The following is a 142623-nucleotide window of genomic DNA, read 5'->3' on the forward strand; positions in this document are numbered from 1 at the left end:
GCTTAGCAGTGCCCTGGGTCAGGTATCAGCAAAAAATTTTTTCCAAAGGCTCAGAGAGTAGGTGAAATCTGTTTCTTAGAAACTATTCAACTGCTTTTTGTAATGTGAAAACAGCCACAGACAATAGACATAGCACTATAGATGCGTAACTAGGCATGGCTCATACCAAAACAGGTGGCAGGCTGGATTGGATCTGCAGGCGCTTGTTTGCCAACTGCTAGTCTATATCATAATGACTCCATATGCCCGCTCTCTTGAGAGTCAGCCTCGCTGTTGTATGACAGACTTCCTTCGCTTTTCAAGGGAGTGCCAAGAACTGGTGAGAACAGGTGGGAGATGGAGGGTAGGGTGAAGGAAGCAGAAAGAACCTTACATTAACAACCAGGTCCCTGGCATCCATGAGAAGGGAGCCTCCAGCTTTTGTTCCATTCTCCATCAATATCTGACTACAAAAGGGGAAAACAAGTAGCCCCAAATGCCCTGAAAGCATACATGTCAGGAGCATTAAAAGAGCATTCCCAGACAGAGCTGGGGTCCTCAAGGAAATGGGCATTATATATAAGACGAGGATGGAGACCCTAAAACAGACACAAAAGGATTGATGCCAGGGAAAAGTGGCCAAAAAAGAAAGACAAGCTGGGGGAGTTCCCGTCGTGGCACAGTGGTTAACGAATCCGACTAGGAACCATGAGGTTGCGGGTTCGGTCCCTGCCCTTGCTCAGTGGATTAACGATCCGGCGTTGCTGTGAGCTGTGGTGTAGGTTGCAGACGCGGCTCGGACCCCGCGTTGCTGTGGCTCTGGCCTAGGCTGGTGACTACAGCTCCGATTCGACCCCTAGCCTGGGAACCTCCATATGCCGCGGGAGCAGCCCAAGAAATAGCAACAACAACAAAAAAAAAAGACAAAAGACAAAAGACAAAAAAAAAAAAAGAAAGACAAGCTGGGGAGAAGGCCAGGCATGAAACCCGTGAAGTCCTTTACAACTTGAAGGGAAAAAGGCGTTCCCACTCAAAAATGACTCGTCTTGAGCCACAAGGTTTGGACAGCATCCGTGTGGTCAGCCTTTCTGGGTGGTTCACTTAGAGAAAAGGCCGAGGCCACCACATCGCATTGTACCTGGGGCACACAAGTCAGACCTAACAGCATCTTCTAAGAGGACAGCAAAGGTCTATGTCAATACATGTCTTCTGCTTTCTTTGATTTCCTAACACTCCACGCTGGGTTTCAAAGCAGAGACCACAGTTTTCCCATGGCACACTCCCCATTTAGCATCCTTGAAACACTGCTGCTTGCTTTGGGTGATACAGGTAGAAACTGTCTGAAAAAGACACCTGGAACATAAGGCAGCCCAGATTCTGAACCATCTGCGGAGGACAGTGGAGATGTGGCAACGATGAGTGGATAGGTATGAAATGAAGGGACATCCTAAGAAACATCCTGAGAATAAAGAAAAATGCTCGCTGAGGGCAGGATGTAACAGAGTGAGCGACTATAAGAAACGGCAGAGAGAATACTGGGTCTCTGTCCTGTTAAACTTCATCCCTCCACAGTCCAACAAAGGGCTCCAGCATCTTCTGCCTGACCTCAGTACTGGAATATCAGACTTACCTTTGACTTTTAGCCCTCTCCGCTCTTCCAAAATAAAAGATCCTTTCTAGTATTCCTTGGCTTGCTTAACTCCTGTGACTTTAGAAAAGCCCTTCCCTGTATTTCTCCTCACCTTTCAGTAGCTTTTCTACCAAATCCAACGTAGCAGCTGAGCTGTCCATGCACATATATTCACGAAGGCTCTGGCCCCAAGTACTATGAGCAGCCCCAAGATGTCAAAAGCTATATTGCCAGTTCTCATGACAAAGAGTCGTTTCTACAAGAAACCCCTTTGTCCCCAACCCACCCTTGGAGAAACAGACTGCTATGTTAAAATAGTTGGAAAAACTAAGAATGTTCTTTTCTTTTCTTTTTTTGGTCTTTTTAGGGCTGCACCCAAGGCATATGGAGGTTCCCAGGCTAGGGGTGGAACTGGAGCTGTAGCCACCGGCCTACACCACAGTCACAGTAACTTGGGATCTGTGCCATGTCTGCAAACTACACCACAGCTCGAGGCAACCCCGAATCATTAACCCACTGAGCGAGGCCAGGGATCGAACCTGCAACCTCATGGATACTAGTCAGATTCGTTTCCACTGAGCCACGACGGGAACTCCCCAACAATGTTATTTTCTTATTTCATTTACAACTTCTTAAAAAAAGGCAGGTTCAAAGAACTATTTGTACACAAAAAAGTTTTGGTGATATATAAAACCTAAGACTAAATTCCTTTACCTTTTATCCTTCTAAACATGGGTCTTTTTGTCACTTGACATTTCTTTAAGTTCTGCCCCTAAGAATATACCTTCTCATGCCTCGTCTAATCTCAGGGGAAAAAATTCTAGTTCCCAACTTTCCTGTTCTCTCTCTGGTTCCACTCTCTTGATATTGGGATGGTGTAAGCATGGCCCTTTAGAGCTGCAATTGGCAGAGATATAGAAAGATACTCACCAGGTGACAGAACCAGTACCTGAGCCAAGTCCCACTAAGGTTTGAGGCTGGATCTCCAGAATTGGAGCTTGGATCTGAAAAAATACACAACATCCTACAGTGGGGAAAGTAGATACTTATTTAGGGTCTTGGTAAATATGAACCGCTTAGATCTGATGTTGCTATGGCTGTGGTACAGGCTGGCAGCTGTAGCTCCAATTAGACCCCTGGCCTGGAAACTTCCATATGCCACAGGTGTGGCTAAAAAAGAAAAAGGAAAGAAAAAACAAAAAACAAAATAACTTTTCTTGGACCACAAGATCCTTTTACAGGATAAAGAGACCTCTTAAAAAAAAAAAAAAAAGCAATTTCCCAAGTAACCTACCCCAGAAGATTCCTTTATGAATAAGGGGACTGACCCTAAAGGGATTCTTGTTGAAAGTTGAGGGAACATCACCTCATGGAACGCCCTGGAGACTGCTGCAAAGCCACCATCCAGTCTTGCTGCCACATACATCAGGCTCAGTCCCTCTATTTAAGAGGCTGTGAAATTATTTCTTGCATTTCATTTCCCACTGTTTTTAACTTGGTCTACTCGTTAATTAAATTCTTGAACTTTACCTGCGTTTTCCAAGAATTTTTTCTCAAAACATATAGCACATCTTTGCAACTCTTCCGGCTCTACAGGTAAATGCTGTCTCCAGAGACAGTGCTTGCACCTGCTTCTCCATATTGGCCATCGAGCTCTCTAGGGACCAAGAATGAAAGCGGAATCACATACACTCAGGCCCAGTCTACGCTTCTCTAGCCTCCACTTCTCATCGTTACTCATCCAGCAGTAATAACGGCGCGGCATCAACCAACGCTTGCGGCGGGCTCACGAGCGACAACTGCAGGATGTCAGGGTGCCGGCGATGGGGCTTCTTCCCCAGGAAATCGAACTTGTAAACCACCTGGGATACTCCGGGCACGGGGGCAGCGAGCGCCTGCAGGCCGGGAAAGAAGAGCTGATTGGGAGGCAGAAAGGATGGCTGTGGACGCTTGCTAAGGGAGGGGCTGCCGAGAGCGCGCCTCCTCGAGATCCACAGCCTCTCCGAAGGCAGGGAAAGTAGGCACTCACCCGGGCCTGGGGAGCAACTCCAAGGCCACGGCGCCATCCGCGTAATGTCAACAGACACCCAGGTCCTCTCGCGGTCGCCATGGCGCCTGAAAGAACTGGAAACCTACATTCAGGTGCCAATGACCCGCCGTCTCACTCGCAGCAGCGAACATCCTCCGCGGTGCATCGACCACCGAGCCGAATCAGCCAATGAGGAGGGCGAGTGCTTACTAGTAGCCAATAAACAATCGATATGTAAATCACCTTGGAGACCCTTCGTGTCCCTCAGTTCCATCTAACCAGCGGGAAGCGGGGTGGTCTCAACGTTGCGTTGGGATTTGTCCCCGGGTCCAGAAATCGAGAGCGCGAAAGGTAGGGGCGGACTCTGTCCAGGGACGTGGAGAAACGCTTCCTAGACAGGCGAGGAGTTTGGGCGTGTGTTAGCTACCTGTGTTCTTTGTTTTTTTTTTTTTTTCTGGAGAACTCTGAAGTCTTGGAGTCTTTGCCTACTTGTGTGAAAAGGAGAGATGAAATAAAAACCAGCACAACATTGTAAATCAACTATCTTTTTGAATTTCAAAAAGAAAAAGCACATTGTCCCCACTGTGGCACAGCGGAAACGATCTGACTAGCATCCATAAGGATGCGGGTTCATCCCTGGTCTCACTCAGTGGGTTAAGGATCCGGCGTTGCCTTGAACTGTGGTGTAGGTCACAGACGTGGCTTGGATCAGGAGTTGCTGTGGCTGTGGAGTAGGCTGGCAGCTGTAGCTCCATTGGATTGGACCCCTAGCCTGGGAACTTCCACATGCTGCAGGTGCAGCCCTAAAAAGCAAAGCAGAAAACAAGACAAAACAAAAAAACACCCCTGAGCAAGGGAGTTTCCTGGTGGCTCAGTAGGTTAAGAATCTGGCACTGGCACTGCAGTGGCTCAGGTCACTGCTGTGGCTCAGGTTCAATCCCTGGCCTGGGAATTTTCATATGCCATAGGCATAGCCAAAAAACAAAGCCAAAAGTAAACCAAAAATACCTAAATAAATCACAATACGTGTCCACTCTTAGTTGGTTGGCATTCCTTTGACTTGTCCCACATGCTTTAGAGCTATAAGCAGCTTCCTATCATTACTCAGTCTTTCCACCAACCTAGGACCACAACCAGGGCCAGACTCCCACAAGGGAACAGAGTTCCCATCCCTGGCTCCTTGTCATCAACCTAAAGGAAATCTTTTGTGTGTTTGTTCATTATGTTTTTAAACATTGCAATTTTTCAAAAATTTCTTAAAATGCTTAGGAGAGTAAAGGTCATACGATGTGACAGGGGATAGATGTAAGTGGCTTAGAGCAGACACTCCCCAGTAGGAGAAAAATAATGCAAGGAGTATTTCCTTCCGAGGTTGGGGATGGGAGCTGCAACAGCATGTCTACTCTGAAGGATACCACTCACTAAGTTAAGCTGTGCTGTCATCTCTGAAATCTGGCAGAAAGGGAAAATAGTGATCATGTGTATAAAATAGGTAAAGGAAAATTCCCACATCCTCGTGGATTCTAGTTGGATTGTTTCCGCTGGGCCACAAAGGGAATCCTGAGCAGGCAGTTTCGTTTCACCAGCGGTGAGGTATGTAAACTCACCTTCCCTTAACACTCTAACCAGAAACAAAGAACAAGAACTTTAAGGAGAACAAGTCCCCACCCTGGCAATCCCATGCGCTTGAAGGAGCTCGTCAGGAAAGGCCACTACCACCCAGGGCAACCTTTCAGTTATCAGCTCGCAGGTCGCTGTCCTGAGTAGGGGGAAGAACTGAACTACTCAGCGGTAGGAGGAAGGTTAACCAAGTGATGGCACCGATGTAGGATGGCAAACGCTGCGGCCCTAAGTCACACCCCGGGAGAACGTTCACAGGAATGGGAAAACATTCCCTTTTATATTGCGGAGCCAAAAAAGCAGAACATGAAATTATATGTATCATACGATACATTTGAGTTTTAAATATCATTAGAAAAAAAAATACCAGTTGGAAATGTGCAAATACAAAGAACGTCCTAGGTTGGTTGCCCTAAACTGACCAGATGTTTCCCATATTTCCTATCATTTCTGGATTGAGTAGACATGTGCTGCTTCTCTAAGTACAAACAAGGTTTTCAATGTTGTTTTTTATTATTAAAATTATTACCCCCTAGGAGTTCCCATCATGGCTCAGTGGAAACAAATCCAACTAGGATCCATGAGGACACAGGTTTGATCCTTGGCCTCGATCAGTGGGTTAAGGATCCGGTGTTGCCATGAGCTGTGGTGTAGGTTGCAGATGCGGCTCAGAGTTGGTGTTGCTGTGGCTGTGGTTGGAGGCCGGCAGCTGTAGCTCGAGGATTCGACCCCCAGCCTGGGAACCTCCATGTGCTTCGGGTGTGGCCCTAAGAAGACTAAAATAAAATAAAATAATTAAATAAAATAAAACATTCTCCCTTTCAATCAGATATTCTGAGGTCCTTTCCAGCCTCACGAGATCCTTTTCTTGCCTAGAAGTTAGGACTCCTCCTGGAGACAGATGCGTTTGAGAGAGGAAGGTGTGGAATCCCAGGGCTGCTCAGAGAATTCTTGACTACTTTTTAGGGGGCCAGCTCCCTTCTTTTCCCCAGGCACCCCTCAGAATAAATGCTTTCCTCTCTACCTAACTGAAATTTTCTCTTTGTTTTTCAAAAGGCTGATTGTGAACACACACCATCTAAGGCCCCTCTCCTCCCCCCACCCTCCGCCTGCCACAAGGGCTTTTAAGATATACTCTCTTAGAAAATTTTAAATATGCAGCACGAGGATAACTGTAGTCACCATGCTGTTGGTGCATCTCCGTGACTTACTCATTTTATAACTGGAAATTTGGACCTTGTGACTCCCCATATTTTGCCCACCCCTGCTCCCCAATCCTCTAATTTTAATTTTTTTTTTTTTTTTGCTTTTTAGGGTCGCACCTGCAGCATTTGGAAGGTCCCAGGCCAGGGGTTGAATCAGAGCTACAGCTGCTGGCCTACACCACAGCCACAGCGATGTGGGATCCAAGCCTCGTCTGCAACCTACACCACAGCTCACGGCAACAGTGGATCCCCAACCCACTGAGCAAGGGCAGGGATCAAATCCACAACCTCACGGATAGTAGTCAGGGTAGGTTTCACTGTGCCACAATGGGAACTCCCATGAAAACCCTCTACTTTTGATCCAAGAGTATTTTTTTCCAAGATAAATCATTATTCACTTCTCTTGGCCTCCCTGCCATTCTTCTTATGAGGCAAAGCTTGGTGTCAGGAAGGACACACCATATTAGGAGAGCACAGAGTATCTTTCAAAGTCCTGATGTTGTTAAGCTGTGGCAAAATAGGAGGGAAAGGCAAAGAATTCCATCTAGCATCAGATGGGACTGGCAGTGGCTGGTCCTCTCAGTACATTTACCTACAATGATGACACTGTTTATCAGGCTAATCTTCGGAAGAGGGAGTAAATGGGTCTATGTGTACACATGAGAGAGTGGCATCAGGCCCTTTCCACATTCTTGGGCAGCAATCCAATAGAAACGAATCTCCACTTCCACGGGACTCTGAGGCAAGCAAAGCTTTTTAGTAGAAGAGATAGCTTAGGGAGTTCCCATTGTGGCACAGCAGTAAGGAATCCAGCTAGGATCCATGAGGATGCAGGTTCAATCCCTGGCTCTACTCTGTGGGAAGGGGATCTGGCATTGCCGTGAGCTGTGGTGTAGGCCAGCAGCTGTAGCTCTGATTCCACCCCTAGGCTGGAAACTTCCACATGCCGCACCTGCAGCTGTAAAAATAAATAAATTAATTAATTTAAAAAATGAAGGCTCCTGGGACGAGAGGAGACAAAAAGCACATGACCCACACATGCTTGAAATCTCCATCCTCTGCTCATCAACCTCATATGCTGATAGAATTAATGACCCCGAAACATATGAAGAGCCTGGAGTCGAATGTGCTTCTTCTCAAGCCTCCTTCCTATAGTGTGACGCCTCTGTACCAGAAATAGCTCCCTAACTTCCATGTAATCCTCTCCCTTCCAATCCCCCTTCCAAAGTCCTGGCAAGAGCACTTGAGTTGAAAGCAGCAGAGAATCAATGACAGGTGGGATGTCTTCTGTTTAAAGGAAGGAGCACAAACAGAATGACCTTCTAAAGGCACAGCTAAAAAATTTATTTTGCCCTCATTTCAGCAAAATCACTGGGTTTTTTTGTTTGTTTTGTTTTTGTTCTTTGCTTTTCAGGGCTGCACCCAAGGCATATGGAAATTCCCAGGCTAGGGGTTACAGAATCAGAGCTACAGCTGCCGGCCTACACCACAGCCACAGCAATTCAGGATCTGATCCACATCTGTGGCCTACACCACAGCTCACTGCAATGCTGGATCCTTAATCCACTGAACAAGGCCAGGGATGGAACCCTCATGCTCATGGATCCTAGCTGGGTTCCTTAACCGGTGAGCCACAAAGGGAACTCCACTGTGTTCTTCTTCTTTTTTTTTTTTTTTTGCATTTTTAGGGCCGAACCCATGGCATATGGAGGTTCCCAGGCTAGGAGTCAAATCGGAGTTGTAGCCACAGCCACAGCAATGTCAGATCCGAGCCACGTCTGTGACCTACACCATAGCTCACAGCAATGCCACATCCTCAACCCACCGAGTGAGGCCAGGGATGGAACCTGCAACCTCATGGTTCCTAGTCGAATTCATTTCTGCTGCACCACAATGCGAACTCCTGGGTTCTTATAGTCTAGATTTTTGCATAATTTATGTTCTTTGGACAGCAATAGATGTCAAATTAGCCAATTTTTCTTGAATAATTGTAGTTATTTTAAAAATTAATGTAACTTGAAAATATTTTGTTCTGTTAAGTCTATAGCAACTGGTATTGTCAGTACAGTTCTTAAAGCAATACTTAGAACAGGTAGTTTTACAGAGCGTGTTCTAACTCCATCATGGGGTTGCATGTGTTAATTGAACATTATCACATTACATATTAAGGATTATTTTAATTGTACTATACAAAGTGCTTTAATATCTATTGTGATTTTTACCACTTCCTAAAGCAATATCTAAATACACAGAGAATTATAAAAAATTAGTATCAAGTTGACACATGTTGTCCAAACCTACATATATACACATTTAAGAGGAAAGAGATTGTTGACCATTACAAAATGTGCCTCAGCTGCCATGTACAACTATTGGGAATATTGTGCTAATTTCTGAGTACCTGCAGACCTGTACATCGGAACCCAAGGGGTAAAGGAAAATGGGTGCTCGGCCCCGTGATATGTCATGACATGAGAATGCATCCCAGGAGTTCCTGTCGTGGCTCAGCAGTCATAAACAACGAGGAACATGAGGATGCAGGTTTGATCCCTGGTCTCGCTCTGTGGGTTAAGGATCAGGCATTGCTTTGAGCTTTGGTATAGGTCACAGACTTGGCTGGGATCTGGTGGTGCTGTGGCTGTGGCTGTGGCCTGCAGCTGTAGCTCTGATTTGACCCCTGGCCTGGGAACTTCCATATGCTATGGGTGTGGCCCTAAAAATACAAAAAAAAAAAAAATGCATTGCAGTCATGCTCTCTGAAAGAAAGAATTTGGCAAGTTCATCTTTTCATTTACCTACAAGCTTCTGCTGCGTCGTCCCTGTACTTGGAAACAGGGTCTGCGTCTGTCTCCTCTCCTGGGAGAGGCACAATCTATTAGCAGTCTCGTCATTCAGACCTAGTCACCTTTAAGGATGTGGAAAAGTGTGTCCCTTGGATTAGAGCCGTGTCAGTCCCTAAAGCAGAGGTTTAGGCGTATAGGTTGCAGTGGATCCTAAGTGACAGAGGCACTTCTGTTTTCCATAATAAATGCATTATGCACATGTCTGCATCAGTTACATATGGGACTTCCCTTAACGCGAGGCCCAGAGAAGGGGTGCCTCGTTCCTGGGGCTCTGGCTGTATCTTCAGCAATTAGGCAAAATCCGGCAGGTACACGTAGCAAATTCCTAGTCAGAGCTGTATCTGATCAAACTTTTTTTTTTTTTTTTTGGCTTTTGTCTTTTGTCTTTTTTGTTGTTGTTGTTGCTATTGTCTTTTTTGTTGTTGTTGTTGCTATTTCTTGGGCCGTTCCCTCGGCATGTGGAGGTTCCCAGGCTAGGGGTCCAATCGGAGCTGTAGCCCCCGGCCTACGCCAGAGCCACAGCAACGCGAGATCCGAGCCTCGTCTGCAACACCACAGCTCACGGCAACGCCGGATTGTTAACCCACTGAGCAAGGGCAGGGACCGAACCCGCAACCTCATGGTTCCTAGTTAGATTCGTTAACCACTGCGCCACGACGGGAACTCCCTGATCAAACATTTTTTGAGTGAATTGGAGGAGTTCCTGAAAGAGCTATATTGCTGGCTCTCTGGCTATCTTATAGTTAGTGAATTTTTTTTTTTTTTTTAAAGAAGAGTTTAGTCAGAGGACAGATAAGAGAGAGAAAGTTTTCAGGGCAGGAAAAGTTTAGAGTGGTCAGCCAAGAGACGCGTTTAGAAATGATCTCCAAACAAAGTACAGATGAACTCTCGCGTTGACTGTGTGTGGACCTAAGAAGGATGGTGTCTGCTTGAAGCGTGAGGGCCGGGCCCGGCGTTCAGACTGAAAAAAATCGTGTTTCTTCAGAGATCCAGGGATCAACAGCTTGGGCCTAAGACGGGGACTGGCAGTCCGTGCAACTTCGAAATGAACTGGAGCAGCTTCAAAGCCTGAATGGTGGGTGCGATTGTGGCAAGCCACATTGGGTGGCTTGAGATAGTATCTATAAATTTTCCCTAATGCTCTCTAGTATGTACTGGGGAAAGTCATTGTCACCATGGTAGAAAAAAAAGCCCTTGACACAACCATCTATCAGAGGAAACAGGAGAGGCCTCCCTCGTACCAGGGATGCATAGAGATAGAATGAGATCTCAGGCCACGATTTTTTGGAGAAAAAGACATTGCCCTTCACGTTTAGGTCACAGCGGCTTCACCAACAGACAGCAAAGCTGGCTAAGAAGTTTTCAGCGTGGGCATGTCCTTGACCTGTGCTCTGGCAACACTGGCTTTCCCTCCCCATCTAGAGGTTTAAGGGGAGACGTTCTGGAGAACAGACTTGGCGAATTTCACGGGATGGATGGGATGGACTTTTCTCATGGACATACAGTATTCCAGACATTTTAGGCATCTACCAAGAAAACAAAGTCTGTAAGGTGGAAAATCTTAACTATCTTGGGCCTTGTAGCAAGCTTAGGTGGTCCGCTGCCCTTCTGGGGCTCATTGACATGGATCTACTTGCTCAAGACACAAGTGCCTCATTCAACAGCAAGGTTGGGCCTGTGGCTTTTTGCTTAAAGGGAGAAAGAAATTTGGCTGTAGCCTTGGTAAGCTGTCAGGAAATGATTACTAAGGTATAAAGAGATAGTTTAAGGCGTTCCTGTCATGGTTCAGTGGTTAACGAATCTGACTAGGAAGCATGGGGTTGCGGGTTCGATCCCTGGCCTTGCTCAGTGGGTTGACGATCTGGCGTTGGCGTGAGCTGTGGTGTGGGTTGCAGATGCGGCTCGGATCCTGAGTTGCTGTGGCTCTGGCGTAGGCCGGTGGCTACAGCTCCGATTAGACCCCTAGCCTGGGAACCTCCATATGCAGTGGGAATGGCCCTAGAAAAGCCAAAAAGAAAAAAAAGAAAAAAAAAAGAGAGATAGTTCAAGACTTGGGGTTGCCAAGGGGGTGGGGGAGGGAGTGGGATGGACTGGGAGTTGGGGGTTCGTAGATGCAAACTATTGCATTTGGAGTGGATGAGCAATGAGGTCCTGCTATACAGCACAGGAAACTATATCCAATCACTTGTGATAGAACATGATGGCCGATAATATGAGGAAAAGAGTATATATATGTATGACTGGGTCACTGTGCTGTATAGCAGAAATTGACAGAATATTGTAAATCAACGATAACAGAAAAAATAAAAATCTTTTAAAAACTTAAAAAAGAGAGAGTTTACATTAGAGGATTATAATGAGTGAAATAAATAAACATTGGGTACAACCACTATGGAAAGCAGTAGCGAGGGACCACAGAAAACTAAATATAGAGTGACCATATGACGCAGCATTCCCACTCTTGGGTGTATATCCAGACAAAATTTTCCTTGAAAAAGGCACATGCACCCACATGTTCACTGCAGCACTATTCACAGTAGCCAAGACATGGAAACAACCTAAATGTCCATCGACAGATGAATGGATTAAGGAGATGTGGTACATATACACAATGGAATACTACTCAGCCATAAAAAAGAACAAAATAATGCCATTTGCAGTAACATGGATGGAACCAGAGACTCTCATACTAAGTGAAGGAAGTCAGAAAGAGAAAGACAAATACCCTATGATATCACTTATATCTGGAATCTAATATACGGCACAAATGAACCTTTCCGCAGAATAGAAACTCATGGACTTGGAGAACAGACTTGTGGTTGCCAAGGGGGAGGGAGTGGGATGGACTGGAAATATGGGGTTAATAGATGCAAACTATTGCCTTTGGAATGGATAAACAATGAGATCCTGCTGTATAGCACTGGGAACTCTATCTAGTCACTTGTGATGGAGCATGACGGAGGGTAATATGAGAAAAAGCATGTGTACGTGTATGTGTGACTGGGTCCCTTTGCTGTACTGTAGAAAATTGACAGAACACTGTAAACCAGCTACAATGGAAAAAAAATAAAAATCATTAATAATGATTATAATGGAAAAAAAAAAACATCGGGGAAACTAACCTTACTAGCAAAGAAATACGTGTTAAAACATTAGGACAGAGTTTCTCCTAATAAAATAGCCAGGTTACGTGACTGTTACATACGGTGACAAGGGCATTGTAAATAGGAGTCAACTTTTTGGAGGGCCATTTGGAGAGCCTAAAGGATTGCTTGTGCCCTTTGGTCCACGGATCTCAATTTTGCTATTCCATAAACATTTAGAGTCCTTCCCATGTGACAGATAACATTCTAGATAGAGACAGCAGAGGCTGGTGTTGCAAATTGTGGCCTTCAGGGACTGGCCGCCTTCTGGGGGAAAACACACTAATATTCAGATAATAATAATAATGCAGAGGTGAATGGGTTCAATCCCTGGCCTCACTCAGTGGGTTAAGGATCCAGCATTGTCGCAAGCTGTGCCGTAGGTCACAGACAGAGCATGGCTCTGGTGTGGCTGTGGCTTAGGCTGGCCCCTGCAGCTTTGATTTGACCCCTAGCCTCAACACCGTGGGTACGGCCCTGAAAAGAAAGAAAGCAAAAAACATAAAGAATTTGCCTGGGAGTTCCCCCTGTGGCACAGTGGGTTAAGGACCTGACATGTAGGTTGCAGCTGCAGCTCAGATTTGATCCCTGGCCTGGGAACTTCCAAATGCCACCAGTGCGGAAAAAAAAAAAAAAAAGAAAGAAAGAAAGAAAGAAAAAGAAAAAGAAATTTTCCAGAAATGCCATGTATATTTAGGGAAATTGTACTTCTTTCCAGGTCTTTGCAAGCTCTTTTATAGACGGGGGTTGGACAGTGAGCTAAGGTTGCCCAACAGGCCTTCATCTCCTTCCTGTTCACCAGGGACAGCTCTGGTGGACTCGTGATGGGTCACTCATTGATCTCTAGTTCTTGGGGGCCTTTACTAAACTGAGACAAAAAGAATCCACTTTTTGGGGGGAGGTGCACAGGTGTGGCGTATGGAAGTTCCCAGGCTAGGGGTTGAATCGGAGCTGCAACTGCCGACCTACACCACAGCCACAGCAATGCAGGATTTGAGCTCAGTCTGCGACCCACACCTCAGCTTGAGGCAACACCGAATCCTTAACCCACTGAGCAAGACCAGGGATTGAACCCATATCCTTGTGGATATTGGTCAGGTTGGTTTCTGCTGAGCCACAAAAGGAACTCTGAAAGAATCCACTTTGAACATACTTCTTTACTCATAGAATCAGAACAAACAGAAATAAATGGTCACAAGAATTACTTCTTTCATTAACTCCATGAAAAATATGAGCAGCTGTCCTAGCGGGTGTCCTAGAAACACTTCCATGATAATGAGACTATAGAGCCTGCTTGGTTTAGTCTCTTTTCTGAACAGAATTGATTAAATATGGCCAAATCTTTGATCTTGGGCTTCATTTTTCTGACTGTCCTGGGGTTTTTAATTCTGTGAAAGCATTTTTTTTTCCAGATAGTATTTTTCAGCTTAAATCTTGAGATACAGCTGTTTGTAAAAATATGAAATGTATACAACTGGTGGGAAGGGAGGGTACTGGAGTTAGGAGGACACAGATAAATATCTAAGATGTTAATTGTTATGTGTTTATGTTAATGTGATGAATAAACAGTGCTTCAAATCTATGATTTCGTATGTTTGATTCCTTGGAACAAAACTGCGTCAAAAACTGAGGTGATCAAAAGGAAATATGGGAGTTCCCGTGTGGCTATCGGGTTAAGGATCTGGTGGTATCACTGCTGTGACTCGGGTCATTTCTATGGCACGGGTTTGATCCCTGGCCTGGGAACTTCCACATGCCATGGGTGCAGCCAAAAAGAAGAAAAGGAAATATTAGTGAATACTGCAGATGGGTGGGAGCTATGCTGCAGAATGTCTGGTGTCAGGGAAACCCTGAGACACACAATCAGGCTTACCTGGGTCCACATCTTAATTTTCTGGTTTCTCAGATTGAGCCCTTCCACCTGTTTCTTTCTTCCTTCCTTCCTTTCTCTCTTTCTTTCTTTTTTGATTTTTAGGGCCACACCTGCAGCATATGGAGGTTCCCAGGTTAGGGGTCCAATCAGAGCTATAGCTGTCGGCCTACCCCACAGCCACAGCAATGCCAGATCTGGGCCAGGTCTGCGACCTACAGAGACCTAAAAAGATAAATAAAATTAAATAAGATAAAATAAAAAGACAGATCGGAGTTTGAGTCACAGCTCTGCTGTTCACGACCTCATGACCTTAGTCAGGGAGCTTGCCTTCCCTTTTCTGACAGGGAAACATTTGATTATTTTTTTCTTTTTTCTTTTTAGGGCCACATCCACTATATATATGGAGGTTCCCAGGCTAGGGGTCCAATCGGAGTTACAGCTGCCGGCCTGAACCACAGCCACAGCAACGTGGGATCCAAGCCGAGTCTGTGACCGACACCACAGCTCACGGCAGTGCCAGATCCTTACCGCATTGAGCGAGGCTGGGGATCGAACCCGTGATCTCATGGTTCCTAGTTGGATTTGTTTCTACTGCACCACAAGGGAACTCCATGGTAAAATTCTTTATGGCTACACGACCATCCTAAGTCTGATGGTTCATCATGCTGGATCTTGAGCACAGGGGAAAATACTAGGAAAGCTAGAAAGTATAGAGAATGGTACCTACTGGGAGTGTCGGTGTGGGTCATCAGGTTAAGAACTTGACTGGTATCCATGAGGATGTGGGTTGGATCCCTGGCCCTGGGAACTTCCATATGCCATGGTTGTGGCCAAAACAAAAAACCAAAACCAAAACAAAAGAGTTATAGAGGCTGGCAAGTTCTGAGATCTCTAGAGTGAGTCTGCAAGCTAGTGACCCGGGAGAGCTGGTGGTATAGTTCCAGTCTGAGGGGAGGCAGGCTTGAGACACAGGAAGAGCCGAGAGGAAGGGCCGAGTTGGAGGCAGAAGGCAGGAGAAATCAATGTCCCAGTTTGAAGGCCATACAGTCAGGAGAATTCTCTCTTATTTAGGGGAAAGGATCAGCTTTTTGTTCTATTCAGGCCTTCAAGTGATTGGACGAGACCCACCCACATTAGGGAAAGCAATTAGTTTTACCCAATGTACAAATTTAAATATTAATTTCATCTGAAACCACCCTCAGTGTTAAAGTGAATATCTAGGCACCCCATGACCCAGTCAAGTTGACACAAAATTGGGAGTTCCCATTATGGCATAGCGGACACGAGTCTGACTAGTACCCATGAGGATGTGGGTTTGATCCCTGGCCTCACTCAGTGGGTCAGGGATCCGGTGTTGCTGTGAGCTGTGGTGTGGGTTGCAGAAACGGCTCAGATCCTGTGATGCTGTGGTTGTGGTGTAGACTGGCAGCTGCAGCTCCAATTCAACTCCTGGCCTGGGAACTTCCATATGATGCCCTAAAAAAAAAAAAGAGTTCCCATTGTGGCGCAGTGGAAACAAATCTGACTAGGATTCATGAAGATGCAGGTTCGATCCCTGGCCTTGCTCAGTGGGTTAAGGATCCAGCTTTGCCATGAGCTGTGATGTAGGTCACAGACATGGCTCAGATCTGGTGTTGCTGTGGCTGTGGGGTAGGCTGGCAGCCATAGCTCCAATTAGACCCCTAGCCTGGGAACCTCCATATGCTGCAGGTGAGGCCCTAAAACGCAATAAAGAAAAAAAAAAAAGAAACCATGCAAAATAAATAAATAAAACAATAAAACTTGACTCAAAATTAACCATCATATAAACATACATATATGTATACATAATACAATCATTTGATTTCAGATAAACAAGCTATTTCTGGATTTAGGCATAATCTTTTAAGAAAGTCAGGAATCTAATATCCAGCACAAATGAACATCTCCTCAGAAAAGAAAATCATGGACTTGGAGAAGAGACTTGTGGCTGCCTGATGGGAGGGGGAGGGAGTGGGAGGGATTGGGAGCTTGGGCTTATCAGACACAACTTAGAATAGATTTACAAGGAGATCCTGCTGAGTAGCATTGAGAACTTTGTCTAGACACTCATGTTGCAACAGAACCAGGGTGGGGAAAAAAAATGTAATTGTAATGTATACATGTAAGGATAACTTGATCCCCTTGCTGTACAGTGGGAAAAAATAAAATAAAAAAATAAAATGGAACAATCCCTTTTGAAAAAAAAAATAATAAAGACGATAAACTAAAAAAAAAAGTCAGAGTTACATAGTAGAAAAATTCAGAAACATGGATTGCATCTTCTGTAGACCTTCCTCTACACACACACACACACACACACACACACACACACACCCTACTCCTTTGTCAGGAATTCAGAGAATTGCAAGAGTCTGAGTTGGAAGGAACTTGGACTTTTGTTCCAGGTCCTTTAACAGCTGGGGTCTAGAATGCTGGAGGGATTTATTTAGCGGACACAGAAAGGTAGAGCTCGAACTGGGAATTACACACACGGCTCCTTGTTCCGAAGCTTCCGTGAGTCCTACGTGACCCTTTAAAATCTGAGGCGGGTCTGCGTGCAACCTGCAGAGCTCGCCAGGAGAACGTGCAGAGCCGAGGTCGTGGGTTGGAGGGAAGGCGGGAGGGAGGAGCTTAAACCGAATGCAGAGGAGGAAGGAAGGCAGGACAAAGTGAGCTCCTCGAGTGAGGACTTGGAGGAGTGAGGAAGATGGGACAGCCAGAGAACACGAGGTCCTGACGATCGGGAGTCTGGGGAAGGAGGGACCGGACACCAGGGGAAGTGAGACCGAGACGCCCGACTCTCCATCCGCTCTCCGAGGACAGAGACCATGACTCAGATGTGGATCATCTTCCTACTCCCTCCTGGACAAGACTGTCTTCTTCCAGGCCAAGGACTCTGCAAATCTCCTCAGTCCACGCTTGGGCTCCATCACTAGGAGTCAGAGGGCGTTTCTTGCACTTGAAGTAAAACCCACGACCTCCCGTGGGGTAGATGCTCCAGGCTCGCCAGCGACAGGCACCGTTGATCACTTCCCTCTTCCTTGCCGGGGCTGATCTGGGAATGGGGCTTGCATTCACAGAAGCAAGGGTGACACAAGACTGAACCGCTGGGGCCAGCGAATGAAAGATCTGGCATTGCCCCAGCTGTGGTGTAGGTCACAGCTGTGGCTGGATTTGACCCCTGGCCCGGGAACTTCCATCTGCCTTCGGTGTGGCCAAAAAAAGAAAGAAAGAAACAAGACTGAAAAGCACAGTGAGATCAGAGCTGGTATCCTCAAGACTGTCGTGGCCAGCTGCATGCTGGTGTCTGAGACACCACTGTCTCCTAGCTCTTTCATGACCCCTCTTTATTCGTCAATTAATTAATTAATTTTCTTTTTAGGGTCACACTTGCGGCTCCCAGGCTGGGGTCAAATCAGAGACCAGCGCATCAGCCACAGCAATGCCAGATCCAAGCCATGTCTGCCATCAACGACACAGCTCATGGCAACGCTGGATCCTTAACCCACTGAGTGAGTCCAGGGATGGACCCTGCATCCTCACAGATACTAGTCTGGTTCTTAATTCTCTGAGCCACAAATGGGAACTCCTCCTGACCCACCCAACCCCGGCCCCCATTTTATTTTTTTATTTTTTAAAATTATTTATTATTATTTTTTTCCCACTGTACAGCAAGGGGGTCAGGTTATCCTTACATGTATACATTACAATTACATTTTTCCCCCACCCTTTCTTCTGTTGCAACATGAGTATCTAGACAAAGTTCTCAATGCTATTCAGCAGGATCTCCTTGTAAATCTATTCTAAGTTGTGTCTGATAAGCCCAAACTCCCAATCCCAACCACTCCCTCCCCCTCCCATCAGACAGCCATAAGTCTCTTCTCCAAGTCCATGATTTTCTTTTCTGAGGAGATGTTCATTTGTGCTGGATATTAGATTCCAGTTATAAGTGATATCATATGGTATTTGTCTTTGTCTTTCTGGCTCATTTCACTCAGTATGAGGTTCTCTAGCTCCATCCATGTTGCTGCAAATGGCATTATGTCATTCTTTTTTATGGCTGAGTAGTATTCCATTGTGTATATATACCACATCTTTCGAATCCAATCCTCTGTCGATGGACATTTGGGTTGTTTCCATGTCTTGGCTATTGTGAATAGTGCTGCAATGAACATGTGGGTGCACGTGTCTCTTTTAAGTAGAGTTTTGTCCGGATAGATGCCCAAGAGTGGGATTGTGGGGTCATATGGAAGTTCTATGTATAGATTTCGAAGGTATCTCCAAACTGTTCTCCATAGTGGCTGTACCAGTTTACATTCCCACCAACAGTGTAGGAGGGTTCCCTTTTCTCCACACCCCCTCCAGCACTTGTTATTTGTCCCAGCCCCCATTTTAAAATGCTGCTGGTAGCTTCTCCTTCCTGCTCATTGCTCTAACCATCTATACAACTTACACACACACACACACACACACACACACGCAGAATGTTTATTGTCTCGCCCTCTTTTTTGCCTGCTGTATTCTCTGATGACGCCCACATATCTTTAACAGTGTCCCACATATAGGTACTCAAGAAATGGAGTTCCCATCGTGGCGCAGTGGTTAACAAATCCGACTAGGAACCATGAGGTTGCGGGTTCGGTCCCTGCCCTTGCTCAGTGGGTTAACGATCCGGCGTTGCCGTGAGCTGTGGTGTTGCAGACGTGGCTCGGATCCCGTGTTGCTGTGGCTCTGGCGTAGGCCGGCGGCTACAGCTCCGATTAGACCCCTAGCCTGGGAACCTCCACATGCCGCGGGAGCGGCCCAAGAAATAGCAACAGCAACAACAACAACTACAACAACAAAAAAGACAAAAAGACAAAAAAAAATGTTTGCTGAATAAGGCTCCTCAAGTCATTTGCCACTGCACCGTATTCTTGAGATGTCAAGGTCACTGATTTAGGCTCCATGACAGCCCTTACCAGCTGCTTGTGCAGCTGAAGTTCCACACTGGTCCCTAATGGGGGGGCTGGTGTAAACACCTCTTTTCCTAGTAGGTCAAGTACTGGTGATCCAATCCCTTTTATCTATGGGGAATCCGCAGGCTCCACGGACCCCGGCTCCAGCCTCTTTCAGGGCCTCTGCAGGGGCTGAGGGCCCTTGACAGCAAAGCGGAACCACGTGTAGATGCGCCTTCCTGCCAGCAGAGGGCAGGAGCTGCTCCAAAATTTGGGGCTGGGCTAGGGCCTTGCTCCTGCCTGGCCAGTTTTCTGGACTGGTTTTCCCTCTCCCTTGTACTCGCCCTCTTCCTGGGCCGTTCGGAAAGAAACAGGGGGCCCGGAGAGTCAGCGAGTTCTTGGGAGGGCGCGCGTGTGATGATGGGGTGATGGGCATCTCTTCGGAAATGCCATGCTCGCGCCCTGGGGTGATGCTCTTCAGGCTCCCAGACGGGTCTCTGAACGCGTCGCTCTAGTAGAATTTCGATGGCGCTGACCCTGAGCCCCGAGGGACCCGGCCAACAACGTTTTCCTTTGGGTCTCTCCCCCTCAACCCCCAGAACCTCTGCCACTTCGGGGGCAGCTCGCGCGCTCCTCAGAGGGGTCTGGAGGCTCTACCTGGAAGGCCTCCGCTTCCTGCTTCCTTCGTAGACACAAACACCAGAGATGCAAGCACAGCCCGGGAACCAGGCACTGCCAAGAGAGGAGGGGGCGAGCTGGGGCGACCCCACCGGTCCCTCTCCGCACCTTCGCTCTCCCAGGCGGGGTTCCTACGGCCGCCTTAGCCGGCAGGGGGCGTTTTACCTCCTGGTTCTTAGGGATGGCTTTGAACGTCCCAAAGCCTCTTTTAATCACCGAGGAAAACCTCAGGATAAAAAGCTAAGAGGCTTCGAGTAATGAGCACCTACTGTGTACCACGAAGGCGGCTGGTGTGCAGAAGAAGGAGGGGTTGTCTTGGGCATTCTGCTTCCCAGAGGTGGGGGTTTTGAGGTCGTGTCTATGCTGCATCACCAAGGTATTTTATTTCATAATTTCATTGTTTGAACTTTCTATTACCAGAGAGCCTCTTCCCTACTCGATTGAGAAAGGGCTGCAGTGAAGGAGTCTGACTTTTTCCTTTAGTATATGTCCAGATGCATTTTACAAATGTAAATGGCAGATGTGAATTCAAACATTAAGAGAGCAAATTGGAGTTCCCATTGTGGCTCGGTGGTTAACGCATCTGACTAGAAACCATGAGGTTGCAGGTTTGATCCCTGGCCTCCATCAGTGGGTTAAGGATCTGGCGCTGCTGTGAGCTGTGGCGTAGGCCGGCGGCTACAGCTCGGATTAGACCCCTAGCCTGGGAATCTCCATGTGCCGTGGGAGCGGCCCTAGAAAAGACAAAAAAAAAAAAAGAGCGAATATAGTAAGAAGGAAGTCTTGTCTTATGGGCCTAAATTTTAATTTCCAGGCGCAATAATTATTCAGTTTTTTGTATACTTTTACAGTCTTTATATATTTGTGTACGTTACACACCTTTGTAAGTTTGTTGACGTGTGGGTAGATAGACTGCGAGTGTGTATCTCCTCTTTTTTTCTCCCAAACGGATGGCAACTTTTTTTTTTTTTCCTTTTAGGGCCGCACTCACGGCATATGGAGGTTCCCAGGCTAGGGGTCGAATCAGAGCTACAGCTGCCGGCCTACACCGCAGCCACAGCCACGCCAGATCCGAGCCACATCTGCAACTTACACTACAGCTCACAGACGGATCCTTAACCCACTGAGCGAGGTCAGGGATTGAACCTGCAACCTCATGGTTCCTAGTTGGATTCATTTCCGCTGCACCACGACCGGTGACATTTTATATGTAAGGTTCTACGCTGACAATATATCTGGAAGACAAACAAAGATACCAGGATAGATAACTTATTTTTATATCACTCTGAACATATTATAGAGGAAATTGAAAGATCCCATTTGCAAAAACAATGTCTTTATTTAAAGTGACCCTCACAATAGTCCATAAGGCAGGTATGATTATCCACATTTTTGAGATTATATCAAGGTCCAGAGACTCACAAAGCAGTAGCAGGTAGAAGCAGAGCCATGAGCGACTCCCTCAAAGCGTGAGGATCTCCTGTATTGTAGGCGGCTTCTTTGAGGGGGGCAGGATGCTGAGAAGGGTTAGAGGTAAATTTCACCCGTTCAGGTTGCCTCTAAGTCTCGTGTCTTAAGATGGGCATATGGGCATAACGCAGGCTGGAATACCTGCTTTATCAGAGTTTTATTTCCTTGGTAATACTATTGTTTCCTTAATAAAAAGGATGTATGGAACGGGCGTCTCCATTCTAATGGTTTCCTTACCTTTTACGCCCTCAAGGACCCTTGTCCTTCGTCCTTCATGCAGATGCTTTGGTTATAAACAGAGCTAAAAAAAAAAAAATCGTTTCGTAGTTCCCATTGTTAAGAACTCAACTGGTATCCATGAGGAAGTGGTTTGATCCCTGGCTTCGCTCAGTGGGGTAGGGATTGGCGTTGCTGCAAACTGCAGTGTAGGCCTGCAGTGGCAGCTCTGATCAACTTTTCATGTGCCCCAAGTTCGGCCCTAAAAAGCAAAAAGCAAAAACAAAAAACCCTCAAAAATTACTTTTGCCATTTTATTATTATTATTATTATTTTGTCTTTTTTGCTATTTCTTGGGCCACTCCCACGGCATATGGAGGTTCCCAGGCCAGGGGTCAAATCGGAGCTGTAGCCGCCGGCCTACGCCAGAGCCACAGCAACGCGGGATCCGAGCCGCGTCTGCAACCTACACCACAGCTCACGGCAACGCCGGATCGTTAACCCACTGAGCAAGGGCAGGGACCAAACCCGCAACCTCATGGTTCCCAGTCGGATTCGTTAACCACTGCGCCACGACAGGAACTCCCACTTTTGCCATTTTAATTGATCATTTATGTACGTATATAATGTATATTCTATGTATGGTTATTATGAGGTCCTCTTGAGTTCCTGAGCTAAAGGGTTTTACCACAGCATAGATACTTGCTGTTCAGTTGTTTCATTAGCCTCCGCCATTCATCCCTTTTTTTTGTCTTTTTGCCATTTCTTGGGCTGCTCCTGCGGCATATGGAGGTTCCCAGGCTAGGGGTCGAATCGGAGCTGTAGCCGCCGGCCTACACCACAGCCACAGCAACTCGGGGTCCGAGCCTCGTCTGCGACCTACACCACAGCTCACGGCAACGCCGGATCCTTAACCCACGGAGCAAGGCCAGGGATTGAACCTGCAACCTCATGGTTCCTAGTCGGATTTGTTAGCCACTGCGCCACAACGGGAACTCCTATCATCCTTAATATGGGTAAATAGATGCTTCTTGTGGTGTTTGCAAATTCATATAGTTTGCTACTCAGAGCCTAGGAAACCATTTATCAACGTGTGGCCCAAGGACCCAGATGGCTGCAAGGAGATAAATTCTGCCAACAATCTGAATGAATTTGAGAGTAGATTCTCCATAAATCAAGCCTCTGGATGAGAATGCAGCCTGGCCAACACCCTGACTGCAGCCTTGTGAGACCTTGGGTGAAGGACCCAGAGAAACTGGGCCTGGATTTCTGACCCACAAAAACTGTGAAATAAAAATTATATGTTGTTTTTAAGTTGCTAAGTTTGCGGTAATCACTTAGGCAAAAATTAAACATTGATGCACTCCATGTGTCTTCATTTGTTTAAAAATTTTACTTAGGAGTTCCCGTCGTGGCCCAGTGGTTAACGAATCCGACTAGGAACCATGAGGTTGCGAGTTCGGTCCCTGCCCTTGCTCAGTGGGTTAAGGATCCGGCGTTGCCGTGAGCTGTGGTGTAGGTTGCAGACGCGGCTCGGATCCCGCGTTGCTGTGGCTCTGGCGTAGGCCGGTGGCTACAGCTCCGATTGGACCCCTAGCCTGGGAACCTCCATATGCCGTGGGAGCGGCCCAAGAAATAGCAACAACAACAACAACAAAAAAGACAAAAGACAAAAAAAAAATTTTACTTAGCAGGAGTTCCTGACATGAGTCAGCAGAAACTAATCCGACTAGTATCCATGAGGACGCAGGTTCGATCTCTGGCTGGCCTCGCTCAGGGGGTTAAGGATCTGGCGTTGCCGTGAGCTGTGGTGCAGGTCACAGAGGCGGTTCGATCTGGCATGGCTGTGGCTGTGGAGAAGGTTGGCAGCTATGGCTCCAATTTGACCCCTAGTCTGGGAAGCTCCACATGCCTTGGGGGCAGCCCTAAAAAGACAATAACTAACTAACTAACTAAATAAATAAATAAAAATTTTACTTAGCAGCTGCTTGGTGCTGGGTATTATTCTAGGCACAAGTGATAGAGCAATAAACTGAGGCTTTTAATTGTGGGTCTCGGCCAGAACCTTTGATTATTTCTCCCTTCACTGAATGGGAAAATGCTGCAGTGACAGGTGGGTCAGTTGGAGGCACTCAGGTGATGACTGGGTCAAGTTAGCACAGGCTTATGCTGAGATAGAGATGCATGATTGCAAATGTCCATAGTTGGACTTGTCTTGAGCTGCCAAGGCAAATGGCACTTCTGCTCCCTCTCACCTTGGAATAGCCTCAATACTGAGACATGATCCATTCCCATCACAGGATTCTGAAGTCAGGATCAGTTCAAGTGAGTCCCAAACGCCAGGCTGGGGACAGGTTATGAAAGAATCACCTGAAGAAAGATTTGGAAGTGCTGATTCCTGAGCGCCCAAACTCTGCAGGTTTTTCTCTCTCTCTCTCTTTTCTCTTTAGGGCCGCACCAGTGGCATATGGAAGTTTCCAGGCTAGGAGTCGAATTGGAGCTGCAGCTGCCGGCCTACGCCACAGCCACAGCAACACGGGATCTGAGCCACATGTGCGACCTACACCACAGCTTATGGCAACGCTGGATCCTTAACCCACTGCGTGAGGCCAGGGATCCCCCATCCTCATGGAGACTAATGGGCAGAGGTGGCAAATTTAAACTTTAAAGCCCTGCCTGTGCTTGCCCTGTAATTCTCGCCCACCACCCCCGACCCTGAGACAAAATCTGTGGTGCCCAAGAGGATGAGGCAGGGGTTTTTGGGGGAATGATGGGAATGGGTTCCCAGAGAAGAGACAGAAGTTTCAGAAGCAGGAAATGAGAGCAAGGGGGTGGCCTGTGGGACTGCGGGCTCCCCCACCAGAGATGCCTCGGGGGCATGGGCTGGGGGCTTTGCGTTTGAAAATCCAAGGACAGGATGCTCCTATATAATTCAAGAACTTAGGGTGCCAGGGAGGCAACACTAGGTTACATATCATTTTAAATAATAATAAAAGGAGTTCCTGCTGTGGTGCAACAGGGATTGGTGTTGCAACAGGATGCAGGTTTGATCCCCTGTGGATTAGAGGATCCAGAGCTGTCACAGCAGCTTGGACTCCTTGGCCCCGTGTGGTGGCCAGAAAGGGTGGGGGGAAAAAAAGGCACATCTTCAGACCAAAAGGGTTTCTCTTGCATTTTTGATTGTGAGTTTTGATAGAAGAGCAGCATGACTGGGTCAAAGCATAAAATTTTTTTTCAGGCTTCTGGATTTTTTTTTACCCGACTATAGGTCAAAGCAAGTTATTGCTTTTTAAAATTTTGAATATTTCCCACATTGTCTAGAGTACAATATGACTTTTATTATTAGGGCGGAGGGACAGGGGGTTTGCTTTAGTTAGTCTGAGTGACAGCCTGGGCGAAGGACCATCTCAGTGTCCTGCAAGGCTGGAGTAAAGGCAGCGAGGGGTCCGGGACCCACCCCTCTAAGGAAAGGAGAAGAGACCCTGGGGCTCCAGGAAGAAGCCTGTGATGCTGCGCCCAGGGGAGGGAGGAGACTTTTCATTTGGCATAACTTTGCCCTTGGGCAGCTGGCTGGGCAGCTGGGTATATGCATATGATGTCGGTGTGAGTCCGTGCCATGCGGGGACGCGGTGGGGTGGTGGGGAAGGCGGCAGGGCATGGAGGAGAAGCTTGGGGGTGGTTGTCTTGAAGGTGGTGAAAGGGTTCTCCTCCACCGAGCCTCCTCCTTCTGCCTCGAGTTCTGCTCTGTGAGAAGGGGAAGCAGAATTGGCTGAAAAGGCAGATCTGTGCCCCTGTGGATCTGGGGTGAAGTTCAAGGTAGCCTTCTGTAATAGGGAAGAACAAATCTCACTCCATATTGGATCTGTTTCTTTTACTCGAACCTTCGTGTTCTGTTCCTTTGCTACAAGTTAGGAATATTGCCTCCAGCCTGAAATAAACAGGAATGCTCATTCCTAGCACTTTGACCTTTAAAGGTATAACACTCTCATTCATATAGAGATAAAAAGTTGCAGCACAGAGAATAACATTTATCTTGATGGAGGGTTACGGAAATATCATGACCTGACCTAGGTGGAGAAACTGCAAGAACAGATTCCAGCACCAAGAAGTTTGCAACAACCAGGAGTTCCCGGTGTGGCTTAGAAGGTTGAGGACCTGACCTTGTCTCTGCGAGGATGTGGAGTCCATCCCTGACTTGGCTCAGAGGGTTAAGGATCTGGCATTGCCACAAACTGCAGCATAGGTCACAGATGTGGCTTGGATTCAGTGTGGCCCTGGCTGTGGCACAGGCTGCACCTGCTGCTCCAATTCTATTCCTGGCCCCGAACTTCCAAACTGAGCCGGGATCCCCGACTCTAAAACCCAGAGAAGCACTGGGCGATCAGACTTGTGCAACTCGCCTTCCTCCCCTCTCCTCTCCCTGTTGTTGTGAAAACATTTCAGACGCTCCCCAAAGCTGAACAAAACAGCGAGTGAGCACAGCACACCCCACCCTCCCTGAGGTCACACACAGGCGACATTTTGCTGCTTTTGATTCTCTCTTTCCTTTTCCCTTTAACGAGCAGACCTCCGAGATATTTGCAGGTTTGGTTCCAGACCCCCACAATAAAGTGAAGATCGCAATAAAGCCAGTCACAAGAATTTGGGGGGTGTCCCAGTGCATATAAAAGTTATACTGGTGGAGTGCCCGTTGTGGCACAGTGAAAACAAATCTGACTCATATCCATGAGGATGCAGTTTTGATCCCTGACCTTGCTCAGTGGGTCGGGGATTTGGCATTGTGGTGAGCTGCGGTGTAGGTCACAGATGCAGCTCAGATCCTTAGGTGCTGTGGCTGTGGTGTAGGCTGGCAGCTGCAGCTGTGATTCAGCCCCTATCCTGGGAACTTCTGGATGCTTCGGGTGCAGCCCTAAAAAGCAAAAAAAAAAACCAAAAAAACAAAAAAAACCCCCGAAAAACAAAACAAAACAAAAAGCCAGTTGTATTGGTACTACATGGTAATCTGTATGTGCAATAGCATTATGTCTAAAAAAAAAAAAAAAATTCAGAGTTCCCATTGTGGTTCAGTGGTTAACGAATCTGACTATGATCCATGAGGATGCGGGTTCGATCCCTGGCCTTGCTCAGTGGGTTAAGGACGCAGACTTGCTGTGAGCCGTGGTGTAGGTCACAGACATGGCTCAGAATTGGCGTTGCAGTGGCTGTGGTGTAGGCCAGCAGCTGTAACTCTGATTCGACCCCTAGCCTGGGAACCTCCATATGCTGTGGGTGCGGCCCTAAAGAGCAAATAAATAAATTAAAAAAAAAAAGCAAATGTATTTACCTTAATTTAAAAATACTTTAAAAATAGTTTATCGTTAAAAAATGCAAACCATTCTGTGACAACACAAGGTTGCCACAAACCTTCAATTTGTTTTTTAAAAAAATACAGTATCTGCAATTGCAAGAAAAAGAGGTATGCTCGTATTCTTTTTTCCAGACCTGCGTGAAAGTAAGTTGCACACATTATGACTCTCCACCCGCGGGAGCAAGGGCTCGAGCTCTCATCGTCACACTAAAAAAAGTGACCGCTGACTCCAATGATGTCCCTGGAAACGGCTCTTGAAAAGATGCTCCCCTTCCCTGCAACCCGGTCCAGACCCACACCTTCCTTTTGGTGTCATGTCTTTTCAGCGTCTTTTGTGACTTTAATTTGTGAAGAGTTGTTGTGAAGAGTCGGGTCAGTTGTCTTGAAGATGTTCTGTGTTCTAGATTTGTTCTTTTTTATTTATATATTCATTTCTTAAAATTTATTTTTTGGGAGTTCCCGTCGTGGCTCAGTGGTTAGCGGATCCGACTAGGAACAATGAGGTTGCGGGTTCGATCCCTGGCCTTGCTCAGTGGGTTAAGGATCCGGTGTTGCCACGTGCTGTGGTGTAGATAAAGACACAGCTCGGATCCTGAGTTGCTGTGGCTGTGGTGTAGGCCGGTGGCTACAGCTCCAATTCGACCCCTAGCCCGGAACCTCCATATGCCGCAGGAGTGGCCCAAGAAATGGCAAAAAGACCAAAAATATGTATATATATATATATATTTTTTTTTTTTATTTCCCCCAACACACTTTTTTCCCCCCACTGTATAGCATGGGGACCCAGTTACACATACATGTATACATAATTTTTTCTCCCATTGTCATGCTGCGTTCTAAGTATCTAGACATAGTTTTCAGTGCTACACAGCAGGATCTCATGGTTAATCCATTCCAAAAGTAGATTTGTTCTTTTATCTCATGATTAGATTCTGGCTAAGCATTTTTTGTAAGAATAGCGTGAGGTCATGTGAAACCTCCTTATAAGGTAAATAAGGAAACTGAGACCCACCTGGTAGGTGGTGAGTTTAGATGCTTTTTTTTTTTTTTTTTGGCTGTACCCATGGCATGTGGAAGTTCCTGGGCCAGGGCTCGAACCTGTGCCACTGCAATGCAGTAACCAGAGCCACTGCAGGGACAGCACCAGATCCTTAACCCACTGAGCACAAGGGAACTCGTAGATGTATTTTACCACCAGATTTTTTTTTTTTCCTTTTTAGGTCCACACCGTGGCATACAGAAGTTTCTGGGCTAGGGGTTGAATAGGAGCTGTAATCCTCAAGGATCCTAACTAGTCAAGTTCATTACTGATGAGCCAAAGGGGGAGCTCCTATTAACAGATATTTAAACTGCCTTTATCAGGCCTATGACTAATTACGTAGGACAAAAATAGCCTTGCTGAACAAAGGGAGACAGGATTTATTAGTATACACGATGCTGTTCCTTCCTTACAAAGTCTGGCGGTTAAATGAACCTTGACCTGGCTTTGCGTCCCATTAGTAATAAGCTGTGTGACCTGGCCAGATTTTTAACTGTTTTGGGATCTCAGTTTTCTTATCCATAAAATGAGGGTAATAATAGTTCCTTTCTCCTAACCTGTGTGAAATGAAATCATCTATGTCCACATAGTTTGCATTGTGCCCGGCTTGTTGTAATTGCTCAATAAAAAAGTAATGATTTCCATGGATCTGTTTTTCCTTTTTCTGTCTCTTTAGGGCTGTACCTGAAGCATGTGGAAGTTCCTGGGCTAGGGGGTCGAATCAGAGCTGCAGCTGCTGGCCTACGTCTCAGCCGCAGCAGCACAGGATCCAAGCCTCGACTGCAACCTACACCACCGCTCGTGGCAATGCCAGATCCTTAACCCACTGAGCGGGATCAGGGATCGAACCTGCATCCTCATGCACATGAGTCAGGTTCTTAATCCACTGAGCCACAACGAGGACTCCCATGACTATGTTTTTCTAATTGTGATTTTTGACAAATAAGAGGGCCCTGGCCCCATCCCCTGCCTCCTTCCCTGAAGAGGGTAAGCAGGAGGGAGGGGGAGGAGGGAAGAAATTGAACTTGAACTTGAGGCAGCCCACACAGGGAGACCCAGAGGGACAGGGGTTGTGTCAAGGTATGAGGACTGCATCTCATTCGTCTGTGTCCCCTGGAGACACCTGCCCTCCGCCCTGGACAGAGTGCCTCACCCTGACAGGCCGAGCCACCAGGGACCCCTTCCTGCACAGGTGAGCCCACCTTGCTGCACATACAGCAGAGCCACTCTGGAGGTTCTTTGGAGGATCGGAGTGGGTGCTGGGTGAGTCTAGATCTTTCTGGTCCCAGATGAGTTCCTTCCTGGGAAAGTCACTTACCCTCTGGGCCTCATCAAACTCCTCTGTGACACAGTTGTTGGATCAGATCAGAAATCCTGAACTTGGAGGCCTCCAGAGGCCCGGCAGGCAGTGCGAGGGAGGGGGCGAGGCTTGAGGAGAGGGACTGTGGCCAGTTAAGGCCCCCGTGCCTTGTCCAAAGGGGCAGGTGGAACTGAGCTCTAAGCAACTCTTGCCAGGTGAGACATCCTCTTTTATTATCTATTTATTTATGAAAGAGAAATGAGAAATTTCATTATTATTTTGCCCATGCCCGCGGCATGCAGAAGTGCCCAGGCCAGGGATCATAACCCATGCCGCAGCAGCAACCCGGTGCCCCAGTGGTGACAAAGAGAGATCATTCAGTGCTAGGCCACCAGATTATGCCACTTTTTAAATTTTTTTTTTTAACTTAAATTGTTTCATTTTTAAAGGTTTTACTGAAGTATAGTTGTTTACAAACTCCATGTTTTTTAAACATTGGCAATAAATTTAATTGGGAAAAAAAAAAAAACAACCCTCTACAAGGCTTGGCAAGGCCCAGGAGCTGCCCGCGAGAGCCCTCTGGGTTAGCTGGGTTTTCCATTCCCTCCTGTTCTCCGTCCCATTCACCAATTGTTTGGTGGGTCTGTGGTTCCTGGGGGTGGGGGGCAGGTGGATTCAGGATGAAATTCCAGAGACAGTGGTTTCTGCCTCCTGTCCTTGGGCATCTTCCCGTGCTGTCCTGTTGTCACTCCACATTCCCAGGAGGCCACAGGCTGCTCCCATGAACCTTCCATGTGCTGAGCGCTAAGGGTCCAGTGTCAGCTTGTGCTGCTGTCGTCATTGTACCCAGGTGAGGTCCTCAGGGATGGAGCATCTTGGTCCAGCCCTGAAGGAGTTTAGAGCTGGTCCAAGTTTTGTTTTTTTTTTTCCTTTTACAGCCACACCTGTGACATATGGAAGTTCCCAGGCTAGGGGTTGAATCGGAGCTGCAGTTGCCAGTCTACACCACAGCCATGGCAATGCTGGATCTGAGCGGCTTCTGCTACCTACAATGCAGCTTATGGCAATGCCAGGTCCTTAACCCACTGAGCGAGGCCAGGAATCGAACCCACATCCCCATGGATACTAGTTGGGATCTTAACCCACTGAGCCACAGTGGGAACTCCCATGGCCAGGCCAGGTCACATGGAGACGAGAGCCCTGTGGGTTTTTAACAAAAAAAGAAAAGAAAATCTGGCTGCTCCTGAGAGGCAGGAGGACAAGGGCTGACTTATCCCTTGACGCATCCTCCGAAGCACCTGGCACACACTGGGCCCGTGGCAGGAGAGAGTCACAGTGACCAGAGTCCCTCCAGGGACAGAGGCAGGACTTGAAGCTGGGAATGCTGAGCCCAGATTTCTGAGCTGGGGGGACAAGACTGAATGAAAGCAGATCAGGATCAAAGAGGGTGGGATGCGCCTAAGAGTTTGCCTTGACTGTCAATTAGATTTTTTTTAGAGTAATTTTTTTTTTTTTTTTGGCTTTTTAGGGCCGCACCTGTGGCATATGGAGGTTCCCAGGCTAGGGGTCTAATCAGACTACAGCTTCCAGCCTACATCACAGCCACAGCCACATCAGATGCAAGCCACATCTGCCACCTGCACCACAGTTCGTGGCAACGCTGGGTCCTTAAGCCACTGAGCGAGGCCAGGGATCAAACCCGCATCCTCGTAGAGACAATGTCAGGTCCTTAACCACTGAGCCACACAGGGAACTTCTTTAACCATTTTTAAGTGTATCTTTCGGTGGCATTAAGTCCATTCACGTTATGGGCAACCATCACCGCCATCCATTTCCAGAATATTTTTATCGTCACAAACGGGTAACCTGGTACGCATCGAATAATATACCAATGAGATTTGATGGCTTCATGGCTGGGTCAGTGTCGGGGGTCTGGCCAGGAGAAATGGGCTTCTGTGGGAGGTGGTGGGTGTCCCGTCACTGGAGGTGAGCAAGCCACAACTGGGTGTCAGAGACAGGGATTGGCTGGATGGCACGAGCCTATAACGCCGTACTCATTTTTGCCAGGTTTCTGTCAGAAGATGAGACAAAAAGCCTGTTGCTAACTGGGGTGAGAGGTTTTGCTGTGTGGGTTTTTGGTGTGTCCCAGGGGATATGATTTGACCTAGAGTTTACCTGTGTGGAGAACAGGTACTGAGTAACGTCTAATAATAATGAGGCTCCATCATCCCTCATGTAGTCCACACTCTGGTCGGGCCAGTCTGGGTCCAGCCCCCAGGCGTGGTGAGTTCATTTCTGCTCCTGTCCTTGCCAACACCACTGGTTGTCCACTCAACAGCCACCCAACTCCCGCTCCGGAACAGAGCCTAGTCTGTTTGGAATTCAAATGCAAACACACTTGGGAAAGGTGTGCCTGGTGCCAGGATATGAATCATGAGTGTCCTCAGGCGTGGACTCTGAGCCATCTTGTGGCTCTTCCATCCCCCTTTGCGAGTGCACCCCTGGAGGTCAATTCCAAGCATGGATGAATGACCTGGTCAGTAGTTCAGGAGTGGCTTGTCTGAGCTGAGCCCTGAAGTTACTCAGGGGTGGGGCCGGGCATTGGGTGTCGGGTGGGACAGTTCTAGAGGGAACAGCATGTGCAAAGGCCCGGGGGTCAGGGTGTGAAACTTCCGAGGTGAGAAAGCCAGTCCGTGTGTCAGGAGCTCAGAGAATCTGGAGAGTGTGGCAGAGCACAGGCCCCGGGGGGCCTTGGAGGCTGGGCTTTCTCACCTCGGAAGTTTCACACCCTGACCCCCGGGGCCTTTAACCTGAGCGTGAGTGAAGGGTTCTTAGGTGTGTGTGGTGGGGTTTGGGGGTTTGGGGTTGGAAAACACAGTCAGATCCACCTTTTGAAAATCATTCTGGCTGCCTGTGAGGAAGTCACTGGGGGGCGGGGAGGGCAAGTGTGAGGCTTTAACCCCTTGACTTTATGTGGAGTAAAAGTTCAAAATCCTCCAACGTTTCAGGGATCCCTGAATGCTTGTATTTGCCACTTCCCCTGCTGATCTTGCTGAGTGGCTCTCCCTTAGTTCTGTGCTGACTCAGACGTGAAACTTCACTCCTTCTCCATTTCCCAAAACTCTACTCTTGACAAACACTTGTAAGCAGAATATAGAGATCTTGGGGTCACAGAGAGGGATGACCTCAGGTTCCCCACAGGGGATGCTTTACATGGCCTCCTAGGTCTGGCCTTCCAGAAGTTTTGGGGATACGCTCTTCCCTCCCCTCTCTCCCAGCCCCACACTTCCTCTCTAGATCTTCCCCCAACCTTTGCCGGGTGAACCCTAGCTCCCCCCACTGCCCCCTGCTGTCTCCGGGCGCCCCCTCCTCTCCCAGGGGACCTTGGAACTGTAGGTCGCGTCTCCCTCTGACACACAAAGCAATTCCGCTCTCCCAAGCTCCCCCAGCTTGCAGATCCCAAGTCACTGTTCACAAATCTGACCGTGATATTGGTTCATTTTCTCTGACCTCTGCCTTCCACCAAGCCCAGCCTCCCATTTGCAGCCTTTGTGACACCTCTGGCAGTTTTGCTAACTTTCTTTCTTTTGGCCGTGCCCATGGCCTATGGATGTTCCTGGGCCGGGGTTTGAACCCATGCCACAGCAGTGACAACACCAGATCCCTAACTGCTCAGCCACCAGGCTAATCTTCTTGTTACTTTTAAGCATGAAAAGGTCCAGTCTCAACTTTCAATCTCACATCTCCTATCTGCCCCTGGGCTTGGCTCCCAAGGCCTTGCTGGAGGGACTTGGAGGGCATGGGCGAAGGTGAGGGTGAAGGCTGAGGCCCGTGGGAGCCTGGTGGAGGCCCTGGCCCTCGGTGAACACAGCTGTCCTTAGCTCCTGCCCCTTTGCTGGAGGTGGGGTGGGGAGGGGTCGGGGCTGCCCCACACAGCGGGTGGGTCCACTGGACAAACCGGCTGTGCAGTTAGTTCCCAAGGTCGAGCGGCACTTCTGGTTGGAATGAGAAGCTGCCTCGGTATGCGATGCAATCTGATTATGACGCACAAAAGGTAAAGAACTTCTCCATGCATTGCAAACTATTGTGTAGACTCAACACCAAGACCACCCAAAAAACGTGCAAATCCATGCCCCGGGGAAACAGTGATGAAAGAGGTCCTGGGTGAGAAAAGGTTTACACCCTGCGGGCCAGTGGGTCTCTGAGGTTTAACATTCTGTGGGGGCCGGCAGGGTGTGGAGGGGCCAGGAGGTGTTTCCTCGCTGGGTTCCACCACAGATTTGCTGTGTGGCTTTGGCCAAGGCTCTGCACCACTCTGGGCCTGAGAAGTGACCCTGTCCTGTCCCCCCCTGGCAGCCCCCTCCCTGCAGGTGATCAGGAAGCTCCTGCTCACCAGGCCTCGAGCCACACTCACACTTACCTGTGCAAGCCTGTGCGTACACACGAACAGGCGCGCGCGCACGCACGTGCGCACACACACACAGAGCGATGTTTCTAGCTCCACAGCAGCCCAAGGCATGGCCCCAGTATCAGACTACAATGCACCTCATCTGAACCCCACCCCACTCCACCAGAACCCCTTCTTCCCAGAAAAAGAGGACCCAGTGAAGCCAGTCCAACTCCCCAGCTGTGTGACCTTGGATTGAGCAGCTGACATTTCTAAGACTCATGTCTTTCTTTCATAAAGTGGAGATACTTTTTCTCTTTTTTTTGGGGGGGGCGCACCCCCAGCATATGGAAGTTCCCAGGCTTGGGGTCCAACCCGCAGCGCCACAGCCACAGCAACGCCAGTGGCATCTTTGACCTGCGCTGCAGCTTTGTGGCAACACTAGATCCTTAACTCACTGATCGAGGCCAGGGGTCGAACCCACATCCTCATGGTTACTTAAGTCGGGTTCTTAACTCGTTGAGCCACAGTGGGGACGCCAAGATGCCTTCCCTTTCCATCTCAGGAGCAGCAGGGTCTGATCATTAGCACCCCCCACCCCCGGGCAGGAGCCCTCCTCCTCCTCCTCCTCAGTGGGCCATGGCTTCCCCTTTCCAGGGGCTGGGCTTGGCGGCAATTGCAAAGATGATCCCAGCTTGGGTTTCACTTCTTTCCTCCCCACGAGGCCACCAGCTCCACCTCCCGAGGCCATCAGCTCCCCAGCAGGCAGCTGCTATACTGGCCAGAAGGCCCCAGGGCCTTGTGACTCACAGTCCCCCCCCCCCCACCGCCCCCCAAACCTGTCCTGCAGGTGTTTTCTCACTCCTGTGGTCCTGGAGCAGGAGAAGAATCCTGGGGGCCCCAGGGTACCACCTCTGTTATTAGGATTTCTTTCTTTCCCCCTCCCTTCTTTTTTTTTTTTTTAGGGCTGCACCTACAGCATATGGAGGTTCCCAGGTGAGGTGCTGAATAGGAGTTTCAGCTGCTGGTCTACGCCACAGCTGCTGCGACAGGGACCTGAGCCTCATCTGCGACCTACACCGCAGCTCATGGCAACGCCGGATCCTTGACCCACTGAGTGAGGCCAGGGATCAAACCCGCATCCTCATGGATACTAGCCGGGTTCATAACCCACGGAGCCCCAACGGGAACTCCCTTATTATTACGAGTTCTTGCATCGCATTTCTTTTTTTCCCCCGAGGGAGAAATATAGAATCTGGGGCTTGAGGCAGCAGGACAGCAGAGTGAGAAGCCTCAGGAGAACTTAATTCAATCTCCTTGGGTAACAGTTGGGGAAACTGAGGCCCAGGGAGAGGAAAGGACTTACCTCCAATCCAGCTGTAAATCAGTGGCTGTGTGGCCAGAAGCTGCGTCTGCTGACCCCCAGCCAGTGCTGGGGCCTCCATAGCCCTTGGTCTGACAAATGCCAGCCCCCCACGTGCTGGCCTCCCCGAGTCTTGCTGGGGGCTGCCCTTCTCCAGGCCACACTGAATTTGGAGCTTCCCCGGACTGTGCTCTGGGCAGGGAGGCAGGCCGCCTCCTTTTCTGGGCTGCTGTGTCCCTGTTTGGGATCCCGCTGTGACACTGACCTACTGGGGATTTGGAACTTTGGGGCTCAGGTCTGTGAGCTTCTCCCCTCTGTCGGCCAAGGCTGGAGGTGCAGCCTTGGCACGGAGCCGGCCTGGACTGTGGGGGGAGGAGAGGTAGAGGCTGGCCTAGGGCGGGGGCGGGGAGGGACCAAGGGGAGAAGAGGGGGGCCAGGCGACCTGCTGCCCCCCCCCCCAGGGGCGGGGAGAATGCTAAGTGCATCCTGCCATCTCACTGCCTTGGCTCTGCTCTGGAACATGGCAGGTGACAGTGGGGACAGAGACAGCGCCTGGCCCAGGCTCTAGGTGCCTGTGGCCTCCTTGCCTCCACCTTCTCTCTGCTCTGCTTTGGTCCTGACCTCAATGGCTGGTCCCTCCTGGAACCCCAAGGCCAGGTTGGCCCAAGGATGGATCAAACCACCCTCAAATCCCTACCGGGGGTGGGGACAGGGGCCCACAGGTGGTTCTTACACCAAGTCACCCCCCCTGCAGAACCTGTGTGCATCAGGGGTGATGCTATCCTAGGATGGGGCCCCCAGGTGTGCCCTGGGGGATGGCCAGAGAGATGTTTGTCTATCTGACCACTATGGACTGAATTGTGTCTCCCTCAAATTCACCTGTCGATAGTCCTAACCTCAAAGATCCCAGAACATGTGGCTGTATTTGCAGATACAGTCATTTTGTTTTTGTTTTTTTGACTGCACCCTAGGCATATGGAGTTCCAAGGCCAGGGATTGAATCTGAGCTGAAGCTTCGACCTACAGCACAGCTGTGGTGACCCTGGATCATTAACCACTGCACCAGGCTGGGGATCGAACTCACACCGCTGCAGTGACAGGAGCTGCTGCAGTCAGATTCTTTTTTTTTTTGTCTTTTTAGGGCCACACCCAAGACATGAAAAGTTCCCAGGCTAGGGGTTGAATTACAGCTGTAGCTGCTGGCCTATGCCACAGCCATAGCAATGCGAGATCTGAGCCTTGTCTGCAACCTGTACCACAGCTCATGGCCACGCCGGATCCCTGACCCACTGAGCGAGGCCAGGGATGGAACCTGCATCCTCATGAATACTAGTCGGGCTTGTTACTGCTGAGCCACGATGGGAACTCCCTGTAGTCTGAGTTTTTTTTTTCTTTTGGCTTTTTAGAGCCGCACCTGCAGCACATGGAGGTTCCCAGGCTAGGGGTCAAATCGGAGCTACAGCTGCCAGCCTATGCCACAGCCACAGCCACAGCCACGCCATCTCTGAGCCACATCTGTGACCTGCACCAGATCTTCGACCCACTGAGCGAGGCCAGGGATTGAACCTGCATCCTCACGGATCCCAGTCAGGTTAGTTAACCACTGAGCCACAAGGGAACTCCCCTGCAGTCAGATTCTTAACCCATGGCACCGCAGTGGGAACTCCTAGAGAAAGGGTCTTCACAGAGGTAATCAAGGTAAAACGAGGTGGTGCGGGCGCGTCCTAATCCAGTCTGGCTGGTGTAAGGAGAGATTAGGACCCAGACACGCACGGAAGACCATGTGAGCACGTGGGGAGACGACGGCCAACTGCAAAGCAAGGAGAGAGGCCTGCGGGCACCTTCGCCTCTGGGCCCCAGAATTGTGAGAGAGTGCGCCCTACTGTCTGAGCCCCCAGTCTGCTGTCCACTGTGATGGCAGCCTTTGTGGACGAATACACTGACCCATGATTTTTGTGGTGCTTTCTGAGGCAAGAGGCAGGCAGGGTTTGTTCAGAGGAGCAAATACCAGAATTTGCACAAAATCTAGATGGTTTGAGGGGACAATGGGACTCAGACGTCACTTCAGAGAGGCTTTTACTCTGACCACCCTTATTTTTTGTTTTCTTTTTCGGGCCACACCTGTGGCAAATGGAAGTTCCCAGGCTAGGGGGTCTAATTGGAGCTGCAGGTGCCGGCCTACCCCACAGCCACAGCAACGCGAGATCTGAGCATCATCTGTGACCCACGCCGCAGCTTGAGGCAATGCCAGATCCTTAACCCACCGAGCGAGGCCAGGGATCGAACCTGTGTCAAGTTCTTAACCCACAGAGCCACACCGGGAACTCCTGAAGGTCCTTAGAGCGAAGCCTCCTCCTCCACTCCAGTCCTGCATAATTGGTCCAAAGCCATTGATGGGACCAGGTAAGGCAGGTAGCAGCCTCGAGGCGGGGCTGGGTTGCAGTGGCCCAGGTGGGGTGTTGCAGCCTGTGCTGGGGAGAAGGGGGCCTGAGCGGGGGCTCTGGGATCCATTCAGGGATGCTGGGACCCAAACAAGGCGAGGACACCTATAGGGCTGGGGCTGCTGCTGTTAAGGACTCACAGGGAACGGGGAAAACCAGGAATCTCAGGTGTCGGGTTGTCACTGGAGTTACTGGGGTAAACTTGGGCTTTTCTGCATATACAGGTAGAACTGGAAATACGTGTGGATTTGAACCCTGTCCGCTGAACAGGACCACAGGAACGCGTACACTTGATGCGTCATAGGAGGCACTCACAACTTCAGGGGGTCAGAGGGCCAGGGCTCTGTGATGCCCACCCAGAGCTCCCTTTTTGCCAGCCTTCCAGCTGGTCAACTCAGTGGTGCTGGCCTCGTGGCCCTGGCCCATGAAGCGCTGCTGCCCCCTCGTGGTCACTGTGGGTCACTGCCCCGAGCCAGAGTCACCCCTGGAGGGGGTGGGCGGGGTGGGGGTGGGGATGGTAGGGGCAGGGAGGGCTTCTGGGAGAGCCCACGGTGAGTCACCAGTGGCTGGTCCAGGACCCCTGGGCAGGTCCTATCTCAACGCCATTGCTGAGATGGAGGCACCATGGCTCCACTCACGGGCAGCGTCCAGATGTCAGGACTGAGGTTGCCTGGGGGTCAGCGAGCAGCCTTGAGAGCTGGGAAGCCAATACCAGGGGTTAAGCTGGGGTCCCTGAAATTACCCAGGAATCAGGGCAGCACACTCCCTGTCTGGGTGTCTGCAGCAGAGGATCTTCTGGGTGGAAGGGGTGCCATCCCTGACGATATGTTTGGACTATTTCCTTGACTGGTCCTCGCAGTTAACCCTCATGACAACCCTGTGAGGCAGCAGCTGCTATCAGCATTCAGAGGTGAGAAAAACTGAGGCACAGAGAGGGTAAGCAATTTGTCTAAGGTCACACAGCTCAGAAAGGCTGCACCAAGAGCTGCTGCTGTATGACAACTGGAGAGGTTGGATGTTTTGGGATTGGGGGTGTGGGGTCAGGGTCCAGGCCTAGGGTGGGGTCTGGTGGGTCAGGGAAGCCTGGAGGGAGCGGAGGGTGGAAGCTCTGCCAAGAGGCTTCCAGGCAGCTCTGGTCAGCGCTTCCCCCAGGCTCCAAGGACTGCCTCTTGGGCTCCCACTCCACTGCCCACCTGCCTGGCTCCGATCAACACCCTCCCCCGCTCCCCTGGCTGGGTGCCATTTCCCAAGCAGCTGGGCCCAGCAAGAGCCACAGGGTGCCTGGTTAATCCCAACCTGGGGCCAAAGCCCAAGGCCCCCACCTGCAGCTGGTTTATGTGGGGCTCTGTGACTTCCTGCCACTGTGGAGTGACAGGCCCAGGGCCTGTGGCCTCAGACACTGCCTGGTGCCAGTTAACCCAGCCTGGCCAGCGCTGGTGGCTCCTGCCAGTGCTCTCTTGCTATCCCTCTGAAGGAGGGGTCCTTGAGGTGGGGCTGTCCGGTGCTGCCCGCCCCCCCCCTGCCCCAGGGGAGCGGCACAGGGGTCACTGCCCAGTAACCAGGGGGGGCTGGACCACGTCCAGATGACGCTGGATACCTTGTTAAAACTGGAGCCTTCCCGTTACCCGGGCAAACACACAGCTGCTTTATACAGGATGTGGGAGGTAACCTTCATTTGGACATGCTGAGCTGGCTGTGACTGATGGGTGAGGGCCCAGGGCGCCTGCGTGTCCTCCACAGCTGTCAGGCCAGGCTGATGGCTGCTCCCCACAGGGGCAGAAAGAGAGAAAAACAGTCGTCAGCGTCAGGCCTGGCTCCACTGTAGACTCTGACTCTTGGCCTGGAGGATAAGTGCCTCCTTCCCAGTGAGGGGACAAGGCTACGGTCCCATCGCACCTGTTCCCAAGCTGCTTTCCTTGCTCCGACTCCACGTGGAGGGCTGGCTTCAGGCCACACCTCAGAAGGCAGGTGCGCCCAGCCACTCGAGGGAGCAGGTGGTACTCAGAGACTGGGAGGCCCCGCTCCAGGCCCGGGCCCCCTGGACCCAGGCATTCAAACGTCCGCTCTCCTCCGCCGGCTCACCTTTTGCGCAGGGGAACCGCTGCAGCCCCACAGTGGCCCCTTCCCTCCCACTGCCTGAGGCAGTGGCCCTTGGGAAGCCTGGCGTGGAGGTTCCAGACTGGAAAAGGCGGTTCCCCCAGACCCAGGGCTCCCGAGCTGCTGTGGAGATAAGCGCTGACACCTGTCCCTGAGCCGTGGCCCAGCACCTTGAACCGTGAGCCACGCACGTCATCCAAACTGAGCACCAGTGTTGCCGTCTGAAAAATGGGGACAATGCGTGGGTGCCTCAGGAAGTGCCTCGCACGTGATAAATGACTGCACCTCTGCCTCTGCTTCACAGCTGGGCGGCTCACCTGACTCACTGGTCGGACTCAGCCTTTGTAAAACGAGATGCAACTCTGCTTTGCCCAGGGTTGTGGTGCCAATTCTATGAGCCCACGTATAGCCTGGGAGAACACCTGGCACCTGGGCCTGGCATGGGATAGCCGGTCCCCTCCCTGTAAGCTCACAGCCCCACCAAGTCAACACTGTCCCCAGGTGCTCCCTCCCTGGGGTCCCATGTTACTGCTGCTGGGCAGAAGCGGTCCCCGGGGGGACGGCAGTGTGAGGTGCGTCACTCCCTTGTGCCCATCTTTTCCATGATACGTCTCTTGCAATGGGGCCTCTTGGAAGGCAACTCGGGGCTGGAGCTGCGCTGTGGCCGGGGGCCCAGTCCCGTCTGCAGACGCCGTCTCCTGGACGGCCCCCAGCCCAGCCCAAAGTAGTCCCTGCCCCTGGCGAGACCAAGAAGTCACTTCCTCCTGGAGACAACACCACTGCTAGCAGGGTGCTTTTCTACTTTTAATCGGGGGTACAAAGGGCACCTCTCCCAGTACAAGAGGGTCAACCAACAGCTGGGTGGGCCCAGTGCCCGGTGGAGGCCTGCGCGGGAGGAACAGAGAAAGGATGGAGGGAAGGGCGTGGAGGTCGTGGGTGACACAGGTGCGCCAGGCACCCCCGCAGTCTCCCCCTGCGGCCGGGGGCTGGTGGGGCCTCCCCTCACCACAGGCACACCCCCGGCCCTCCGCAGTGGCCAAAGCCTTCGGGCCCCAAGGCTGCGACAGAAGCATCTGCGGTCTCCAACCTCAGGCTGGGCCTCAACTGGCAGTGAGGGCTCTGAAGGGGGCTCCTCTGGGGATGGGTCACCATGGCAGGGGCAGTCACACTCGGGCAACCAGGCGGCCAGCCTGTCTGTGCCGGGGCCTCCAGCTTCCCAGCAAAGTTGTAGTGGTTGGTGGGGGTGGGGAAGGAGGCAGGCGTGGCCAGGATCCCAGCATAGAACTGACTCGCACTCTCAACTCGTCCAGCTGCCCCCTGTACCCCCAGGCAGCACGGCCCCAACCTCAAAGGGGAGAGAAGAGGGCGCAACAAACCACCCCCAAAGCAGCGAACACCGAAGGAGGAAGAGGCCCCAGCCACGCAGTGTGGGAACAGTGGGGGCCCGGGCTCCAGGACGCCAGGCCCCACACTCATAAGGCGAACAGCATGTCCTCGTCCTTCTCCTGCGTCTTCTTTCGAGGGACGGTGCCAGATGGGGGACCTGGGGGCCCCTCGGCCGAGGGGCTGGAGAGGTTGGGCAAACGGTCGGCCACTTTGGCCCGTTCTTCCAGGAACTTGTCGAATTCTAGAGGAACGAGAGGGAGGCTGGGGGTGGGCTCCGAGTCTGGAGGGGGGGCAGGGTGGGGGCGGAAAGGGCCGGGGCTGCTACCTTCACTGGTGACGCCCTTGGGCTCCTCGGCATCGTTGCCCTGAGAAGCAGAAGGAGGCAGGTTAGCTGTGGGCCAGGGTGGGGCTCAGCCTGCGGACCAGAGGGGCCCAGACCCCGGCCCACCCCTTCCTGAGCCATCTGGCCTTGGATGTCACCTGACCTCTCTGAGCCTCGGCTTGCAGCTGGGTGGCACTCACGGGGCTGTCGGGGAGGCCTGCTGGCCGTGTGCCGAGCACAGGGTGTGGTGCCCACTGGACCCTCAATGACCCTTCCCTCCAGTGCCTAGAGGGATGGGCAGACTCGCCCCATGATGGACAAGCTGACACCCGAGACGGAGGCCACGCGTGCTTGTGCTGGGGTGGGGGTAAGCCTTCCTCCACCAGACACAACGGACACTCTCCTGACCGTGGGCAGAAGCGTGGCCTTGCCGCTTGCAGAAGGCAGCCTCTGGGCCTGGAAGCGCCCAGGGATTTGGTCCTCGGCGCCCACAGGTGGGTGGTGACGGCAGACGCGGGGCTCTGCAGACCGCCGGGCGCGCCCACCTCCTCCAGGCACCGCACCCCTCGCAGCTGCCTGTCAGTGTCCTGCTCTGCAAGTGGGGCTGCAGCGTGTCTCCCGGGGCCACTGCAGGCGTCCCCTACTGCCCTCAGTCCACCCGTCCTAAACACAGCGGAACCCGGGGTTGGTGGCGGCAGGCTCGGGGAAGAGAGGCTCCAGCAGCTGTGGGCGGGTGGGCCGGGCCCAGTGTCCTGGGGGGGTGGGGGACACACTCCCGGCTGCTGAGGTGTCCCCCGTGCATGCTCTCTGCTCCCCCTGCCCCCCAACTTCCTTGTGATTAAAGTGGGCTTCCTGTCAGGTGGGTGAGGGGCAGGCCTGACTCACCACGTCCGTGGACAGCCACTGCTCGATGTCCTCCATGAGGCAGGCCTGGGTGACAGGGATCTGGGGGGGGGAACAGTGCACTGGACCAGAGGGAGGCCCCACCAGCCCAGGGCCCACCGGCTGAGGCCCCGCGCAGTCACCTGCCTCCGAGCTCCCTCGCGGGCGCTCAGGAGCCCCTGACACAGTAACACTCAAGGCCCAGGGAGCGGCCAGCTGGCAAGGCTGGGGCAGGGGGTCGACTACAGAGCCCACTGCACCCCTGCAGACTCAAGAGTTTATGGTGGGAAGGGGCAGAGATGGGCTGGAGCTGAGGGAGGTGCCGGGACCACCAGCCTGGTGGGTCCAGGGGGCTGCGGCTCTGCGGGTACATTTCACCGGGGGTAAAAAAGATACGAGTTCTGCCACCGAGGCTGAGGGTTGGACTGGGGCAGGGCTGGGGTCTCGAGATGCATCTTGAGTGGGAGAATCCTGCTGGAGGCTCTGGGCACAGACTCCGGGGTCAGAAAGCTGGCCCAGTGCTGGCCTGCGACTTTGCGCAGGTTGCTAAACTCCCCGAACCCTCGCCTCGCTCACTGCAACGGGTGATGCTACCTACCGTTCAGGCTGCTGTGAGGATTAAAGGAGATGAGGGAGGCAGAGAGCTTAGCACAGCGCCTGGCACAGCTTAGATGCCCAGGAAACGCCAGTTACCACTTAGCTACTTTGGGAAACAGAGGGAGAATGAGTCCTTCTCCAACCAAAGCCAGGTCAGTCCCCAAGCTCTGTCCTCGGCAGGCAGCGAGGACCCCGGCGGGCGGCAGGAGCGCCCAGAGAAGAGGCAGGAGCTGATTCCCCAGCAGCACCAGCAGCAAGTTCCCAGCGCTGCCCAGCTCCCTATGCGGACACTCAGCCCAGATCCAGGCCAGCCCCGGTCACCTCCCAGCTGCCAGAGCTGCACGGCTGTGGAAGCAAGGGCCGGGGAGCGGGGCTGGGCGCCCTGATGCCCCTCGCTCTCCTCGGGTCTGATGGATAGCACTGCCGGGGTGGCCCTGCGCGGGTGCCCAGCCCCTCTCACCATGCCTTGTCTCACCATCCAGTCACTGAGGCTCTTCTCACTGCCGCCTCCCATCTGGGTGAGAGAGGGTCACGCTGAGGGTGGTGGGAAGGCCAGGGCCAAGTGGCCAAGGCTGGCCTCCGCCTTTGGAGCTGTGTTGGGGTGTGGGTGTGTGCGCGCACACCTGTGCCCACACCTGTGCAGGGGTGATGGCCCATGAAAGGGGACAGGAAGCAGCACAGGCTGTCTCCCTGTGGGGACACCAGGGCTGTAGACGGGTGGGGCAAAGCTTCCTCCACCTCTTTACCCCACGGAGCCCAGAGGCTGGCCCCAGCAACCCCGAGATGGCGGAGTGGGCCACCATCAGCCCCGCTGGCCCTCGGGATTCTGGCGGGCACTGGGTTTCGGAACATCGCTAGACTGGGTCCTCTCACGTTTATCAACAGGCAGACAGATCCCCGGGGCCCTGGCTCCTAGCCCATCACGCCGTGACTGCCTCCCTGCTGGATGGACCCCGCACGGGGCCTGGCAGATGCTGCCCAGCATCCCCACGCCCCAGGACTCATCAACCCTGGGGGGCAAACACTGGCCGCCCACAGAGTGGGCACTAGATTCCGCCCTGTGTACTGCTGCCGGGAGTCATGTTCTGACAGCCGGAAGGGAGAAAGCCTTACCCGCGGCCAGAGGAAAGCACCTTGGGAGCAGATGTTTGTGACACGATTTTAAGGACATCATACTGAGCTGGTGGAAGTTGCTTACGTCTCTGCAGGTGTCGCAGAGATAATGTACTGGCACCTGCTTTTCTGCAGGCAGAGGTGTGATTCCTCCCTGTGGCTTATTGCGAGGTGGGCAGAAGCCAGGACACCTGCAGCCCCTGAGTCCCTGTGTCCCCCTGGGCAAGCGCATGTCCCCGGGCCCAAGTGCCCTCCTGTGTAGCAGGAAGGGGCTGGCTGTGCAGTCGGCGCTGCCCAGGGAGGCCAGGTGGGGTGGGAGAGAGGCACTCTGCACGGGCTTCCAGAGTGTCTGGATTCATCTGGATCTCTGGAGCCAAAATGACAGCCCTCAGGAAAGAAAGGCCGAGAGGGGAGGACCTCGGCCCCTCCCAGCTTTGTGGGCCACCCTGGGCTCTCATTACCAGCACTGGCATCAGAGCCGGGCAGACCAACAGCTTCGAGGCGGTGGGCAAAGGACCTCACCCCTAAGCCCAGTGATCTCCTCTGTCAGCGGGTAACCATGCCAAGGTACCGTGGAGGCTAAGTCCTGCGCCATGTGCCAGGCGCTGCAGCACGACGTGACCTCTGTGGTCGCACTAAGCCCCTCTGGGCCTCAGTTTTCTCATTTTGAAAGGGGCCACCCCAAAGGTTTGTGTGATGACCGAGTAAGTGGGGCTGGGCACAGGGTGCCAGCTCAGTGAAAGACAAAAACGATGGGGGCGCCGAGGCCCGGGCAGCAGTCCTTCGCTGCTCCTGCCTCTACAGCACCCCCTGTTCTGACATGGGGGTGATTCCTGAGATGCTGGGGATGCCTTTGGGGAGGCTGGGAACCCTTCCCGCACCTCCTGCCTCACTTCCCGCTCTGGCAGACTGGGCGGCTTCCATGGCCTCCAGACAGCTCTCCCCGCTCCCATGCTGGGGCCTTCTGATGTCTCCCTGTGCTCAGGCCCGCCCCGGGCTCCTCCCAGCGGCCAGTCCCGCCCCAGCCCCGCAGCCCTGTGCTGTCCCCAGCCCTTGTCACTGCCCCTGCCTCTCCCACTGCAGGTCCTGCAGTTTCTAAGCACCTCCCGAGGAGCTGCTCGGCCCACTCGCTCGGACAGAAATTCTGACTGCAAGTCGTCCCGTAACAAACTCCGAGGTGCCAGGACTGTGCATGGGGCTCCTGCCGAGGGGAGGGGTCACCCACAGAGCATGCTCAGTACGGGCGTGTGGCTGACACTTAGTACACAGTCAGCAGTTTAAAGGGATAAAAATGCCGCCCGTGGATGCCACCCTGTGGTTTCGGCGTCTGTTCCCCTGTCCCCCCTGCCCACACACCTGCAGAGAACGGGTCTCTAGGAGGCGGTGGGCCCGACACTGAGCTATTCTGAACGTCTATAGGCACCACTATACCCAATTGGGGGCCGGTGGGCAAGCGTGCCCTGGCCCTCCCTCCAGATAGGCTCCCAGGCCCCGCTTACCGCGCCAGTGCTCTGCTGCCGGGCATCCAGGGCTCCAGCCAGGCCGTCTGTTGCTTGGGGGGCTTCATATTTTACCCTGAAACACAAGAGGCCACCACAGCCATCACATGCCATGACCAGGCAGGCCACAGCTGCCGTGAGGACGGAGGGGGCTGGGTGGGACACGCTGGACTCCCATCCCGTGTGGACTTGGTGGGTGGGGGCGGTGCAGGCCCCGGGAAGGGTGCCGACCCCTGCAGGCTGGCCCGGGGATGGTAGAAAGGGTCTCCTTTCCTGCCTCTGGGACCTGGGATCAGAGATGAAGCTGCCTGACAGGCAGAGCAAGGCTGGGGAAGCGAGGGAGGGCGCCGGGGCCAAAGACCCCGAACAAGATCATCGGCCTCCGAGGACCAGAACTGGCCACACTCCAGGGAGGAGAGAGTGCCAGTGACCCTGCGCTCGTGGGGAAGTCACACCCAGACCCTCTTCCGGGTCATTGCCGTTCCATAATCGCAGAACTCGTGGTTCTGTGTAAGTTTGCGTTTGAATGAGGGATCGCCCTTTTGCTGCTGAAAAGCAGCGTGCAGGCATCCCCCTGTGGCTCAGCCAGTTAAGAACCCAACTAGTACCCATGAGGATTTGGGTTTGATCTCTGGCCTCACTCAGTGGGTTAATGATCCTGCATGGCTGAGAGCTATGGTGTAGGTCACAGAGGCAGCTCAGACCCACACTGCTGTGGCTGTGATGTGGGCCAGCAGCTGTAGCTCTAATTTGACCCCTAGCCTGGGAACTTCCATTTGCCACAGGTGCGGCTCTAAAGACAGACGGACGGACGGACAGAAAAGCAGCATGCAGACCGTGGGTGATGGGAATTCTGAACCCTCTTGGGGAGGCTAGTGGTGGGCAGATGGGAAGGCAAGACCCAAAACTTCCGGGCAGACGAGGAGAGGGAAGGAGGCATCGGTTGGGTTTGAGGTGAAGTCGTGGGGAAGTGAGAGAATAACCAGGAGCAGGAGGGAAAGCTGTGCTGTGAGGCCGCCGGGTGACTCTCCCGGTTGCTGCTAGAGGGACGTCCAGGGAGGCTGGGCCTGTGGCTCTGGTGTTGGGAAAGGGTAGTCGTTCCCGCCCTGCACGGCGGCAGAGAGGAGGTAAGGCCGGGGCAGTCCTGGAGGCAGAGATGACAGCCTCGGAATTCCAGCCTCACAGCGGGGAAAGCCCTGCGTGGTCCGGGAATGAGGGAGCCTCCTTGGGGACAGGGAGCTCCTCATGCTCTGCTGAAGCCAGCGCTGGTCCAGCTCGAGGCCTTGGCAACTGGGACCACAGCATTCAATGCTTGCCATGCTGATCTGCCCTCCCGCGAACCAGGAGCCGGCAGCCTGGGGCTTAAAGGGGGTTCTGGGATAAATCCCCCAAATTCCCAGGCAGGCTTTTTTTTTTTAGGGCCGCACCTATGGCACATGGAAGTTCCCAGGTTACTGCTGAATCAGAGCTGCAGCTGCCTGTGTACATACGCCACAGCCACAGCAACGCAGGATCCGAGCCGCATCTATGACCTATGCTGAAGCTTGCAGCAACACTGGATCCTTAACCCACTGAATGAGGTCAGGGATCGAACCCACATCCTCGTGAATACTAGTCGGATTCTTAACCCACTGAGCCACAATGGGAACTCCCCAGGCAGCACTGAAGGGCTGCCTTCCGTTTCTCCCGCAGGATGTTGGAGTTAGCCAGAACAGCTCTGACATCAGCGAGTCCCTTCACACGCCTCGATCAACGCAAGTGGGCTGGAGCCATCCTGACAGCTCGGCAGTGGGCGGGGTGCTCACACCCTCCTGGACAGCAGCTTGGTACCCCTGGTTAATCAGGGCAATGAGAGCTGGCGAGGAGGAGGGGATGCTGAAGCCTGAGCAATGCATCCTGTCTTGAGAGGGCCCGCTCACTCCAGGATGGAAGCCACCGTGCACCAAAGATGTGACAGATGTGCTTTGGGAACAGGCAGAGTGGGGCACATCCGGCCTGGAACACACAGAAACTGACGCTGCCCTTCACTCAAAGGAACCACACGTTCCTTCCTAATTACTCCCTGCCACCTTGACTTTTCTGTCTGTCTCTCATTTTCATGCTCACACACAGCCCCAAGGTCAAAGCTCGGCCTTCCTGGGGCTGTGCCTGTAGCAGTGGAGCCCATGTGATGCTCACGGGGCTGTGATCCTGTGCCCAGTGGAGGGAGGAGGGCCGCTCCTCAGATGGTCCCGGGGAGGCTGGTGGGGGAGGGTGACCCTCTCAGTGCCTGGAGAAGACAGAGGCCCTGGGGAGAGACTGGAGCATGGGAGAGGTCCAGGAAGAGCATCGTGCTTCTGGCCAAGCCTGCCTGGCTAAGGTGTCCCTGAACTGGCCTGCCCTGATGCCCCTGTGGCTCTCCTTGGCATCCCAGGTAGAAGAGCCTGGTCAGCTGGAGAGGCTGTGATTGTGCAGGTCCATTGGTGGGGGTGTGGGGCCAGAAGCTAGACACTCGATTAACAGAAGAGGCCTCAGAGGGTTCAAGAGCCTCAGGGGACAGGGCAAGGACGGGAGTCCAAAGGCCAGCCAGGTGACCCGGATTAGAAGATCTGGCTGAAGCATAGAGAGGGCCAGCTAAACAGCCTAGGACAGCAGAGAGGATCCTGAGGCTCGGCTACACTCCTGTCCCCGTTGGGCATTTTCTTTTTTCTTTTTTTTTTTGTCTTTTTTCTTTTTCTTGAGCCGCTCCCATGGCATATAGAGATTCCCGGGCTAGGGGTCTAATCAGAGCTGAGCTGCCAGCCTACGCCAGAGCCACAGTAACGCAGGATCCGAGCCGCGTCTGCAACCTACACCACAGCTCACGGCAATGCCGGATCCTTAACCCATGGAGCAAGGCCACGGATTGAACTGCAACCTCATGGTTCCTAGTTGGATTCGTTAACCACTGTGCCACGATGGGAATTCTGCCATTGGGCATTTTCTGCTGGGGTGGACCCCATTCCCCAGGAAGGGCCTGCAGAAGGACCTACACCCTGAGATGGTACACGATGCCCTTGGTCCCGGCCTCTCACACTCTCCCCTGCCTCTCACTCTCTGCACGTGCTGTTCCATGGCCTGAAACAGCCACCTTGACTTCCCCACAGCCCCGCTGTGAGTGGCCCCACCCTGAGTTCCCTCCGCAGAGCTGCGTGCCCCTCCTCCGTGTCTGCAGAGCCAGGCACATGGTCCAGGACAGCACCAGCCGCTGCCCAGCAGTGGTCTGCGTGCTTGTGATCCTCCCCGGGAGGCTGTGGGCCCTAGAGGGCAAGCTCAGGGGCGCTCTCACTGGCCCTCAGGGCCCTGCTCCCCAGAGGAGTGACAGTGCGGCAGCAAACCTCAGCCAGGCTGGTGGGCCAGGTGCCAGGGCTCCCTGAGGGGCCGCTCTCCTGGCTGCAAGTCCCACCAGACTCGTCAGCCTCTGGCCCCTAACTCCATGGCAACCACGAGCACCTGGGCCTGGGAGTACTTACCTTGCCCTAGACTAGACATGCGGCTCAGCGCAGGGCTGGCCAGGCCAGTGTGGAGTGGGCACCCCCGGGCCCTTTGGAGGCCCATCAACAGTTTCCAGAGACACCAGAATGACCGCTAGGGAGCCAGGACCTGCTGGGAAGGTCTCTTAATCCAGAGCTTTCCTCAGCTGTAAAGCCTGGTTGCCCTGGGGTTATAAGCAAAGGGCTGACAACACCCCCGAGTGCACTACCCGCCGCCACTAGCCTGTACGGAGCAGTCCTGGGAGTTCCAGGCCAGGAGCCGGTCCTGGTAGACACTCAGCCATGCGCCTAGGCGGCTGAAAGCATCTCCCTGAGAACAGACAGTCCCAGGGAAGAAGAGAACCCCAGCTCCAGCGCACAGCAGTAGGCTCAGGTGCGGCAATAAGGGCATCTCTGGAAACTGAGCCCTGGCACAGAACAGCGGAAATGACTGGACCAGCCCCCGAGGGCTTGGTACACGTTGTGCAGTTGGGCTGGGGACACTGGGCTCCCAACCGGGCACCATCAAACACTAGCTGCCTGACCTGGACGAACACCCCAGCCTCTCAGCGCCTCCCTTTCCTTGTCTGCCAGATTATGTAAGACGCTGGCACCCGGTCGATCATCGATGTGCCTCCCCCATCCATCCCCGCCCCTCTGGGCTCCCAGAACCCTGCACGGCTGACGTGGGGGCTGGACCTCTACCATCCTGATGGGGTGCAGGTTGGGGGGCTGGTGTGTCCGCCAACAAACTGGGTTCAGGGGCCTGCAGGGAGCCCCAGACTGCAGGGGCCCAGGGCAGGGCCCGGCCACTCACTCTTTGCGCTGGTCTGCCAGCGAGCTGCCCCGCGTCAATGCGAACATGTCAAATTCGTCTTCCAGTCGGCCAGAGGCCTCCAGAGACTGCAGGCCAGCCCTCACGCTGCTGGAGCCCAGGTCTGCGGGGACAGAAGAGCGTGTGAAGGGTCTGCCTGGCTGGCCTTGGGCACGGAGCCGTGGCCGAGGTGTTCCCTGCCGGACCCAGGTTGGTTCTGCGTGGGCTGGAGCAGGGAAGAGTGGGGCATACGGATGGGGCAGGCCACCTGCCGGCTGAGGGACTTGGGGCAGGTCACTTCCTCTCTCCCAATTACTTCTGAGGGCTTGGCATGACGCAGGCAGCCAATGACGCTAACTAATCAATGATGGTGACGATGGCTAACCTGTACCAGGAATGCGCCTTGGGCCTGGAGCTGGTCTAACTGGTGCACACATAAGCTTATTCAAGCCTCATGATGGCCTGTGAGCAGGGCCCACTGCTGCCCTGTTACAGAGGAGCAAAGGGGCCCTGGATGTCAAGGGTACAGGCCCGAATTTGCCCTGATGATTCAGGCCAAGGAGAATTCAGAGTCGAGGGGAATCATACAGGATTTCTGAGATCCGAAGGGGGTTCGGGGCTGGAGGCTATGAGGGAGGGTCTCCCGTGCTTTGTCCCTGCTGCTCAGCTTTGTAGCAAGATGCAGCTTGGGACCCTGGCGAGGCGGGGTCTGGGCTGACATTCTGCTGTGGGCACTCTAGCTCTGGCCGTGTAAGGGGAGGGCCCCCCAGAACTGCAGGGGCACCAGGGCCCCACTCCCCCGACGCCGCACTTACTCATTCCCGCCAGCTGGGACGAGAGGCTGCCATTGGCCGCTGGGTCGGGGCCCATGTCGATCAGGTCAGCTGCTGCCTCGGGCTCGGCCTCGCCTGGGGCCTGGGGGGAGGGGAGAGGCCCTGTCACCCTCCCTCCTGTGGCCTCATGCCCTGCTGCCCTGAGGCACTGGCACCTGCGTTCTTTGCCTGGGGATCTGTTCCCAGGGCCCTGGCAGCAGCTATGATTGGGAGTCAGAGAGGTTTTCTCCTTTCTCTTGGCTTCTAGCTCAGCGGGACCCTCTGGGAGGTTCAGAAGGACCCTGGGGCATCAGCTGGGGGCAGAACCTAATTTACCTTAAAGGGACAGTGATAGAAAAAGTTGGAAGGAGGCTTCTTTAAGAGCCCGGCTAAGAAGGTGCATCCTGGCCAGGATCCCTGGGGAGGGAGGTGAGCACAGCCCTCCTTCTCCCCATGAACACGGAGGAGAAGCCTTACCTTGGTGCTCTGGCCTGTGCGGAACCGTTCAAACCTGCGAGACAGAGAAGACGTGAATCAAGGAGACAGACTAGGAGGCCCCTCGCAGAGCCTGGCCAGGGCCCTTCCCGCCGCAGGTCTCAAAACCAACAGAGTGGTCACGGATAGGGGGGCCACAGGGGCTGGTTTGCCCTGGACGCTTCCGGTTTGTGCCTGCTGTCCCCAGGGGAGTACCGGCAGGGCCCCGCTTTCACTTCCAAGTGTCCCTGTGAGATGCTCAGTCATCTGGTCACCTGAGTCACCAGCAGCATTAAACAAACAACAAGAAGAGACCAGAATGGAAAAGGAAGTGGGAGGCACACACATAGCAAAGGCAAGTACAGTTTTTTGGGACTTGTCTGGTAACACACTCACACTGTGTGTGTGGTGTGTGTGGCTAAAGTGGTGTAAGGAAGACAGGTCTTACACTGCTTTCTGGAGCCCCATAAAGCACCCTAGACAGCCAAGGGGCTGGACTTGGAGGTCCTCAGCTGGGATCTGTCCCCATCCCAGGCCTGTCCCTCACTGTGGGACCTCGGCTAAGCTGCATCACTTCTGAACACCAGCCTCCTGTCTATTAACAAGGGGGTGACAGGGGAACCTGCCTGCCAGGTGCAAGGATCAAGAGAAGACACCGAGGAGGAGTGACCAGAAACCGGAAACCACCAGGCAGAGGCTGGGCCCGATGACTGTGGGGGTCAGAGGGGTCCCCGATTGGGCCCTTGGGCCACCTCCCAGCCTACACCTTGGACGGCAGGGGCTCTTAGTTCCCCTGAGCAGGCGAGCAGGAGCGGCCGGGCAGACGTGGCCTGCAGCAGCCCTGCCCCCTCACCTGACTCAGAATCAGCCAGCAGGTGCCTGATGATGGATAAAGATACAAAATGACCCGGGGCTGGAGGTGGCTGGCATAAGCAGGGTCCTGTGCAGATGGCCTGCCTGCTGAATGCCTTCAGGTGCAACTGCACGGCCCTCGGTTACCCACAGGGAAGCATGAGCTTCGTTTCAAGGATACACAGGAAGCGTGGGGGACGTGTCGCTGGCTCAGCACTTCTCCCCTCCTTTTTGTAACAACACCTAAGTGCTCCTCTGGGGAGTGCCCCCCCTCACCAATCCTGGGGGTACTGTTGTCAGGGGGCCTCTCCCCTCTGACACCTGTGGGCACAATGGAGTGGAGCCAATCAGAGTTCCTCTTGGGGAGCTGACTCTGGGACAGAATGACACCTGTGGGCACGCCTTTGGAGTCCCTATACTGATGGTGACACCCTGGGGCCGTGGTCCAGGAGTTTCTGCTCTGGGATCTGTCTTTTCCGCCTCGTTGGGAGGCCTGACTGTTTTACTCTTCTTTGGACCCTGAAAGCTATAGCTGTTCCGTAAAGCCTATTCTCCTAACGACTTCTTTTCCGGCTTAAGTTTGCCAGAAACGCTTTGTGTGTGTAGCTCGCAGTCAAAGAGGCCTCATTAAGTCAAGTCACTCGTGCAAGGCCCCGGAGCCGGGCAGCGGAGGGCTGAGCAGGGCCAGGCCAGGCCTGTCTGGCTCTGGGCCCACGCTCTCAGCCACCCCTGCTGCCAGCCCTGGGGCTGGATCCGGGGACACGGGTGGCAGGAGGTGGGGGTGGAGGGCTGGGCATTCCCATCCATGCTGGACGAGGACAGCTGAGGGCATGCATGTGTGTGGGGCGGCCGGCTTGGTGTCTGGGGGAGACGAGAGAAGGGAGGAGGGTGGGGGGGGGAGGGCGGGGGGGGCTGGCACGGGGCGGGGCGGGCAGCAGGGCTACCGTTCATGGCGCAGGAACACGTTGTTGAGATTGTCGTTGACGATGAGCAGCTCCTCGGTCAGCTGCTCGTTGGCGATGCGCGGGATGAGCTCTAGGACCCGCTGCTGCATGGCCCGGCATGTCCGGTTGAGCTCCTGCCAGGGAGGGAGGTGACACAACCATGGCTGCTGGACCCAGAGCAAGGCCGTCACACCTGGACGCCTGGCCCTGGGCACACCTTGGGGCAGAGAGATTTCCCAACTGGGCTTGGAGATGCACAGAACATCTTGCGGTTCTATGGATGAGCACCGGCATCTCTACGCTGGTGTTTGGCACACAGGACACGACCAACCAGGCTGAGGGTCTGCCGGGCTCTGCAGACCTCGGCTTGATGCTTGGCTGCCATCTCTGCTTCAAGGAAAAATCAGACAGCAAGATGCCTGGCGGAACACCTGCCACCTCTATGGGTGCACCGAGGTCTTATGTGACCCAAGCATACAACTATTAGCCACAATCCCCTACTCTGAACTTTTGCCTCATTATTTCATTTTTTTTGTATTTTTAGGGCTGCACCCTCGGCATATGGAGGTTCCCAGGCTAGGGGTCTAATCAGAGCTGCAACCACCGGCCTATGCTGCAGCCACAGCAATGCCAGATCTGAGCCATGTCTGCGACCTACACCCCAGCTCACGGCAACGCTGGATCCTTAACCCACTGAGTGAGGCCAGAGATGGAATCTGTGTCCTCATGGATACTAGTCAGATTCGTTTCCTCTGAGCCACAACGGGAACTCCACTGATTTTTTAAGGCTTTTTATTTTTTTATTTTTTTTGTCCTTTTTTTGCTATTTCTTGGGCTGCTCCTGCGGCATATGGAGGTTCCCAGGCTAGGGGTCGAATTGGAGCTGCAGCTGCCGGCCTACGCCAGAGCCACAGCAACGCGGGATCCGAGCAGCACCTGCAACCTACACCACAGCTCACGGCAACGCTGGATCCTTAACCCACTGAGCAAGGGCAGGGACCGAACCCACAACCTCATGGTTCCTAGTCGGATTCGTTAACCACTGCGCTACCATGGGAACTCCTGATTTTTTAAGGCTTTTTATTTTGTAATAATTTTAAGATTACAGAAAAGTTGCCAAGATAAAAGAGCACAGGGTTCTCGTAACCCTTTACCCAGCTTCTTCTTTAGTTTGGCAGTTGTCACAATTAAGACATTAACGTGGCTACAATGTTATCAACTAACTACAGACTTTATTCTGGTTTCTCCAGTTTTCCCACTAATGTCCTTTTTCTCTCTGTCCCAGGGCCCTGGCCTGCATTTAGTCACCAGGTTGCTCACTGACTTTTAATCAGTTAGTGTCATGTGTTTAAACTTGTCTGGGAAAACAAAACACAAAAGACAAACCAACAAGAAAGGAGACGCCGAAGTTAGAGAGCGTTTCATTCGTAAGATTGTTTCCTTCCTCCAGCGCCTGGGTCACGGGCACGGGTCCCAGCAGAAGGCTGTCAGGCACTGCTGCCTGTGCCACACGCCTGGCGTCACGAAGGCCACCACCTCTGGCTCTTTTCAGACCCTGCTGCCCAGCCCTCCTGGGGGACTTCCCACATCCTGTGCCCCACCCCGTTCCCAGGACCAGAAACACTTCGGCTTAGTTCCCACTTCCACACCTAATCTTCTTGAGAGCAGAGGAGCCCTGGGTTCAAATCCTGGCTCTGCTGCTGAGATCAGCCCTATGACCCTGGGCACAGCACATGGCCTCCCTCTGCCTCAGTCTGCTGACCTGGACATGGGAATAATGAGGACACAGCTCATGACGGGACAGTGAGGGCTAAGTAAGCCAATGTCCATCATGTGTCCACATCAGAGCCTGGCACACAGGATGTGCTCAAGTATGTCCCTGTGTCACCCCTGCCTGCCAGCCTGAGTCCCCACATCGCTCACACCTGCGTGGCCCTGGTACTACAGCAATCCTGCCACTTCCTGGCTCACTCCAGCTCCTGCTGTTTGCTCTGCATATGCTTATGTTGACTCAACTCTGAGTAACTCTGTGTTACCTCTCCCTGTATGGGAAGGACCCCAGAACAGGAACACTGGGTCAGCTCGGCTGGGCCCAGGGTCAGAAAGCTGAGCACCTGGAGGGAGCGTGAGGCCCTGCGGGGACAACACAAAATGCAACCATCACACCAAGCGAACCTCAGGGCTCAGCGGATCCTGGGCCCCAGGCGGCCCCAGCTTTCTTGGTGTCTCTACGAACTGACTTCCACGGGGAGGGTGCCTTTCCCCACCTACAGCCTTCTGCTCCAGCTCCCCCATGCCGGGGAAGGGCAGTGGGGACATGACGTGACACATGGGAGCACCAGCCCGCAGATCCCATCTGCCGGGCTCCCCGAGACCCACACGGAATACTCGCAGCTGCCTGCTAAACTTCGTGTTCTGAAAGGTGGCAACCTCACCTCCCGGCTTTTCCTCAGCACCATCTATTGGGAGCTATCTGGAACCAGGCACAGGGAGGGAGGTGTTTCGCATGCCGAGCCTTCTTTAATTCTCATTTATTTCTCACGTCCACTAGTACCATAAAAAACAAACGTCCAGGTGAGGGAACTGAGGCAAGAAGGGCTATTCTGTTCAAATCACCATGTGGCAGAGCCCTGAGGTCCAATCTGAAGGCGTCCGAGGTGTTAGCAGCCCCCAGTGTGACCAAGAAGCCGAGCGCCAGCCAGGGACCTGCAGGGAGTGGGGGGGCGGGGAGGCCGAGCCCCGGGGGCGGCTGCCACGCACCTGTAGCAGCTCCAGGTCCGCAGGCTCTGCCTGGTTGGGGACCAGCTCCGTCAGCATCTCCGACATCACCCTGACGTTCCCGTTCACCATCTCCAGCTCGCTGCGCAGCTTCCCGATCTGCAACACACAGTGGGCCCTGCTGGGAGAGGCAGCGGCCGGAGCCCCTGCCGCTCAGGGGACAGAGCCCGGCTCCACAGCCTGCCCTGCCGGCACCCCCTCTAGGCTCCCGGGCCACAGCCCTGCGCCAAGAAGCCCATGGTGGGCTTGCTCCCACCCCCACAGCCCCCTCACAGAGGTGCTACCAACCGTGACCATCTCCGCACTGGGGCGGCCACTGGGAGGAAAGATGCCGCGGGTGGATGTGGCCCTGAGCGCGGCTGGAGGGCTCCAGCCTCTCCCGGGTGCACCGGCCTAACGAGGCCCTGGAGGGCTGCTCCCCCGAGGGGAGAGGAGGCGGCCCCAGGTTCCAGGCCCTCTTGTCTTGCTCCTGGTTTGCTTGGATGGCCCAGACTCTCCCAAGGAGTCCCAGGGCTGCCCCCGGCCCTGAGAATGAAGCTCAGATGGAGCACTTTTTTTTTTTTGTCTTTTTGCCTTTTCTTGGGCCGCTCCCGCGGCATATGGAGGTTCCCAGGCTAGGGGTCGAATCGGAGCTGTAGTCATCGGCCTACGCCAGAGCCACAGCAATGTGGGATCCGAGCCACGTCTGCAACCTACACCACAGCTCACAGCAACGCCGGATCCTTAACCCACTGAGCAAGGCCAGGGATCGAACCCGCAACCTCATGGTTCCTAGTCGGATTCGATAACCACTGTGCCACTACGGGAACTCCAGATGGAGCACTTGTTGAAGGGACGTGGGCAGGTTTTCAGTGACCAAAGCGGTCCAGGTCTCGGCTTGGGGAATGGCTGGAAATCAAGTCTCGGGGTCTCAGGTGAGGTGGTGCAAGGCCACTGGAGCGGCGTCTCTGCTGTGGGCTCTGCGAGGTGGTTAGCGTCCTCAAGGGCCACCTGTGCGCTGTGCGTGTCCCAGGAAGGCATCAGCTGGACGTTTCCCACGCCTGATCTGGCTGAACAACGCTCTGATCACAAGCTATCTTGTGGGTTTAGGATTCAAAGTCGGTGTCACCATATAAATTCATGGCACCTGTGACAGCGGCTGCCATTCTGACCACTTACTCAGGGCCAAGCACTTAATGTGTGTTGCTTCTTAACCTTGACCGCAGTCTCACGAGGCAGATATCACTACCCAGCCTTTGCAGACAAGAGGGTGGCACGTAGATGCTGCTAGTCCATCCCCTATGGTTTGGCAGCCCCTTCAGAGCCGAGAACCGTTTGGTATGTTTGGCCTGTTTAACGAACACTCTTGGTAGAAGGGAGGGGAAAAATGTCTGATTACAAGCCCAGCGTGTCCAGGTCAGATGGGACCTAATTACAGCAGAGTGCTGCCTGGAAGCCTTGACATGTCCCAGGGGACAAAAGGGGACTCTGAAATTATGACTCAGTCTTACTTGGCAAGAACCTTCTTCCATTAGACATAATCAGAGTCTTAATCCACACAGATGGTAGACTTGAGGCAAACTTGCCCAAATTATAGGTAAGATTAGTTTTGAATCACAGGGCATTTAAAAAAATTTTTTTTTTAGGTTGTGCCTGCAGCACGTGGAAGTTCCTGAGCTAGGGATCAAACCTGTGCCACAGCAGTGCCAGTACCAGGTCCTTAACCCCTAGGCCACTAGGGAACTCCCAGATTTTACAATTTTTAGGCACTTTTCATTATGGGTCCAGTTAGGAAAGCTTTTCTAGTAACTGGTAACTCTGGGGGCTGATTTTATACTTGTTATAAGATATCAAAGCAGAGAGGTTTCTCTATAAATAGGTCAGGGTGTGAAGTGATTTGTGAAACACCTCAAAGTAGGCATCCCCAGAGTGCATGGGCCTCAACCCACTTTCGGCTCGTCACCAAGTGCTTTCAGCCAGTGGGCAGGGCGCTCGCCCCGGCTGCAGGCAGGAGAGGCTGCGGGACTGGCTGCCTGGGCGAGGACGGCAGTCCTTCAGTGCTGCTCACGGGGCAAGAAAACCCACCCTTGTCTGGGCGCCAGAATCTTCCATGACGCCTCAAACTTTCTTGGGGCTTCATGGGGGAGTGCCTTGGTGTCAGGTGAGAGTTTAAGAAAATACATCTGGGGGAATTCCCGTCGTGGCGCAGTGGTTAACGAATCCGACTGGGAACCATGAGGTTGCGGGTTCGGTCCCTGCCCTTGCTCAGTGGGTTAAGGATCCAGCGTTGCCATGAGCTGTGGTGTAGGTTGCAGACACGGCTCGGATCCCGCGTGGCTGCGGCTGTGGTGTAGGCTGGCAGCTACAGCTCCAACTGGACCCCTAGCCTGGGAACTTCCATATGCCACGGGAGTGGCCCAAGAAATGGCAAAAAGACAAAAAAAAAATTTTTAAAAAAAGAAAATACTTTTGTTCAGATGTTTTAGAACTGTTTCTAGCCAGAACCTCTGTTGGAATGAAATCTTACGGGAGCCCATGAGCAAACCACAGCAAGAGTGTGGAGCTGCTGCGGCGAGGGGCGCCTCCTCTTCCGGCGCTGCCCGCAGGGCTCCACGGAGGGCAGCCTGGAGGAGGGCCCAGGTGCACGATGGAGCCTGCTTGGAGTCAGACAGACCTGAGCTCGAATCCCAGCTCTGTCTCTGCTGAGCTGTGTGGCTCTGGGCAAGTGAATTCATCTCTCTGAGACTCACCTCCCAAACAGGAAGGACGATCTGCGTGCCCTGTGGGGCACCTCCACACTGACGGGGGTCCCTCCCTGACATGTGGGGAGGGGCCGGGCCCACGTCCTGCCCCACGTGGCTGTTTACCTGCTCAGGGGTGGGCGCTATGGGTGTGTCGCTGGGGAGCAGGGCTGAGGTGGGCAGAGGGACGGTGTGCTGGCTGGAGTCCCCTCGATGACTGGCGTCGGTGCCCGCAGAATTCTGTCCTGATGGTGTCTCTGAGTTGAACACGGTCTAGAGGGCAGAAAGCTGGGTCAGCGAGTGAGGCTGGGAGGTGGGGCCAGGAAGCAGCCGCCGAACGCCCTCTGGGGGGTGACACCCGCCGCCCCTGCCCGCTGCTCCTCACCCTCTGGGGTGTGTGGATGGGTGACAGCATGTCCAGGTCGGTCATGGGGAACTCCAGGCCCTTCCTGCGCAGGTCCTCATAGACGGCCACCACACCTGTCAAGTCAGGCGAGCTGCGGAACGCGTCAGCCCAGGACTGAGAGGGGACAAGGGGACATGGCCGGTAACCACCGCTCACCAGCTGCCCTGCCAGCCTGCCTATCCCCTATCCCCGCTCCCCACCCCCGGGGAGCAGAAACTCCTTCCCAGAAGTGCTGGTCCTTCGGCAGCATCACCTGACAGCCCCCGCCCACCCCAAGCCAGGCTCTCCACCAACAAGCCTCCCCAATTCGGAAGCCCCGTCGGCAGACAAGCAAGACAGGCCCAAGGGAGACACGGGAACGAACGAGACAGCGGCAGTGGTCGGGCACCTGCCCCCCGGCCGCCCCGGTGCCCCTGCTCACCTGGATGAGGTTGAGCACCTTGTCGTGCACGATGGTGGGCGGGTTGTTCTTGGGCAGGATGGTCCTCACCAGCACGCCCTCCACGAAGTCCTGGCTGGCCACGAGCACATGGAAGCGGTGCCCGCAGTTCTTGACGCAGGTTTCCAAGACCTAAAGGCCGGGCGGTGCCCGTGAGCGCCCGGCAGGGGAGGCAGGGGGCGCCAAGGACCCCATGCTCACACGCCACCTATGTGTCTGCAGGGACGTGGCCGGACATGGGGGCTGGTGGCCAGGGTGGGGGCTGGGGTGGGCAGAGGGCAGAGTGCGGCTGGAGGGCCCTGGCTGAGCAGCCCCTGATGCCCACAGGATCCTGTCCTGATGCCATCTCTGAGCCGAACACAGTCTAGAGGGGAGGCGGCTCTCCGGGTGGAAACCGGAGAACTTTGGGTCAAATGGTGACCTTGCGGCCTGGGAAAAAGGCGCTCGACTTCCCTTCCACCTCTGTCCCCACTTTCTGGCAGGGGCTGCTTTTGATTTTCAGTTAGTGGATGGATCCAGGTGTTAAGTGTGGCCGTGGGCGAGGCTGACACAGAGTGTCTGTCCCCACTCCTCAGCCAAACCCACCCTCTCCTGCCTGTCCCGGCCTGCTGTGGGCAAGGACTCTCCTCAGCCTCTCGTATTTGTTTTGTATTCTTTTTTTTTTAGGGCTGCACCTGCAGCACATGGAAGTTCCCAGGCTAGGGGTCGAATCAGAGCTACAGCTGCCGGCCTACACCACAGCCACAGCCACGCCAGATCCGAGCCGTGTCTATGACTTATGCCGCAGCTTGTGGCAATGCAGGATCCTTAACCCACTGAGGGAGGCCAGGGATCGAACCTGCTTCCTCATGGATACTAGTCAGGTTCTTAATCTACTAAGCCACAATGGGAACCCTGTTTTACATTCATTTTTCAGGGCCAACTGGCCCAAGTGGCAATTGTTACCCAGCTTGGCCTGCCAGGTTCTCTGCACCCCTGAGGCCTGAGTGCTCTGAGCTCTGTGTCACCCATCAGGACCTCTGCCCAGGTGCCCTGTGACGGGTCCTGGAGGGACGTGGGCCTCGATGTCTCTGCTCCCCACTCCAGAAGGTCGGTGAGAACCTTTCCCCATTGCCTCTCCTGCCACTCCGTGTTGGCCAGCTCTAGGCAGGACAGTACTTTGCCCATAGATTTTCTTTCCCAATCCTGGAGGAGGAGCCCAGGGTGGCAGGGGGTCCTGCGGGGCATGGCGAGGCTTCCGCTGGAGCATGTCCCGCCGTGGACGGAGGGGTGGGGCACTCACCGTGAGGGCCAACATCACCTCGTGGAAGTTCTTATTCCCCACGATTCTCTTCTTCACTGCTCGGAAGGCATCCTTGGGGCTGGGCGGAAGGACAAGAGGAAGGATGGACGGAGGGAGGGAGCCTCCTTACCCACCGGGGAGGCTGCCTGCCTAAGGTCGGGAGGCACTGCCAATTGGGAATCGCTCTCGCAGACTCTCTCCCTGTGCATCCAGGTTCCAAGCACATCAGGCACTTCCTGCCCCGCCCAAATCCTCTTGGCAGAGATTCTCTGGACACCTTGCACCGGAATCCCCTTCGGGGGGAGGCATGCGTGTTTGTTAAAAATGCAGAACCCTGGACCTGTCTCTAGACCCCCTGAAGCCAGCTCTCCTGGGATCTGCCTGCTTCTGTGCCCCAGGCTTGACTGCACACGGAAGGTTCAGCACCAACAGGCTGTAGGCACAGGGTTCTAGGGCCCCATCCTGGCCAGTCCTCTACCCACCCTGCTCCCACTCAGGCCTCATTAGGCACCACTGTGCTGGCACCAGGCCGGGTGCTGGGACACACGGAGGCCCTGCTTCCAGGATGCCATGTCCCGGGGAGCCCCACTTAAGGGAAGGAAACACGCAGGTTCCACGGGAAGAGCGAGTGAGAGTGAGTGTGCATGCGGATGGGTACAGGGGTGTGTTAGGGGGTCGGGAGAGGTGGCTCTGCAGCTGAGCATGAAGAATGGGATGGAGCCAACCTCGGGCAGCACGGGAAGTGGTTTCTGCAGAGGCAGGAGCCTGGATAAGGGCCTGGGTGGGGAGGAAATGAAAGGAGGCCAACGAGTCTGTGGGAAGGTGGAGGGAGGGGCTGAAGTGGCTTTGCGGTCATGGCAGGAGGGGGGGCCAGGCAGGCTGTGCCCCTCAGCCCGGTACAGGGAACCCACGTTGTCCTGACTATTTTCGCCTAAAAGCCTTTATGCCCCAACTTCTACATCTACTGGTAGAAGCCCTGGTGAAACCCGCCTAACCCAGGACACTTCCCCTGTCCTCCATCTCCCCTGCACAGGGACCCGGGGTGTGGGGGGGTTGTGCTCTTCAGCTAGAGAGGTCGCCCCCTAGAGGCCAGGGGTGGCATCCTCTCCCAGGCTCTGCCTCCCCAGAACCCAGAGCCCTGCAGGCGCTCCAGCAACACTTCCTAGGCTGGTGCGTGTCTGGTTGGCCTGACCTGCCATCTGCTAGGCACCTGACCTGCCGTCTGCTAGGTTGCTAGTGCCAAATCCATTGAGGGCAAGTCAAGAGAGGTGGGAACCCTGACACGGGCCCCCCAACAAGAGTGAAGGCGGCAGGCAAGGCTTTTTGGAAAGAGTCTTGCTTGTGGGTGGGTGGATGGAGATGACACACAGGGCGAAGGACCACGGCCCCTGACGGGCTAGCACCCTGCCCCGGAGGTGCCGCCCTGGGGACGTCCTAGGAAGAGCCAGTCGTTGCGGTGCTGCTGCTGCTGGGTGAGCAGCCCCCAAGGCCAGCTGGCTGGCCACACACATCGCATCTCTGGGCCGCTCGCTCATCCAATGAGACAGTCGGACTGGATGGCGGTTCTGCAATGTCTCGGGCGTGCTGTGGTGGCCGCCGGCCTGCGTCCCCACCTCTCCCTCCAGTCCTTACCCCTCCTCGGTCTCGTTGATGATGTCGCAAATCTCCATGTTGAGCGCCCAGTCCTCGCTCTGCAGGGAGCCATCTGTAGCTTTCTCTGAGGAAGAGAAACCACAGTCACACAGGTGTGTGGGGTCCAAGACGGAGAAACCCGGGGATGGTGGTGGGGAGAACAGTGGGTGCTTTCTGGGCACCCGAGATGGGCCGGGTACCGTGTAAAGGTGTCACCTTCATCCTCCCATTTTGTCACTTGTTTCTTACAGCAGCCATGCAAGGCTGGGGGGAAGCCACAGCTGCGTCTGCCACATGGATGAGCAGGGACAGGGGTTCAGTGGGCCTGGCCTTCGGGTGCTTGTTTTCAGACCACACCTGTGGCATGTGGATGTTGCCAGGCTAGGGCTTGAAGTGGAGCTGCAGCTGCCAGCCTACGCCACAGCCATAGTGAGACAGGATGGGAGCCGAAGACCTACCGCAGACCTACACCACAGCTCATGGCAACACCGGATTCTTAACCCCTTGAACGAGGCCAGGGATTGAACCGGCATCCTTTTGGATGCTAGACAGGTTCAGAACCTGCTGAGCCACAAAGGGAGCTCCCTGTGTTTTTTTTTGTTTTTGTTTTTTGCCGCACCCATGGCATGTGCAAGTTCCCGGGCCAGGGACTGAACCTGAGCCACAGTTGTGACCTGTGTCATAGCTGCAGCAACACCAGATCCTTAAGCCACTGTGCCCCAAGGGAACTTCCGTCAGAGTGCTTGTTTTTGACATGACAATACAGAGACGGGGTTTGTTTTACATTTGCAGACATATGTTCCTTTTTGACTTTTTAATTATCTTCTGACTTGGAAACCATTCCCATGGTTCAAAACTCCCAAAGAGGCATAGAATGGAGAGTAAACCTACCTGCCTCCCCCCCTCCCAGCTCCCCCCCCCCCCAGAGGCCCCCACTTGTCACCAGTTTCCTCTCAAATCTCCTGGAGACATTCGTTACCTCCAAAGCCAAAGACATGAGGTAGTCTAAATCCCTACTCTGTTACCAGCAGGAGGCCTGGCACTGGCCGTCCCCTTTAAGCCAACTTGTCTGTAGACAGGTGGACGGACACCCAGCCACCCTGCAGAACCGTCCTGGGGAGTCTGATGATGCAAACCAGGCATCTGCACGGTACTTGGTGCAAAACGGTGCTCAGTAAGTGGTGGCGGGTCTTTTTTCTTTTTTTAAAATAGAGGTGAAAATCAATTATCTTTTTAGGGCCACATCCATAGCATATGGATGTTCCAAGGCCAGGGGTTGAATTGGAGCTGCAGTGCCAGCCTACGCCACAGCTGCAGCAATGTTGGAGCCGAGCCACCTCTGCGACCTGTGCCATAGCTTACAGCAACGCCAGGTCCTTAACCCACCAAGCGAGGCCAGGGATGGAACCCAAACCCTCATGGATACTAGTTGTGTTCATTACCAGTGAGCCACAACAGGAACTCCCTAAAAGTAACCACTTTAAAGTGTGCAGCTCAGTGGCACTCCGTGCGTTCACGGTGCTGGGCGACCGTGCTACCTGGCTCAGGCTGTGCTCATCCTGACGGCGAGGTCTCTAGGCTAGGAGTCCGCTACGGTTTCCTCTAGGCCTGTCCAGGCCACAGTCAGCGACCCCTGGTTGGAGATCTGCTCGGTGCAGGGTCTGGGGCAGCCTCTGTTCGTTGCTCTAGTGTGAGAGGCGGTGGGTGAACGGTGAACACGGGGATAGGATGTGCTAGGACGCTCAGAAAGTGCCCTCCCAGCCTTCGCTCCGGCCGGTCTCCTTGACCTCCACACCTTCTAGATCCATCCTCACGCAGCCCCGGCTTTAAGACAAGTTCCAGCAGAGTGCAGAGACCATTTTGTCCCCTGCGGTCTGTTAGGCACAGGCCTGCATGTTTGCCATCACTCAGGCTGTGTGATGAGACAGGATGTGGCCAGCGTTCAGGGTGCAGGAGGGAGACCCTCGGTGTCCTGACTCAGGACACTGGCCACGTCCCCCCTGGTCATGGCTGTGTCCTTAGAGCTCACTCCTGCGGCCTCAGCACACCTGCGGGCACAGCGCTGTGGGCCACGGATGCGTCCCAGGAGCCTCAATGGCCTGGTGCACAGAGCCCATCATTCCACACGATGGTGCGAGGGCAGGTCCACACCCTGCCCCGTGCACGGGCTGGCTGAGGCTCAGGGAGGCCGGGGACCCCTCGCTGTCGCACAGCTACTGACGTGCCAGGCCTGCTCTAGGCACTGGAATGCACTCTGGACAGAGGGACATGGTCCCCGCCCTGTGGCGCCTGGAGGGGCCGAGCTCTGAGCCAGGCCCACCAGAACAGAGGGGACAGACTCCGCGGGACTGGGCAGGGCCTTGGCCAGCCCATCCTGTAGGGCAGAGCCTGGGATGGGGCGGCACAATCAGCGGCTCCCGAAAACAGTGGCTTCTGTGACCTTGATTTTGAAACTGGCCTGACTTCAGTTCTACCCTGGATCCCCCGTGGGTCCTGAGGGCCGGATGGATACCAGGGTGGCCCAGGACACACTCCAGGCAGCTGAGGCATCCAGGTACCGACCCAGCAGCAGGGTGGGTTGCTCTGCTCCCTGGGCTACGCCTGGGAGGGGAAGAAGAAGGGCTCCCTTTAAAAGAGTGAAAGACAGACTCGTTCATCCCACAATTGCGTCCTGGGTGTGGCTTCTCTGTGCCGGACTTCCCACCCCCAGGGATGCACATACCCACTCAACCACATACGAAGAACCAAAGAGAGCTGGACAAGTGCCCCTCTGAGTGCAGGGGGCCTGGCCCTACTTCGGAGGGGCCGGGGGACGGTGGCTGCTCAACCATGTAGAACCGCACCTGCTTTGGTAGTCATGGTTCAGTGACAACCCCCCCCCCAACACTGCACCCCTGGCACGAAGGCCAAAAGGTTTGTCAGGATGGTTCCGACTGCCTCAAATGGGCCCCCCAGTCCTGCCAACCCCAGCTCCCAATGCTCCAGCCTGCCTGTTCCCTTCCCACCCTGCCCTCTGCCACTGCCCCCGCTGGGCACAGGCCGTCCCTCCGCCACGGCGTCAGCTCTTCAGGCCTTGCTCCCCACATCCCTTCTCCACGCTGACCCAAAGCCAACTTTCTGAAACTCGGGAGGGACTGTGTTCCTCCTGCACCCAAATCCCTTCAAAGGCTCCCGAGCCACCTGCTGCCGGGCCCAGAGGCCCTTCCGCAACGGCAATACCTTAACCTCCCAAGCTGTACGCTAGGTAACACCAAGCACCGTTAGCTGCTTATATAAAGGTGGCTTAACCCTCACACCCAGGCCCCCTCCATCACAGCTGTGTCCCTGGCTTCGGACCCTCACGTGACCAATAAGTCACGAGGCGTGGAGAGGTCACATGGAGGTGAGGGAGGGATGGCCTGGTCTCCCATTGGGGGTCAGGGAGCCCTGCTTTCCCAGAAGGATCCGTCTGACCACGCAGGCCACCTGCCCCCTCCTCCTGGACCCCCGGCTCCACCAGCAGGCTTCTCAGGGACTCCTCCGTCACATGCCCTTGTGACATCCCCCAGTGACTGCTGAACACAACTGGCACCTCCCTTCCCCTGGGGGAGAGTGGCAAGGATTTAGAAGGATTATGACCATTTTGGTTCTTTTATTTTTTTTTTGGCTGTGCCCGTGGCATGTGGAAGTTCCTGGACCAGGGATTGAACCTGAGCCACAGCAATGACGACGCTGGATCCCTAACCTCTAGGCCACTAGGGAACTGGAATTATGATGGTTTTGGAAAGTCAAGTGGGCTATTAAGCAGGCAGCTGGGATATTTATAAGTAAGAGGAAAGTTACCCCAAGGGACCAAGGTGGCTGCAGCAGGACCCCTGGAGCATGAGTCTGATGCCAACCCAGGCACAGACGGCAAGGTCTTTTTTCTCCTTTTAATTTTTTTTTTTTGGGTCTTTTTTTGATCTTTTTAGGGCCACACCTGTGGCATAGGGAGGTTCTCAGGCTAGGGGTCTAATTGGAGCTGTTGCCTCTGGCCTACGCCAGAGCCACAGCAACACCAGATCCAAGCCACGTCTGTGACTTGCACAACAGCTCATGGCAACGCCGGATCCTCAATCCACTAACCAAGGCCAGGGATAGAACCTGCTACCTCATGGTTCCTAGTCGGATTTGTTTCTGCTGCGCCACGACAGGAATTCCTTTTTTTCCCCCGTTCTTTTCTTTTTTTAGGGCTACGCCCATGGCATATGTAAGTTCCTGGGCTAGGGGTTGAAGCAGAGCTGCAGCTGCCAGCCTACACCACAGCCACAGCAATGTGGGATCCGAGCTGCATCTGTGACCTATGCCACAGCTCATGGCAATGCTGGATCCTTAGCCCACTGAGCAAGACCAGGGATTGAATCTGTGTCCTCATGGACATTATGTTGGGTTCTTAACCCGCTGAGCCATAATGGGAACTCCTGGCAAGGTCTTTAGTTTTCAGTGCCAGCCGTGGGCAGAGCCATTCAGAGGATGGAGTTTTTTGGAGGGAGAAGGGGGCGCTTCTGTCCATCTAAACTGGGTGGTGGAGTGGGGGAAGGGAAGAGGCCGGAGAGGCACGAGAGCCACCTGAGCGATCCCGGAGAAGAGGGGCGTGCCCAGACCCCCCTCAGGTCTCGGCATAGACCGCACGGCTGGGCAGAGACTTCCTTCATAAAGATGTCCAGTGGCAGGCGTGCTCAATTAAGAACAGAAATTTAAAGCCACGGGTATCTGAGGATATGCATTTTGTTTTTGGTTTTAACCACAGAAGTGAACTCAGCTGGCTATTTTAAGAAGGGGGAATAAAAACACTGACAACAGTTCCCAGGTCCAAAAGAATGACGGCTGACCTCCCGAGCTCTGGGCTGGTGGCAGTAACCTCGGAGGCCCTGGGTGGCAGTGGCTCTGCCCTTGTCCCCACCTCCTGAAGAAGCCAAGCCCTGCAAACTGCCTGCCGTTGTCCGGGGCTGGCAGGGGGTGGATGGGGGCCTCTAGGCACCCGTCTGTCTGCTCTGCAGTCTGTCCTCTCCGTGTGGGGCTGGTGTGGACACAGCCAGGGTGGTGGCACGGCTTTTGGGGGCGGGGGGACAAGTCTGGCCCCACATCTGAACTTGGAGACCAGGGCCAAGATCCGAGCCGGAGTCTCAGTTTCCTCCTCTGCGAAACCGGGAGAAGCCCGCCTCCCTCACAGGCCTTGAGACTTTTCAGCCAGACAGGGAGGGTGACAGGTAACTGCCAAGTGCCGTGACCGTGACTTGGGCCGAGGGCAGGAAAGAGTGGCCACCAGAGACGCTCCCGAGCCAGGCCCCTGGCGCCAGCCCGTTCGTCCTCCAGGGCACCCCGAGTACCTGGCGAGCCCCCACCTTGGCCGTGGGGGTGGCCCTGCTTTGCAGGAGGCCATTTCTGCAGGTGCTCAGGGGACCCAAGGTCGGTGTGGGTGTGAACCACGCCCAGCAGCTCCTGCCCAGGCCGGCCCCCTGGGGGAGCAGCCTAGAGCCTTCTCTCCGCCACCCTGCAATGAGTCCTGAGGATTCCGGCTGCTCCGGGTACCTCGGAGCTGTCTACCTCATCATCACAGTGACAGCTCTGGTTCTGGCCCAGCCCTTCCCCACTCTCCCCTTCCGACAGGAATCTGAGCAGCACTGTTCCCTGTCTCAATGTCGTCCATGACCCCCCCACCACCCAGGGGTCAAGACCTGGACCTCAGCAGGGGCGGAGAGGGACACTGGCTCAGCCTTGATGTGCTGTGTATTCCCTTCCTCTGCCGGCCTGTGCTCTCCTGTGTCCAGGCTTCCACCTGGGATGCCTGGTTCTCAGTTGACAACCAGACCCCCACCCCGCCGCCCCTAACTTGCTGGGCTCTCAGATGCACCAAGCACGGGCTCGGCACTTCACACCAGCTCGGCTACCCCCCACCACAGCCCAGGGCAGAGGATGGATAAACTGAGGGGCACAGAGAGGCCAGTGGCTCGGCCATGGTCACACAGCTTGTATGCTGAGAGTGGAGATCAGAATCCAAAGAGGTCTGGTTCCCCGGTCTGTGCTTAACCACCAGGTTATGTGCCTCTCACACACAATGAACGCGCGTCCTCCAGGCCCCGGGAGATGTGGGAGAACAAACCCACCCGGTGCCACCCTCAGGACGCCTACAGTCCACAGGGAGGCCACAGTGACCTGACAAAAGGCAAAAATGCCACGAGAGAAACAAGCAGGCGCCGGGCAGTACCAGGGGGTGAGATTCGGATGTGCCCACGGGAGCCCAGCGTCAGCCCTGCAATGTTGCCTCCGACAGGGTCAACTGTGCCAGCCTGCATCATGCACTGCGGTGGTAATACCGTGGACAACAGTGACAGGTGACCAGCCTTCACTGATGTCAGCCTGGGCAGGACGCCGGGGGGCAGTCGACACCCACACGGTGAAGTGGAGGCAAAGGGGATGCAGAGCTGGCCTGGGGGGGGCTCTGGGCCGGGGTGCTCTCAAGACCTCTGCCCCCGTCTGCCTTGGGTGGACTCTCAGCGCTGGGGACATTTCTGTCTCACTGGGGCCCATTCTCTGGTTTGGACGGGAGCAGAGGTTTGTCCAGCATCTATAGAAGGGCTGGCTGAAGCCCCAGGCCACCTCAGCGCTCCAACTCAGCACTGAGCACCTGTCCCCACCCTGCCCTGGGAACATTCTTGGTGTTTCACTGACCCTATGCTCCCTCTTCCACTCTTGAGCGCCTCTGACATTGGGATGTTTCTCCAAACGACCTGTCAGAGCTCAGCTGGCAGTTTCTTCTTTCTCGATTCAATGAAGCATGGTTTGCAAATCGCAAAGAACTGTCTTTAAGGCGAAGGCCAACGGCAGCCCTAGTTCCACCCTGACTATGACCTCGTTCAGGCAGGGCTCACCGGCTCGGGGGACAGGGACAGAATGGCAGGTAGCTGACCATGACCAAGTGAGCAGGGACATGACACGCCAGCTCCAGCCAGAGGCTCCTCTCCCACGACCGGTACCCCCGCAAGGGTGCCCACGGTCCTTTCATTCAGACCACATCCAACTCTGCAGTGTAACCGCCACCAACTAATACCACTCAAAGGAACCACGGTGACCCTTTGGGGAGATGTCCTTCTGGTCTAGAAGATTTCCTTTTTTACTGTTCAGGCTTCAAAAAACAAAATTTTTCAAAATTTTCAAAAAAATTTTTAAAAGTGTATAAGGCTATGGTGCTTATGACTTGTTTTTAAGTAAGAGTCCTATTCTGTACCTTTTGAGATGCACTGAAGTACTTATGAATGAAATGGTAGGATGTTTGGAATCTGCTGTGAGCAGCGCGCACCCCTCCCCTCCCCTCCCAACCCACCACCTGCCTCCAGCCCTTGCCCGGCGCCCCTTTATCCCATCTGCCCCCGCGAGTGCCTGCCAGATGCCCTCTTCCTGCCCATCTAGTCTCCCTCCCACGACACGCTCTGAGCAGCTGCTGTCTGAGGAGCCCTGTGCCAGGTGCCAGGTGCTGGAGAGGCAAAGAAGAAGAACAGAGTCCCTGTTCCTGGGGACAGGGACAGTGCGAACAGCTGGACAGACGTGTTCAGTGCAGAATGACAAGTGCCGGGACTGAGGTCAGTCCAGGGTGCTGGGGGCGCCAGGAGGAAGGGTCGGCACCTGCAGGGCCCGGGAAGGCTTCAACAATGAGGAGGTGCCGTCTGAGCTGCCCACAGAGCGGCCAGGCTGAGGAAGGGCGGGGAGGGACGTTCTGGTGGAGGAGGAGCACGCGCTGAACAGATGAATCAAGGATGAAAAACTGAGGATGGCGCGTAGGGGAGGAGAGAAGACGGCCTTGAGGGTCCGTCTAAAGGACTGGGGAGAAGAGGCAGGGTGAGACCTGGAAGACAGAGGAGCCTGCAGGAGGCTGGGGTCCAGGAGGGAGTGGGGGCGGCCGGAGGAGGAGGAGGAGGAGGAGGAGGAGGGAAACGACGCCGAGAGCTCAGCAGACCAATCCTGGAAGCAGGACGGAGGGAATCAGGCATAGACCCCCCCAGCCACTCCTCCCTGCCCCCACCAAAGCAGCCATCTCACCCCCATGGGCCAGCACCCAGCCCCGATCCCTGGGGTGCATGGGGTGTCTGCGGGGCTGAGGAGGGGAGGGGAGGGGAGAGCCTTATTCCCAGGCTCCTTCCTGTTTCTCTTCTGGGAACCAGCATGGGAGAAAAAGTGCCTGGAGGTTGGGCCCGGGGGTGGGGGGGGGCATATGCTCAGGACACAAAGCCTACGTGCTCAGGACGTTGAAAGAGAGCACGGGGAAAGACACTGCTGAGCTGTCCAAGCAACCCCGACACTGTCCAGCTTCAACTTCTTGCCAGAGGAGCCCAGTGCCCGGGGCCGGGTCTCCTATCTGTCTTGCAGCCATTGCACCCCGAAGCCTGGAGGCAGAATGGGGAGTGGAGACCCGGCCTTCTTCCAGCTTCCTACTCCCTGCGGGGTCTGCCCTGACCCCCGGAGGGCCTTCCCCTCCACAGGCTGGGCCAACAGCATTTGGCGTGGACCACAGCTATAAGCTGTTTAGTGATAAAATAATTCTGTAGTATTTACTTCTTTTGTTTCTTTGTCTCTCCCATTAGGCTGCTAGCTCAAGGGTGGAGATTACAGCTCATGAGTCATCGAATGCTCTACACCAGACAAACAGGACCGGGCCTGTGAAAAACCTGCTGTACGTGTTTGATGAATGACTGAATGAAGGATGAGGCCATATTCCCCAGGACAATAAACCCTCAGAACACTTTAAGTGAAACACTCCCGCTCTTCGGTCCTCTTGGCTCCCCTAGGAGAGGTTAGGTAGAAATCCCAACCTTTCTTCCCCTCAGCAGGCCTAGGAATAATTTCAAAAAGGATCACGTCCCTCCTTAATGGGACCTGCGCGCTACCATCCTCAGTTCCTGGGACCGCTCCACACTGGACTTGACCTCGAGGGCCCTCACCCTTCCCATAGACGCCCCTGGGACAAGGCCAGTGGGCTGTCCATGCGGCACGCGCTGTGGGAACGCACCCACCTGCCCACATTGGATACGGTATTTGTGTTAATTCACTCTGAACACATGAGATGTGTACCAACTCTACTGCATGGAGCTGACTCCAGCCGATTCTGTGAAAAGACACTCTCCGCTGGCCCACGCTGTTCAGTCTCTCCTGCAGCTAGAAGAGGCCCTGTGACCCAGCTCTGAGGCATAAAAGGAATTCGCTTCCCCAGTGGCTCCCGGGGATGGTTTTGCTCTCCTGATAACAGAGGCAGTGGCGGCGCGTACCTTCCCCTGTGCTTTCTGTTAAGCGGGGACCAGCGGGAGGAGGAAACCAATACCCTAAAGGGGGGCGGCGGGGGGGGGGGGGGAAGAAATACACAAAAGCACCCTTGTGAGCAAACTCATCCCAGATGGACCCTGGACCCAGACATTTTCACTCCCAAGGCAACCCGGCAGGTATCTTTTATTTCTAAGGTAACTGGCACAACGATGTAAATCAACTATAATTTAAAAATGTAAAAAAAAAAAATAATTCTAAGGGGAAGCATTGGGGTGGACAAGTTAGGAGAGTGGGATCTGGACACAGGCAAAGCCCACTTCAAGTCCTGACCTGAGCATTCATTAGCTGTGTGACTCCGAGTAAATTCCTTAACCTCTCTGTGCCCTAGTTCCTCCCTGCAGAAGAGAGATAACCAAAGCACTCACCTTCCAAGGCTGTGTGAGCAGGAAATGACAAGATGCATTTCAGGGGCTTTGTGTCCCACCAAGCACAACAGCCAGCACCAAGACAAAAACATCAACCCCCCAAGACACTGAAAATTTCAAGCATTCCCAGGAAATAGATTTTTAAATCACATATATGCAGAAGTCTTTTTTTTTTTTTTTTCCTCCTGGCCAGCAAACTGCCCTGAAGGCTACTTTCCCAATGAACTGCTCTTTCCAAACCTAGCATGGAAAGTTCCATCAGTTTCCTAAGTTGCTGAGCCACCCTTCCTCAAAACCCTGGCTGCCTCTCCTCTACCATTTGGTAACCACAGGCCACAAGATGAACTCCAAAATATCTTACAGAAGGCCTAGCTTCTGCAACCCATAATTTTAAAGCTGCTATAACAAACGACAGTACCCATATGAAGAAAGTTACAGTTAGATGAAGGAGGGCTTTAAAAAACTATCCTGGGAAGAAGAAGCAAGGCTGTGAAAGCAGAAGCTTGAAGTGGATGGTGGCCAAGGTGTATATGACATTCCTTTTTTTAAATTTTTGTTTATTTATTTACTATTTTTAGGGCCGCATACGGAGGTTCCCAGGCTAGGGGTCAAATTGGAGCTACAGCTGCAGGCCTACGCCACAGCCACAGCAACACCAGATCCACGCCGGGTCTGCGACGTATACCACAGCTTCTGGCAATGCCGGATCCTTAACCCACTGAGCGAGGCCGGGGATCAAACCCACAATCTCATGGTTCCTAGTTGGATTTGTTTCTGCTGCACCACAAAGGGAACTCCACTTTCCTTTTTTTTTTTAAAAAACCTATCTATCTGTCTGTCTGTCTGTCTACTGGGACATTTAAGGGATTGCTCATGCCATCGTGGAGGCTTGGCAAGTTTAAAGCCTGCAAGATAGGCTGGCAGGCTGAAGATCCAGAGAACAGATGCAGCTCAAGTCCAAAGGTGGTTTGAACCAGCAGAATTCCCTCTTCTGGGGAGGCCCATCTTTCTTCTAGTAAGACCTTCAACTGATTGGACGAGGCCCACCCACACTATGGAGGGAAATCTGCTTTTCTCAAAGTCTGACTTAAATGTTAATTTCATCTAAAAAAAATAACCTTCGCAGAAACATCTAGAATAATGGGGCTTTTTTGGCCCTTTCTTTTTAGGACCAAACCGTGACACATGGAAGTTCCCAGGCAGGGTGTTGAATTGGAGCTGCAGCTGCTGGCCTAGGCCACAACCACAGCAATGTGGGATCCAAGCTGCATCTGTGACCTATGCCGTAGCTTGCAGCAATGCCTGATCTTTAACCCACTGAGCAAGGCCAGGGATTGTACCTGGATCCTCATGGATACTAGTTGGGTTCTTAACCTGCTGAGCCACAATGGGAACTCCCTAGAATAATGTTTGGCTAAATATCTGGGTACCATGGCCTGGCCAAGTTGATACATGAATTTAACTGCACCAAGGGTTTAATCCTGCATCAATGCAAACAAGTTCCATTCGAACAGGGGGACGCCTCTGTCTGGTTTCAACCTACTTGGCCTGGCTGGCTCCTCCTCCCTTGGCTCCCTCCTTCCCTTCTCTACCTTCCCCATCAGAAGCAAAGCCCAGTTCCTCCCCATGGGACTTGCACAGCTGTCTGGTTTCCCTGGCATTTTTCAGTGCTCTGTCAAGTGCCCAGTTGCCGGCGTCCGTGGAGGCAAGGCCCCTGGGAGGTTTCATCACTTGCCTGGGAGACATGGCTGGAAAGGGGAGGAGCTGGCACTTGAACCCAGATCTTCTGATGCAGGATCTAAGCTCTGACCCTATTCAGACTGCTTACATCCGAGGAGCCAAAACGTGCCACCTGGGGTCACATGAGGCGGGCTCACAGGGCCAATCTAAAGACATTTTTACAGCTGCCTCTTTAATGTAGAGTAGAAGGGAAAAAACACAAACTAGCTCATCAAAGTCATGATTTCAGGACATCATTACAGAGGATAAGGTCGAATTTTAAAAGATGAGCCAACAAAAGGAAAACACTATGAAAATGAAACTAGAGGTGGTACATGAAGGGCAGGCAGACGTCTGGAGACGGCTAGTCTAGATCGAGACCTCCTTGGTAAGGAGCTAAAGAGTTAACTTGTCCTGAATCCCCCTGCTTCTCATGGGGTGATGGCCCCCAAGCTAATAAGAAGACACTGAGGGTTTTTGTTTTTTGTTTTTCTCAAACCAGAAGGGCGGAAATCCGGGACTTTACTCTTGTTTCTTGGAGCTCAGGGAGGGAACAAAACCTATTCACCAGTTCCATCTGTAGGGTCAGGCAAAGGCTTTAATTCCCAAGCCGGAATCGGCCCCACCCCAGAGCCTGAAACCTGACCTGTCTGTGAATGTGGCTGCTGCCCAGCCAGGGACTGCTCATTCCCAGTGACACCAAGACCAGACAGAGGCTGTGCTGGAGCCAGAGCCCTGGGTGGGCACCTTGGCCCCACCATGAACTCAGACTATGCCCCAGGAAGGATGATAACACAGGGTGAAAAGAAAATCACAATAGCTACTAACAATTATGGACAATACTACTTGGAGAGCACGGGCCAAGTGCTTCACAACAATCTTTCTAGGCAGCAATGCAGCAATCCCAACTGATACGTGCTATTATCATCCTTATTTTATGGACAGGAAACTGGAGAACAGAGAGGTTAAGTGACCTACTGCAGGTAACAAAGCAGGTGAAGGATAATCTAGGATTCAGACTACCTAGTCTGACCTAGGAGCTCATTCTGGACGCCTTACTTTGTACCATGTGGCCAGGTGACCCAAAGCCCTTTCTAGACATTAGTCCCTGTTATTCTCAAGACAGAAATTTGGGCTTCTAACCTGGTACCATCACTAGGATCAAGCAACCGGAGCTTCCAGACATAAGGGCTCCCCAGGACACACAATGAGAAGGGGTAGGGATTCTGACTCGGGGTCCAGGGCTGGAGTATCCTCAAGGATCTCTGATGGGGGTGCTCTTGAGACCCCACTTTAAAGAACAATGCCCTCCATCATTCTGCCCCTGGCCAGCCGGTCTGGCCCAGAGATCAGCAAACTCTAAACTCACATGCCAAATACACCCTGCTTTTATATGGCCCCAAAGCTAATGGTCTCCACCTCTTTTTTTTTTTTTTTTGGCTTTTTAGGGCCATACCAGTGGCTTATGGAGGTTCCCAGGCTAGAGGTCCAATCGGAACTACAGCTGCTGGCCTATACCACAGCCACAGTCACATTAGATGCGAGCTGTGTCTGCAACCTGTACCACAGCTCACAGCAACACCAGAACCTTAACCCACTGAACGAGGCCAGGGATCGAACCAGCGACCTCATAGTTCCTAGGTGGATTCATTTCCACTACGCCACGTTGGGAACTCCTAATGGTCTTTACATTTTTATTAAAAAAATTTTTAATTAAAAAATTTTTTTTTGGTCTTTTATCTTTTTAGAGCCACACCTGTGGCACATGGAGGTTCCCAGGCTAGGGGTCTAATAGGAGCTGTAGCTGCCGGCCTACGCCAGAGCCATGGCAACGCCAGATCCGAGCCACATCTGCGACTTACACCACAGCTCACAGCAACGCCGGATCCCTAACCCACTGCGCGAGGCCAGGGATCCAACCCACAACCTCATGGTTCCTAGTTATTTGTTTCTGCTGCGCCATGACGGGAACTCCTAAAAACTTTTTTATAGTTGATGTCCAATGTTCTGTCAATTTCTGCTGTACAGCAAAGTGACCCAGTTTTACGCTCTCGCACACACACACACGCGCACACACAGGCACACTCACATGTTCTTTTTCTCACATTATCTCCATCATGTTCCATCACAAGTGACTAGATACAGTTCCCTGTGCTGTACAGCAGGAGCTCATTGCTTCTCCTCTCCAAATGCTATAGTTCGCATCTACTTACGCCTGCTCTTTACATTTTTAAATGGTTGAAAAAAAAAATCCAAAGAAGAACATTTCATGACATGCAAAAATTACGCATAACTCAGATTTCAGGGTCTGTAAATAAGAGTTTGACTGGACCAGTCAGGCCCCTTCACTGACTTCCTGTCTGCCTGCTTTTGTGCTCTGATGGCAGAGTAGCTGCCCACAACACTGAAAATACCTACTATCTTGCCCTTTAAGGAAGAAGTTTACAGATCCTGGTCTACCCTGCCCAGCCTCGCAGGAATCCTCCCTCCCCCGCGACCTCTGTTTCACACCTCCAGTGACGGGAAGCTCACTAGGGGAAAAGGGCTCCGGGACCGGCTGCCGGCACTGGCCCGACCCCTCCCGCGGCAGGCTGCTCCCCGCTTTGAGCGCTCCTCCGCAAGGGCCATCCCTTTCTTCCCTCCGGTGTCAGTCCGTCTCTGTCCTCACTCATCCTCTCAAGGGTTTGATCCTCTGGGAAACAGAGGGAGCACGGTGGCACCTCTGGGTTACAGGTTAGGGGAGGGCGGCGGCGAAGGAACGTGACATAGTTAGTAGTGGAACTGGAGCAGGACTCGGATCTCCAGCCGCCCAGCCTGGTGTCCCCTGACAACACTGCCTGAGTATCCAGTCTGGTTTTTACTCATCGGTCCCCACGTGGTGCCCCCAGAGGTCCCGAGGTGTTCTCTCCCTGCTCGTGCCTGTGGCCTCTTATCGACGATGCCTTCTGGTGGCCTCCTTGGCTTGGCCTTCGTGGATCTAAGGGTGGCTCTCCCTGACCTTTCACCTCTCCTGTCCACCCCTCAGTCTTAGGCTCTGGGCTCTTCTCCCATCACATCTGGCCCGCCCCCCCTTCCCCAACTCCTGGGGGCGGGGGGCGTGCATGGGGGGGGCTGTTCCCCAGGCGCTGCCTGCATTTACAGTCTCTGTTCTTTTGCAGCTCGCTCTCAGGGGGTCAGGTATGTCTCAGCTCAAAGTGCTAGGGGTGAGCTGATACCAGAAGCGGAAAATGAGATTCTTGGCTCGCCCTCTGACCTCTCTCTATAAAACCCAGGCAGTTCAATCTGCCCTCAGAGAATACTTGGAAAGGGTTTGAAAATCCTTGGAAGAAGAGGGCTACGTCAATACCAGCTACCACTCGCTCTCTGGGATCCTTTCAGCCACAGGCTGTGCCAGCGGGAAGCTCTCCTAATAGATAAGGGTAAGTGGACAAAAATGTCATTTGCCATGTCAGGCACAAAGGCAATTGTGGCCATCAAGCTCAGCCACTGCAGCCCCTGAGGGGAAATCAGAAAAGAGAAAAACAGGATAGGGCCCTAGATAGTTAAGATGGCTATCAAAGGAGTGATTTCAAAAAGCACAGGCTCTTGAATCTTCCCATACAGGGAAAAGCAGTGAAATCATTAACTTGAGACGCCTGTTTTCTTGTGATTAGCATTAATCTTTTGATGTTCAGCTACATGGGGCTCCCCCCCCCCAGCAAAAACACCTCTGTATCCTGGTTCCTTCCTTACCTTTTTATGTTTTTTTCATTTTTTATTTTTTTGCTTTTTAGGGCCGCACCCATGGCACACGGAGGTTCCCAGGCTAAGGGTCTAATCCGAGCCACAGCTGCTGGCCTACACCACAGCTCATGGCAATGCTGGATCCTTAACCCACTGAGTGAGGCCAGGGATTGAACCTGCAACCTCATGGTTCCTAGTGGGATTTGTTTCTGCTGCGCCACGACAGGAACTCCTCCCTTACCTCTTTAGAACAGACCCTCGGAGCCACCTGCTAGTCAGGCTATGGTCCTCGGATAAAACATAATTGTCAACGTTTAGGTTGCGTATTTTTTTCTTTTCAGCGGACAGGTGAGTGACCTGGGAATGTGCACAGACCCAGATGTGTGTCATAATAAGAAAAGCTAGTGTGTGGATCCAACAAGAACTGTATTAGTTGGAGGGTTGGGCGGCTGCAAATTCCAGCTAAGCGATGATCAGCCAGAGGCAGGGTGGTGAGAGTGCCAGAGAGGACCTGGGGTCTGCAGCCAGAGACACTTGGGTCTGGGGCCCGACCCTAATGGGCTGGGCAACTTTGGGAAGGAATAGTTTCCTCCACACTTACTTTTAGTGACATGGGAGAAAAATAGCAAAATTTTGTAGGGTTGAAACCGAATCCCACTAAACCGGAGCTCCTTTGCTGAGTTTATGCTTAGCCTCTCTGTCTAAAGCTTCCGTTCCCACACCTGTTCCCCCTCAAGACTGGAGAGCATCAAAGAGAGGCGGGGACTGAAACGGAGCAGGACCTTCCAAGGCCCTTCCGGGTATAAAAGCTTCTTCTCTGGGTTCCCTGTTTCTCGTTTGTAGGAAAAAAGGTTTCAGCCGCCTAGACCCTCCCTGAGTTCCAAAGGGCAGAGTCAAACAGTTACTAATTAGGGAAGGGAGGGGACACAGAACAAAGGAAAGGCGGTCCTCTTCAGGAGCCTGAACCCTCAGATCCACATCTCTGGGTTCTCACAGGAGCTGGGGCCCCGCCCAGGTGGAGGACCGAGACGTTAAGCCGAGCACAAGCCCGCAGACCCCAGCCGGGATGGAACCAGAAGGCTGAGGACTGAGGTTCCTGGAGCACCGCCCTGTACCCTCCCCACCAACCAGTCCGAGGAAGGTCACACACCCTGCAGCCCTCCCCTCCCCCCAATTTTGCCTTTAAAAACTCTTCCCGGAAAACCAGTGGGGAGTTCAGAGCTTTGGAGCAGGAGCAGCCCGCTCTCCTGGCTTGGCCCTTGCAACAAGCCCTTCTCTGCTCCAAGCTCCTCTACGTTTTGCTGTGTTTAGCCTTACTGTGCGTCAGGCACATGAACTTGAGTTTGACAACAGGGCTGGGATACCAGCATGGCACCTGGCTTTGCTCACACACTGTTCCTTTCTTTCTCCTTCCTTCCCTCCTACTATGTGCCAGGTGCCATGCTAAGTGCCAAGGGTCTGGACCTAAGGTCCGGCACTTGTTCTCAGGAAGTCTGGTCCAGCAGGGGATACACGCCCAACCACTAACAGTGAGACGGCACTTTATTAGTGTGATGATGGTGGAAATAATAAGTGATGATGGTGTTTGCTGCTCACTCACAGCAGGCCGGGCCCTCTCCAGGGAGCTCTTACTTCACTCTCTCAGCCATCCTGAGACGTGGATATGGTTACAACCACCCTTCCACCCAGGAAGAAGCAGAGGCTCAAAGCCCAAAGGCAGAGAGCCAAGAATCCTAGGGAGCGAGGCTGATGGGAGGGCATGAAAGCAATGGCTGGGTCTGAAGAGGACAGAGGAGCCCTCAGGGAGGAGGTGGATGATGCCTGGGCTTTGAAGGATGCACACAGGAGCAGGCATTACAGGCAGAGGGAGCAGCAAGCACAAAGAGGGTGTGTGGGGGTGGCTGGAGACTTCGAGTCAAGTGACACTCACCCCTGCTTAGCACCATGAGGACCCACAGTGCTCAGGGTTCTACTCTCAACAGGGGATGCCGGCAGGGTTGAGAAGAGATTATTTCGTCCCTGCAGTTTACAGAAATCCAGGCAGCTGATACTAGGTCAATAGTAATCATAAGCAATCAAGGCTGGCGTTGCCTCTTTATCCAAAAAAAAAAAAAAAAAAAGAGCAAAAGCATGCAAAGGAGTACTGAGGGCATAACTCAAATGGTAGACATTTTTCATTTCTACTTTTAGAGCCTCTTCAGCTTTGGTTCATATTTCAGTGGCTTTGGGGCGTTCAGATCAGCGTTTCCATCATTTCATTGGGGTCTTGGGTGAGTCCTGGCCTCCACCTTCCCTCTCTGGACCTCAGGCTCCTGAGTGAAATGAAGGGGACGGGCTAGAACCAAGGTTTTCAACATGTGGTTTTTCAATCCAGTGGCTGCCTCAGACCTACAGAGTCACATACTCTGGAGGTGGGGCTCAGCCTTCACTGCTTTAACAAGACTTCCCAGTGGATTCTGAGGAAAGCCTGGGGTCAGAAGAGCCCCAGGGTAAGGACTGTTCCTGCAGTAAGACTTGTTCTGTGCTTTAAGGTATGACGAATTAGCAGCATGCTCTTTGGACTGAGTATTTCTTGCCCAAGACAGGTAACCTTTCAGGGTAAAAAGAGGAGCTGCTTTCTTTTGACAACCTAAAGCCGGGAGAACAAGTGAACTTTGCTATAAAAAGCCTCAGGAATACGTGGCTGACTATCGCAAAGTCTAGATTTTGAGGGGGGGGGGATAAGAACCCTGGAACTTGGCAGATGATGAAAGCAGGAGTATCTGCAGTTGCAAAAATAACAATGAGGGAAGAGCTGCCTTCTCTTTTCTCTTTCAAAACAATGACTCACTGGGGTGAGTAGTAGGTGGGGCGGGCAAGTGGTCCTGAGGTGGCAGCTTCCCCTCTCTGGTCCAGGAGCTTCCTGGTGTGTAAATTCTTGACCTTCAGGCTCCTCTTGAAGACATTTGATTACAAAACCTCAGAAGAGCCACAAACGGCCACGCGGGCGATTTCAACACAGCTGGGTTAACAGAATTAAGTGAGGTTTGGTTTCCATGTAAAGAAAGTCTTGCCTCAAAGATCCAATCTTCCCGGTCTGGACTCAAGGCTAAAGACCATCAAGAAGATGGAGAGTTTCACAGTGCTGCCGCGGTTTCTTCATGCAACGAGGCACGCCCAGACTATCCTGGAGAAGTGTCAGCTGTTCGGGTGATGGCCTATAGGCCCTCCCTGCATTGGTGCGCAGGAATGAATAGCCAAGACCGACTGGCCAGCCATTTCCAGGAATTCCTGCCCCTCATTTGGTGGTTTCTCAGTTACAATGATAATAAATATTACCTTTTTTTTTTTTTAATAGCATCGGTCACGTGCCAGGCAGTGTTCTAAGTACTTTACATGTATTAACGAGTTTAATTTACATAGCAATCCGTGGGGACCATTATTATCCCCTCATCACAGGTGAGGAAACCTCCGTACACAGATGCAACGTCACAAACTAGTAAGTCTCCCGTCAACAGGAGGCCAGAGAATCAGGAGATCTGAGTGTGCCTGTGTCTCAGCCAGAGAGCTTGGCCTTCCCCTCTACTGAGAAATGAAGGAGGCCGAATCAGGTGGTTCCTAAAATCACTCTAAGCTCAGAGTCTGCGGCTCTATGCGGACCATCTGACGCCGGCCGGCGAGCGAGGCCAAGGCAGGCACGTTCCGAGGCTTTGCTTTCAAGGGCCTGGCCTCTTGGCGGAGCGGGTTCCCCAGCGTCTACCCTGGGCCCAAAAGAAGCAGGGCTCTCCGCCGCCCCACCCCCTGCAAGTTGCCCGCCTAAACGCCCCCCCACCCCCGCCCCCGCGCCCTGGTCCTGGGAAAAGGGACTTCCAGCCCTTCTCAGCAATCCGTGTTCGCAGCGCCTGGAGCGCCAGGAAGGAGACGGCGAGAGCCCACCCGGCTGACGCGAGTAGGGGAAGCAACAGGGAAACAGTGGAGGGACCCAAAGGCTGTAAAACCACGCAGTCCCTTTAACCCCCTAAACTTTCTCCCTGGATTCGCGACCCCAACAACCTCACATTGGCCAAGACACGGAGGCCCTGACCCGCCTTCTCTCTTTACCTATTGGCTGCCGTGGGCATTCATCACAAGCCAAGGCTCCCTAATGGACCGCAGCTTTTGTCAATCAAAGTAGGCGGGAGAAGGGGCGGGGCCAGGTCCGGGACAGACAGGCCAGCCTCGCCAGCCTCGCCAGCCTCGTTTTCCTCCTTCCCCACCCAGCCTCCTCCTGGGGTGTGACTGGGGACCTGGAGGCACCCCGGGGGGCAAGGGACGGGCGCGGAGCCCTGCTTTGAGGCTGGGCGGAGCCCTGGGACTCACCGATGCGCTGTCCCACCGGAGAGCTGAACGGGTTCCCCAGGAGAAAGTCCATTGCCGCGGCTGCCGCTGCCACCAAGCCACGGAATCAGCTGACAGCAACCGCCAGCGCCGCCGACCCGTCACGTGACGCGCTGGACGGTCCTCGGGGAGGCGCGGGTGGGGCGGGGCAGAAGGAGCCTGGAGCGCTGCCGCAGGCCCCGCCCCTGACGACGAGGGTCGGTCGGCTCCCGAAGGCGGAGGGCGATGACCTCACTGCGGCTTCCTCGGCGTCGGCGGACGTCACGCACGACGTAGGGCGGCTGCGGGTCTTGAGACGTGTGTCCCCCTAAGCCACGCCCTCCATTTTTTTTTCTGAGTTTAGGGGCGTGGTCCTTTGATCTCAACAGACCCGGAAAACCCAGCCTCAGACCCGGGAAATGGCTTGTGTGAGGTTACCCAGCAAGCTGAGCCCATAGCCTTTGCTTTTAGTCTCAGCCCCTTAGGACCTCATTATGACTACACACCCACCGCTGGGGTTGACAGCCTCTCTGGCCTGTGGTCTCCCTGCCCTGAGAAGACTCTTCTCTTCGAGGTCTCCTGGCTGCAAGACGTATCCTGCTTGCAGCCCAGATTCCCTTACTTCTCAAATGGGAGGCAAGGGCCAGGGGTTTGTGACGCCTTGACACCGAGAGCCAACTCAAAGAATTGCAGCTAGGGATGGGCTAGAGCTCAGGGTGGCAGAAAGCACACAGATGTCAGGAGTGGGTCCTGGAACCCATCTCTGTCATTCATTTACTGTGTGATTCAAACAGCAAGCTTCCATTTTCTCTGGATTCTGCAATTAGATCAAGGACTCAACTCTTTTTTTTTAGGTCACAGGCTCCTTTGAGAAATGTAGAAAGCAGTGGAGCCTTTCAGAAGAAAAAAAGGCAGAGAGATACGATTTGATCTCTGGGTTTCCAAGGTCCCTGAGGTACAGCAGTGTACCCCAAACCAAAAATCTCAAAGGCTTTTCCCAGCTTTGTAATTCTAATATCTTCTTCAGCCTTCTTGTGTGCCATGTTTCAGCTATATTGCCTACTCATTAGATATCTGAACTACCGGTTATGTTTGTTTGTTTGTTTTTCCCCTTCTAATGATAGGCACTCCAAAAGATACAATAACTACTGCTTTAGTAGTCCGGGCTACTGCAGGGTGTTTTAGTATTTATTGAGCATGATATTTGTGAATTCTAAGTTTGAAAGGCTAGTAAGCTGCACACATTTGTGATGATAGAGAACCTATAGAGGTTAATCTGTTTGAGCAGACATCATTACTGTACAATACAAAATCTTTACAGAGATACTCCTGTGCTCTGATGCTCCATGAAGGCGGGGAGGCTGTTGTCTATCCCAGCCACTGGCATCTAGCGCAATGACTAACACGTGAAAATTTCAGTCAGTCTATCTCTCAGTAATGGTATTTGGACTATAAGGGGGAATGTACATTTACGATGAACTTCATGCCAGGTAGCTTTCATGTTTTTGTTTCATTTAGGTGTACTGCTTGGGTGTATGGAATATTTAGCATGAATTTCCTTTGGATCCTTCCATTAACAAGCTTTAACATCCCCCTGTTGGGTGGTGATTTACCAGAAGTACTTGCCTTCTTGAATCACTCTGGTTTAAAATGATTATGGGCAGATACTGGCTTTACTGCTGAGAATGAAACAGCCATACATCCTTCATGGTAAAAAACAAAACAAAACAGAAACAACCCACATGCCCTCTAACAGGGAGTGAAATCATATTAACTCCATGCAAACAGAATGCTGTATAGCTATTAAATTAGAAATGGAAGTGTGTGGACTTTACAATAAAATGGATAGGAATGTAAACGGCAAACATTAAGTGCAGTACAAAACTAATTAAAACTGTTTTAAAAATGTTTGCTAACAGGAAACAACCTCATTTAGTAAAAAAATCTGTTTTAATTTTTCTCCTTTTAAATGTTTTAGCAATATAATATCAAATGGATAAAAATATTTAAGTCCCTTAAGAATGACATATTGCATAAATGTAATTAATTGCTTATATCCTTTAAATATTTTTAGACAAAAAAAAAAAATCAAGATACTTTGCCTCCAAAATTCAAAGACAATAGTATGACTAGAAAAATGAGGTCTGTGTAGTAAAATCCAGCTAGGACAAAAGGACATTTGAACAATAGAAAGGTCTCATAGATTTCCTACAACCACATTTGCTCAGGACTGCAGAGAATGGAGGATTCTGATGAATTACATATACAATTTAACTTGGAAAGTGGCTTTTGGGTCAGCTGTACCAGTGTGCTTATTCTGGCTTTGCCATTTACTAGCTGTATAAACTTAGGAAAACTACATTTCTGCCTCTGTCTCCTCATTTGTAAAGAGCGATAATACTCATGAGGCTTTGGGGAGGATTGAGTGAGATAAAACATGCAAATCATTCTAGTCATTCATTCGGCACTATGGCGGTCTCTTTCTGGCTGCTTCTCCCTAGGAAGCGAGTCCTTCAATCAATCATAATACTACGCTGTGACTTATTAACACTTCGTGTTTGCGCTGAGGTTTTTACCTTGAAAGGTCACGTCTCATATATTGAATGTTCACAGTATCACTAAACATTCATGTTAGGCTGGCTGGCTGCAAGGTTCGAGACAGGGAAGTGACATTACCACAACTTTACAGATGGGACTTCAGATGCTTATGAGGATTAAGTGACTTATCCAGCGCAGAATCAACCACCAAGTCAGGACAGTACCGAAGCACATGATCCGGATGTGACTTTTATACAAGACTGATAAATATTTCTTGAGTTGGGGCAATACTGTAATATACATAAAATTTCACTTGCCAATGAATAGAGCTACTGCCAGAGCCACTGGGTTTGTAATTTGCAAAAGCGAGACTATGAGACTCCATAACGCAAAGAGAGAGAGACACAGAGAAGATGTGGGAAGATGGCTATGATCAGAAACCTGACCTCTACTCCTGACAGGTTTCCTTTTTAAGAAAATGATGGTAGGCTGGAGTGTGAAAACCAGTTTTAAAATTTCATAGCAACTCTGGTTAGCAACAGGGAAAAGATAGCTGACACTGGACTACAAATATTAAAAATGTGATTTTTAATAATATAAGTACAAAATTTTGTTTCTTTATACAACTGTAATGGGATTTGGATCAAACCGCTAGAATTTATTTAAAAAACAAAATAAAACAATGATATAAAAACTGCAAGAAGGTCTGAATCCAAAGTTTTTCCTCTAATAGTACCAAATACCACAAGGAACAGATTATTATACAAATGTGTACAAATTTTAAATACAAATACAACAGGGTTGGATTGTAAAGGAAAACAAACAAAAAAGCAGGTCCTCATCAGGATTTCACTGATGTGCACAAATGACAATGGTAGGACTGACTTCTTGTTTTGTACTAGTCCATGTCCTCAAGGCTCTTCCTGGATACCCTGTGTCAGACAGGAACCTGACATGGGATCAGAGGAGGCGGTGTGGCACAGGTTCTAATGCACAAGACCAAACCGAGATTTCTGCTCTTCTTGATTTTGGTTCCCAAACATTCCTGTTTCCCCCAATTAAATCTCAAAACTGCTCTGAGGTGAGAAAGGCATTCAGTAACCAGAATCCCTTTAAGAAACACGGCCCTGTGACCACACCGGTGGGAAGGAAGGAATGAAATCGGATGCAGGCTGGCTGATCTATCGTGATGCTGCAGTGCTCTGACCAGGCCACGGGAAGAAAGCAGTTACCTCAGAGCTGAGTTTTGACGTGGAACCTCACACTCAATGTATAAACAACCCTTAAGCGCTCAACTGTCTTCTTTGCATCTAGGAAGCAAAAGTCTGGTTCTTTGGAAATAAGGGCATCTGGGAATGGTTACGTTCCTTTTTATTTTACTTTCTTGACATTATTGAATTATAAAGAATTTGAATCCCAACATAATGATTCCTTTTTGAGGCACGATACCTTAAAGTATAGATGATTTGGAGTTTCCAGAGGAGACCAGAGGAAGGAAGGGAGGAAGGAAGGAAGGAAGAAAAGACAAATCTGTATCTTCCACATGCTGTTGCTGGTGGAGGCTCTTGTTTTTAAATTATATATACAGAAATTTACAGGATAAATTAAAATCTAAGAGAGTTTAAGAGTTAAATACACATAATTAAAACACACATTCACACGCGCACATAAATAAACCTACATGAGAATAGAGTACTTTTTTTTTCGTTTTTTGCAATTTGCTCACGTGTGGAATGCAGAACACTGTGTATCTGCCCAGCAGGGAAGCCAATGAGATGAACCCAAGAATCAGGCTGGGCAAAGTTCACCTTCCACAACACCAAGCAACTAAGCAGCAGAACTGTGAGCTAAGCTAACACTGCCAACGGAAGATACCAGCGCTTAGTTCTGCAGACCAGATGGTCTGGGTCAGCTAACAATATATGCCGTTCAACTGGTGGCACTGACAGTTTTTACCCTCTCCAGGGCTCACAGAACGCCTTGGCCCCGACTAAGGCTGCCAACGGTACCAGTAATTACAATACATTTTGAGACATGGACACCGGTACGGCAGGAATTGGAATGAAGCCTGTACTAAGTTCACTTAGGCCATCACAATAACCATTAAGATGGGGACGATGTTATCACCTCCCACCTAGGTCACTTCAAGTTGAAAAGCTTTGTACTTTCAGTAAACTGACGTCTTCCCATATTCTTTCCCATTACATGTCAGACGGTAAGACACAGGTAAGGCAAATGGTCAGTGATGGGTCTGGAGGTACAACTGAGTTTGGAAAAAAATCACATTTTAGCTGTCTGTAAAGCGATGCACTCAGCATCCAGAACAAGCCCCCAGCCCCCAAGTTACATTGATTTTTAAGGCAGATTTATCCACCACAGGAAAGAAAGACTCCCAAGCCCATACTCACGCCAAGGTTTCCTCTTGGCTAAACCTTTGCCATCTCATAAAATTATTAAAAGCAAAGTATAGTCCTATGTATATATTGTACATTATATATATATGTATGTATATGCATATATATAAAAATTTAAAACCTACACCCAGGCCAGTGAAGGAATCTGGAACAGTCACATACACACAAGCCGGCAGCAGGGTAGGATAAGGTTTCTGTCCCGGGAGTCTCTGCTGTCACAGTCCAGGCATGATGTAAGCAATGTTGTCTAGTGTGTTTGACTGCAAAACAAGGGAAAAGGGTCACTTGAAGGGTACTTTGCTTTAATTCCCTGAGGCATTTCTTTGTTCAGGGGAGAGAGATGAGAAAGAAAAACAACAGTTAGAGAAAATGGGGGAGTGAAGTGGGCATCCTGTTGTGTGTCATGCTCGGAACTTTTCTGCTGACTCCCCCATGAATCCTAGGAAAACAGAGGCAGAAGGCTATTTGATGGTAGAAGAGCAAATAGGAAGCAGAGGAGTTGCCTTAAAGGCTAGAATGCTTTTCTCCAAAGGAGAGGACTCTTAGGAAGTGGCGTGTTTGCTGTTTCACTGAAAGCCCACATGCACTCAGCCGTCAGCAGCATGTTCGGTGGGCCGAGAGCTGAAGGCAGCGCTTCACCCAGGAAGCTTTATGACAGGCTCATTAAGGCTGGGTCTCCCTGACTCCCAAGGGGTCTGCCCCCCTCCCCCCGTCCCCCCCCGGCCTCCACTCCAAGAAAACAAGGACAACTCACCAAGACCTGTTTGGGGCAGCCATTCAGCTCAGGTAGTTGTGTGGTGAGACACGCCAAGGGGCCAAGCGCACAGATGATGGAATCCAGAAGCACAGACAAACTGCCCGACACAGCCACCATGCCCTGAAAGGCAGAGCGTTAAGGAGAGGGGGCTGTAACTCGAATCGCACAGCGGAGGCTCCCGCCCGCTTCTGGGTGCCATCTCCTCACATGGTTCCTTAAGTCTTGGGCAGTTCTCTGAAACTTGTGGCAGACATGGGTGGTATCTGCTTTGATGACTTGATACATTCGCAGGTTTCCCTTCTATATCCCTAATCATTTTACCCTCTGTGTGGCCTTGGGTTAGTCGCTGAAGAATAGTGAAAAGGAAAAAGGCCTCAACATCTCCAGAGCTGCTGGGAAGATGTGTGGAGATCATGTATGCAAGTCTTTTTCTTGTAACTCCACAGCTATAGCTCAAATGTGCTCCCTCCGAGAATTCCACATCCTCCCCACTAACATTCAATATGAACAACACACACGCACTTCTCCACATTACATGGCTTTCTGAGCGCTGATGATATCGCTTCTCTGTTCTTTTTGAAATTTAACATCTCGTACAATTCATATTGTCTATATCTCTGTAGTTCAAAGAGGTAAGTCAGACTGCTTACAGCAAATACTGCCCAGCTCCGGTATAACCTTCTTCAGTGAGAAATACTGAGGGGATATGTCACCTAGGGAGACTGCAGAGCAAAGCCCCTCAAAGAACGAGCTCTGCGCTCAAGATGCTGTATTCAGAACCTGGCCATCCCACGCACCAAGAGGGGCAAGATGCTTTCTATGCCATGCTTCTAAAATAGAGCACTAATGGCACCTGTAGCACAAAGGGAATTAAGTGAGATAACACACAGGAGGGACTTAGGTACGTGGTGAGCGCTCGGGAAGCATCACTAGTGGTCACTATGATCACCAACAGCTTCACCTCCAAAACTGCGTTTCTGGCTGGCTGCTAGGTCTTTCATTTTGGATGTTTTATATATATACATATTTGTCTTTTTAGGGTCACACTTGAGGCATATGGAGGTTCCCAGGCTAGGGGTCTAATCAGAGTTGTAGCCACTGGCCTATACCACAGCCACAGCAACGTGGGATTTGAGCTGTGTCTGCGACCTATACCACAGCTCACAGCAACTCCTGATCCTTAACCCACTGAGTGAGGCCAGGGATCGAACCTGCATCCTCATGGGTACTAGTCAGATTCATTTCTGCTGAGTCACGATGGGAACTCCCATTTTGGATATTTCATAATCTCAACATGCTGTAAAGAGAAATAACCTACCCTTCCTCCTAGATCCCTTCCTCTGCTCAAGAACCACTATTCACCATTCATACAACTGCCTAGTCTCAAGGCCCTGCCACCACTGCCTCTCCTTCCCCTCGTTCTCCTTGCCCAACATCTCCCCTCACTTCCAAGGCAGGTGGTAAGGCAAAGGGTTAAGAGCATGGACCTTGAGGTCATGCCACCAAGTCCAAGGCTCTGTTTCAGCTCTTGGGGGCTAAACTCCAAAGCAAGTTCCTTAACTTCTCTAAGTCTGTTTTTCTCTCTGTAAAATAAGAGGACACAAATTCTGCTTCACAAAATTGGAGTGTGAATTAAAGAATCCATGTACAGCACTCTGAACCAAAGTTGGCTGAGAGCGCATTCAACAAAAGATAGCAATTAGTGATATTCTTTTTTTTTTTTTTTTTTGTCTTTTTAGGCATATGGAGGTTCCCAGGCTAGGGGTTGAATAATTGCAGCTGTAGCCGCTGGCCTACACCACAGCCACAGCAACTCAGAATCCGAGCCACATCTGCGATCTACACCACAGCTCATGGCAATGCCTGATCCTTAACCCACTGAGCAAGGCGAGGGATTGAACCTGCACCCTCATGGATGCTAGTCAGATTCGTTTCCGCTAAGCCACGACGGGAACTCCCCCCTCTTGAATGTGGACTATGCCCTTAATATTCAGCCTTCCTCCAACCATACGCAATGGATGTTCTAGTTTTTCACCACTTTAGCAATAAAACCCTGAAAATAAATCCTTAAGTGGAACCCCAATCAATATAAAACAGCTAAAAGACCTGGCTAAGTGGGAATGGGGGTCTAGGGCTCCATAGGGCCTCTTTTTACCCATCTCTGCAGAAGACCCCGAGTCTGAGAAACAGAGGGGCCCTGTTTCCCTGGTTTAAAATGTCTCTCTCCAACATCTCTGTGACATGAAGTCCTGCTTATCCTTCAAGGTCTTGTTCGAACCCCTCCTCCCTTTCACAGACTCTCCCTAACCCTCTGTTCTTGAACTCTGCTCTGACTGCTTCAGGTAGCACAGGACAGCAGACGAGGGCAGGCTGAGAAGTGGGACAAGCTGGGCTCTGTCACAAGTAGTTACATCAATCTGAAATAACAGTCATTTCACTGGGCTTCAGGTGTTCACTCTTTCAATGAGCAAAGTGTAAAACAATGTTCCTTGGAGTGCAGTACACTTACTAACTTCAGGCGGCATGGGGGTGAGCATTAACTATTTGATATACATCCATTTGTGATATCAAGGGTTATCACTGTGAAAGCATGGACACATTTATTTAAATAATCATATAAGGTAAATCGCAGTATAAGTGGTATGTGGAAATTGCAAAATTGTGAGGATACAGATAAATGATTAAAGTCTGAGGAAAAGAGGAGAGGGAAGGGGGAATCAGTGCTGATATGTACAGGGTTTCTTTTAGGGGTAATGAAAATGTTCTGGAATGAGACAGTAGTAATGGAGCCACAATCTATGAATATACTAAAATCCACTAAATGCTCCACTTTAAAAGGGTAAACTTTATGTGAACTGTATCTCAATAAGACTGTTAGGTTAAAAACAAGTGGACTAGAGATTCTGTAACATTCTTTCCCCCACTCCCCTGCTCAAAACCTATACAAACTCTGTCAGAGCAATTGTTCACAGAAGCTGGCTTGTTTCATTTGCTAATTTTGTATCTATTCTATCTTTCCTATTACACTGTAAGTTTCCTGAGGATAGGAAATCATCAGGAAGCTATGCAGATTTCCCACTTCCCCCAATTTCTTGGCAACCTTTAATATTCAAAGTTTAAACAGAGCAGACAGAGCATTAACGTTAACTGTTAAACTGGAATAACTGCTTAACTAAGTGGAAATGTCAGGGAAAATCTGGAACGTGGAAGAATGAAACAAATCATTTTTAATTTTAACTTTTTTAGGCAACATAAGAATGTTGAAATATGAAAAATAAATAAGGAGCCCAGAATACTTATTTTGGAAATATCTACATCCATTCAAATGTCTGAGCCTAAAAGAAAGTAGTTGTTTTGATACCTACTAAATTTTTAGAAACTAGCTAAAGAACTGAGATAAAGCTTCATTTCTTGAGGCCTTTGGCATTCTGTTTGTTGAATAATTCAACTTCGATGTAGAAGCAAGGGAAGAGCTTTATATTCCTATAATTTCTCAGCTTAAAAATGGCTTTAGTAACTTAGACTGATTTCTTTGCTGAAACATTGTTAGGACCCAGTGGAAATCTGAAATACTACACTACTGAGTTAGCCAAAGGGCAACATGATTAAAAATTGAATATGATAATAGAAATGGAACATGACAGCTTTGCAGGTTAAGTGATTTTGAAATTGAAGCTTAAAAGGACAAAGATCTCCTTAGGGTACACAGTCCTACACAATTCAAGTGCAGAGTAATGATGAGCTTGAGAACCTCAATCTCCCCATTTGCTACCTATTTTCAAAGCAAGGAACTTTTAATCCCCTGTATAATCTGTCTATTCAAAGCCTTGCTGGAGATGCAGAGAAAAATTCAAACTCTCTTAGAAGTAAAAATGATCAAAGCATCCATGGGATTTGTACTTGTTTTTTCCACTGCATTTTTAAAAAATAAAAATGAATTACAGGGTTATATGTCAATTATACCTCAACAGAACTGGGGGAAAAAAGCTATAGGGGAGTCTAACTTCCTTTTTTTTTTTTTTTTGGGGGGGGGGTCTTTTTACCTTTTCTAAGGCCACTCCTGTGGCATATGGAGGTTCCCAGGCTAGGGGTCCAAACAGAGCTGTAGCCACTGGCCTACGCCAGAGCCACAGCAACGAGGGATCCAAGCTGCGTCTGCAACCTACACCACAGCTCATGGCAATGCTGGATCCTTAACCCGCTGAGCAAGGCCAGGGATCAAACCCACAACCTCATGGTTCCTAGTCAGATTCGTTAACCACTGAGCCATGATGGGAACTCCGAGTCTAACTTCCTTTTGTGCAACTGCCTCAATAGGATGGTACTAGCGTAAACTTTGAGAGCCAGCAGGTGGAGTCCAGATCGCCAGCTGTTTCTATTACCATCTGTCTTCGTTATCACTGTCTTCTGAGCACCTGGCATAATCTGGCATACAGTAGTTGCTCAATGAATGCATCTGGAATGAGTAAATGGAGTCAAATCCTATCACCACTGGAGCCACGCTGCTGACAGTCCTCACCTCAGTTTCCTGCAGGCGGTGTCCAATGAGGCTCAGAGACTCTCCCAACAGCTGCAGATGAGCAGCCACGTCGATGGGCTCTGTCTCAGGGGCTTTGGCTGGCGAGGCAGGCAACAGCATGGTGGTGGGTGGGGATTTCTTCTGGGGTGACAGTACTCCTGCAGCGGAAGCTGAGAACAGACAAAACAGAGATAAAACAGAGATAAAGCTTGCCCATGGCCTTGACCACAAAAATGTTTTTCCTGATTTTCCCTTTTGATGAGCTCTGCCAGAGATTAACAAAACTGGATCGTGGGGCAAATCTGTTTTTGTATGGCCTGTGAGCTAAGAATGATTTCGGATTTTTAAATGGTTGTTGTAGGAAAAACAAAGACTACGTGCCAGAGAATGCATATGGCCTCAGATTTAAATATTTTCTCTCTGGCCTGTTACAGACAAGCTTGCTGATTTACATTTTCTAAATTTCCTGGGCAACTATTAATATTCAGTAATAGAATCTGGATACCAGGATCTGCTTCGAATACAGCTACTCTTCCAACTTCCTATTAAGAAAAGCAAGATTCACGGGCTCTAGGGAAGGAATGAAAAGAGGAGAGGGATGTGGTCACTACCTTTCACTTTCATGGAGCCTTCTGAGCTGGAGGCTTTTCTTTTCACAGTTGTAGCTTCTGCTTTGTTCTGTTTGTGTTGCAGATACTGAGCCTTCTGCTTCCAAATCTGCAATCAGATCAGGGCAAAAATAAGTTTAAAAGCGGAAAAGAGTAAAAGGGAAAGCAGTCATGGAAGAGGAGAATGAAGAAAAGAAAAGGAACAGGGGAGAGGAGCAGACAGAGGGTTAACATTAACTTTTAAACTAGAGGGGCACTGAACAGGCTTCAGACAGCAGCGGCACTAACATCTTAGTAGAGGACCACCAACATCCCTCAGTGCTAATGGTCAGATGGCAGCACCGATTCTGAGGTCACTCCAAGTCGAAATGTAAAATCACAGAGGAAACAACTGGCTCAGCCTAATGTCCAGGGGTTTAAATATTTCTTCTAAATTAAAAATATATATATATTTCTTCTGACCTGCTGGCTCACAACACTGATAGCAGGATAAAAATGACATGGAAAACAAAAACTTATTTGGGTAAAAATTATATGTTGTTTCACCCAGATGAACTGTATCTTAAAGCAAGATGGTAATGCTAATTCCTGCACCACCTTTACATCATCTTTTCTTTTTTTTTTTTTTTGCCTCTTCTAGGGCCGCTCCCGCGGCATATGGAGGTTCCCAGGCTAGGGGTTGAATCGGAGCTATAACTGCCGGCCTACGCCTCAGCCACAGCAATGCAGGATCTGAGCTGCGTCTGTGACCTACGCCACAGCTCATGGCAACGCCGGATCCTTAACCCACTGAGCAAGGCCAGGGATCGAACCCACAACCTCATGGCTCCTAGTCGGATTTGTTAACCACTGAGCCGCAACGGGAACTCCACCTTCACATCATCTTAAAGTGACTATGAATGATACAGATATGACTACTCATCACTGGCTTATTAGCTTTTTGATATGAAGGCGTATTAGTTGGTGATGGTTGAGGAGAATGATGATGGCGAACCTACTTACCCAGTAAACACTGTTCCATGCTTTATTATTTGCTGTGACTATTAAGTGGACCACTTTCTTCAGTTCTCAGACTAGGACTGACCAGTAGGTGTTAGTAGTCAAGGGCTCTGACTTTAGATTCTCTCTCTCTTCCTTTTCTTCTTTAAGGCCGCACCCCTGGCACATGGAAGTTCCCAGGCTACAGGTCGGATATCAGAGCTGCAGCTGCCGGCCTACACCACAGCCACAGCAATGCCAGACCTGACACATGTGCAACCTACACTGCGGCTCACAGCAATGCTGGATGTTTTAAGCCATTTAGCAAGGCCAGGGATTGAACCCGAATTCTCATGAATACTAGTTGGGTTCACTGCTGCTGAGTCACAATGGGAACTCCTAGATTCTCTTTTAACACAAATCATTGCTCAAATTAGATCATCCTGTGGCTAAATGGAAGGCTGTTGGGGAAAAATTCGATGAAGTCAGGAGAGACAGTCTCTCGGCAACAGAATCCTCGCCTGAGTGAACCGGCACCAATCAGTTCACTGCCCTCTGCTAGATCATTTTCCACTGACTTGTAATTTTTTTCCTCCTATTTTCAGGGTTGTTTGGGATGGTCTATAGGAGAATTATATATTTTGAAAGGCATAAAGCAATGAAAAACATGTCCATAATAAAGTGTACTTACCAGTTTGTCCTTTTCTGGCAACTGTTTCCACACCTCAGCCAGTTTTTTACTAAGTTCCCCGAAGTCTGCCATAAAAGAGTAAAAAAAAAAACCCAATAAAGGTTTAACCATAAATACATAAAATGGAAGTGTGATAAGAGCAAAAACTGGGAAAAGGGTTTTGAAGATCAGATTTAAATAGCATAAGATTCTTTCAGAAAACTAAACCAAAGCCCATTAACTTTCCCTGATTCTTTTCTAGAACGAAAGGGCTGTTCTGGTGTCATGAGACAGGCTCAAATTCTCACACGTCTACTCTCTAAGGATGTATTCCTTAAGCATCTTTATGGTGTCTTTTAATTTGATCCCACAAAGCAGCGCTTATCGACTTAGGTTAAAGAAAACATGTTACATAGAATTTGATAAAAGATGTTAGATTTTTACCAAGTTTCTGAGAGCGTGGAAAGAAAGTGGACTTTCCCTAGAGCAGCTCAGATGTGATCTTCCAGATGCGTAATGCTGTGTTTCCACGTGAACAGCGAGTCAGGCTCACCGAGTGCATTCCTGCCTTACCTGGCGTGCCTCACCGCAACGCTGGCGACAGGGCCGGGAAGCTAGTTTCACACACTGGGTGAGTGAGACTCGTAGAGGTTACATGACGGGTCCAAGGTCTGTTCTTGGACCTTGTCGTGTTCTCACCTCACTAACTTCCAATACAGAGACCCACATGAACAATATGTGAGCTCACTCTTAAACAAGGGCAGTTTAAGGATTCCTGTGGAATCTTGGAAGTAAAACACTGCATATTCACGTGCTGTGCTTTATGGCTGGGGTGAACGAAGACACAAATCTAAAATGACTTGCACAGCTGAGGAAAGAAATGAGTTTGGGGTTCTTTTCAAGCTTGGGAAGAAGTGTGCCTGCTGACCGACTGAATGAACTGCACTGCTTCGGAGACACAAAGGGGAAGTAAAAAAAAGAAAGATGAGAAATGTTCTTACCTATGCCTGGATGGTCAGCCACAATGGTCACGCGGTACTCTTTACAGAACACCTGGTAGGCTGACATGTTCTTCTTTTTTGGCTAAGCACCACAGAAAAACACAACAGGACAGGACTTAATTAGAACACAAGTTGAGTAACCCTGCCTCTGTGGGAACGAAACAGAAAAGGTACCTGCACTTTTTCATCAAGAGATCTAAACTACCAACTGGCTTTCCTAAACAGGATAACTGATTTTTAATCTGTGTTACTTATGACTTAGAGATGAGTATCAATTTTACTTTTAGAATGTAAAAACCACATGCTAACTTATTCTGGGGTTTTTCAGGCTGTTGGAGGTACTTATTTGCAAAGCCCCTCATTCTTCCCACATACAATCCCATGGTACATATTTCTTTTAGAATTAAATACTAGGAAAATCTTTCTCTCTCAGGTTGTCTTTTCTTTTCTTTTTTTTTTTTTCCTCTTTAGGGCCGCACCCGCGGCATATGGAAGTTCCCAGGCTAGGGGTCAAATTGGAACTGTAGATGCTGGCCTACACAACCACAGTAATGTGGGATCTGAGCTGCATCTGTGACCTACACCACAGCTCGAGGCAGCGCCGGATCCTTAACCCACTGATCGAGGCCAGGGACTAGACCTGCATCCTCATGGGTATCAGTTGGGTTCATTACCACTGAGCCACGATGGGAACTCCAGGTTGTCTATTTTTTATCTTCTGTAAAAGAAGAACCACATAAGTTCTCTTTACTTTGGGGCCAGAAAGCCCAGAGCCAAATTTACGTTCATACTGTTCCTCTGGTTTTTATTTCTAGTCTTATAATTTTCCTGATCCTGCTTTGACTGTCACTTGTAGTTTCTCATTACTTTATTATTCACATCCTTGTGGTCCAAGGTGAGAAGTAAATAAATAACTGAAGATGATTCACTGGTAGTTAATATAAGACAAACCTCTTTCACTTCAAGAAACTGCTTGAAGTATGTTATTCTTCACTGTATTCTGACAATTCCAAAAGCAATGTATGATTTTTGAGAAACAAAAACCAAATATGCTTTTAAAGTCAGATCAATGAGTGATATATAAACAAAAGATTATATGTTACTGTGCATTCCATTTTACAATTATCCATAGACTGAGGGAAAAAATTAAGTTTTCCTACCTGAAAAGGTGCATCACATGGCACCTGTCCAAACCTCTCATTTTGAGGATGAGAAAAAGGAAATTCAGAAAAATAGTGATTGCCTGGGTGCCACAGTTATGCCAGTTGTACACTAGAATACCTACAATCCAGGAAGCCTGACTTCCAGGGCTATGCAGTATAGGCCAAAGGAAAAAAAAATATGTTGCTTCCTTATAGAAACAGTTACTATTTCAAACCTCATCTGTAAGTATAAAAATAGGATGGTCAGCCCTTCATCTCCTCCTCTGCTTTTCTGGCCCTGCAGTTATTACAATGACATAACCATTTGGTGCTTTAAAAGCTACTGGGAACTTCTGTTTGCCTCCCAAACAAACAAACAACGGCATCCTGTCTCGTGACATCAGAGTTGCTTTTTTTTTTTTGGCTTTTTAGGGCCTCACACATGGCACATGGAGGCTCCCAGGCTAGGGGTCTAATTGGAGCTACAGCTGCCGGCCTATGCCCACAGCCACAGCAACATCAGATTCGAGCCTCGTCTGCGACCTACACCACAGCTCACGGCAGTGCCAGATTCCTAATCTACTGAGTAAGCCCAGGGATCAAACCCTCAACCTCATGGTTCCTAGTGGGATTCATTTCCACTGCGCCATGATGGGAACTCCTGCCATCTTGTTTTCAACTGAGCCTGCTCCCACACACTCTGTTCACCTGACTTGGTTCCTAATGATGTTTCATAAGAATACTTGGACAAAGGACAAAGACTAGCCAAAGACTAGTGATGGCTTTGACTTTAATTCCAAAAGGAATTCTGACTGAAACACCTTCCAAAGTAACTGCTTTGAATGAGACAGCACTTCTTTGGACATAAAATTATGGCATGTTTGTTCTAAATTTAGCTTCAAAATTTTTAGACTCAGGAGTTCCCGTCGTGGCGCAGTGCTTAACGAATCCGACTAGGAACCATGAGGTTGCGGGTTCGGTCTCTGCCCTTGCTCAGTGGGTTAACGATCTGGCGTTGCCGTGAGCTGTGGTGTAGGTTGCAGACGCGGCTCGGATCCCGCGTTGCTGTGGCTCTGGCGTAGGCCAGTGGCTACAGCTCCGATTCAACCCCTAGCCTGGGAACCTCCATATGCCGCGGGAACGGCCCAAGAAATAGCAAAAAAAAAATGACAAAAAAAAAATTTTTAGACTCATCTTTTAAAACAGCTTCTCCACAGGCCTGACATTTGGCCATGTTATAAAACTTGCGAGGAGCTTTAACAATGTATTCTCAACTATAAGACTGTGAAGGGTTAATGCTCTCTATTCCACAAGACCATCTACAGCTATAGCATAAAATTAAAACAACCTTTACAAAATTAACAACAACTCTTAATATGTTACATCCAAATATATACACTGATGAAAGGAGTTCTCCTCACAGTTCTTATAAAGGACTTTATTCTATTCAATTATGTAGAAATAAATCTGCATTTATTGAGTATCTGTACTGGGTACGGTGAGTAGTTAAGAGGATGAGCTTCTGGAGCCCGGATCTTGTTCTAAGACAGGTTAGCAGCATAAAACAGCATAAAACCTAAGAAATTTAAAGTTTAAAGGCCCATCATCTTTTCTCAGCTTCAAATTACACTAACTATTTGATCCTAAATAGAATACATAAGACTTGGATAGTTCTTCTGAAATGTGACAGTAAAAGCATTTCAGTGGCAAAGAAGGAAAAGCAGAGATTCAAAAGGAGACTGCAAAGGAAACAAACAAAAATAAATTAATCCATCAAAGTAGTCTGCCATTCAATTCACAAAAGATGTTTATTGATCATCCACTATGTGCCAAGCATTGGGAATATAGTCAAAAACCAGACACATAATCTAACAGATGAGAGATAAATACGTCATAAGAAAATTCAACAATATAACAGGGAAAGTACTGGGTGTTACAGGAACATGTAATAGGAGTGCCTCACTTAATTAGGGAGTCAAAGAAAGTCTCTGGAGGAAGCTGGGTAGAATCAGCCACATGAGTGGTTAAGAGTGTTCTAGGCAGAGGGAACACCATGTGGTAACACTCATCAGAGAGGGAGGAGCAGATGTTGGAGGAGCAGGAAGTGCTCACTGATGGAGCCTTGTCACCTGGATTAAAGAGTATGGATTTTAAGGGACAGGAGCAATTTAAGTATTTTGAGCAGGAAGCCACATGATCAGGTTGCACTTTAGGGCCACAGAGAATAGACTAGAGAAGAGCAGGAGCGGAGGAGGCAGAAAGCCCACTGGAGGAGGCTGCTGCAGGAGCACCCAGGGTGGGGATGATGAAGGCCTACAGCCAGGACTGTGGGGTTGGAGAAAAGTAGGTAAACTGAAGAGAGGGAGAAGTGACATGATTTATCAGAGATAACGTGGCAAAATGAAAAGAGCCTGGGCTGGGCGGGCTGGCAGAACTAGGTTCGAATCCCGACCACACTGTGCAACTAGTTAGACAAGCTGCTTCAGTTCCCTGAGCTTGAGTTTCCCTGTAAGTGAAAACTGGATAATACCATGTGCTCAAAGGCAGAAATTAATCAGTGCTTGGCCCTTCGGTGGGTACTCAGTCACGCTGCTTCTGCAGTGGGCAGGACTCCAAGATGGCGCCCAAGACGTCTGCCCTTGACTGTGGGCAGGACTGGTGAATACGATGGGACCTCACTCCCATGATCATGTTATGTTACATGGCAAAAGGGAATTTGCAGATGTAATTAAGGTCCCTAAGGAAGCTGAATCTGAGTGAATCAAAAGGGAGCTTATCTTGAGTGGCCCTGACCTTATCCTGTGAGCCCTTAAAAGAGGTAAGATCCAACAGCAGATACTCTCCTGCTGGCCTTGAACTTGAAGACAAGTTGTCCGGAAGGAACTGAATGCTGTCGACAACCTGGAAGAGGACTTTTAGCCTCAGAGGAGAATCCAATACTGGCCAACGTCTGGATTCAGTCTTGTGAGAGACGGAGGAGAGAACCCAGCTGAACCCCATCTGGACTTCTGATCTACCTTTGTGGCTCAGCGGTAACAAACCTGACTAGTATCCATGAGGACACAGGTTCGATCCCTGGCCCCGTTCAGTGGGTTAAGGATCCAGTATTGCTGTGAGCTGTGGTATAGGTCACAGATGCAGCTCAGGTCCCGTGTTGCTGCGGCTGTGGTGTAGGCTGGCAGCTGCAGCTCTGATTTGACCCCTAGCCTGGGAACTTCCATATGCTGCAGGTGGAAAGACAAAATAACAACAACAAAAATCCAATGAGATAATAAATGGATTTTTTTTTTCGTCATACCTGGGGCGTGCGGAAATTCCCAGGCCAGGAATCAAACCTGAGTCACAGCCGTGACAATGTCAGATCCTTAACCCACTAGGCCACCAGAGAACTCCAGAAGTTGTTTTAAACTGCTTAATTTGCGGTAATTTGTTATGCCACAATAGAAAAGTTCTTTTCTATTCCCTCTGTATTTTTCAAAAGAGAAGTTGTGATACCCAAAAAGCCAATGCAAGATTTTTAAAAAACAGAATTTCCGGTGAAGAAGGACAGGGTGAAATCATTTGACCTAAACCAGAAAGAGAGCAGCAAGACCTTTATTTTAAACATTTCACTTAAATAGTAAAGGTCCTATTTTTAGTGTTCTTCTGGTGAAGCCAGTCCCATTCAGAGATGTTACAGAAGTGAGTTGCGAGTGCTGCATGTCCTTTATTAATTTAATAGCAGCCTCGTAACTCCAAATGCTCTAAGTGCTCTAATCCCTTCCAATTCCCCTTTACTGGGTCCAAGACAAAATGAAGCGGCACTGCAAAGACATGAATTCATGTAGGTTCTGTATTGGCCATGAGAGGGAGAAAGGGAGATATGGACTGATTAGTCTGGGTGATTCTGCTCTAAGAATCAATTCCTGGGAGTGAGTGTGACAGCATAAATTGCTGAGAGTTCCTACATGTCTCCCTCAGTCTGTGCAACTCCTTACCCCAGTGATTCTGACGTCTGGAGCTGACATACTTAAAAAAATAAAACTATGACTCCTTAACGTATACCAATAACTTCATCTGGTGAAGAGAAAAATCCAGCTGCAGTGGGCTGGCATGTTGGCCTTCATCATGGAGCCTTCCTAAGGGATCTTCAAGGGCAGCTAACAATTTTCACCTTATATGTTGACCTTAGAAGCTAACCATTGTGCTCTAAGATGCAACTCCAGCCTGCGAATCCAAAGTTTGCAATTCAAATTTAAGGGTTAAATTTTTTTCCAGGGCATAGATATTTTTCTAAATTAATAGTCAGGGGAGTTCCCGTCGTGGCGCAGTGGTTAATGAATCCGACTAGGAACCATGAGGTTGCGGGTTCGGTCCCTGCCCTTGCTCAGTGGGTTAACGATCCGGCGTTGCCGTGAGCTGTGGTGTAAGTTGCAGCTGCGGCTCGGATCCGCGTTGCTGTGGCTCTGGCGTAGGCCGGTGGCTACAGCTCCGATTCGACCCCTAGCCTGGGAACCTCCATATGCCGCGGGAGCGGCCCAAGAAATAGCAACAACAACAACAACAAAAAAGACAAAAGACAAAAATAAATAAATAAATAAAAAATAAAAAAAATAAATAGTCAGAAATAACACAAATAACAGGTGATCTCTAGACATACAGAACATTTACACATGATTCTAAATGCAAGGCCAGTAATTCCCCCCTAGAATCTCTAAGGCAAGAAAACATATATGACAAGTGAATCACTGTGGTTACATCTGGAATAACATGGGCTCTCCTTTAACAAAATGTCAATATTACAAAAACTTAGTTACTTTATTATTAGTGGCAAGTGGCTTGCAACAAAACTTGCAACAAATCCACTTAATGTGACTCACAAGGTTGTAATCTTACAGCCAGAGCCTTAAGTGTCTGATGACACAGGTCACAACATCAAGACCTTCCAAGGAAAAGTTTTTTAATGTGTTGTATAAAGCAGTCACACTTAACTTTTTTCTTTTCTTTTTTTTTTAGGGCTGTACCTGCAGCATATGGAAGTTCCTGGGCTAGAGGTCAAATCAGAGCTGCAGCTGCCAGCCTGCACCACTGCCAGCCTGCACCACAGCCACAGTAACACCACACCTGAGCCACATCACAACCTATGCTGCAGCTTATGGCAACACCGGATCCTTAAGCCACTGAGTGAGGCCAGGGATTGAACCTGCATCCTCATGGATACTACTAGTCGGGTTCTTAAAGCGCTGAGCCACAATGGGAACTCCACACTTAACTCTTAGATCATAGAAATTTTTGAGAAAGCCTGGTAACAATCCTTCTTCGGGCCCATATATAACTCTAGTTTAAGAACCTATTTAAAAGGATAACACATATGGGGGTTAAGGCAAAATATAATCTATGAAGCTTAAAAATAAAACTTGCCTATCTTATGATAACAAGAACCCAATCTCTTCATTGATATTAATACTGTGTAGGAGACACTGTTATCAAAGCTTTACCTGTAGAAACTCATTCAACCATCCCAATGACTCTATGAGGTGGTAAGTTCCATTATTACTGCCATTTTATTTTATTTCATTTCATTTGCTTTTTAGGGCCGCATACAAGGCATATGGAGGTTCCCAGGCTAGGGGTCCAATTGGAGCTAAAGCTGCTGGCCTACACCACAGCCACAGCCACAAGCAGATCCGAGCCGCATCTGCAACCTACACCACAGCTCATGTACATGCAGGATCTTTAACCCACTGAGCGAGGCCAGGAATTGAACCTGCAACCTCACAGTTCCTAGTCAGATTCGTTTCCACTGCGCCAAGAGGGGAATTCCTATTACTGCCATTTTAAAGAAGAGAAACTGAGATCCAATGATTTACTACGGAGTGTCAGGGCTACCTTCTGAACTCACTTTATCGATATCCCTTAATCTGTTCTGGCTAGAGGAAAGCATGCCAGGGAAGTAAGGTTTTCACACCAAAGCTTTTCTTTTCTTTTTGGCCTTGCCTACAACATGCAGAAGTTCCCCACCCAGGGATCCAACCTACACCACAGCTGTAACCAGAGCCACAGCAGTTGACAATGCCAGATCCTTAACTTGCTGAGCCACAAGGGAACTCCCAAAGCTTTTCTTTTAACCATTCTGAATGGAAATCTATTTCTGTTCTCTCTCATAATACACTACTGAATATAATTTAAACATTCTTTCTGATAGTGGAAAGAGCATGGATGCCGCAGTCAGAAAAAGCTGGGTTCAGGAGTTCCCATGGTGGCGCAGTGGTTAACGAATCTGACTAGGAACCATGAGGTTGCGGGTTCGGTCCCTGCCCTTGCTCAGTGGGTTAACGATCCGGCGTTGCCGTGAGCTGTGGTGTAGGTTGCAGATGCGGCTTGGATCCTGCGTTGCTGTGGCTCTGGCGGAGGCCGGTGGCTATGGCTCCGATTCGACCCCTAGCCTGGGAACCTCCATATGCCGCAGGGGCGGCCCAAGAAATAGCAAAAAGACAAAAAAAAAAAAAGAAAAAGCTGGGTTCAAATTCCTGTTCTGCCGCTAAACAGGTATGTGTCCTGGGGGAGGTTATTTCACTTCTTTCAGCTTATTTCTTTGAAATGGCAATGGTCATACTACACCTCACAGGTTCTTGTGGAAATTCACCAATAAATCATAGATAAAGAATAATTCCATTAGTATAGCTCTTGTTATTACTACTGTAATTTACTAATGCCGCCTTCCTAGAAGGCAGGCCTTCCCGCCTTCCACACCATTACTTCTAACCTTCTGCTGGCTGGTCTTGGAACACCCTGTGCCTTCACATGCGTTTTCGGTCCCCAACTGAAATGCCCACTCCTCCTTTCCCCCTGAGAGTTTCTATTTGGCCTTAAGATTCGGTTCCGGTGCTGCCACGCCACCCCCCCCCCCCCGCCCCCGAAAGCTTCTCAGACTCAGTCCTCAGCACTCTGCACACGTCTCTGCTGAGGTTCGACACACTGAACACTTTCCAACCCCTCTTACTACACCCAGAGCTCTTGGAGAGCAGATCCTGTATCTTACTCAACTTTGTATATGAGATGAACTCAGCACCTGATGAGTGCCTGGCATGGTCTAAGTGCAGAATAAATGTACCGAATGCAGAACAAAGACTCAGAATTGTGTGTGAAAAGGACAGTGTGCGCAGTCAGTTGTATTACCTCCTCTGCTTTTCACAACACCCTTGTAGGTAAAGCAGGCTGGGTTCTAGTTCACTGTTCTGTGAAGAAAAGAGCAGGGTCGGAGTGGCCCTGTGACTTGCCTCCCCGGCCAGCATTCCTTCCCCAGTGCCCAGGAAGTTTCCTCCAAGGCGCTGGAGGAAGCTCGCTCTGTGATATCTACTTTTGCTCCTTAGAGACCCTGCTTTCTTCCTGGTTAACTGCTTTCCAAATAGGTGCTAACTGCAGAGTCTGCTTCCTAAAAGGTGGGCGTTAACATTAAAAAGCAAAAGAAAACAGAAACACAACCATAAAAGAATAGCCTCTTAGTCTAATATGTTAAGCCAGTGATTGAAAAGAAGATTTTACAAAGATGTTTTCAAGTGTAGTTTACGCTTCCCAAGAACTCAAGATGCAAGGCGCAGTCACCGGAACAGCAGCTATTTACTGAGCGAGCCATCCCTGTGCTAAGCACGCTACATGTGCCACCTAATTTAGTCTCAGTCCCCCCATTTCACAGGTGAGCAGAGGAGCGAGGAGGCACTCTCAAGAGAACAACGCTGGTAAGTAGCAACCAGAACAAGAACCCAAGTCCGCCGAACTGAGCCCAAGCTTCTGGCCACTCCGTTACATCTGTACGTCTGTCTCAAGAGGACAAACCTCAGATTCCAGCCCACCACATCAGTTTCCCTCACCCCACTTCCAGCTTTTTTTTCTTCTTTTTCTTTTTTTCTTTTTAGGGCTTCACCTGTGGTATATGGAGGTTCCCAGGTTGGGGTCTAATTGGAGCTAAAGCTGCCAGCCTACGCCACAGCCACAGCAATGCAGGATCCGAGCCACGTCTGCAACCTACACCACAGCTCATGGCAATACCAGATCCTTAACCCACTGAGTGAGGCCAGGGATCAAACCTGCAACCTCATGGTTACTAGTCGGATTCATTTCTGCTGAGCCACAATGGGAACTCCACCCCACTTTCAGTTTTGTCGAAGATGTACTGTGGCACTGGGTAACCAACACTTAAAGTTCTAGAAAGGAATGTGCTACAGTGGAAAGAGTATAGGCTTGGGGTTTAAGAAACCTCTATTAAAATTCTGGCTCCGTGTCTTTTTTTCTCAGCTTCTCTTTCTGTCCAAGGGGGCTAATAATACCTATCAGACAAGATCACTACGGGTGCAAAAAAGCCTGGGAGAGCTTGGCACATAGTGGGCTCTCAAGAGATGGTACTTCATAATTCATACCACTTACTGCTGTTGTACCTCAGGTTCAGTTTTACCAGAGAGAGAATTTATGTAATGCCATGACAAGTCCAGTTATGACTCAGAATTTAATTTATTATCAACAGCAATGTCTGAGTGTGTGAGGCATTAGGCCACAGGGGCCAGTCTTTGTTGGCTTAGAGGAAATGAGAACATTCTGGAAACACGGAGATAAGTGAAGGCATGGCTCTGAAGCAGCAACATCACAGATCTTATTTATTTATTTATTTTTGCTTTTTAGGGCTGCACCCATGCCACAGAGAGATCCCCAGGCTAGGGGTCCAATCGGAGCTATATAGCTGCTGGCCTACACCACAGCCACAGCAATGCAGACTCTGAGCCACATCTGCGATCTACACCACAGCTCCTGGCTTAACCCACTAAGCGAGGCCAGGGATCAAACCTGCAACCTCATGGTTCCTAGTTGGATTCATTTCCGTTGCGCCACGATGGGAATTCCTGTATCTTTTTTTTTTTTTTTTTCCCTTTTTCTTTCCTGGCCTTGCTGGTGCATGCAGAGGTTCCTGGGCCACAGCAGCAACCTGAGCTGCTGCAGTGACAACAATGGATCCTTAACCTGCTGAGCCACAAGGGAACACCTGATTTTTTCTCTTTCTACTATTCTGAATTTTTAAATTTCTAAACAAACAAACAAAAAAAAAAAACAAAAAAAAACTCGGATCTATTTTTCAAGATGAACACACAGAATGAGTACCTACCTGCTCTCTCAACTTCCCCATGCAGACAGCGCTGCTGAGTGAAAGAAATTGGGTTTGGCTCCTTCTATGAATTCTAAGGGCCCGTCAGAATAAGCCTCGGTATTGCTAAACCTAAGCTTGGCACAGTGGGAGAACAACTCTATCAAGAAAACCCATGAATAATTAAGATTGCTCCTATTTTTGCACCATTGCCACTATTTTATCCTGTCCATCATTCCAGCGGCTTTACCTTGCTACACTCCCAAGGGTTTGCCCCAGCTGCTTAATTCCAAGTCCACTCACCACTGCCAGGGAAAAGCCTGCTTTAGCTCTTAGCTCATCATACTTTAAAAGATGCCTTACCTTTTCTCCTCTCTCTCTGTCTTTGTCCTTCTCCTCTCTTTTCTTTTTTTTCTCACTGTGTCCATCTGCCTGGAGGCCAGGAAGTGGCAGGGGAGGGGCGGCTGCGCCAGTGTAAGGGAGGCTGGGAGGGGGGGCAGGGGGCGCTGGGACCTCTCCCACTGCCGTGGCGGGGAGCCCTGAACTCCTCTTAGACTTGGAGTGTCGCTTCTCTTTATGCTTCTCCTTGTCCTTCTTCTTTTTGCTCTTCTTCGACTTCTTCTTCTTCTTGATTTCCCGGTAGGAATCATCGATCACCAGCTCCCCAGCCTCTAGCTCCCCACCAGAGGAGGAGTCGGATTCTACCAGAATAGGTTCGAGCCCCGAAAGATCAAGGTTAGCACTGTGGGATTCTGGGAATTGGGAGGCATCGGGCCCACAGCCTTCAGGGCCAGGAGATGAGCGTGGGTCCGAGGAGGATCTGTGCTTCTTCCGGGCCGTTTTTAGAAAGCTCTGTAATTCATGTCCTAGGAGTAAAGCACCTTGCTCATCCCGAGCTGACTTCTTAGAGGATTTTTTCACAGTCGCCTGTTGAGAGGGGTACTGAAAAGACTCCTCGTCAAGCGAGCTGCTTCCCTTCTCCTTTGGTGAGAGAATAAGTTTCATCTTCAACCCATCGGGCTCACGAAGGGTCAGTGTCTCTGTGTTCACATAGAGCGGCTTCATTTTTTTGGATCTGTGGGAACCTCCGTCCTCCAGGGACAGGTCCCCACTGCCTCCGCTTACTTTCTTCCTGTGGTGTTCCTTTTTACTCTCTGAATGGCTTGAGGAACTAGACGACTTTTCTCCCGTCTTTTTGGAGGGCTTGGTGCTTGTTGCCAGAGGCGAAGTGATCGCTTTCAGCAGGTCCATTGCTGTATCAGCAGACTGAGGGCTAGACTTTTTCTTTTTCTTCTGTGACGACTCCAAAGACGAAATATCTAGAAATAATCAAGAGAAGTAATGTCCATATGACAAAGCGATGTCCAACAAGTTTCCTCTTTCACCAGAAACACCCAACTAAGATGAGGAAGAGGCTAACAGGAAATGATTTGAGGGGACACCCTTCAACTGATTCCTAACATTCAGAGAAGATGCCCATGTGCTTCTCGGCTTGGTAGATTCTGCCTCGGACCCTGGAGACCGTTCTTGCCACTAAAGCTGTTTTTCTTCACTGAGTCTTCACAAGCAACCAAAGAGAGTATACCCAGAAGACTGGACCATAGCCGCGGGACTACGAGTAGATACAATTTAGATACACTGAAGACAGAGCATCATCTGTTTCTGCGTTCAGGACAAATCCAGTCTAGGAAAGAGTTAGTCTCGTCAGCTATGCGCATAACACAGCTAAGAAAAACTGGTCTTGTGAGTGGATAGGCGCTGGATTGAGAAGTAACCCACAGGTGCAGGCCAGAGGGCCCAGGACTGTATATGGCAAAAGGGATGCTAGATAACAATGGGCACAAGATAAGTGGATGATTGGGGGGAGAAGGAACCTGGTACCTGGTGTATCACAAATGAAGACTGTTCTTCTATGCTGAATCCTCCAAAATACCAGCCCTCCACCTCTCTCCTCCTTCACACTGGTTTATCGGCACTCAGAACAAGAACCACTGTCCTGTTAAATAGGCCACTGAGTCAGCAACATCTGGATCCCTTTCCCCTACCCCGACTCCAAGAACCAGCGATGTGTTTCTCCCGCCTGCGGCCCTCTCCCGTCCTCACCTCCATAGTAGAAATCATCGGAGGAGTGCTTCCTCTTCTTCTTGTGCGTGTCCGTCCCCAAGAAGTAAAGTTCACTATCCTAGAATTAAAGAGGAAGAAGAATTGACCAACGAATAAGAGGATGAGGCAAAGGCAGTTTGGAACCAATCTTGGTTTTTTTTTTTTGGATGATTTTTGACTTTGTAAAATAAAGTAAAACACAGGAAATAGCAAAAATAGATGTGAATGGTGTTTATTTTTCTTTTTAAATCTTTTTCAAAGAAACTTCTTTAAATATTAAAAACTATGATATGAAAATAGTTTAAAATTCTCCTAATTCCAATGTTTAGAATTTACCTTTAACTTCTTCTTGGAAGAATTCCTGACCTGAGCAGCGATTTCTTCCTCTTCCCTTAAAAAATCTTTGTAAGAACGTTTCTTTTCTCGTTGGCTTCGGCCAGCAGCTAGCCCTATGTCCTCAAAGCTGTGGTCACCGTCAAAGCAGTCTGAGAAGCACAGGTTCATTTGGGAAAGGAAAGGAGAAAGTCATGTGAGTCACAACCAAGTCGCCATGTGTGTAATGTAACAGTCCCTTCATTTCCAAATTAGAATAATGTTATTTGAGAAGTCCACTGGAATACAGGCTAGATCCAAGGGGACAAGAATGTGTCTTGATGACTTGGCTGCAAATATAAGAATCAAACCTGAAGAAACAACGCCTCCACGCTATGCACAGGCCCAAGGTGCCTCCTCAGACATGGTTTCTTAGTTGTGATTTGGCAGGTGGATACAGACTTGCAGAGGTAAGGCTGAAAGTAAGGATTCATGTGCTGGGCTGCTCTGTGGGCGTCCTCGGTGTGATTCCCATCCCCAGACTCCTGCACACTGGAGCTGGCGAGGACCACGAGTGCTGCTGGGGATCACCCCGAGATTAGAGACTTAGGGTTCGGACTCTCGAGTTGGAACCCTGTCCTGGTTTTCGTTTCCACGGGCCCAGTCTGGGGATGACGTGGAGTTTTACTAGCGCTCTGGAGCATCACTTGCGAGGCCAGGCTGTGATGGCCAGTCCTGGTCTCTACGTCCATGGGCCGCAAGGACTGAAGAGGACACCCCCTTTGGAATGCTTCTCAGGTTAAGGGGTCATACCTTCTTTCTTCACGGAGTCATCATAAGCCATGGCGGTCCTGCAGGGCCTTTGAGAATGGGTCACTGTGTCCAGGCTCCTTCCCGTCTACAGGACCAGGTCTGAGAAACAAAGAAGGAAAACCCTCCTGTAATGCGAAATCACTGTGGAGAAGCAACCTTCCAGGTGGAAATGCGCAGTGATCCAAGGGCAGACCGGAAGGGCGGCAAGAAATAAAGGAGTGTCTTGTCACCTCCTCCTTCTGTTTGTAAATACACTGGGGTTGAAATGGAAGGAAGTGCGCTAGGCTTAATTTGTTTTGATTCATGAATTAAAGCTCTCGTTTGGGGAAGTATTTAAAATACCTCCCCTATTAAAAAAATACCTCAAAATTCATGAGATTTTCTGAAACGCCAATGGACTGACAAGACTGAGACGGTGAAAACCAACATTAAGCCAGAGGGACAGGTTCAACCAGTTACAAAATGCACAGATAAAGCAGGATGCAAAGGAAGATAGATTATACCACACATTCTAGGCCACAAAATCCTACCATCAGAATTGGTGACAGGCTAAAATCCATTGTATTACAGTTTAGACAGAAATGATGAGAGCGTTATAGGGACATTAAAGATCTTGAGAGCAGATTTTTTAAATATGCATTTTTTGTTGGGCTCACTGAATTTGCTCAAAATCATGGAAGTATAAAAGTTGGCACACTTCTTATATTAGTTGCCCATAAAACAGCTTTCAACACTATCAAGCCTTTCTTAAAGTCTAAGGGGAAAATAAGGAGGAACTGCTACTTGTCCACTGGTGATAAAATTTTTATCATTGTGAAAAAGATTTTCATTAATTTGAAGAATTACTGTAACTTAAATGTTCCAAATACTGTCTTAAATTTGTTAACTTCACTTTTTTGGTATTCAAACTTAGAGGTCCATTTTGACTTTGAAGATGACAAGCCATAAGCTGCAAAGGTAAAGCCCTTCAAATACTTTTAGGCCAATGTCACAATTCCTGCAGGAAGTCTCTGCAGGAAATTTCAAAATTATACACTAAATGTAATGAAAACGTCCTCCTCCAGTAGTGCAATGCTTAAAAACTGATGAATGGCTATTTACTTAAATTTTATTTCACCTTCATCACTATAAGCACTAATCACTATGGGGCTTAGAAATGCTGAAGGACACGTCAGCAGACTGCCAATCCCTTCAGGAAGTGGTGTATGTAACTTTGGGGAGAGAGAAGATGGGACACAAGAATTACATTCAAAATAAACTGAAAGAAAAAAAACCTACTTACACAGGTCAGGTAAGACACAACGAATGCACAGTAATGACTAAATTGAAAATAAAGAAGTATTACCAAGAGTCAGAAATAGAAATAAGCATTTCTCCACTTCCTTAAGAAATGGAATGAACAATGCACTTGGTCAGGTAAGAGAAGCCAGACTAAAGTGAAGAAATAAAATGAACTGGTTATTTCACAGGTAATTGGAGGACTGCCTGCTCTAAGGGCTTCACAGGAAATGAAGGGGGGTACAGATAAGGTCAGGTTGCATATAGAAACATGAAGAGGCGGAATACATAATACAGCCAGGACTTCAGGTTCCAGCATTAGGCGTGAAACTTTCTTGAATAGAAATTACTGTTATCCCCTTTCCACTCAAGTGGTGTAACTCCAGGAGAGGTTAGAGAAGCGGGAATATCATGGGGAATTACATCCATTCATCTGAAAACGGTCCATCCGCACACTGACAGGACAGTAGCGGGTTTATTAGAAGAGGATACGGACCCCATTAATTTTCATAGGCCGATAATGCCAAGAAATACCACAACTTGAGATCAAGTTAAATGTTTTCTAGCCAAATGAATTTTGGCAAAGAACATTTGAGAAATAATGGGGAAAAAGTCTTAAATATTCAAAATCAACAATGTGGCCACTAATCCTCTGTTAACAACAACAAAATGCTCTTCTGTGTGAAGTAAAAGCAGGTCCTGAGACAAAGGCTTCCCTTTGGCAACATCAAAACGAACATAAAACAGAGCTGAACAGCTAACCGTCAGAATAGGAATAAGTACCTCTTAAGGCAGTATGAGAAAGAAAACAATGATGTCACTTACTGGACTGTGAAAAAGTGCTCACGGTCTCATAACTGACTGCTCTGAAAAACAACCAGTGGATGAAAAAAATTGTAAGCGCACACAGAAAATCAGGAGCTGATCCTCAGAGGCACAGAGCAGCACAGAAAACATGTGCTAGTGTTAGCATGAAGTCTTAGAATTAGACCTGCTACGATTTAATTTTTATACAGACACTGGAGAGCAATTGATAAATTACAAGATTAAATAATCTACAGTAAAAAAAAAAAAAAAGAACAGGGCCTAATGGCAAATCCAACTCAATAAAGAATTGGGACAGCCAAGAGCTTAAAAAAAGCTAAAATTAAACACAATGGACTCACTCACAGCTTGGGCAGAATGATGGACCCTGAACTTCTGGGTTCTTTAAAATTGGGATATTATTGCGGCCCAGGGATTGGTTTTGGTTGCTGACTCATAGAAGAAAGATGAAACCAGATAAAGAAGCCTCAAGCAACAGTGTGGAAGAAAGGCAGAGTTAGGGCAACATTTATATAAGATCAGATGACTCCCCTGATACTCCTTCCAGGCCTTCAATGTTGTCCATGATAAATTCAGAGTTCAGGGCTAGGCAGCAGATTGTGAAGATCAATGAAAACGAAAAAATATTAGGCTGGATATTCACCTTAGAAAACCAAGGCCAGAATTACATTAAACGTTGGCAAATGTAAGACAGGTGTTAAAGCTCATTCTCCTGAATTCCATCATTTTGGAGTTTATAGAATTCAATGTTGTCAGCTTCGAGAGGCAGGGGTAATTTTACCATTGTGTTCCTCTTAGTGTGCTAAGATATGACAACATAAATAGAAATTCATTCTTGAATGTTGTTTATGGAAGAAACATGCCATCATAAAAACGTGTCCTTGGAAAGGTGGAAATTATTAAATGGCTCTTTGGGGACTCTTCTTCAGGAGATGAAAAAGGGGAGGCAGAGTTGCTCTTGCACTTGTAGATTAAATATGTGCGTTAAGTCCAGTCTTTCCTTTCGAGATTATCAAAGTAACCAGGGAAAAATCTAAAATCATCAGCTATGGTGCTTTGTTATTTTGAAAGTCCAAATTATAAATGCTGAAAAAAAAAAAAGTTTCAGAAGATGATTTTCTGAGGTCATCTGAGCCCCAGCAATCACTAGCAAGCTTCTCCATCCCACGATGTAAGTTGTGTATTGTACAAGATGGAACAAAGTAAGCCACAGAAAACCCGGCAGTAAGTGAAATCCTGACACCCAGGTCCAGCCGGGGAAGAGAGCCTTGTTCAAGATTCCGCGTCCTCTTCTTCCAGCACTTCTTTTAGGAGCTCAAACTGCCAGTCAGTGCCGGGAAAAGGAAGATGCACATCCAGCTGTTGCCAGTTTCTGAATGGTTGTTGCTGCTGTTACTTCTAGTTTGGGAGCAGGGGATGGTGTCTCAATTTCGTCCAGATTTCCTCCAATCTCAGAACCTGGGGATTCTGAATTCTTGCCATTCCCTTCTCCAAGAACCTACCTATGCAGCACTCACAGCCCCTGCCAGCTCTGGAAACTGCAGAAATCCCGACAGCCTGGGATGGGGATTGAATCCTCTCATTGCAGTGCAACTGAGCGGAACCACGACCACCACACAGATCGGCTGACAACACACATTTCCCAAAAACCAGCGGTACAAATTTTGACAAGCCTGGTCCAATCAACAGGCTGGCTCTACTTTGGAGTCGGTTTTTCATTTATTCTTCTATGGGGGAAGTATAATCAGCCACCAGTTTAGCCATCAGGAAGCAGGGAGAGAAAGGTTTCTCCTTTTCTGCCTGATAGAAAAATAAGTGAAATCTACAAAGTAACAGCTTTGAGGGGAAATGGGCCTGGATGGAGAAGATCCCACTAGGAAGGCACTTCAAACTGGGTCGCACGTCAAGAGTACACACTACACCGGGTTACTGCTACCAAGAGCCCCCAGGGTCACCATTTTTGTGGTCCCCACGGCGAACCAACGGGATTCTCCCGGCAGTTTTGCAGCAACAGCTAGTTCTACAAAACTGTGCGAAGAGGAAAAGAAGAAAGCTCCTTGCATCCTCTGCTGCCAGCCGCGGCCCCGGCCCTCCCGTCGCCCCGGCCCCCTCGCCCCTTGACAGCCCGAGGAGCCCGCGACCCGGGTCCCGAGATGCCCGGCGGCCCCGACCCGGGTTCCCGCGTCCCGGCGGCTCCCGGCGCCCCCGAGGGCGGAGACGGCCGGGCAGGGGGAGGGGCGGCCTCGGCCCGCAGGCCCCCGGGGCGGCCGCACGCCCCCTCCCGGCCCCGCTGCTTTCCCGCCTTCCCCATTTGAACAGCTCCCGCCCGCCTTCCTCCTTAGCCCGCTCCAGCCCCTTCCCGGGGGCGGACTGCAGCCGCTACTCCAGTCCCCGGCTCGGCCCCTGGGCTAGGCCGCGACAGGCCCGGGGCGCCCTCGGGGCGGTGTCGCGGGCCAGAGGCGGCGGGTAGCGGCAGGGCTGGGCCGCTGCCGCCTGGGAGTGGGGGCCCAGCTCGGCCTCGTGGGGGCTCCGCTCGCCGCTACCTTCACTCGGTTCGCCCGGATCCCGCCTCGGCGCCGCCGACCGCCGCCATGTTGGAGAAGGAGAGAAAAGCGCGAGTGGCCAGGGAGCCTCAGTCGAGCCCAGAGCGCAGACTCCGCTCGGGAAGGGGAATCCCGCTGGCGCAAGAGCGCCGAGCGCATCGAATGAAGCGCTGGGCTTGCGGAGCTCGGGAGCTCGTCTGTGTGGAGAGTTTGCTCTGCGCCAGGCTTGGGCTCGGAGCTTTACGGACATAATAGCATTTGATCCTTACTGCATCCTTGTGAGGTAGGTTTTGTCACATTTTACAGATGAGAAAGGTTCAGAGGGAAGGTTTAAATGACTTGGCCAAGGATACACAGGTCGTTGAAGTGGGAGGTAGGATACTTCTCCCGTCTTCTGGTCCTCAATGAAGTGCTTTTTTCAAAATACTCCGCTATTTTCCTCAAGATATTTTTATATACTCGGTACTGTCTTTGCAAAACTTAGACCAGGAAGATTAATAGCAGTCTGGAATTTAGCATCTAGGTTGGGGTGAGGTGGCAGAACCCATCTTTATAACTGTGCACTGAAAAATAATTTGCATGGCAGATAATCTGCATTTCTCCCCATAAATTATTTGCATTTAAAAGTTAAACAGTCTGTAGAGAAATGAAGAGATGCTACACACAGGAGAGAAGGTTTCATTGTTGTTTCGTTGTTTCTATTTTGCTCTGGAGAATTTAGACCAATGGGTAGATGTTACAGTGTGTAGCTCTTGGTTCAGTGTGAAGATGAATTCAGTCTTCCTGCACAGTTCAATTATGTTTGGCTACTTTGTGAGGTAGTGAGCTCCCTGTTGCCAGAGGAGTCCAAGCAGAAGCTAGTGTCCTAGTTTCTGTAGAGGAGAGAGGTTGGAGATATAGGATGGCTTCTAAAGTTGTGAAACCCATGAAACTCTGCAAAACTATGTGTTTGTGCATTTATGTATTTTTCTGGGGTTTAGATCCCATCAAAGATTAAGAATCCTATCCCAGTAGGCTTTCCATTCCAGAATTAGATGGATGCTTGAAGATGATATAGTCATACTGCTCCCTTTATGGACTTACAAATTGAGACTGAGGAGCAAGGGGATTTGTCTCAGCCCACACTGCCAATTAGTGATCATTGGACTCCTGGTTCAGCGATATTTTCTCCATATTATGCTCTCTCTTCCTCTGCACTGAGTAGATCAGATTGTTTAATCACTGCTCTTCCAACTGTGAAATGCTGAGATGTTAAAACATATGAGATGGAGTTGTCGAATATATTCCCAAAATATAAATGCAAATAATAATAATAAAAAAACTAGTATCATGATCTTCTCCTCAGTCGCCATCCTGCTGACTAAAATGATTGGCAATGTCATTATTGCCATCAATGCCATTACAAAAGGTATAGGATTGCACGGATGGGACACCTTGCCTGACGTTAGGCTTCCCTGCCAGGTATTTAAGAGCCTCAAGAATGTATTTCTTTCTTGTTCTTCCGTACTGGGGGGGAAGTTTTTAGTTCTAGGTGACAGAAGCCCAATTCAAAGTAGCTCACCAGGAAAGGAGAATTTATTGGCTGATATTATTGAAATGTCCAGGACCTTCACGTGTGGCTGGGATCCAAGGAGGGAGTCAGGTTGGTCTCTGGACATCTCTCTTTGGTGCTTTCTTCTGAGTTGGCTTTATTCTCAGGCTCCAGGTGGTGCCTTCAGCAGCTCCAGGCTTTGTTATCTTTATGGCTAACAGTGTTCCTGGAGAGGAAATTTCTTTTTCCTAATTTTCTTGATAGACATTGTGGGATTGACTCTTCTTCCCTGAATCGGACCATGTGTCCACACAGAAAGCAGTCAGTGTGAGCAAAGGCATTGGCTAAATTAGGTCCCATCCTCCCACAAAAAGTAGGGCAGGAGGAACCTCAAAGAAGATCAGGGGTTATTGACAGAAGGGTGAATGGGTGCTAGGTAGGCAAAAACAAAGTCCACTTAACTGTTCTACCAGCTTGGACCCGAATGCCTCCCGAGTCCCATTTATCCCATTCCTTCTTTTATCTCACCTGAGGATGGGCATATCAAGTTATTGCTCATCTTAAACCTCCTGTAGACCTGAGGTTGGATTGCTCCTCTGTCTGCCCTCTCTATTAAGTCGGTCTTAGTCTTGTATCACTGCATGGTGCATTTATTCATTCCTCAAACACATATTTATTGAAAACACAGCATGGGTCAGGCACTATCCTAAATGTTGGGCCAAGAACAGTGAACAAAACTGAGAGTCTTTGACCCCCTAGAGCTTATATTCTAATTGGATTGGGGAGCAGAACATAAATAGATAGGTACCATGTAAGATGATGATTAAAGATGGAGAAAAGTACCTGGAAGAGATACCAGAAGAGGGTAGAGGTGGCAAGAATTGTTATCTAAAATAGTCATCAGGGGAGGCTTCTCTGATGAGGTGTACACTGGCAGCTAGCTCAGCCAGAAGTAAGTTGGAAGAGGAATTGGTGCCCATCCTCCTTAAACTCTTTCAAAAGGTTGAAGAAGAAGGAATACTCCCAAAGACATTCTATGATGCCACCATCACCCTCATTCCAAAACCAGACAGAGATACCACCAAAAAAGAAAACTATTGCCCAATATCATTGATGAATATAGATGCAAAAATTCTCAACAAAATCTTAGCCAACCGAATCCAACAACATATCAAAAAAATTATACACAATGACCAGGTTGGGTTCATCCAGGTTCACAAGGATGGTTCAACATACGCAAATCAATCAGCATCATACACCACATTAACAAAACAAAAGTCAAAAATCATATGATCATCTCAATAGACGCAGAAAAAGCATTTGACAAAGTCCAACATCCATTCATGATCAAGACCCTCGCCAAAGTGGGTATAGAGGGAACATTCCTGAATATAATCAAAGCCATTTATGATAAACCCACAGCAAATATAATACTCAATGGGGAAAAATGGAAAGCCTTCTCACTCAAATCTGGAACAAGACAGGGATGCCCACTCTCACCACTGCTCTTCAACATAGTTTTGGAAGTCCTAGCCACAGCAATTAGACAAACAAAAGAAATAAAAGGCATCCATATAGGAAGAGAAGAGATAAAACTGTCACTGTATGCAGATGACATGATACTATACATAGAAAACCCTAAGGACTCAACCCCAAAACTACTTGAACTGATTCATAAATTCAGCAAAGTAGCAGGATATAAGATTAACATTCAGAAGTCAGTTGCATTTCTGTATACCAGCAATGAAATATTAGAAAAGGAATACAAAAATATAATACCTTTTAAAATTGCACCTCACAAAATCAAATACCTCGGAATACACCTGACCAAGGAGGTAAAGGACCTATATGCTGAGAACTATAAAACTTTAATCAAAGAAATCAAAGAAGATGTAAAGAAATGGAAAGATATCCCATGTTCCTGGATTGGGAAAATCAATATTGTAAAAATGGCCATACTACCCAAAGCAATCTACAGATTCAATGCAATCCCTATCAAATTACCCATGACATTTTTCACAGAAGTAGAACAAACAATCCAAACATTTATATGGAACCACAAAAGACCCAGAATCGCCAAAGCAATCCTGAGAAACAAAAACCAAGCAGGAGGCATAACTCTCCCAGACTTCAAGAAATACTACAAAGCCACAGTCATCAAAACAGTGTGGTACTGGTATCAAAACAGACAGACAGACCAATGGAACAGAATAGAGAATCCGGAAATAAACCCTGACACCTATGGTCAATTAATCTTTGACAAGGGAGGCAAGAACATGAAATGGGAAAAAGAAAGTCTATTCAGCAAGCATTGCTGGGAAACCTGGACAGCAGCATGCAAAGCAATGAAATTAGAACACACCCTCACACCATGCACAAAAATAAACTCAAAATGGCTGAAAGACTTAAATATACGACAGGACACCATCAAACTCCTGGAAGAAAACATAGGCAAAACACTCTCTGACATCAACATCATGAATATTTTCTCAGGTCAGTCTCCCAAAGCAATAGAAATTAGAGCAAAAATAAACCCATGGGACCTAATCAAACTGAAAAGCTTTTGCACAGCAAAGGAAACCCAAAAGAAAACAAAAAGACAACTTACAGAATAGGAGAAAATAGTTTCAAATGATGCAACTGACAAGGGCTTAATCTCTAGAATATATAAACAACTTATACAACCCAACAGCAAAAAAGCCAATCAATCAATGGAAAAATGGGCAAAAGACCTGAATAGACATTTCTCCAAAGAAGATATACAGATGGCCAACAAACACATGAAAAAATGCTCAACATCGCTGATTATAAGAGAAATGCAAATCAAAACTGCCATGAGATATCGCCTCACACCAGTCAGAATGGCCATCATTAATAAATCCACAAATAACAAGTGCTGGAGGGGGTGTGGAGAAAAGGGAACCCTCCTACACTGTTGGTGGGAATGTAAACTGGTACAGCCACTATGGAGAACAGTTTGGAGATACCTTAGAAATCTATACATAGAACTTCCATATGACCCCGCAATCCCACTCTTGGGCATCTATCCGGACAAAACTCTACTTAAAAGAGACACGTGCACCCGCATGTTCATTGCAGCACTATTCACAATAGCCAGGACATGGAAACAACCCAAATGTCCATCGACAGAGGATTGGGTTCGGAAGATGTAGTATATATACACAATGGAATACTACTCAGCCATAAAAAAGAATGACATAATGCCATTTGCAGCAACATGGATGGAGCTAGAGAATCTCATACTGAGTGAAATGAGCCAGAAAGACAAAGACAAATACCATATGATATCACTTATAACTGGAATCTAACATCCAGCACAAATGAACATCTCCTCAGAAAAGAAAATCATGGACTTGGAGAAGAGACTTGTGGCTGCCTGATGGGAGGGGGAGGGAGTGGGAGGGATCGGGAGTTTGGGCTTATCAGACACAACTTAGAATAGATTTCCAAGGAGATCCTGCTGAATAGCATTGAGAACTTTGTCTAGATACTCATGTTACAACAGAAGAAAGGCTGGGGGAAAAATGTAATTGTAATGTATACATGTAAGGATAACCTGACCCCCTTGCTGTACAGTGGGGAAAAAAAAAAAGAAGTAAGTTGGTGTGGGAGCCAGGAGCTCATAGCTCCTAGAATGGATACTGATGGGGAAATGTTCTCTATGGAATGTTTTATCATGGTTCTTTTGTTTCTGAAACTTGGAGAGGGGGGTTCCCATTGTGGTGCAGTGGTTAACGAATCCGACTACGAACCATGAGGTTGCGTGTTCGATCCCTGACCTTGCTCGGTGGGTTAAGGATCCGGCATTGCCGTCAGCTGTGGTGTAGGTCGCAGATGCGGCTTGGATCCCACGTTGCTGTGGCTCTTGCGTAGGCTGGCAGCTACAACTCTGATTAGACCCCTAGCCTGGGAACCTCCATATGCCACTGGAGCGGCCCCAGAAAAGGCAAAAAAAAAAAAAAAGAAAAGAAAAGAAAAGAAAAAGAAAAAAAAGAATCTTGGAGAGAGAAAGAGAAGAGGACCTGCTTGGTAGCCTGAGTCTGAGAGGGACTTGTTCATGGTGGGCTTCGTGAGTGAGAATGCCTTGTTCCATGATGAGTGGAAGATGGCATCTGAGATGTGTGAAGATTGGGTGCTTCCTGGAGCTGCTGCTGTTCTCTGGCCCACTTGACCCAAGTAAAACTGCCCGTGCAGGCAGGTAGCAGGTGGTGGCCCATCAAGTTGTGCTTGATTTGGTCATTTTCTCTTTCAGACCATTTTTCTGTGTTTTGCCCTTTCCAGCTCTGTTTTAAGCGGCTTCTTTGTGCTAGACCTGATGGGCAGTGCAGCGATGGATGGTACAGTAGTCAGGGCCCTTTAAAATATTATTGAAGAATAGTTGATTTACAATGTTGTGTTAATTTCTGCTGTAAAACCAAGTAACTCAGTATATATACACATACACACGTGTGCATGTATATATATGTGTGTGTGTGTGTATGTATATATGTACTCTTTTCATGTTCTTCCATATGGTTTATCACTGGATATTGAATATAGTTCCCTGTGCTATATAGTAGGACCTTGCCGTTTATCCATCCTGTAGATAAGTTTGCATCTGCTAATCCCAAACTCTCAATCCTTTTCTCCCTCACTCCCTCCCCCTTGGCAACCACACGTCTGTTCTCTGTATCTGTCTATGTTTTTGTTTTGTAGATATGTTCATTTGCATCATATTTTAGACTTCACATATAAGTGATATCAGGGGGTATTTGTCTTTTTTTTCTGACTTACTTTGCCTAGTATAATAATCTGTAGGTCCATCCATGTTGCTGTAAATGCCATTCTTTCATTCTTTTTAATGGCTGAGTAATAATAGTCCATTGTGTGTGTGTGTGTGTGTGTGTGTGTGTATTTATATATCACATCTTCTTTATCCATTTATCTGTCAATGCACATTTAGGTTGTTTCCACGTCTTGGCTGTTGTAACAAAGTGCTATTGTAAATAGTGCTGCCGTGAACATAGGGGTGCATGTATCTTTTCGAACTATAGTTTTGTCTGGGAATTTGTGCATGCCCAGGAGTGGGATTGCAGGATTATATGGCAAATCTGTTTTTAGTTTTTTGAGGCACCTCCATACTGTTTTCCACAGGGATTGTACCAATTTACATTCCCACCAGCAGTGTAGAGGGTTCTCTTTTCTCCACACTTTCTCCAGCATTTGTTATATGTAGACATTTTAATGTTGGCCATTCTAGTCAGTGCCCTTTTGACTGGGAATGATGGGACCTAATTAAAACTACATTAAGAGGCAAGAATTTTTTGGATATGACATCAAAAGCACAAACAACAAGAGGAAAAAAATAGTTAAGTGAGACTACATCAAACTAAAATGCTTCTGAATAGCAAAAGAAATAATCAATAAAATGAAAAGGCAACCAATGGCGTGGGTGAAAATATTTGCAAATGATATATCTAATAAGAGGTTAATATGCAAAATATATAAAGAACCTCCACAAGTCAGTAGCAAAAAACCAAACAATCCAGTTAAAAACTAGGCAGAGGAACTGTCTAGATATATGAATGGCCAACACGTATATGAAAAGTTGCTCAACATCACTAATTATCATGGAAATGGAAGTCAAAACTACAATGAAAAATCATATCCTGTTAGAATGGCTATCATCAAAATGACAAGAAATAACAAGTGTTGGCAAGGATGTAGAGAAAAGGGAACCCTCATGCACTGTTGGTGGGAATGTAAATTGGTGCAGTTCACTATAGAAAACAGTATGAAGATTCTTCAAAATATTAAAAGTAGGAGTTCCCTGGTGGCTCAGCAAGTTAAGGACCTGGCATTGTTGCTGCTGTGGCTCTGGTTACTTCTGTGGTGCAGGTTCGATCCCTGGCCTGGGAACTTGTGCATGCTGTGAGTGTGGCCAAAAAAAAAAAAAAAAAAAATTAAAAATAGAACTATCATATGTGATCCAGCAATCCCACTTCTGGGTATTTATCCCAAGAAAGGGAAAAAGGATCTCAAACAGTATTCGCAATAGCCAAGACATAGAGACAACCTATGGGTCCATCAAAGGATGCATGGATGAAGAAGGTGTAGTATATATATAGAGTGGAATATTATTCATGTATGAGAAAGAAGGAAATTCTGCCATTTATGACAACATGGATGGACTTCAAGGATATTATGCTAAATGAGGAATTTCCACCATAGCACAGCAGGTTAAGGATCTGGTGTCTGAGGCGGCATGAGTTTGATCCCCAGCCTGGCGTGGTGGGTTAAGGATCCAGGGTTGCTGCGGCTATGGCTCAGATTCTATCCCTGGCCCAGGAACTTCCTTATGCCATGGGTGCAGCCAAAAAAATAAAAGGATAATATTCTAAATGAAATGTCCAATAGAGAAAGACAAACACTGTATGGTATAACTTCTATGTGAAATCTAAAAAAGTCAAACCCATAGAAACAGAGAGTAGGTGGTATTTACCAGGGACTGCATGGTTGGGAAGATATTGATCAAAGGGTATAAACTTTCAACTGAAAAATGAATGCATTCTGGAAATACCTCCATACTATTTTCCATAGTGGTTGTACAGTATGGGAATACTTCAGAAAACTAAATATAGAACAACCATATGACCCAGCAATCCCACTCTTGGCATATACCTGGACAAAAATTTCACTGAAAAAGATACATACACCTGTATGTTCATTGCAGCACTATTCACAATAGCCAAGACATGGAAACAACCTGAATGTCCATCACAGATGAACGCATTAAGAAGATGTGGTATGTATGAACAATGGATTACTACTTAGCCCTAAAAACAACAAAATAATGCCATTTGCAGCAACATGGATGGAGCTAGTGACTCTCATCCTGAGTGAAGTAAGTCAGAAAGAGAAAGACAAATACCATATGATATCACTTATATCTGGAATCTAATATATGGCGCAAATGAACCTTCCCACAGAAAAGAAACTCATGGACATGGAGAACAGACTTGTGGTTGCCAAAGGGGAGGGATTTGGGGTTAATAGATGCAAACTATTACATTTGCAGTGGATAAGCAATGAGATCCTGCTGCGAAGCACAGGGAACTATATCTAGTCACTTGTGATGGAACATGATGGAGGATAATGTGAGAAAAAGAATGTATATATATATATGTGTGTGTAACCATGGGGGATATGTATATATATCACTTTGCTGTACAGCAGAAGTCGACAGAACATTGTAATTCAACTGTAAGAAAAAATAAAACTCTTAAAAAAAGAAATGCAACAGATTTTGTATATTGACTTTGTGTCCTGCAACCTAGCTGCGTTCATGTATTATTTATAATAGTTTTTTTAGTGGAATCTTTAGGGTTTTCTATATATAAAATCATGTCCTCTGCAAATAATGATGGTACTTCTTCCTTTCCAAATGGGATGTATTTTTTTTTCTTGCCTAATTTTCTTGCCTTCTGAATAGGAATGGTGACAGTGGGCATCTGTGTTTTGTTACTGATCTGAGAGGGATAGCGCACAGTTTTTCACCATTGAATGTGCTCTCAGCTCTGGTTTTGTCACATACGGTTTTTAATATGTTGAGGTGCATCCTTTCTGTTCCTTTAAGTGTAAGGTTAGATCGTTTGAGATTTTAGTATCACTTGGTATCACTTGTGCTGTATCCCATAGATTTTGGTAGGTCATATTTTCATTTTGTTTTTTGTTTTTGTCTTTTTAGGGCCACACCCGCAGCACATGGAAGTTCCCAGGCTAGGGGTTGAATCATAGCTACATCTGCTGGCCTACACCACAGCCAGAGTAACGCAGGATCTGAGCTGCATCCTCGACCTACACGACAGCTCATGGCAACGATGGATCCTTAATCCACTGAGCGAGCCCAGGGATCAAACCCGCATCCTCATGGTTACTAGTTGGGTCTGTTAATGCTGAGCCACAATGGGAACTCCCTTTTCTGTGTATTTCTGTCTGCCATTTTGGTTTGGTGGTTTTCTATATTTTTCTCAATTTCCCTTTTTTTTTCTTTTTCACTCTTTTACGTCTCTGCTCTATGTTTATGTTCTGTGGTTACCCAGAGATTTGTGTAACTATCTCATAAAGTATCCTTTTTCAGTTGATTGCATCTTATCTTCATTTACTTTCATGAGTTCTGTCCTTTCCTCTTATCCTTTTATGTTTTTGTTGTCTTGAATTATCTCTTCTTATGTTGTGAGTTTATTACCAAACTGAGATAGTTATAGTTGTTTTCCTGCTTTCTTTTTTCTCCCTTTAATCTTTATACTATAATAGAGTGTTAAAAAAATCTATAAAATCTGATAGAGTTGCAGTTTTGTGGTTCTGTGTACTTACCACCTTGCTCAAAGTTTTGTGTATTTTGGCTGCTTTGTTTCTGGTAGAAGAGCTCCTTTCACTTATCTCCTATAAGGCAGATCTGGTGTGAATAAACTCCCTCAGCTTTTTTTTTTCTTTTTTGGGGTCCGAGAATGTCTTTCTTTTTCCTTTATATCTGAATGATAACTTTTCTGGATAGAATATTCTTGGGTGATGGTTTTTAATCTTTCAGTGTTTTTATTTTATTTTATTTTATTTTATTTTATTTTAGGGCTGCACCCTCAGCGTATGGAAGTTCCCAGGCTAGGAGTTGAATTGGAGCTATAGCTGCTGGCCTAGGCCACAGCCACAAGCAACGCTAGATCTGAGCTGTGTCTGTGACCTACATCACATCTCATGGCAACACCAGATCCTTAACCCACTGAACGAGGCTAGGGATTGAACCCATATCCTCATGGATACTAGTTAGGTTTGTTTTCGCTGAGTCACAATGGGAACTCCTCTTTCATTGTTTTTAGAATGTCATTTTATTCCCCCCTAGCTTGTAGGGTTTCTGCTAAGAAATAAGCTGATAGCCTAGGGGGTGTTCCTTTATAGGTTACCATTCTTTTTTCTCTGGCTGCCTTGAAAATTCTTTCTTTGTCATTGACTTTGGAAATTTTTTTTTCTTTTTAGGGCTACACCCAGGGCATATAGAAGTTCCCAAGCCAGGGGTTGAACCAGAGTTACAGCAGCTGGCCTACACCACAGCCAAAGCAGCAGAGTATCCCAGCTGCATCTGAGACCTACACCACAGCTCATGGCAACGTTGGATCCTTAGCCCACTGAGCAAGGCCAGGGGTCAAACCTGCATCCTCATGGATCCTAGTTGGGTTCGTTAATCTCTGAGCCAGGAAAGGAACTCTGACTGTTGGCAATTTTAATATTATGTGTCTTGGAGAAGGTCTTTTTGCATTGAGGTAATTAGGTATTCTCTTAGCTTCACTGACTTGTGTATCCAGTTCCTTCCCCAGGTTTGGGAAGTTTTCAGCTATTCTTTCTTTCTTTCTTTCTTTCTTTTTTTTTTTGTCTTTTTGCCTTTTCTAGGGCTGCTTCCCACCACACATGGAGGTTCCCAGGCTAGGAGTTGAATCAGGGCTGTAGCCACCGGCCTACGCCAGAGTCACAGCAACGCGGGATCCGAGCCAAGTCTGCGACCTACACCACAGCTCACGGCAACGCCAGATCCCTAACCCACTGAGCAAGGCCAGGGATCGAACCTGCAACCTCATGGTTCCTAGTTGGATTCATTAACCACTGCACCACGGTGGGAACTCCTCAGCTCTTATTTCTTTCTTCTTTTTTTTTGTCTTTTTTTTTAGCTATTTCTTGGGCCGCTCCCACGGCATGTGGAGGTTCCCAGGCTAGGGGTCGAATTGGAGCTGTAGCCACCGGCCTATGCCAGAGCCACAGCAACTCGGGATCCGAGCCGCGTCTGCAACCTACACCACAGCTCACGGCAACACCGGATCGTTAACCCACTGAGCAAGGGCAGGGACCGAACCCGCAACCTCATGGTTCCTAGTCGGATTCGTTAACCACTGCGCCACGACGGGAACTCCGCTATTATTTCTTTAAATAACCTCTCTGCTCCCTTTTCCTTTTCTTCTCCTTCTGGGATACCCATTATCCTCATGTTGCCCTTCGGAAAAGAGTGGAAGAGCTCTTGTAGGATTTCCTCACTTTTAAAATGTCTTATTTTTGTTTTCTTTCTGCTTGCATCATTTTTAGATTTCTATCTTTGAGCTCACTAATTATTTTTTCCATATAGTCTGCTTTATTTTGGTCTAAGCCAAGTCTGAAACATATACCACAGCTCACAGTAATGCTGGATACCCTACCCACTGAAAGAAAAAAGTCAACCTAGGATTCTATACCCAGAAAAAATATCTTTCAAATGAAGATATAACTGATAAAAAGATATAAAATGGAAACAATTTTAGGAGCTGAAAGATTTCATTACCACCAGATCTTCACAAGAATGTTAAAGGTATTCCTTCAGATGGAAAGGATATGATCCCAGATGGAAATCCTATCAGCATAAAGGGATAAATAGCACTGAGAGTGGTAATTATATGTATAAATATGAAAGCCTTGTTTTCTTTGAAATCTCTTTAAGGGAAAATTGGCTTTTTAAAGCAAAAATAGTCACAATGAATTGAGGGTTTTTAAAAATGTGTAGAATAAAATGTATGAGGACAATATTACAAAGGTCAAGAGAGGTAAAAAACAAAGCAAAGTGATGCAAGATCTTTATAGTATATATGAAGTGGTAAGTATCACTTGAAGACACACTGAGATAAATTAAAGATGTAGAGTATAAATCCCGAAGCAGTCACAAAAAAACCCCACACAACTCAACAAAGAATTATAGCTAATAAGCCAAAGAAGGAGATAAAGGGAAATCATAAAAATGCTTAATTAATCCAAAAGAAGGCAGAAAAAGGGAGGAAGGGAAAAAGTAAAGATGGGAGAAACAGAAAGCAAGAAGTAAGATGGTAGATTGAAACCAACTATATCAATAATCACATTAAATGGAATGGCCAGAACAACACAAATAAAAGAAATTGTCAGACTTGAAAGAAAAAACCACCCACCTATATGCTGCTTTCAAGAAACCCACCTTAAATAAATAGTACAAATTAGTTAAAAGAAACATATGGGGGGAGTTCCTGTCGTGGCGCAGTGGTTAACGAATCCGACTAGGAACCATGAGGTTGTGGGTTCCGTCCCTGGCCTTGCTCAGTGGGTTAACGATCTGGCATTGCCGTGAGCTGTGGTGTAGGTTGCAGACGTGGCTCGGATCCTGTGTTGCTGTGGCTCTGGCATAGGCCAGTGGCTACAGCTCCTATTCCACCCCTAGCCTGGGAACCTCCATATGCCGCGAGAGCAGCCAGAGAAATGGCAAAAAGGCAAAAAGGCAAAAAAAAAAAAAGTGTACAAAAAAAAAAAAAGAAACATATGGGGAAAGTATGGTGTTGTAGATTAAATGTGTTCCCCCTGCCCCAGTTCCATATGTTGAAACCTAATCCCCAATGTGATGGTATTTGGAAGTAGGACCTTTGGGAGTTTAATAAGGTCATGAGGGTGTAGCCTTCATGAATGGGATTAGTGCCTTTGTAGAAAGAGACATGGGAGAGCTTGCTGCTTCTATCTTGTTCGGCTCTCTGCCGTGAAAGGATACAATGAGAAAATGGCCATCTGCAAGCCAGAAAGTGGGTTCTCGCTGGACACTGGATCTGCCAGTACTTTGATCTTGGACTTCTTGCCTCCACAACTGTGAGAAATGAATGTTTGTTGTTTCAGCCATTCAGTCTATGGTATTTTGCAACAGCAGCCTGAGAAGATTAAGACATATTCTAAAGAAAGCTTAGGTGGCTTTATTTATTTTAGACAAAGTAGGTTTCAGAGTAAAGAATATTACCAGAGAGAAAGGCAGTATGATTCACAATGATAAGTACTCGGTCAACTCATTAAGAAGACATAACAATCTTAAATATTTATGATTCGATAACAGAGCTTTGTAATACATGAAGCAAAAGCTGATAGAACTGAAGGAGAAATAGACAAACACACAATTATAACCAGAGATTTCAAACCTGTCTCAATAACTGGTAGAATAGGAAGACAGAAAATCAGTAATGCAACTAAAGACTTGAACAGCATGTTAGTTGGCCTGATTGATATTTGTAGAACATTCTGCTCGATAACAATACATGCTTTATAAGGGCACCTGGAACATTTACCAAGATAGTCTGTACAGTGAGCCATAAAGAAAGTCTTAATATCAAAGAGGATTCAAGTCGTATAAAGTATGTTCTCTAACCACAGTGGAATTAAAATAGAAATCAATACCACTGAAACACTTGGAAAATCCCCAAGTATCTAGAGGTGAGATAACATGCTTCCAAATCATGCCTAGGTCCAAAAATAAATAAAAAGGAAATTAGAAAATATTTTGAATTGAATCAAAATAAAATGAATCAAAATTTGTGGAATGCAGCTAAAGTAGGGCTTAGGGGAAAATTTATAGCACTAAAATACATTTGTCTGCAAAAGACAGGTCTCAATTTCCAACCAATGATATCAACTTTCACTTTAAGAAACTAGGGAAAAAAAGAGCTATCCCAGTCCATAAGACATAGTTTAATGACTTTAAACTGCAGAGGGAAGGGATCGGAGTCTTCCTTCCTCTTCCTGTGACTACAAATAGGTAAAAAACGCAAATGGGAGAGATGACGTCCCATTACTTTCCAGTCCATGTCTACATTGCTTAGGACCATCTTTCTGTGACATTAAGAATCTCCTCTATTCCCAAATGCCCCCAAACCTTCTCCCAGTCTTTCTCACTGGCCAATCTGGGACAATTTGAGCATGAAAATAAACAATGGTGGTAACAAATCACCACCCCTGAATAAGGTAAGTCTCATTGAGTCCACTGATTAATGTAAACAAGTAAATAAAAAAATGTGTGGAAGAGAACGTACATCTTATGGAGAAAAGCCAATTAACAGAAACAGTACTTAGACAATCACTACTTGGCAACTATCATTTGGTAACTGACTCAGGTGGGGGCAGCAAAGGATGCTGATAAAGTGGGTGAAGTCTGAGGAGTAATGGGATAGTTAAATGGTCTCACACCAGCTCTCCACGAGATACTTATTAATTACAAAGGAGAAACCAGGAGCATTACTGGGACAACCTGGCAGATGCCGCTTTAGCTAGGTGGTCAAAGTGAACATCCCCAGCGGCGGGACAAATTGACGTCTTGTGCTTCCAGATTTGAGTTACTGAGAAAAAACATCATTCTTGTTTTTTTTTTTTTTTCCAAAGATGCATAACTCAAACCTATTTATGAGGAAACATCAGCCAAACCCCAAATGAAGGCTCTTCTACAATATTACTAGCCTGTTCTCTTTTTATTTTGTTTTGTTTTTTGGTCGCTCCCCTTGGCATATGAAAGAGCTTGGGCCAGAGATCAAATCCAAGCTGGAGCTGTGACCTACACCACAGCTGCAGTGATGCTGGATCCTTAACTTACTGGCTCAATCCCAGGCCAGGGATCGAACCTGAGCCCCAACAGCAACCCAAGCCACTGCAGTCAGATTCTTAACCCACCGTGCCACAACAGGAACTCCTAGCTCATATTCTTTTTCTTTTTTTTTTTTTTTCCTTTTTATGGCCATGTTGGCAGCATATGGAAACTTCCAGGCTAGGGGTCGAATTGCAGCTGCAGCTGCCAGCCTATGCCACAGCCACAGCAACGCCAGATCCAAGCTGCATCTGGGACCTACACAACAGTTTGTGGTAAAGCCAGATCCTTAACGCAGTGAGTGAGGCCAGGGATCAAACCTACATCCTCATGAATAGTCAGGTTCTTAACCCACTGAGCCACAACAGGAACTCTATAGCCCATACTCTTTAAACAGTCAATGCCAGGGAAATCTCAGTACCTCCTTCTCAATTTTGTTGTAAACCTAAAAAAAAAAAAAAAGAGTCTTAAAAAGTACTTGTACTTACTGTCATGCATGTGTGTTCATTTGCACAAGATTGAGAAACTGGCCCAGATTCATGAGGGCTAAAAAGACACGCCAAGTGAGTGCCATATGTGATCCTGGATTTCTTTTGTAGAGATGACGTGATTGGGACGATTGGTGAAATTGAAATAAGGATCTTGGAGTAGATAATAATATTCCCTTATGTTAATTGCTTGAATTTGATAACTGAACTGTGATTCTATAAGAGCATGTCCTTGTTTTTCTTTGAAATACCCACTGAAGATTTGGGGGCACAGGAGCCCCCAGTTTGCCCTTTATTCTAGATGCTGGAGAAGACATTGCACACACATCTTCAAGAGGGAGAAAGATACAGCACACCTGTACATGTGCTTATGTGGGGGACTTGGGTGGAGGGAACATGAGAATTCTTTGCACTCTCCTTGCAACTTTTTTCTAAATCTGAAATTTTGTCACAGTCTACTCAGGAGAAAAGACAGCTCTCACTCAGCTTCAAACATTTCACACCCTCTCCAGTTGCTTCTGTGCATGGTGGCTTTTTCCAAGGGGCCTGTGATGGCCCATGAGATAGAGAAATGCTGGGGGTGGGACATAAATAAGCTCCCGCCCCATTCTCCTGGGGTCTGCAGGCTGGTGCTTGAGATACACCCCTCAATGCCCCCCCCCCCCCAGTGTAACTGGAGCTGGGTGGGCCTCCTTGAGGGCACAGTCAAGGTGATTTCTTTAGAAGAGTTGATTCACAAGCAGAAGCAGGGAATTCCCGTTGTGGCTCAGCAGAAATGAATCTGACTAGTATCCATGGGGATGCAGGTTCGATCCCTGGCCTTGCTCAGTGGGTTAAGGTTCTGGCGTCGCCATGAGCTGTGGTTTGGTTTGAAGACATGGCTCGGATCCTGCATTGCTGCGGCTGTGGTGTAGGCTGGCTGTGACAGCTCCAATTCAGCTCCTAGTCTGGGAACTTCCATATGCTGTACTTGTGGCCCTAAAAAGCAAAAAAAAAAAAAGGAAAGAAACATATGTCAGTGCATTTTCCTTAAAAAATAATGTAAGCGGAGTTCCCGTCGTGGCGCAGTGGTTAACGAATCCGACTAGGAACCATGAGGTTGCGGGTTCGGTCCCTGCCCTTGCTCAGTGGGTTGACGACCCGGCGTTGCCGTGAGCTGTGGTGTAGGTTTCAGACTCGGCCCAGATCCCGCGTTGCTGTGGCTCTGGCGTAGGCCGGTGGCTACAGCTCCGATTGGACCCCTAGCCTGGGAACCTCCATATGCCGCGGGAGCGGCCCAAGAAATAGCAAAAAGACAAAAAAAAAAAAGTAAGCAATGAGGTCCTACTGTATATAGCACAGGGAACTATATACAATCTCTGAAGGAACATGATGGAAGATAGTGTGAGAAAAAGAATGTACATTTATGTATGACTGGGTCACTATTTGGTACAGCAGAAATTGACAGAACATTGTAAGTCAACTATACTTCAATAATAATAATAATGAAACATACACATTAAACTGCCCTTTGTATAAAGCACTTATGTATGTGTGAGTCATCTTTCTTAATCCCTAGAATTACCCTCCAAAGCAAACAGTTTAACTGTATTCAGATACATTTTTATTTTATTTTATTTTATTTGCTTTTTAGGGCCACACCTGCAGCATGTGGAAGTTCCAGGGCTGGGTCAAATTGGAGCTACAGCTGCTGGTCTTCATCACAGCCACAGCAGCACCTTAACCCACTGAGCGAGGCCAGGGATTGAACCCACATCCTCATGGATGCTAGTTGGGTTCCTTACCGCTGAGCCAGGATGGGAACTCCCCTCCTATTCAAATACATCTTATTTATGGGAAAGGAAACTGAAGTCCAGAAGGGTAAAGTTATTTGCTTCAAATCCAGCTGCAAGTAGCTGTACACCTAGATGTTGGTCTCGGAGCCTCTAGTAATTCTTACACAACACTGGGGTTGGAAGGTGGGGCTGCAAGTTTCTGATAAGAAACTTATGGGAAGCCCAGGGCCCAAATGGCTTTTCTCCCCATTTCCACCAGAGGGCACTGCCGACTCAGTTTAGAAGCATGCACTGTCCCTCCCTCTCAGTGTGGTCAGAGCAGGAATTGCTAACAAGTCAAAAAAGCTCAAGCTTCATGGTCTCTCACTTGCACCGTCCCCCTTCTACTTTTGTGACCAACTTTGCATTCATAATTTTGTACTACTTTTCCAAAAGAGGACTCTCTGGATAAGCTTCAGACTCCCTAAATCTGTATTCACTATGGCTCATGCAAATGCTTTAAACTCAGGGCTGGGAGTTTGGGACATGAATACTTTTGGGGGGCGTAGGGATAATGTTCCATGGCATGTGGCATCCCCTCCTTCGGGCTGTGAGCTCCTGGAGAGCCGGACTCTGCCCTTTTGGCCTTGATTCCTGATCCATAGCCCACAGTAAGCGGTCTATATGTTTGTTGAGTGAATAAATGAGGGGCAAACATCTGCCAGTGTCACTGCTTTTATCTTTTCCTCTTTGAGTCTCAGTGTTGCAACTTCAGAGGTGGGGGGCTGTGGTCTAGAATCCATCTAGCTTCTCTCCCTATCCTTTTTTCTTCTCTGCTGCCTCTCCTTTGACCTTTTTTTTTAATTATTATTATTTTGTCTTTTTGCTATTTCTTGGGCCGCTCCCGCGGCACATGGAGGTTGCCAGGCTAGGGGTCGAATTGGAGCTGTAGCCACCGGCCTATGCCAGAGCCACAGCAACGTGGGATCCGAGCCGCGTCTGCAACCTACACCACAGCTCACGGCAACGCCGGATCGTTAACCCACTGAGCCAGGGCAGGGACCGAACCCGCAACCTCATGGTTCCTAGTCGGATTCATTAACCACTGCGCCACGACGGGAACTCCATCCTTTGACCTTTTAATTCCTTTATTTCTGCCCCCTCCTACCTGTGCTCCTAGCCTGGGCCTTAACATGGCCAGAGCCCCCTTGGTTCTTCTAACACCCTCGGGGGAGTTCTTAAGTCCTCAGCGGGGTGAGGTTTTCTGGGTTTCTGTGTCTGAGGAACCAGTGTTCCCTTCTGGGGGAACCCAGATGGAGACAGAGCCCTAATCTTTGTAAGTGATTTTCTTGCAGTTGGCTTGGGGAGGGAGAGGTATGTATCAGGAAAGGAACCAATGCAGCCCCACCCCACCCCCCAGTTCAAGGCTCCCTTCTCTAATGCATCCCTTTAAATTTAAGTACTGGAGTTCAGAGTTCCTTTGGCCTGGCAGTAACCAACCTAACTAGTATCCATGAGGACGTGGGTTCAATCCCTGGCTTTGCTCAATGGGTTAAGGATCTGGTGTTGCCGTGAGCTGTGGTGTAGGTCACAGATGCAGCTTGGATCCTGGGTTGCTGGGGAGGTATTTCACTTTTCAGGCTCTGTGATAGAGGGAGACAGGGAAAAGGCAGATGCAAATGGCTTAGGGGAGCTAGTCCCAGCATCTGCTACCTCATCTCTCACTGCAGCAGCCCCCTGACTGAGCTTTCTGTCTCCTTCCTCACCAGAGTGTTCCCATTGACAACAGGTCTGTCTTAGGGATGGAAGAAACCATTATATCCAGCAAATCAGTTCCAGTACAAATGGTAGCAGTAATTGCCATGGCAAACATCTATCAGATGTGTACTGATGTGCCGAACATTCAGGGCTTGGGAGCTATAATTCTAAAAGCTCCTTTGCTATTGTCCCTGCTGTCCCTCTAATCCTGGCTTGGGAAGAGTTGTCCCTTCCTTGGCTCTGGAGGAGAACTGGTGGTTCTCATGGCTCCACTAGTCAGCTGAAATGAGAGAAACCCCTGTGGTCACTTTAAGGTACAGAACCGAACCTTGGTTCAGAAATTGGAACTTATAGTCCAGTCTTTTAGTACTTCAGTTTGTTTCCAGGGCAAGATGCCACCCCCCTCCCGATCCAGCTGGAGCCAACCGCAGACAGGGCTCTGACCTTGGAAAGGGGATGGTTTCTTCTCTCTTTTCCACAGGGCAGTGCCACTTCTGACTCCCCTGGGGCTGTGGAAAGAGGGAGGGAAAAGGGTCAGGAAAGGTATTTGCCTGGTCATGTCATCACATGCCTTCCAGATCCTTGGACTGGCAGATGGAGCTGACTTTCTCTACCAGGCACCGGATGGATTTTTTGGAGATCCCCCTGCTGCCCTCAGCTCCCCTGGATGCTGCTGCCCCATCAGCTCTGGCTTTTCCCCACCATCTACTCCCACAGACACTTGCAGTGGGTAAGCATCTCCTGACTGCAAACCCTGTGTCCTTTCCCAGAGGCAGACCCTGAGACAGACCTTGGTGTCCATGCGGTTTATGAGGAAGATGCTCCCCGGAGAAACCTGTAAGCAAGTTGGGAAAGGAGGGTGGGAAAGGGAAAGAAGCCAAGCAAACTGAAGCCTTTAGGCGAAGCCCCAGCATCAGTCTGATTCCGTGGAAAGCCCTGGAGTGGATATTAGATCCCAGCATGCATCCCTGCTTGGAGCAAGGTTGCAGTCACCGGGCTTTCGTTGTTGAGAGCTGTCCCCACCCGGTGGGGAGGGACTGCAGAGTTGCAAAGCCACGCCAGTAGTCTGAGGGCAGGTTTCCAAAGAGAATTTGCAAGTGTTGCCTTTAGAAGCAAAGCACCTGGAAGCTTCCGGATGAGCATACAGGACAGGTAAGAGCCATCTAAGAGAAGGTGAGAGGAGCACCAGCAGTGTTCCCAGTATCATCCCTACTAGCCTGGTTTTATTTTATTTCCCAAGCTGGTTTTTCTTTTCTTTTTCCTTTCTTTTTTGGGCCATGCCCATGGCATGTGGAAGTTTCTGGGCTAAGGGACAAATCAGGGCTTGATTTGGAGCTGCAACTGCAGGACTACACCACAGCCACAGCATCCCTGGATCCAAGCCGCATCTGCAACCTACACCACAGCTCATGGCAATGCCAGATCCTTAACCCACTGAGCAAGGCCAGGGATCGAACTTGCATCCTCATGGATACTCGTTGGGTTCTTAACCCCCTGCTGAGCCGCCACGGGAACTCCCCCAATTTGGTTTCTAGCAATCAGCCCTCTTGTTGACCCTCATATCTCAAATCTTACTGGCATTTGATTTCTAAAACTCCCTTTTGGAGAGGCTAAATCCAGTTGCCATGGAGGAAGAGCTGGAGTGAGTTCTGTCTGCCTGAGACCACGCCCACCTCCGCCCTTCCCTCCACATCCTCCCCACTCATCACTACTCGCATAAACTTGGACATACACTTTGTGCATTTCCATAATGCTGTCAGCTGCCCATATAGCATCGAGAATATACTCTCCCATTTTAGAGTGCTGGTAACTCAATTTATAGCAATTTATTCCACAAAAGCAGACAGTAACTCATCTGGCAAGAGGGGGGAAGAAAACCCTTACCAACACAGTACTGTCTCTGCACTGGAAATCCAAATGGTAATGCATGGAATAGATTACGGCGAGTAATAAGCTTGGTCGGTGGACGTGTGAGCTGAGTTAAACGTCTTTTAAGTAAATCTCAGCGTGAGTTATTTGTTCACTCAGATGTGCACACATGGAGACAGAGAGAGGCTGTGTGGACGGGCGGCATCCGCTGTAACTTTCATTATTCCACACTGAGGTTCTTTGTTAATAACCACAGTCAGAAGGGCTGCCGCTTTTCTGATCGCTGTGACAGGTGGCTCCCAGTGTGAGGGGGAGGCATTCCTTCATTCACTCGTTCATTTGTTCATTCATTCCCCAAGCCTCTGTGTGGTCCAGGAGACACCAGGCATTGGCCTGGGCGTTGGAGGCACAGAGATGTCTGACAAGATCCTGGCCCCTGTAGAGTGCAGGTTCTGGTGCGATCAGGCGAGCGATTGGTCAAGGTCACGGGCTCTGGAATCAGACTGCCAGAGTTTGAGTCTGGGCTGGGCCACTTGGGCATGGTGCTTGCCATTGGTTTTCCTCATTCATAAAATAGATGGGAATAGTGCCTCCCTGAAAGTGGATGGGAAGATTAAATGACACGTGCATGGCCGAGCGCCTGGTGACCGGAAGTGCTCGATAAACGTTTCTTGTGGCTGTCATGACACCTGACATCTGCACAGGACCAGCTTGAGTAGGGTCAGGGAGGTTTTGATGGAGTGGGTGATATTTTTTCAGAGATTTGAGTGGGGCAGGTGCCTCTAAGCCAGGAAAGGGACCCAAGTGCAGGGAACTAGGATGAGCAAAGTTCAGAGTCACGGGCAGGTGGCTGGGCGTATCAGGAAGGTACCAGTGTCTGTCTTAGTCTGCTGGGGCTTCCAGAACAATGGATGACAGACTGGTGGCCTGAACAAGAGACTATTACCTTCTTTCTCTCTATCTTTTTTTATTTTTAAAATTAATTTAAAAAATTAAATATAGCTGATTTATAATGTTGTGTCAATTTTTGCTGAATAGCAAAGTGACCCTTTCATACATATATATATACATTCCTTTTCTTTCTTTTCTTTTTTGTCTTTTTGCCATTTCTAGGGCCGCTCCCGAGGCATATGGAGGTTCCCAGGCTAGGGGTCTAATAGGAGCTGTAGCCACCGGCCTACGCCAGAGCCACAGCAATGTGGGATCCTAGCTGCGCCTGCAACCTACACCACAGCTCAGGGCAACGCTGGATCCTTAACCCACTGAGCAAGGCCAGGGATTGAACTCGCAACCTCATGGCTCCTAGTCGGATTCATTAACCACTGAGCCATGATGGGAATTCCTGATTTGGTTTCTTTATGAGAGCTCTTTTCCTGGCTTGCAGATGGCTGCTTTCTTGCCATATCTTCACTCTTTACATGGTCTTTTCTCTGCAGGGAGAGGGAGAGAGAGAGAGAGAGGAAGAAAGAGAGAGGTATTGATGTACCAATCCTCAGTGTCTTTTCCTCTGCTGATATGGACACTAATTGTGTAGGATTAGAGCCCCACCCTTACGACCTCCGTTAACTTTCATTACCTCCCAAAAAGGCCTCATCTCCAAATATAGTCACATTGGAGGGTCAGAGCTTCAACATATGATTTTTGAAGAACACAGATTTTCAGTCCGTAGCAGAGTTGTTGGAAAACTGGATCTAAGAATCGTGCTTCTCTGTTCACTGGCATTGTGGCTTTGGGATCTAGAAACTTAGGCCAATTATGACTGACTCTTGGGACTTTTGCATGCATTGATTCAGGTAATATTTTGCTTTGAAGTGACAAAAAAATGTTGAAAGCCGTGGTTCCTTCGTGGAGTGGTGGAGCAGGATTTGACTCCCAGAGGAGGAGAACAATGCAAGGGCAAGAGTATTTTTGGTGCCCGCTAGCAGAGAAATTGCCCAACCCAGCGGCCCACTGAGCCACCAAGCCTGCGTGTGTGCAGCAAATCTCACTTCCATTGCACATGCATCTGAGACTTCCTCTCCTGCTGCTTTGGACCACCCATACTGCATGAGCCACTGGGGCCTTTTGTATCACAAAGCATCACAAGATGCTGTCCATGTCACTGCCAATCAGAACCACACAACGAAGCTCATTGGCCCTTCCTCTGATCAGTACATCCTGCCCCCTCCCTTAGCAATGGCATGAATAAAACAGAAAGGCAATTGGGAGACTCTAACCAGACCAGACAACAAGCTGACTGTAGATCAGTGAACCTCAGGAGTGACTTTTAAGTTTCCAGTATGTCAAGCTACGTCTGTGGGATTCTCATTTTGCGTACAACTGGCATCTCAAAGATACCATTGCCGATTGACTCATGTTAGGGCCTCTGATGATGTTAAAAACATCATAACTCCTGTAAATTGTGGGTCACGTTTTGTTCTCAACAGGAATCTCATGCAACGAACAATCAGTCCAGAACCCAAAAGTAATTGAACACGCAAAATTTAATTTCTTACTGCAGTCCTCTTGAGGTGAAGACAAAGGGAACTGGCATTAAAAGGCAGGGCGGGAGTTCCCGTTGTGGCGCAGTGGTTAACGAATCCGACTAGGAACCATGAGGTTGCGGGTTCGGTCCCTGCCCTTGCTCAGTGGGTTAACGATCCGGCGTTGCCGTGAGCTGTGGTGTAGGTTGCAGACGCGGCTCGGATCCCGCGTTGCTGTGGCTCTGGCGTAGGCCGGTGGCTACAGCTCCGATTTGACTCCTAGCCTGGGAACCTCCATATGCCACGGGAGCGGCCCAAGAAATAGCAACAACAACAACAACAACAACAAAAGACAAAAAAAAAAAAAAAAAAAGGCAGGGCGAAACCTCTTAATCCTCCTTTATCCTTGGTTCTCGTCCTCTTCATGTCTCCCACACGCATAGAGCTCCCTCCCTCCACATCCTCCCAGCTATAATAGCACTCTTATTTTTGTCCCCTCCCACCCTCTTCCACGACTCATTTATTTATTTATTCAATTAAATTAAGAGAGAATCTCTCTCTCTCTCTTTCTCTCTCTTTTTTTTGGGCTGCAGCAGGTGGAAGTTCCCAGGCCAGGGATCAAACCCATGCCACAGCTGTGACCAGAGCCACATCAGTGACAAAACCTTAACCTGCTGAGCCCCCAGGGAACTCCTGTATGGAGTCTCTCTTATGCGCCAAGTTCTGAATATAATGGCCAACGAGAGGCACATGGTTCCTGCTGCCTCACATTTACATTCCCCCCGCCCCAGCCTTTTCCAGTTCTCTGTCTACCACTCTCACTGTCATCTCTCACTTGGATGACATCCGTGGCCTTGATTTCTGTCCCTCTTCCACTCTTGCCCTGTGGATCTGCCGCTCACACTGCCTGTCTGAGGTCTCGTCTCCCAACTCTTCCCTCCCTCCCTCCCTCCCTCCATCTCTCTTTGTTGAGAGATAATTAAGATTGCATTCCTTGATAGCCAATATCTTATCTTCTGATTTAGCATCTTCTTCATTCTCCCGAGAAGATCTCTAGAAGTCACTAATCCTACACGAAATTGGTAACTGGGAAAGGAGCACCAAGACAAGAAAAAAAGATCTTCTATTTGGAAGGAAGCTTAGAGGTTATGTGCTCTCATGTCTGGGGGTCTAGATTGAAAAGACCCCTTCTGCAGTATTCTTGGAGTCACCCAGACCCTGCCTTGGCTGATCCCGTGTATCATCTTCAAGGGTAGTTACCTTCCTATGCTGCTCCTTATAATGACCCAGCGCCTGGAACAGGAGGGGCTTGGTAAATAATTGTTGATATTCGGATAAATGGAGAACTTCTTCAGAAGATGAGGATCTATCCCCAAGAAAGTTCTTGATGTTGAGCCCAGATTCTCTTTCCTGTCACATAGCCCTGTGATTCCGAGGGCTCCTCGCACACAGCAAAGCCATCCTTTCCGAAATCATTTCCAAGACAGTTTCTGTGGGTTCTCTTTAAGAATGGCTTTTGGTGCTTATTTCTGAGCCATATAAAGGAATTGTGCTAGTGCTTTGTCTTAATGTTAGTGTCCTGGAGTCTTTTCTGTATTGAGATTTGCAACAATCCTGTGTTTAGACCAAAGGAGACTCAGAGGAGTGAGGGAGAGCATGGCTGGGTTGCAGAAATCACTTAGTAAGTGAAAGCTCTTCTAGGACTCATCTCTCTCCGATCAATAGATTGAAATTGGGTGCATAGACTTTTTTCATTTATTTATTTATTCAATCATTCATTTATGTATTCAACAAACATTTATTTAGCACTTACCATGTGCAAAACCCTGTGTCAGTGACCAGATATTGAGGTGAATGAGAAATCTCTTTTTCTCAAGAAAAGTTTATCCTGGTGGGGAAATCAAACATGAAGATAAATAATTCCAGTACCTTGTGATACATACTGTAATAATCACGTGGACAAGGCACAGTGGGAGCCCCAGAGAAGGACCGTCCATTCTGCACAGCAGATGGTGTCAGGGAAGTCCTCACGGAAGATTGGACACTTGAACTGCATTTTGGAGGTAGACCAGATGGATAGATGGCATTGAGGCAGGTGATGGAAGAAACCCACCAGGTAAAGGTGTAGAAAATGCAAAGGCTTGTGGGGAGCATGAAGGAGCATGGTCTCTTTGGGGAACTAGGCGTGTTTGGGGGACGGCAGGGTTAGAGCATATGTGTAGGAAAGCAGCAGGATGGAGAGGGAGACGGGGACAGACCTTTGAGGACAGCCTTGTCAACCTCTCAGAGCCACTCGGATATTCTCAGCACAGTTTCGCTCAATCCTCTGTGTTCAACGTGGAGTTTTGGGCTTTATGGAGGTCATCAAAGGGTAGACAGGTTTTAAAAAAATAATTATGAAAAACTCGAACATTCTCAAAAGTGGAGCTATAGTACAGTGAACTGTTATCTATTCACCAATAATTCCATGCTTTCACTACATTTGCCCTATGCATTCTTTTTTCCCTCCCCCCCCCACTGAAACATCTGAAAGCAAACCTGAGCTACTATGGCATTTCATCCCCAGTACTTTATTATGTATTTCTAAAAAAGTGGTCATTTTCCTGTATAGAATCAGAATGGTATTAGCACACCTTACAAAGTTAAGACTGTTTTCTTTATATTCTCTAATATATAGTTTATAATCAGAATTTCCCAAGTGCCTTAGAAGTATTTTATAGGGGGTTGTTTGACTCAGAATCCAGGTGAGGGGGGTGGGGAGGATTTTATTCTGAATTCAAACAATTCATGTATCCATAAGGATGTTGTGGGCAGGCTGTATGATGGCCCCAGTAACGCCCACCTCCTGGGGGTCGTGCCCGAGTCTAAACCCTTCTGTGTGAGTGTGCAGGACCTGTGACTTGCTTCTATGCATGGACTATGGCAAAGGTGAAGGCTTCTGTGATAGATTATGGAGGATGCTAACTTATGCGGTATTCAAGGATCCTCCCTCTCGCTGGCTTTGAGGAAACCAGCTGCTGCATTGTGAGTGGCCCTTTGGAGACCCCACATGGCAGGGAACTGAGGGCAGCTTCCAGCCAACAACCAGCAGGGAACCAAGTCTTGAAGTAGCCAGAGTCCTTTCGGATGAGACCCCAGGTCCAGCAGACACCTTGCCCGCAGCCTCTTAAGGGGCCCTGAAGCATAAAACCCAATTATGTTGTGCTGGAGTCCTGGCCTCCAGAAACTGAGATAATCCTTTTTTTTTTTTTTTTTTTTTGCCCCTCCTGTGGCATTTGGATATTCCCAAGCCAGAGATTGAACCTGTGCCACAGCAGTGACAATGCTGGATCCTTAACCTGCTGTGCAACCAGGGAACTCCTATGTTGTTGTTTTAAATGGGTAAGTTTGTGGTAATTTTAGGCAGCAATAGATAACTAATACAGATGTGTCTGGCTGCTCTAGTAATAGAAAACCCAACTACCAGTGGCTTAAAGTGAAGGAGATTAATTGTTTGCTTAAAAGGGAATTAGGTAGTTACAGGGCTGTTTCACCAGCTGAGTGGTGTCATCAGGGACCCAGATCTCTCTATTTTTCTGCTCTGTCAAGTGTTTGTGTGTGTTGGGTAATATCTTTTATCACCATGGCAGTGTGGGTGCCTCAGCTTCAAGGATCATGTGCTACTGCAATGACCAAGTGCCAAGGAAGAGGGTCTCTCTCTCTCTCTCTTTCTATCTCTGGCTACACCCACAGCATAGAGAAGTTCCCAGGCCAAGAATGGAACCTGAGCCACAATAGTGACAATACCACATCCTTAACCTGTTGAGGCACCAGGGAACTCAGGGTGTCTCTCCCTATTAGAGAGAAATATCTTTTGCAGAAGCACCTGGTTGTCTTCTCTGAGCATCTTATTTTCTGGACGTGGCTGAAATGCCCTTTCTTGGACCTAGTATCTGGCAAAGATTGTACAATAGTTTGGACTAATCAGTCATGGTTTATCTGCTGAGCTGGGCACTTTGTTCATCTGAAGTGGTATTTTATTACCAAAGGAGAAGGGAGGAATAGCACCTAGACAGACTATGGTTGGTATCTGCCTGAGCAATACTGCACACCAGCAGGGGGATGCATATGACCTTTTCACACATTGAACTTGCACATCAGGCCGCTTCTTTCAGCCTGGCAGGAGCTAAAATGGACTCTCCCTCTGGCTGACAGCTGCAGCCACCACTATATTGTCTTGTAATGAATTTGAGGATAATAGACATCCAATGGTCAGACACAGGATCTTTTTTGAACATGTGTTTTCTAACTCAATAAAAAGAGACAATGCACGTGCATTATAAGAGGACTGTGCATCACCATGTGATGAGTCAGTAGGTGTCAAAATCTGATTCTGTCATTATCTTTGATTTTAAATTGGACTATAACCTCTGTGAATCGAAGCGTCAGTTGTCTCAGCTGTAAAATGCAGATAATAGTGTCTACTTCATAGGGGTGTTGTGAGAATTAAACAAAAAAGCAGTGCCTATTGTATAGTGAGTACTTCCTATATCAGCTGCTTCCTGTATCAGTTAGGTGCCTGCCAAAGTCATGCTGAGTAACACACAGCCCCAAACTTACTCAAAGGCAGCGATGAGCATTTTCTTCTCTGGCTGGGTTCCTGTGGGTTCGCTGTGGTTCTGCTGGTTTCTTCCAGACTTGGTTGAGCTTGACTTCAGATTCCTGTCTGCTCTATGTGTCTCTGTTCTGAGACCTGCATCTACTCAGAGCATCCACTTTTTGGGCAATGACGGAGCCCAAGAAGCCAAGCCAAACCATAAAAGTTCATTTACCGTCTCAGCCCTCTTCTTATCTGCTCCACATTCCACTGGCCACAGGACATGATCAAATCCAAAATCAATGAAATGGGGGGACAAACAATGAAACAGACCTCTCCAGTCTACTGGACCCCAGGTTCAGGAAGGAGGTAATAAAAATGCTGAAAGAATTAACAAAGGCTACGGATAGAAGTGCAGATTACTCTTACAAGGAACTAGAAGCTATAAAGAGGAGCCAATCAAAATTAGGCAGCTCAATTGCCAAGATGAAAACTGAGCTAAAGACAAGAGATAGCAAACTAAACAATGCAGAAGAACTAATATGTGATCTGCAAGATAGAATAATGGAAATCACGAGATCAGAACAGCAGACAGGAAGACACATGAAAAAAATGAAAGCAACATATGAGACCTATGGGATAATATCAAACGTTCCAATCTATGCATAATAGGGATCCCAGAAGAAGAAGAAGAGAGAAGGGGATCTAAAATACATTTGAGGAGTTCCCATTGTGGCTCAGTGGTAATGAACCTGACTAGTGTCCATAAGAACGTGTATTCGATCCCTGGCCTCACTCAGTGGGTTAAGGATCCTGCATTGCTCTAGCTGTGGTGTAGGCCAGCAGGTACAGTTCTGATTCGACTCCTAGCCTGGGAACTTCCATATGCCATGGGTGCAGCCCTAAAAAGAGACAAAAGACAAAAAAAAAAGAAAGAAAGAAAGAAAAAGAAAATGTATTTGAAGAAATTAAGGCTGAAAACTTAACAAACCTAAAGAAGGAAACAAATATCCAGGTTCATGAAGCACAGAGAACCCAAAGAAACCTATACCAAGACATACCATAATTATAACAACAAAATTAAAGATGCAGCAACTGGATCTTTAACCCACTGTGCCAGGCTGGGGATGGAGCCTGCATCCCAGTGCTCCCAAGACACCACCGATCCTGCTGTGCCACCGCAGGAACTCCAAAAAGGGATGTTTTGACTCAAATGACCAGAGGAGGGGAGGGGCACTCCTGTCCTTTGGGGACAGTAGGAATTGGGTCTTGAATGCTGCAGGGACTCCCTTCCCATCCCATCTTTGCTTGATTTGGATGTTGGCTCAGTTGTTTCAGGCTGGCTTTTGTCCCCATGCTGGGGACACTCCTTTCCTCACATAGTTCAACTGCATCCTGGGAGTGGGGCTGAGGTTCGTTTTCTCTGCCCCAGCATCTCAGGGGAGGGCTTTGACTGGTCCAGAGTGAACTGGAAGCCCAGCCCCAGGCCAGTTCCCCCCCCCCCCCCCGCCCCCGAGGATGGAATCCTCCTCCCCATTAGGGCTTCCTCCTGCCAGGAGCGTTGAGGCTGAGGAAGCTGGCCATTCTGATGGTTGGGTGGAGTGGAA

At 49.5% G+C, this 142623-nt stretch overlaps 2 protein-coding genes and 1 pseudogene across 12 annotated transcripts; all 3 read right to left on the bottom strand.

Moving 5' to 3' along the window:
* LOC125131650 (methyltransferase-like protein 17, mitochondrial) overlaps positions 1–3719 on the bottom strand; it is a 5663-nt pseudogene extending 1944 nt beyond the window's left edge.
* A 36664-nt stretch (positions 3720–40383) lies between these two features.
* Positions 40384–81791, bottom strand: TOM1 (target of myb1 membrane trafficking protein). Of its 5 annotated transcripts, none has more exons than XM_047786431.1 (16): positions 81540–81786; positions 62062–62146; positions 60430–60508; positions 59130–59279; positions 58688–58822; positions 58429–58575; positions 55565–55681; positions 52805–52938; positions 51012–51045; positions 50538–50637; positions 49726–49846; positions 45418–45493; positions 43266–43319; positions 42212–42271; positions 41330–41369; positions 40384–41245 (listed from the first exon to the last, which is right to left on the bottom strand). In XM_047786431.1, exons 1-16 carry the CDS (start codon positions 81589–81591, stop codon positions 41091–41093), a joined length of 1539 nt encoding a protein of 512 aa, XP_047642387.1. In that variant the 5' UTR covers positions 81592–81786; the 3' UTR covers positions 40384–41090. The 5 variants fall into 5 exon arrangements, 3 of the variants coding, with proteins under 3 accessions (XP_047642387.1, XP_047642388.1, XP_047642389.1); XM_047786432.1 differs by having other exon boundaries at positions 43281–43319; positions 81540–81785; XR_007135781.1 differs by lacking the exon at positions 40384–41245 and adding an exon at positions 41490–41989 and having other exon boundaries at positions 81540–81788.
* Positions 81792–84638: 2847 nt separating this feature from the next.
* HMGXB4 (HMG-box containing 4) lies at positions 84639–113241 on the bottom strand. Of its 7 annotated transcripts, none has more exons than XM_047786434.1 (11): positions 113150–113241; positions 108504–108602; positions 107715–107863; positions 107379–107457; positions 105639–106594; positions 95022–95103; positions 94042–94106; positions 92376–92481; positions 91765–91934; positions 87243–87365; positions 84639–86748 (listed from the first exon to the last, which is right to left on the bottom strand). In XM_047786434.1, exons 2-11 carry the CDS (start codon positions 108532–108534, stop codon positions 86704–86706), a joined length of 1806 nt encoding a protein of 601 aa, XP_047642390.1. In that variant the 5' UTR covers positions 108535–108602; positions 113150–113241; the 3' UTR covers positions 84639–86703. The 7 variants fall into 7 exon arrangements, with proteins under 7 accessions (XP_047642390.1, XP_047642393.1, XP_047642392.1 ...); XM_047786436.1 differs by lacking the exon at positions 113150–113241 and adding an exon at positions 111250–113124 and having other exon boundaries at positions 84661–86748; XM_047786439.1 differs by lacking the exon at positions 108504–108602 and adding an exon at positions 107157–107271 and having other exon boundaries at positions 84663–86748; positions 113150–113230.
* Between the last annotated feature and the right edge of the window lie 29382 nt (positions 113242–142623).

This window comes from Phacochoerus africanus, chromosome 7 (genome assembly GCF_016906955.1).
Source record: "Phacochoerus africanus isolate WHEZ1 chromosome 7, ROS_Pafr_v1, whole genome shotgun sequence".
Lineage (NCBI taxonomy): Eukaryota > Metazoa > Chordata > Mammalia > Artiodactyla > Suidae > Phacochoerus > Phacochoerus africanus.

Coding starts and splice junctions, on each gene's coding strand:
- TOM1 (XM_047786431.1), bottom strand. CDS start 81,591: ATGGACTTTCTCCTGGGGAACCCGTTCAGCTCTCCGGTGGGACAGCGC. Junction 49,847..50,537: donor GTCCCAGCTGGCGGGAATGA/GTAAGTGCGGCG, acceptor CTGTCCCCGCAG/ACCTGGGCTCCAGCAGCGTG. Junction 43,320..45,417: donor GGCAGCAGAGCACTGGCGCG/GTAAGCGGGGCC, acceptor TCTCTCACCCAG/ATGGGAGGCGGCAGTGAGAA.
- HMGXB4 (XM_047786434.1), bottom strand. CDS start 108,534: ATGGCTTATGATGACTCCGTGAAGAAAGAAG. Junction 87,366..91,764: donor ACCGCCTGCAGGAAACTGAG/GTGAGGACTGTC, acceptor TCTGCCTTTCAG/GGCATGGTGGCTGTGTCGGG. Junction 86,749..87,242: donor GCTGCCCCAAACAGGTCTTG/GTGAGTTGTCCT, acceptor CTTGTTTTGCAG/TCAAACACACTAGACAACAT.